We start from the raw sequence: 144,179 nt of genomic DNA, 5'->3' as shown, positions 1-144,179 counted from the left end.
ATAGACAGATGATGCAGCTGTGTAACGTCATATTTAAGTGACATCACTTAAAAATGATGGCTCCGAGACAAGGACATCTTATTTCGTTACATGCCCATTTCCTCGTCTCATCTCTCCTCATGTTTCCTCCTCGACTCCTCCGGGTGGGAGGGACTAAGACGCAATGCAAGAAGTTGAGAAAGCGAACAGGTTCAAACGGAGAAATGAAAAAGACCTTCAGTGATTACTTAAGGCAGGGGTTTTCAAAGTCTGAGACTGCGGGCCTCCCCTCAGGTAAAGCTTGGGAAACTACACCACATCTTTAGTTTACTTGTTTAGTTTCGCTCAATTCCTGGATACCTATGGGATCATGATTATATTATTAGATCCCATAGACACTCAACATTTGAGCCAAAATAGCCTAATATTGCTGTTTGACATGACTTCTGACTACACCAAATAGTTTTAAAAAAAGGTCTGTCCTAAGGCATTTATTAGTTTCTGACTCTGATGGAGGGAAAACAGTTCCCAAAAACTACTGTAGCTCTCACACATGTAGGCTATTCTATGTGATCTCCTTTTGATAACTTATGCAATAAGTAATGTAATATTGTGTCACTTCCAGTCACAGAGCCTCCCTTGAAACTGTTTGGAGCCTCCTTAGCGTGGCCTGCCTCACACAAAACCCCTGACTTAAGGGATTACTTAAGGGATAACTGTTGCTTTGGTACGAAGTGGAATGACGAGAGAGTAAGGGCCGGGCTTAGCTAGTTAGCATGCTAACTTCGGTAGATATCTCTGTAACACAATACACAGACGTCTTTGACATAACGTCAGAACTGTTACTTGTTTACATTCTGTATAAATTGATTTTTTGAATGTTTTAAACTATAAATTTGGCTATATCTTATACATTGCACATTTAAAAGTTAGAAAAAGACTGTAGTCACTGTTAAAACAAAATTATATTGACTGATGGCTGGAAAAGTTGAAAAACATCCATGTTCCATTGTCATTTTGACTCATCCATCCACTGCAAACTCCTCTTGTGTTTCTTAAAATGAAATAACCGATTAAAGGATCTTTAAGATTTTGGAACTTCCAGTGGTTTCCAACCTTTTTTGTCCAACATACATATGTCTAAATATGTGGATATATTATCAAATTTCTATTTCTATTTTTCTTTCAAATTAGCTGAGCTTGACAATATTCTTCATAACCGTATGTAACTGTAAAAGTACCCCTTGGGTACAAGTACAACCCCTGGTTGGATGTTGCTGCTCTAGACCATTAGACGATAAGATAAGGAAATATAAGATTCATTGTAATTTACCAGGCACCACAAAGCATGCCCATAAATTTTTTAAATAAAAACCAAGATAGCACATGAATAAAAAGGTTAAAAGAAACACATTGCAACATACTCACCCACACCTGTCTGTTACGATGTATAACATTAAATATAAAGTTTATATAATATATATATAATATAAAGTGTCCACTGCTAAAAGTGACTAATGGATGTGAGATTAGATGCAATGCAGTGCATAAAGCCATGTCACTGGTTTAGCAACCTCACAGCCTGTGGAATAAAGCTATTCAATAGTCTTGTTGTCCTGGTTCTGATTGTCCTGTGCTGGCTCTTGAAGAGATCCTTGATAGGAGGTAGGTAGACTCCATTGATCTGCTTAAGCCTAGTTCACACTACATGATTTTTAGCCCTAATTGCCACTCGGCGAGCTCAGCGACTGTCAGGCTGTAATCGGGAGTAATTCAGTGGTTGATCGATGTAAAACCCTTTTTACTCACCTGCGTAGCTCTGTAGCTCAGACAATCCCTGCTACCTGGGTGGGCTAATCCATTCTTTCACCCATATTCTTTGTCTTTAGAATTTTTATTATAACAACAGCTGTTTGTCTGTAGGTTTGCGTCATTTCCCGTTTCACATTTCACATGTGTTTTCTTGACAAAACATGGTTTGAAGACCAGCGTCGGGTGACACAGCCGCTGTCAGCTCGTGTAGTGTGTGACCTCCTGTCACCGATTGGTCAAGTAGTGTGAACGCCACAAGGACTTCAAGACTCACATCACTGCACAACCCTTTAGGTTTTGAAGCATCTTGATAGTTGCAGACCAATATGACCATGCAGACCAGTTCATAAAAATAAACATTCTGAAAAATAGCGGATTGGTTGCAGGTGGGTGAAATAGGGTAAAGCTTCTCCCCATTAAGAGAGATGCTGTGTGCATTTACACACAAGGCACAGCAGTGTAACTTTACTGAATATTTAAATCTCCCAACACACTGCCAAGATCGGTCAGGATGCACTGACAGCAGCCTCTCTAATCATTAAAGTAAATTGCTAAAGAAAGCACTCATACATCAATACAACACACAAAGCAATCGCCTGAAGAGAGAAAGATGTGACCCATGAGTTTATAATAATGCAGCACAGTGAGGATACAGACATTTCATAGAGCAGATGCCTAATACAGATCTGTCACTGTTTACAAAAAAGAAAGTCACGTCCACACTCGCATGCTCCCTCCCTCTCTCTCTCTCTCTCTCCACATGAACCCTCTCTCTGCTGCGAATCCGCATCATACATTTTTATTCATTAAGATTTATTTCAGTTTTTTATAATGTTCCATTCATTTAATTAAATAGCAATGAGCCAGGTGCAGCTTGTCCTGGGGATTACCAGCTTCGGTCATTCGTTCGTTTGTTCGTTCACATAACATTCTAAAGACTGTGCACTTACGACACAATACTTAAGAGACATAGATCTGATGAATTTTAAAACAATTTCTGGAATAGTACTACATCCTACTAGTACTGGATGACTCACATTAATATCAAATTCTGACACTTTCTTTTTCTCCTTAGGCATCTCAACTAATCTGCCAGCTCCATGCAGCTACTCCAATTTACTTTACACCATTGCAGTGATACAGGCACTCACTCTCCCTATCTGAAAAAAAAAGGAAAAATTGATAAGTGATCCATAATAAGAACTGATCTTTGTTGTCATGGTTAATTTCCCTACTTCTCTTTCACACATTAATTCTAATTATGGCCAAGCTGTTTACCCTTCTATAAGGATTTTATGTGTCACACTTTCTGGTGGAGCTGCCACCCTATGAAAAAAAAGGGAGAGGAGCCAAAATTCCAATTGCCAGAGAGGCAACAGATTTCTCAGTTAACACATGCAGAGCCAAACATCTGCAAAAAACTGCTATGTTAGCACTAACAAGTACTTGTCGGCACATAGGCTTTACTATGTCACAGTATTTAGATGGTTTTACTGTTATGACATAGTATGTGAGTCTATATAATGGATATTCTATGCTTATGTATTTATTCCTGTAAAAATAAACAAATGGGTAAATTAACAGAAGGGGTCTTAAAGTAGGGATTTCTATGTTGATTCTAGCCAATCACAATACAATATACAAACAATATGAAATTAGCTTGACTGTACTGAGGACAAAGGAGTCCAGAGAGTTAGTTAGTTCAGTTTAGTTAATCTGCATTTCGCAAAACAGCATGTTAATTCTCTCTGGTCTATCCTAATTTAAGGAAAATAAGCATTTCTGCATCTGGAGCAAACAGACCTTTTGTCTGAACCCCAAGAGAGGATTTAGAAGCATGGATTTGTCTTAACAGCTCTTTTTTTCTTTTTAATTGAGCCAGATGTCTGTAGTTTGTATTTCTACCTGATGTCATCCTTTTTGTAATGATACCAAGAATCACAATGAACAACAACATGGAGGCTTTACGTTTCATTTCATTTACGTTTTTTTAGAAACAGTATCATAGATTATAAATAATAATTATAAATAAATAAAATAAACAAACAACATTGTGAAAAAGGAACTTACTCATAGACAAAGGGGGAAAATGGTCTCCGTTCAAGCTGACCAGCCAAACATTTTTCCATGTGCCCTCTCCCTTTATTTAGTTTCAAGTATTAATGATGCATCTTACAGGTGAAAGCCCACTTGCTACACATCTCCGGACCATTCTGCAACTCTCCAGAGCAGTATGTTCAATTATAACATTTTTGAACACTCATTGTTTTTTAAGGAATTATTCTTACATTAGCTGTGCACTGCAACTACACTATTAGTAAAGTTAACAAAATAAAACACTGCACGAAAGATTGTCATCATGGTTAAATTAAAAACAAACAAACATGTGGACACCTTACACACCTTTTTAAGGATAATATGTTGATGTTGTCTTTGCAGCCAAATCTGGTGAGGCGAAAAAAAAAAATTAATGAATGCAGCTTTTTACCAAGATGTACACTCTCTCTCTCTTTCTCACTCACTCATTCTCTCTCACCCCAAATAGACATTACTCAATTCTAACAACCGAGTACCAGACCAACAGAGTATAAACAAATATTTAGGTAACCTTGCCCTGTGCCCTGTGGCAGGTGCTGTCTGTGGTGCTCATTATCTATGCATATAGAACTGCAGTAAAAACAATAAGGTTACTTCAACAGACTACTCATTCAATGCTAATTCCAGGCAAGCAAAGCAAAACAAACAATATAACCACATCAAAAATCACACACATATCTGCAGTTCAGTTAAGTTCAGAGAAAGAAGGAGGTGACATTTCACTCACCCTATTTGAAAAGGAAGGCTATTCTCTTGTCTTTCAAGGTGGCGAAGTGGTCACTAACCAAGTTATAGAATTTCCCTCTGGCTTTTACATCCTCTAGCTAGCTAGCCTCTCTGTACGGATATAGTTTTCCTCATTGAACGTGCAAAACCCCTTTTTCCTCTCCATGTGCAACTCCAGTTTTGGTGTTGGTCTTCCATCCGATTTAATCTTAGGTTGCTGCTGTAGTGGTAGTCAGGGTTTGAGTTATAATCTGAGCTTCGTGGGGGTCTCTAATATACTACCTAACATTACGAGATCATTGCTTATTACGTGATACACACAGCAGTCCACTACTAGTTTCAATCGCCTGAAAGATTCCATCAAAGACTATTCCTAAAGGAGAGACCGCAATTTCGAAAAAAGTGTTATTATTTTACGCACTGCTTGTCGCTGGCACACAGTAGCAAGCATATTACCATTTGTAGCACTTTGGAGGATGCATCAAAAAGCCAATAATACTAAACAAATAAGCTGCAGTTAATACAGAGTCTAATACAGTACAATACAACTGAGTTTTGGGTCATGGCCTCAACCTGTTAGGTCAAAACTGTGCGCACGATAGTGGCTGATGGTGGAGAAGTGCAGCCATCCTGTCAGTCAACGATGCGCAGCGTAGTTCATTAGGAAAGTGTGTTCATTTAAGTTTGTTTATCTTGTTTAATGTAAATAATAGTACATACTAATTACAATGAAAAATCCATTATTTGTGATTCAAAATAATGGTTGTTGATAAATGAATTAGAGACCCCCACAGATGCATGATTTTACTGCTTCCATGGGAGCTCAGACCATCCTTATGGGAGCTGAGCTCCCACTGGCTCCCATGTATCTCACACCCTGGTGGTAGTTTAGTAAAACTATTTATAAATAAAAACTCCAAATCTCCACCCTCCATAACTGCACCAGCTAAAGTTGCTAACAGCTCCCGATATTTCATCTGAATGACTGAATGCTGTGATGTGTGAAGCCAGACAGCGGTTGGCTTCCGATGGCATCACAGTTAGGCAGTGGCATGACAGTGGTCTCATCTGATTGGTTAATCATATCAGTTTTTTCACAAAGGGATGAAACTCCGCCTGGCCTTCCCTTGTAGTCAGACTGCACGTCAGTCTACGGTGGTGCAATATAGTGTTTCACCACACATCCAACGCATAGCGCTGTTTCACTTATTATAAGATAGTGAGAAATGGGGAAGAGATGACAGCAACACCTTAAAAGATTTATCAAAACTAAAAACATTGTGTTTAAAATGATAAATAGAGTATAAAAGAGTAGAGTATAAAAACTTCCCTTGGCCTCTGGGAGAAAACACCACTGGCTATGATATACTAGGACTATATGTTTTACTGTGGGTATGTAACACCCTTATTTTTACTGTACAGTAGCCTCTCCTCCTATTCCAGTGCCTAATTTGAGACCATATCCCTGTGTGGCAGCTAAGTAAATTGAGTTTTTCCAACAGGAGTGCTTGTTTTCCTTCCTTGCAGGTTGAACTTTAACCCTAACACCACCCAGTAGGTGAAATTAAATTGTTACTTTCTGTTTTTCTCAGCACACAGTCTGCCCGCATGTTATGATTTGCAAAAGCTCTCACTCACCTTCCATAAAGGTCAAAAAGAAATTTTCCTCCTCTAAGGAATCTTTTTCCCAGATTACTATTTTTGTGCTAACAAGAAAATTCCCTACCACCTCCCCACACGCGAAACAGTGTCTGTTTCACTCACCATATTTTACACCTTCTACTGTGGACCACACTTTCTCTGTAAAATTGTAGTACTGGCATATCAGTGATATTGTGTGCATTTATTGTTTGATAAATTGTTTATTATGAGATTTCTTTTTTTTTTTTGTAAATAATTAAAATCCCTGCACCAGGTGAATAATTATCAAAAATATGTATGTTTACAGGTTCCCACATCATTAAAGTGTACTTCTTTATGTAATAATTACACCATTCAGAAAAACAAATAGCACCATACAGTGGATTGACACTTCTATATTCACCTCTTCTATATCAGAAGTGTTAGTAGAACCTTAATGTTGACAGGATTGGTTTTATTGTACAGATGTTTTTGTTAAACCTGAAGATTTATAAATGACTAATGTGAACAGATCCATAACCAGAAAATGATAGTTTTAGTCATCAATCACAATAAATAAATAAATAAATCACTTAATATAAAATGTATTTATACACTGAGCTCAATTTATATCAGGATAAGCTAGGTGTCAGGTTTATCAACACTAACTTGTTGGAATTACAATTTAACAGAATCAAATGAAGATGTCATGCTTACTTTGATAAATCTCCAGGCAAATAATGAATGAGAAAAGAAAATGAGAGAACCTAATGAGACCCCATTTACACCTGGTATTAAAATTTAACCTGTATCCAGATAAGTTAACCGGATAATTAGAGTTCTGATCTTGCCTTTGCGTTTACACCTCGTCTTTTTAATGCGTTCTCATTATCCACATTGAGTTCGGAACCTGCGCGTGAGTGCTTTAGGTGGCGGGAAATCAGCTGTAGTTTGTCAACATGGCAGGTGGAAGATCGTTAGAGGTACTATTACTGTACGGCCTTTTTCTACTTTTTCTCTGTCGCGGAAGGGGTCATTTTCAATGTTTTTCTATTAGGAGCAAGCAGAAAAGACGATAGGCCCTGTTTGCAGCTGTTATTTTTGTGGCTACTGTGAATGCCACGACATGTGGATGAGAGAGCGGAGTAATGAGTTGTGGGAACGTATTGTCTTGGGGTCTTTTGGCGAAGATGACTGATGAACTTCAGAATGAGCAGACATTTGTTCGACTACATCTGCGAGAAGTTGCGGCCTCTGCTGTCATGGAGAAATACTCTGCTGCAGTCGTCGGTGTCTGTGGAGCAGAGAGTAGCAGCTGCGCTTTGGTATTATGCCACAGGGTCTGGGTGCAGGACAATCTCTCATCTCTTTGGAATAAGTACAGCAACTGTATGCCATGGAGTCTACCAAATCACCAGAGCACTACTGTCTGTATTTGGTCACTGTATTGAACTGCCCAAGGGACAAGGGCTTCGGGACGTGGTGGCCAGCTTTGAGGAGCGCTGGAGGTTCCCTCAGTGTGTGGGCGCTGTTGACGGGACACATACCTGTCATAGCCCCAGAGCACAAAGCGACTGCCTATTTCAACAGAAAATGTTGCCACTTGGTTGTGCTTCAAGCTGTTGTTGACCACCAGTATAGGTAAATATGAATGTGTCTCTAAAGTTCATATGGGCCTACGTAACACAGCTTTTTATAATTTGCCAAACCGCTAGCAAAAACTGCAGCAAAGACTATTAAGGGCAAGGGAAGAGGTGTTGACTCCGGTCAAAATAGATAGAAGGAGAGAATAAGAGATGTATTCAATGCTGTACAAAGCAGACCTCGAAATTAAAAGCCTGTGTTAAATGTTAAAATGTTAAATTGGCCTAATTTCTTATGTAGGCCTACATTTATTGGTAAAAGAGAAAACTTTAGGCACAGTTTGAGCTTTTTTACCCCCCACTGATGGCGTAAGTAGCCTAGCTTGGGGGTGGCCTGTCTTGGCTTCTTCCTATCTCTGTACCTTAAGCTGGAGTGACACATCACAAATCATGTCCCCTATCTCTGAAAAGACTTTCCTTTCAACACCAGCGTGGTGCTAAAAGGATAGCAGATAGGCTATTGACCCCTTTGACTCCCGATTTTTCCTTAATTCTCTGTAGTCTATATAATCTGTATTCTGTAGTCTATGTCATAGGCTATTTCATTGTTCATCACATTTAGCCTACATTAGGCTATGTCAAAAAGACATTAGATCAAATAGAACACATTTAGGTGAGATAGTAGGCTATGCAGTATATGCCTGTAAAGTTTTGTTGGTTTGAAATAAACAGCATGTATGTATGTATGTGGCAGGTTTATCAACACATATTTTGGCTGGCCAGGAAGCGTGTTGAAATTCCACACACACGATCTGGCTGAGAACAACGAGCTATTTCAGATGGTGAATATAGACCACAGTGATTCACTGCTTTTTATATTGTTAAACTTGCACATAACCCAGAAATTGGTTGGCGACTCCATTCATGCATTTGTATCTGATGTTGTGCAAATATATATTATGTATGTATGTATGCATCTATTTACCACATAAATAGTCAAAGTCATGTCTATGGATAAGCCTATGTGAGATAGTGAAATGAGATAGTGACATGAGATAGGTGTGTGTGTTTGTGTGTGTGTGTGTGTGTGTGTTGTACATTTCTAGGTCACTAGGACTGATGTACCATTCATGGTACATCAGTCCCTGTCATGCTTCTAGGAGATGCAGCATACCCACTTCTGAGCTGGCTCATGAAGCCTTATCCTGACAATGGCCACCTAACTAACGATCAGGAATACTTCAACTACCGCCACAGCCAAGCTCGTATGACTGTGCAGTGTGCTTTTGGTCGACTCAAATGACAATGGCGATGTCTTCTGAAAAGAATGGATGTTCATATCTTCCACATGTTGTAACAGCGTGCTGCATTTTACACAATCTTTGTGAAATTCATGCACAATGTTTTGATGAGGGCCCTGCGATGGACTGGCGACATGTCCAGGGTGTACCCCGCCTTTCGCCCGATGTCAGCTGGGACTGGCTCCAGCCCCTCGCGACCCTGTACGCAGGATAAGTTGACAATGTTGACAATGGATGGATGGATGTTTTGATGAAACTTGAATGGAATCAGCCCATGAACATACACCCGATGACTCTGATCTCCCCCAACCTTGCGTGTCCGCTTTTATTATTATTATCTTTGGCTTTATGATAAGCTACCTTTAGATGTTTAGATGTGAATCTTACGTTAACGTTAACTTTATTTTCTATTTTTGTCCTCCGTTTAGCTTAAAGTTACTTCTGAGCTGAGTGGTTTTCGCGGGCAGAGGTCAGGGGTCAGGGCGGAACGATGACGTTTGGTAGGTACGGATGCCAGCATGTCGTACGGATTGCTTTTACACCTAGTAAAGATCCATACACAATGCGAGCCAGATCTGATCACAATCCGATCACAACATATTTACACCTTGCATTAACATGCGTTAATGCGTTTTTCTTATCCGGATAACTTATCTGGATACAGATCGCATTTTAATACCATGTGTAAATGTGGACTGAGAGTCAGAGTTTCATAAAGATATCTTACAGTTTACTATGAAACAGACTTATTAGTCTATGTGTGTATCAGTCCGTGTGGAATATCTTTTGAGTTGTTAGTGTAGCTTATTTATTTATTTATTTGGATCCCTATTACCCACTACCAAGGTAGCAACTACTCTTCCTGGAGTCCACACAAGTAAACATTACATCATAATGTAAAACAACCAGAGGGGGAAAAAAACAAAACATTGAATCAACAACAATAAAACTACAGTTTTTTCCTGAATGCTTAAACACAAACAGTGATTCTTGAAGCACTATTTCTGAAACCATTTACACTTGTAGTCATGCATTTACCAAGTGTGCCACACTGAATGCACTTTCTCTGTTTTACACTCAGTTTGTAATTTTATAACACAGTTTTTGCAAAACTGTAGAGTATTTTGCCAATTGGCAGTTTGGCACACTAAATGCATTGACTACAAGTATGAATGGTTGCAGAAATAGGGTTTAAGCATTCAGAAAAAATTGTAAATTAGACTGACTGTAGGTAACCATGTTGTCAACCATGAGATGATCTTGAGGAAGGCTGGGCAACAGGTTCAATCAAATTAGCTGCTATACTGTTGCAGCTATCATCTGGATATTTAGAAATGAAAAACAGTAAAAATCTAGCTGTAAGTGCTGTACAGCACTGGTACTGGTTTGGTAATATAGCACTGTAATGACAAGTGTCCATCACTACTGTAAAACCAATCAAATATTTTTACAGAATTGCAAGAAAACCAGTATCTGATGGAAGACTGTTCAACCCAGACCAAGAGACCCACATTGTAAATATAGTCAGTGCATATAACTGCATCAGACTCAGAAAACTACAGAACCACGTACTGGCAGATAGCACAATGTTCCAAATATCAACAAAGAGAGTGTCTCTGCACAGTCTCATCTACTGAAACATAACAGAATTAGGATGAAGAAGCTGTACAGAGTCCCTTTGAAAAGAAACTCTGATCATTTAAAACAACTGAGATGTGAATATGTGCAGGTAAGCTATTCTTGCCTATCACCAGTACTGGATCTGGAAGTGTACAGTGCTACATCATATTGACTGATACCTGTCTTTTTGTACTGTGCTACATTGTTTTCTCTTCTCTCTTTCACAGAGTCATGGAACTAGAAGCGGATGCAATGCATCATGAGCTTATATAAGGGACGAGGCAGGTTTACCTTATTGCCCCTTACAAAAACAAGGGGCAACAGCAGAAATATCATCAGACACCGTGTGATCATCAGTATCCTGAGATAATGTGATGGCAGCATAACGATGTGTGCAGCTATTAGTCAATTTTTACTTCACCATCATGCAATCCTAGACCCACAAAATACTGCACACATTATTATATTTCTGGCCATCCTCCACAACATACAAGTCATTCTTAATAAACAGGGGCCGGAGTAGCCCAGATACATTATCATCTGGGACAACGTTAGTTTCCACCGGGCTGCTTTGGTCGGCAATTGGTTCACCAGTCACCCACTTTTCATCACACTCAATCTCCCCCCGTACTCTCTATTTTTGAATCCTATTGAAGAATTCTTCTCTGCAGGGTGATGAAAGGTATATTATCGCCAGCCCTTCAAATTCATACCCCTTCTACAGTGTCTTGTGTAGACAATGATCAGGGGTCACGGCAAGCCTGGATATGGCATTCAGGCAATACTTTCGTCAATCCCACAAAGAAGTCGACATGAAGCTTGATTTTTCCCTGCAACTACTTTTTAGCCCAAATATTTTTGTTTTCTTCTACTAAGCTTTTGTTTGAGTGTTACTGTAGAACATTTTAAGAAAGAAACCTGTTTGTATGTGTGTTTTACTGAACTACATGCATGAGAAACCTTTATTGCCCTACTGCTATGTCCTGTGTGATTCAAAGATGTGTGTACTGTATTGATGCAAATACATCCATCCATCGTCAACCGCTTATCCTGTGTACAGGGTGGCGTTTAAATTATTTTTAGAAACAGTTTTACTTGTTAAATGTGTAATGTTTCATGGCAAAACATTCCATGTTTGAATTCCTCTGTACATAACAGTACATTGCTTTCCATTTGTCTATCATAACTGACAACAAACAGAAATGAATGCAATTAAAAATGATATTTTTATTGAATTAAGATTTGTCATTGTAATTGTGATTATGTGGATACCTGTATGCAAACATGGGCTAGTTTTGTGGCTTAGTGCGCAAATGAAAAGTGTGGCATGTGATATGGTGTTGAATGTGTGAATAGATTTTCATTAGGTTATGCTGTCAGCTAACTGTAGTTATTCAAATAATGCCTGATATAATTGACAAATCATATTGGTAATTAAGTTTATGTGTAACTTGTAACTTGTGTTAAGCATATATTGTGGCACAATAATGCGGACCAAAGTTTATGGTTATTCTATGCAAATGTAATAGTATTATACTGTTTACTACAGTGATAATTAGTAATTTAATGTGTGACAGCCCCTGTGTGGCTTGAAGGTGTATGTGTTGTGTCAGTACTGCAGTGGTGACCTATCAATGTGAATTTCTGTTTGAGGAGCTGACTGCAGTGATTCTACCAACACCAGAGCCCAGTGCTCCACAGGTTATAAAAGCCCCACCTCCTAGATTGGCTGTCTCTCTCTCATCTTCCAGCAGCTGTACCTTTTTGTCTTGTAAAATGATTGCTTTACTTTTACACTACAACACTTATCACCATGTTATAACATACACACCTAAACTACTGATGCTGCTAACTAACACATTCCCATAGTTAAAGTGTTATTTCCATTTAGTTTGTGTTACAATAAACGCTGTGTATTGTGTCTTTCCCACTTTTGTCATGGCCTTTCGGGCGAGGTTATGACAATTGTCACATCAAAAATAAAGGATACATACTTATGAAGAGAAATTCTGTACAGTACAAACATTAGATTTTGTGTTTTGGATTTTGATTGAGCCAGTGATCCCTAGTCATCCTTGCAGTGTGTGAAGCAGCATACAGGCTTCTTCAATCCTCCCACCAGGATACAGATAGACAAGGATACAGATGAGTGCTCAAGCCCTAAAGCCTTCTACCCAGGTAGTAAACTGAGACAAAGACAATAGACCACCTGAGGGAAACAAATAGCAGTACACCATTGTGATGTATTCTTTTAGTTTGTTATTTTTCTTGTATGTTGTGTAAATAAACTGCAATTTTAGTATTTGGCAAATTAAGAACATTAGCTGTAGTTCATTCATTCTCAGAGCGATAAAACCTAAAGACCTAAATAAAACCACTGTAAGGACAGAATATGCCGAAATGGTCTGATCCAATTTGAATATGTGATTGAGCTACTTGCAGTTGCTATTGATAAAACTTTTTAATAGCAGTGCCCATACCTGCAATATAATGCAATACATTTGTCAAAAGTAATGAATTACTGTAATCAAGTTTGTCATTTTCATACAACTTTAAACTGAAACATTCAGATTAAACAAGATCATAATAAAGATGTCATCTAACACAAAGGTCTCCACTATTCTCTTTGATAATTGGGAGTCAGTTTTTGCATTAATCCTTTCTCTGTATGCAAAAAAGAAAGTGATGTTTAAATGGGCACTGTATAATTGATGCGGACATGAATAACCACTTAAAAAGTGATGATACGCCACCATCATCATAATTACCTTGGAATTCCACTGGGAAGTAAGACTGGAGTGAAAAGAGACAACTCACTTTTAATATGGTGTTTCGTTGACTCATTGCTTTTTTATTTGCATTTTCTTAGTGAAAAATAAATGGCTGTTCCTTTTAATGTGTTCTAATAAACACAGTGTTTAAAGCAAGCACCCTTGGGATGCTACTTTCTCCAGTTTCACAAAGCCTGAAGATTAATTCAAGTCATGTTTCTGTAGCGCACTTGAAAACACAAAACACCTAGAAACCGCACTTAGAGTAATGACTTCATTTAATGGTATGTATTGTTTATAAGTGGTGTTTGTTTATCCAGAAATTGTTTTTTTTTTTAAATGTAAGATATCTGTAGGAAACATGTTCTTGTGACAAATTTATAAAACAGCTGCTTACACTGATAATAGTGTACCCTTTTTTATTAAAGGGTAGCTCTTTTATTATGTTTTATTTAACTGAAAAAGGTGTTTGTTGCTTTTCTTTTTCTGGCATCATCTTCCTCAGATTACTTCTGCAGATAAATTTGTTTGACAACTAACACTCTTGTGGTACTGTCTATCTCCATCAACTGGGAGCATAATTTGTTTAAGGGGTGTCAGACATGTAGAAAGTAATACATTTTTCACCTCTGAAGAACTTTATATTACAAAAATATCTGAGGTAAAAGTATCCCATGTCTTTCTGTGATTGTAAAAAGAAAAAAGATGTCTTTGTAGAAAAAAAAATAATTTCAATAGGAATACCCTGATTACTTATTGATACTTACTGTACCAAGTGTACATTTTCTGTAAGGTATCATGTAGCATTTCATATTTAATGTGATTTATGGTGACTTGTCAAGACAGCTTCAAAGCAGCACAGCATAAATTAGACTGACATTACGACATATGTATTAGGTTTGTGAATATTGTGGTATCTCTAAATTTTTGGGATCACAATTTGTTTCAAAATTGATTCTCAGTTTTTCTGGATTTACTATAGTGTGCTAAGTGGTGCGCTGGGTGGTAGTGTGTGTGCCCGAACATTTGTACTTGATTTTCATTTTGCAAACCTTGCATATTGAATGAGTCATGTCAAGCTCCTTCTTCCCCACAGTTCAAAGCACTGGGGATGCCCTGTAGCACTTCCAAAAACAAAAGTGCAAAAGTGGTAATCACGGCGTTAAAAAGTGTCCATATGTGATGAGCTGGGGGTCAGAATGTGTTGACCTCTTCTAGCAACACGATCTTTGAAGGTACTGTAATGGCTATAGTTCAAGGAAGGTCTGTTTTTTAGAATCCTGGCTAAACTATTTATCTAAGTTTGTTATTTATTTATTTCAAATACAATTTGCTAATATTAATTTAGTATTCAAATGACTGTTGTTAAAGATTTGAAATGGCATAAAATTTGGTGAAGGTAAACTACTATTATCTAGCATTGAAGTGACAGAAGGGCTTCAATAAAAATCCACATCAGGAAGCCTTTAGAGCCATGGATGTAGGTGGGGCTCTGTTTATTCCAATTAAAGTTGCCCAGCGGCGCATGTAAAAGTGTAAAAAGTCTTCCAGGTATAAAATTACCTACCTATATACCTGCATGCACTCTGCCTGTGCACTCATTGTGTATGAAAATGTCTTTTGGGGTAGTGGCTTTAGAGGGAGGCATGAAGGGGCGGGGTGAGATTTTTCGGTTGGATACTGGTTGAAAATCTAGCCATCTATTGCTAGTTTCTCCCAACGTTGCCTACCCTAGCTCTGATTGATGCAAGGAGTCTAATTCAATCAAGATAACCTGAATCTTCCAAGTGAAAGACTTACACAAGTACATTTGAGTGTGCAAGCGTGCACAAGTCCTCTAAAGTATCTTATCTTTGAATTACTTTTCTATACTTTTAACTGGTAGAGTGTATTTCCAATGTGCCCAAGAGTCTATTAGCACTCAGTTTCAATTACCAGCACTCTAATGGATGTTGACACTGAATCTACTCCACTTGTAAATCCAGGAAGTTCACTTCTTCAGTTGAGCAGGGCTGTCTCGTCAGCAGCTGCAGCAGATGCTTTTGAGATTCAGAGTGACAGCCTATAGAGTCCGACCCACATCTCAAGAAGCAAGAGAAGATGGTTAGAGGCTTGAAGTCGTGACAGAACTTGCAAAGAGCCATTCAGACTCAAGGCAAGCAGCACAGCAGGCTCACCGACAGGACTGATTTTATTGCGGATCCAATTACCTGCCTGGTGCTGGAAGTGCAATTGGACATTTAGTTTTAGATTTAGCGAGAGCATTGTCTTAACTTGTCCAATTTAGTCGAAAAAGTTTTTTCAGAAGGTAGGTAAACACTACTACACTTCTATATATACAATACATATAGGAGAAACAGGTTTTAGCAAAAAGTAAAAGGAACAACTGTCATATGCAGTTTTCTGTCCTTTCTTTTGTTTTTGCAATGCAGAGTGGACGTTTAATATTCGATGCTTGGCTTGACACCAACATTACTTCTCTCTCCTTGAAGTTGTCTGCTTATACAACCTTATGGTGTCAAACCTAGCTGGGATGTAACTGCTAGCAAAAACACTTTAAATAAGAATACATTAATGTCATGGTAAAGTTTGTTTTTCGCAAGTTTTCTGCACGTCTGACATACATTACAGTCAATGGCAGTTAAAATGTACCCTGACATTCCAAATATTCATTTTACACCAGCATGGGAGGATGGACAGAAAAATAAATAAATAAATTATAATAATATAACTTGTAACTATGTCTTTATAAGAAATAACAGTAATATAAAAATAATGAATCATGTCAATAACATAATCTACCACTTCATGCAGTAATGATTACCTTCACAATGCAAAACGTTGTTCAGAATTGTTTACACACATTTCCTGAATATTTGGGCCATTTCCCCAGAACTCTAAACAAAAAACTACATACACAAATTGCAATACTCTACAAATCTCTACCAAAAGCAAACACTGCCTTCAAAATGTTTTTAATCTCTTTCCAAAATTAGTTTTTGCATCAAAATGAAATGCGCAAAAGAATCTTTTGAATCCCGCACCGTAGGCATCTGTCTTATCCACTGCTCCATCACCACCCCGGGTATAAAACAATAAATTGTGGATGGTTGATGAACCAGTTGCGGATCAGAGCATAGACGGGTTTCTGTGCAACGTCATCACAGAGATGCGCGCGCAACTAGGGGACAGAAAGCAGCCCTCTCTCTTCGCGTCATATTAGTTTATACGGCATGTCTAGCAGCAGTGTTGGGCAAATTCCTCTGAAAATGTAATGAGTTCATTTTTACTTATTATTCATTTAAAAAGTACAATATTACTTTACTTATTACTGGGAATTAAAAGTAAAGAGTCACGTTGCTCGTTACTTTACAATTGCTTTCAACCACCTTAGCCCATCCTTAAAAGTGACAAGAAAACTGTTGCAGCGCATTTTAGAAATGAATCCACTTTACTGGAACAATAATTAACCTCAGGAGTTGACAACCAGTTGAACAGAAAACACTTCAGCCTCTCAGACCAGAGGATGCTATATCATATAAGCTATGGATATAGGATATTTAAAGGTAATAAAAAACAAAGCAGGTCCCTCCCGACTAACACACTTTAACTAACACTGTCTGAGATTAAAAAAAATCAAGTGTCTCGACTTTTGTACTAACGTTACTGTTTTGCACATGCATTTATAACATAATTATTCAGTGCTTTTACAAAACGCTAAACGTTGACTAACAGCTGGCATCTGACTTGGACAACATAAGGTTCGGTGTCGCTGACCTGCAGTGCAGTCGCGTACACTATATTAATATTCGAAATGAAACACAAACAAACAGATCCAACTCTGAAAAGGCAGTTTATTATTGAATCAACAAGAATTTACAAATAATGCGTAATCTACGTTGATTACAGCGGTTGACTACACTCTTCTGACCTGCTACAAAAGCTCTTTTGCCCCCTGGCTGCGCACGCATCCATCCAGTAGTGTCTGAATACAAGAAAGCCGTCTATAACTGGGCTGCTCTCTTCCACCCGTCTGCTTAGCTGGGATGAGGATGCCCTGTAGTGTGTCCAAGAATGTGATGAGAAGAGCAGTGATGTAAGGACCAAATTTGGCATGGTGATGGAGATTGCCTTCCTGGTTAATGTGCACATGGTGATATTCCCTCCACACTGTCCAGGGACATTCACAATGGCACGGTTGCCAATAATGTTCTGTCCCCGACCCGTCCCCTTCTTCTGGCTAGGTTGAAGCCAGCCTCATCAATGTAAACATAAACATGCAGCAGCATCCATCTCCAAGACTCTTTGAAACAGACGAGAGTATATGTGAATAGACCAAGAGCAGTCAATTGGGTGAGGCACAGTACATTGGATTACAGTCCTGTAATGTGCTGATATGATGAAATTCACAGTAGAGTAGGGCGAAAGTAACACAGGACGAAAGTAACAAGGCGATTTTCTCAGGGCCCTGACTGCATTTGCAGTCCAAGCTGTGACAGCACCTTCAGCAACCCTTGATGGAGCTGCCAAATATCGCATGATTTCGTCGTTTCCCACGGCCGTCTTTGGAAAACTGTTTTCGAGCACGGCAAGTAAATTTCTGAAGTGGTACTGTTTTTCGAATTACAAGTTGTCTCTCGTTTCATGTGTCACAGTAATTATTAATCTACAGGTTATTTAGTACTTTTACACACCCTGAAGTTTTCCCCTCTGAATTTTTCAGTGTAAAAATAAATCTGGTTACAGTAAGCTAAAATAATCTATTGTCTTTTAATATGAACTTACATTACTGTAACTTTAGCCAGCAATCACTGAATAACATAGACCTACTGATATGTGGGACTGAAGTATACTACAGCAAACATACATAAAGAGCATAGTGTATAGTGTAGATGGTAGGTAACGTACCGGTTGTCATTTCTGAATGTTTGAATGATAGATGCGACCATGTAGTAGCTAAGGCTGGGCTGAACTCTCTGACCAGCCTCCTTCTTACTTGATCTCATCTGAGACATCTCATCTGTGACAACTTTTCTTCTTCTTCTTCTTCTCCTTCCTCTCCTCCTCCTCTGACTTCCATTTTCATCCAAAACCGGAAAAAACATTCAAAATAAAATTTTAACTGTTGTGCCTATAATGTAGAGAACTGTGTAGCATTTTGCAAAAAGTGTGATAAAATTGAAAACTGAGTATAAAGCAGGAATTGTGCTTGTAATTTTGCAGACTTGGTTTAGAGATATGGTAAATGAGTTTTAGGTTTTTGTTCAAGATCCAACTTTAGTGTGTAAACAATTCTGAAAAACTGTAAACCTAACTTGCGCATTATTTTCTTTGCTTTCTCTTTTTCACAGATTGTAATACTGTGAGTGATACAGGCAGTGAATCAATGAAATCAGCAGGATCAGAGGCAAATTGTGGATGGTTTTTTTTCACAGCATAATGATTCTTTCTGAATAACAACGATTTGTCAGAAAAAGTGTCAAACTGGTCTGTAGGATAACTCAGCATTTGTTTCCATAAAGCTCCTATGATTATGTAGTGGATTTTGAGAAAGACATCGACTGCCTCACAATTATATTTAAAATCCAAGAAATTATGTCCAGATACTGACAAAAAAGCTACCTTTGTCTTTTGACAGAATAAATGTACTACATTGTTCAGATAACATTTTGATATTTAACATTCCAAAATGCTAGTGTTTTGAGGGTTACAGTAAAATATACAGTATACTAATAATGAAACTATACCCATGAAAAAATATACAGCATAACTTCAACTTGTAATTTAAACACGCCTGCATAATGTGATGGTTTTGGTATTTGAAAAGCCAGGATGCTGCCATGCTCATTGTAAACTGTATGGGCCTTGTAGTGGCCTTTTAGAATGTAAAAAGAATAGCATAGTTCCCTGAAAATCATTTAGGTAAAAAGGTAAATATTCTGAGAAATGACTTGGAGAAAGTATCATTGTTGACCACAGTCTAACTCACATGTTCCCATTTACACATTCACATGGCACAATTTTACTGACTGTAAATACGTGATGTTTTGGCTGAGCAATTTGCATAACAAATGCATTATACTTAACATAAAATACCTTACCTGCATGCTCATGCAGTCAAGCTTTCTGCTCTTGACACCGGAACAGAATCGTTTTCTCATTATAGCTATTTTGATTCAATATTTATATAATTTTACTAAATGAACTGCAACTACTGACTGTAGTCATGTGGACTGTTAAACATCTTTGGCACTGATTTGTTATTTTGAACCACACTCAGCTTCAACTGCGGGTCAACTCAATCACTTTGACTGACGGAACATCAACTGCTACAAAATAATCAATACAGTTGCTAAATGAGGGAACAGGGTTGCTGTAGAGTATTAGAGGAATACATGTACAGCTGTTTACATTTAACAAAATGTCAGGACAAATCACCCTTTTCTGTTTCTGCATGCCTCTAATCATCCGTACATTCGAGCTACAGGGTGTTGATGTTTGTCTGGAATCCCGCGTGTATCTCTGTTGTGTTTCCAGGCTGTTAGTCAACCAACCACGGACTGAAATGCGCCTGGATACAGTATGCACTCACACTCCAAAGATTTCTCTCCTCATTCCTCAGTAACAAGATGCCCAGTGCAATGCAAATACTGTAATTCAGGCAACTTATATTAATATAGTAGAGCTCCTCTTGTACTGTTCTTCATTGCTCATTTCCATTTCTCTTTCCTTGGCTGAATTCCTCTCACATTCAAACTGTTCTACCCCCTTGGAAGGGCACATTGCATACAACGTGATATCATTGCATATCACTTTTTAACACTCTGAGACAGATATTTCCGTACTGTACCTCAGGAAAACATGGCTTCTGTTCTGAAGGGAAAACACTATGAGATTAATGATCACTGAAGCCATTCACTGAGCTGTTGAATTATATGTTATTTTTGCATATTAAGGTCTTATTTAACCAGCTGAGATTACAATTTAAATGGCAGGGTGACAATAATTTAAAGTGTTTTATGCAAATGCAGCTCATTCAGGTATGGATTTAAGCCAGTGGGGATGAAAATACATTTGAAAGAGATGGATTTAAAATTAATGTTATCAGTAGTATCAAGTCTTTTAACTATTTATGCACCATTGAAGTGAAGCAGGCAGTTCATACTGTAAACCTTTTGAGAATTAGCTTGTGAAATTGCAGGAAATCTATTCTGAGTGGTAATCTCACAGCTGAAACTACAGGGGAAGGCCTGAGCTTTAGAATCAGAATCAGCTTTATTGCCAGGTATGGGTAGACATACGAGGAATTTGAATCTGGATTGTACAATTCTCACGATGTGCTTACTTATACAATAAGACAATAATACAGTTATAAAATCAAACACAGACTACAGTATAGAGAACACATATATACACACTATAAACAAAAACCAAATAGACAATAGTTCTATAGTGCAATGAGCAGAATGCAAAGAATGCAGGAGTAAATTATTATTGCCGTTATTGTTATTATTATGTACATGTCTGAGATGGATGTGATATACAGGTGCACATACACATACAAGCATACATGTGATAGAGCACATTGCAAAGGATGCTTGAATAAATAAGTATTGTGCAGGTGCTATGTACTTGAGGTAGGTGGATTTGGTATACAGCATATACAATATATAATATGAACAGTATGAGCAATATGAATAGGTCTGAAATAGAGAATGATGAATAAATTATATGCGGTAACCTGTAAACTGGTAGCTGATTAGAGAGTTCCTGCGATCTTGCACAGGAATTGTTCCTGACACTGTGAGTCAGCTTTCCATCAGAGTGATGGCTTGTGGGAAAAAACTGTTCCTGAGTCTGTTGATTTTGGTGTACATTGCTCTGTAGCGCCTACCAGAGCGGAGAAGTTGTAACAGGTTGTGTCTGGGTTGAGATGGATCTGCAGTGATGTTTTCTGGCCGTTTCCTGACTCCTCCTGAAGTCCACGGTCATCTCCACAGTTTTGAGCGTGTTAAGCTCCACGTTGTTCTGGCCGCACCACAGAGCCAGCTGATCAACCTTCCATCTGTAGGCCAACTCATGACCGTCCCGGATGAGGCCAATGACCTGAGGTGCAGTCGTTGGTGTAGAGGGAGAAGAGCAGGGAGGAGAGCACACACCCCTGGGGGGCGCAAGTGCTAATAGTCTGGGGGCTGGATATTATGTTCCCCAGCCTCACCTGCTGACTCCTGTCAGTCAGGAAGTTTGTGATCCACTGACAGGTGGAGGCTGGCACAGTGAGCTGGGTGAGTTTGGTGCTGAGGATGTCTGGGATGATGTTGTTGAACGCCGTGCTTAAGTCCACGAGCAGGATTCTTGCATATGTCACTAGTGAGTCGATGGGACTGCATTACATCCTACAACACAAGTTGACTGCATCATCCACTGACCTGGTAGCCCTGTAGGCAAACTGCCGGGGGTCCAGCAAGGGGCCTGTAATGTCCTTTAGGTGGGCCAACACCAGTCTTTCAAAGGACTTCATTACTACAGATGTCAGGGCTACGGGCCTGTAGTCATTTAATCCAGGGATTGAGGGTTTTTTGAGGATTGGGATAATTGTGGAGCGTTTGAAGCAGGAGGGAACTTCACACAGCTCCAGTGATCTGTTGAAGATCTGTGTGAAGATGGGGGCCAGCTGGTCAGATTTTCAGGCAGGATGGTGACACACCATCTGGGCCAGGAGCCTTCCTGATCATCTGCCTCTGGAAGAGCTGGCGCACATCCTCTTCACAGATTGTGAGTGCAGGTGAGGGGTCGGAAAGGGGGTGAGAGCGTGGCAGTGGGGGAAGGCAACTGTTTGAAGATGACGTTGGAGCAGGGGAGAGGTGTGACTGTGGTCTTCTCAAACCTGCAATAGAAACCATTCAGCTCGTCAGCCAGTCGTTGAGTACCAACAGTGTTGGGGGATGGTCTGGTCTGTAGTTAGTGTCTGCAGGCCTCTCCACACTGACGCAGGGTTTCTGGCTGTGAAGTTGTTTCCTAGCTTTTCAGTGTAGCTCCTCTTTGCTGCTTTGATCTCTTTAGTCAGTGTGTTCCTGGCCTGGTTATACAGGACTCCATTCCCACTTCAGAAGGCCTCCTCTTTGGTCTGATGAAGCTTTCTGAGTTTTGCTGTGAACCAGGGTTTTTGGTTGTTGTATATGCGGATGGTTTTAGTTTGCACTCTCAAAAACTGATGTAAGATGTCACAGTGTCAGTTAGTTCGTCCAGGTCAGTGGCTGCAGCCTCAAAACCTGTACAGGCCTGTAAATCCAGGTTTGACTTGTTGGTCCATCTTTTCACACTCTCTACAACAGGTTTAGCAGATTTCAGTCGCTGCCTGTATGTCAGGATAAAATAAACCAGACAGTGATCAGAGAGTCCTAAGGCTGCACCGGGAACAGAGCGATGACGTCCTTTAATTTTGTGTGGAAATCCATGGCTGAGGTTTGCTCTGTTGAAGTCCTGGAAAACCATGAGCAGGGAGTCTAGATGTTTTTCCTTCCTGTTAGTTATCTGGTCGGCCAGGTGTAGTAACGCCTCACTAACACAGGCCTGAGATGGAATGTAAAAGTGACCAAAATAAACCAGGAAAACTCCCGCGGTGAATAAAAAAGGTTTACCGCTTATGAATAATGTCTCTAAATGAGGACTGCATGATTTCTTCAACACAGTGACATCTGTACACCAACCTGCGTTTATGAAGAGACAGAGTCCGCCTCCCCTTGTTTTTCCCGTGAGCTCCATTACACGATCCGCACGGAAGAGAATATATCCCGGTAGGTGAAGTACGCTGTCCGGGATGTGCTCGGTGAGCCAGGACTCGGTGAAAACAGAGGGCTGCAGAAGTCCGAGTTGGTTCTGTTGAGGAGCAGCTCAGTTCTCAGTTCATCCATTCTGTTGGCCAGAAAGCGGACATTTGCCAGGTGGATCGAAGGGAGCGCAGTGCGAAAACCCCGCTGTCTCAGTTTAACCAGTGCGCCAGCACACTTTCCCCTTAGGCGTCGAAGGTAGATCCCGTACAGAACTGCCGCGCCTCCAACTAATAACTCCGGGAACGTTCCAGGTTCGATAGGGAGCAGTGGAATGGTGTGAGCAGTTGAAAGTCGAATGTTTAAGAGCTCTTCTCTGATAAATGTATAGAGGGACAGCAGAAAACAGAGTTAATAAACAAAAAACACTACGGTGCATAATCCAGAGGCTACCATGATCCGTGACGCCATCTTTATGTCTATAACACTATCACTGCTTGAGGTATTTGACATAATGTCAGAACTGTTACTTCTTCACATTTTGTTGATAATATTTTTTAAACAAAAATTATGGAAATGTACTATAATTTCCAGATTCTACATTTTATATAACTAAAAAAACATTTTCTTGTTTGTAATATTAGCTCAAGATCATATTGTTGCTGCTTTAGGAATTCAAGGTAATGACAAAAATTGTGTCTGGAAACACAGATTTAGCTCTTTTTCCTTGAATACATTAATTTCTAGTTTGGAAAAATACCAACAGTGATGATGCTTGTGTCTTTTTTCCTCACTTTTTTCTCACTTCACTAGACATACTGATAATCCACACAAATACAGAGTACATCTAAAAAAAGTATCAAGCTCTTGGGAACCAAAACTACAGCAGAAATATAGAACATGATATAAATGTTTCATGTACTCATACATGCTGTATGGGCTGTGGACAGTCCATTATCAACAACAGTGACCTGAATGTTTGCCTCAAGTGAAAGATTAATGTACACAACATGTCAATCAGGTCCCTGCTAGGAACATTAACAGGAAGCATGAATGCCTCTCGGTTCTATATTTATTCCGGAATATGAAATACTGCTTTCAGATGATGAAAACACAGTAAAAACACAGTGAATCAGATCATCAGAAAGGCTGGAGAAACATGGGGAGAGTAAAAGTTAGCCCGGCTGCTAAAACAGAGCAGTTGCTAACATTATCCGGTGCAAAGTTGTATTGCTTTCCACATTACTTCACAAACTAACGCAACTCATGTTACTATGCTGTGTACCACTAGTATTATGTCAAAGTGTTGAATTAACACGCAAGAAAGGATGTAACAGTAAAAAACAAATGTGGAGTGATTTCATTACTAGCCTATAGTGATGTAAGGCAGTGCAACCAGCTAACGTTACATTAGCTTGGACCTGCCGCTGTTTGCTTCATAAGGTTTAATTTTGATACTGTCATTTTACTAATACTCAGGTTCATAGCTTCTCCACCATCTCAGTTGATGTACTTAAAGTGCCCCACATAATATACAAAAATGCAACAAAATGGTGACAGCAACACAGAGGAAGACCTATCCACTAACACTATAGTAAAGTTACTTACTGCGGTCTATTATAAATGGTGACAACGTCCTCATTTATAATATTCATTCTAACGGTTTTGTTATCATCCAGTACATTTAGCTTTGCTCACATTGCTGAGTCGCTAGTGAAAGATACACAGATGGTAATGTTGATTACTGAAAAGCTGCAGGCGAGCTAATGCCAATGTATCACATGGTCTAAATCTAGTAAATGTATAGTTATCATGTATTGTGCATGGATTAGTTCAACCTCAATCTGATAAAAATATTACTCTAACATTGCAGTGGGAGTTTACCTGAGTTTTCAGCATGTTGTGTGAAGCGGTCTCCCCAAAAATTATAAATGTTGGTTGTGTGAATCTGTGTGTGTGTCTGTCTGTCTGTGTGTGTATTTGTATTTGTTTTGTTTTTCGATTTGTATTCGATTATGTCAGTAACCGTTCATCCAATTGCCTTCAAACGTGGCGGATGTGTTGCTGCAGACCCAAGAGAGTACAGTATTGTATTTGGTGCAATTTTAACACGAGACACGTTCAGAATTAAATGGCCTATAAAACAGAACAGCGCTGAGCTTAGCTCTGCAGCAGTGACGGCGGTAAACACTTGCAGGGGCACAGCAAAGCTGCGCGGGCAGGCGGGGCTTATGCTTCTCAGCTCTGCAACAGCAAGAGCCGTGAAACAGAGTTGTAAGTTTAATTTTTGTTATGCTCTAAGGAAGCTCAAATCCATCAATCAAAATGCAAAAATGTGCAGACTGTCCTCCCAAAAATATGGTCATATAGGTCATCTGTGCGGCTTACTGTACGTTTATTGTTAGGTGGAGACCTCTAGTGGCCATAGAGAGCCTAAGTCACTCGCTTCCGCTTCCGGCCCATGGGACCTAATTCTGGAAAACATATGTACGGTAGTCAATGGCGAGAGACAACTTAACAACTTGTTAACGCGGTAATGCTAACTAACATTCATTGCTTGGTTGCGGCTAGCTAGATAACTTAGCTATGTTCCACGCAGAAATACATCTCACCCTGATGTGTTTAATCCAACAAGACTCAGTGCTTTTATCACATCATCTACACATGTACGTTCTTTGACGTTAACTTCAGTCAATGAGAGAAAAAGTTACAACGTCACATACATGACTTTTGTGGTCTTCGTAATTATGTATTTTCACAGTCTCCTGCTTCAACAGTTTTACATCAAATTGGAGACTTTCTTTTTTTTAAATGTACATTTTAAATTGACCATCAACATATGTGTGATTCAGAGCACAATTCACACCGGATCAAAATATTAGTTGCCATTGACTATCGTACATATTTTTACCAAAGTAAGGTTCCATGATGGTCCACCGGAAGGGGAGGGACATAGGATCTCTATAGTAATTATGACGGGAGCAAAGGAGGAAGTCAGGTGAGGTTGTATAAAGAGCGACGACGTCTGCGTAGGGAGGAGGGGGTGGATGGTCAAACACAGTACTTTCAACCAAGACTCCCTTGTGAAACCAAAAGTCAACATTGACTGAAGTTACAGCATGTGACTTACTAACATGACTTAATGTGATTTACTTATTTTAACCCAAACCGTGATCTTTTCCTAAACCTAACCAAGTAGTTTTGGTGCCTAAACCTAACCAAACTGCGACCGTTTCACAATATTAACCACATGCTTATTGTTACCATGACGACAAAGGTCCAATACACCTATCATGATTAGCCTCCTCCCAAACAGTCCAATGTAGCTAGCCAGCTACGTTCGTGTTAAATGTGTTGACAGCCCCCCCGAAGACCCTACCCTTACTAAAAGCATCAGAAATGTTCGTACCTAAATCTAAGTCACTGACTTTATGGCTAACCCTACAGCTTAGGGTTAGCCTCCTTTGTGTTGCTGCAACGTAGCAAACGGAGGCGTTTCATATGGACGCTGTAGGGAAGCTTTAGCGTAAAATCGCTTTGTCAAAACGCTTTGTCACACTGTCTGAAAGCGTCAGTTATGACACACTGAGATGAGAATGCGTTGCTTTTCCTAACACAGCATGTGTATGATAACAGACTAGACAGATATAAGGCAGAAGATCAATTGGAACTGGATGTTTCCAACAGAGAAGTGTTGAGCACATTGAGCAGCATCCCCTTGATTGAGGCAGTATTCAAATCACTACAGATCCTGGTGGTAGAATACAAGATTAGGTTGATGAATTGGATGCTGACATTCAAATCTGACGTCAGCATCTGAAACATTCATTTCCTGGCTTGCAGTGCATCTCTCTCTGTCTGTCTGTCTGTCTGGGCAGTAAATGTGTCTTACTTCTGTGATGATTATTTTGTACATTTTATTGTCTACAATTTCGTATTCATGTTATTGTTAATATTCTATTCTATAGCTTAAGATTGTATAGAAAATGTTCTGTTTAATAAACATTGTTTATACCTCATTCTGTTCTGTATAGATCTATTTATCCTTAGAATGAAAGATGGATGTTTTAAAGGTGGGAGGATTGTAGTGGGAGCACTGTGGTGTCAGGTGTGACTCTGTGGCAATGACAAATGCTTTACACGGGTCACATAGGAGGTCCCCTTTGCAGAATACTGCTTAGGAGCCCAAGGAGTTGCATGGTGATTTAAGTGGTGCTCCTAAAATTTGTGCTGGTATTCCTAAAATGTTCTTTTTTTATTTTATGAACTGTTCATGTAATCACAAACGTGTTTATCATGCTTTTCCTTATTCTTCAAGTTGTAAAGTGTGAATACGGGCTTTAATTCCAAATGTAATGTGCCCGAACATTCACGTTTATTTTGCTTTGGATAAAGTCATCAGATAAATGAATTATTTTCAAACATTCTGCCGTCTATAAGAGTTCCATAAAGTTTGACTGAGGATTATAAACCAGTCTTCCTTTGCTCTGTATGCCCCTTTTCATGTCCCCAAAGTGAAGGTTTTATGTTGGCCAATAGTGGGTTTAAAGTTCTTCTTGGGATGGGATGACAAAGATGACCTTGAGAAAGTTGCTGAGCAAGACATTGGTGTGGTTGATTATAAAGGTTTTGGAGTTCATAAAAACATCATTCCCTCACATTTTCAAAAGTCCTTTGGTGCTCTCTGTTCATAAGACTTAAAAAACAAGGGAAGAACTACATCAAATTCTGAATATGAGATTATTTTTTACACCTTCCTTGAGAAATCCACACAGCATTTATCTCTCCCTCAGTAGGTAAACTGAAGGTGTTGAAAGTGACAGTCTGTTTTGAGCTTGTGGAAATATTGTAGGTTGAATTGACAGGATTTGTATACATCATCCAATGATGTGTGTATGGGAAGATCATTTTCCCATATCACTGTGCAATCTTATCAGCCCTAAACACAAGTTTTTTTTATATCAGGATATTCAAAATTATATAAAATTCCTTTACATAAACCTGCATAACCCCCTGTTTATGGTAAGTCAAATAACGTGACATCTACCAGTCGTTTTTTTTAACAACTAACTAAGCAAATATTGCTTAGACTTAGACTGCAGGAACAGATTTGCAAGCCTGACATATGAAGAACTGTGTTTGTGTGTAAGAACATCTGGCAGTGCTGCTGTCAGCTTTGTTAAGCTGTGTGACAGGAGATGTTAGCATCCAGTCTGCTGTACTTGTAGGGAGTTTGCTAGCTGGCAGTAACTAACCCTTGTAATGCATAATCATCCTGTAATCAAGAGCAACATGCCAAGTTCTTGGTTCAATGGATTAAAGCAAAATGTGGTTTGTTCTCATTTTGTATGCTGCAGAGATCTACAGTACAAAACATATTGTATAATGAAAACAGTGATTTTTAAATATAGCAGCCTGTAATAAAAAGGTTTATAGTACAAAATGGCATCCAAATTGATTCCATCTTGAATAAAATGTTTTTTGCAGTATTCTGAACAGGCTGAACCACTAGGGATGTAAACTAAAGCAGTCAGTGAAGATGGCATAGAGGCTGGCTTCCAACCTCAACCAAGCTAGGACATTCAAGTTATATAGGCAGGGCGAGGCCACGTATCTGCTTTAGTTTTAGAAAATAATGATTCCCATTGAGGGAGGACCAGGATTTTTAAAGTTGTTTAGATAATTTCATTCTTAATCAAATGCTTTCATAGAGAGATCCCGCAATAAATGCAGAAAGAATATCCGCCAATATGACGCAGTCGCTCATTCATATTAAACAAATTTTTGCGGCATAATCCCAGAATGCTGTGTGCTTTTACATAGTGGTCCGGCTATACCAGAACCAACAGCGTAGAAAAAGACTGTTACATTTCAATACCTGTTTTATACAGTCTATTGTCAATACAACACCGGCAAACCTGCTGCGGTTTTTCACACAGACATCGTTCCGCCTCTGTTAGTACCAACGTTCCTGGCTCAGAGGCGAATCAAATGGGACCCCCAACAATGCATATTGGCGCAATACTCCCGGAAAATAAAGCCGTGTGAAAGCGGCTTGTGTTAGGAGGTGCAAAAGTTGTGCTTGAACTGTTTTTAGCATTTAGCTAGCTATCTACAAATGTAATGTGGCAACATTTACCAGGTGTAGTAACCAAACCAACAAAATGAAAAGATGCAGATGAAAAGGAGGCTGAAGCACAACATAAAAGAATAAAGTTGCCGGTCCAGTCAGTGTCTGACACACTGTCAGATCTTCTTAAGGTCCAGCTGACCTCCCCAGATATCAAGGAGTATGATCCATAGACTGTATAAAAAATGTTGATCCCACAAAAGCTGTGATGCTGTGGCACCAGGACTGTCAGGACTGGGAGGCCAGACTTCACAGACTGTGCAAAGAGGGTGATTGTAGAAAGTGAGCAGTCTCATGAGGAAGTTTAAGTTGAGTGACAAAGCATGATTAATAGTGAGCAGTGATGAGATTTAAGTTGAAGGATTCATGGGCATCTTGTAAGTTTAGAACACAATTTACTGTTATGTCTTAAGTACATTTAATAGCAATAATATAATTTTGCTTCATATTTCACACTGGCCTCTTCTTTAAGTTTGTGTTCAACATAATATCTTAAAAGGACTGAAATAAATGTAAATGTGAAACCAAAAGGTAATTTATTATTTTGGACGGTAAAAAATATGTTTGGCTGGTGGATTTTTTCATATACCAGTCCATGGTACCTTTCCATCCCTGTTTGTGTTGTAAGCGTCAGTGTTAAAAATGTCTGAGTGTACATTTACTTGCACATACTGATATCATAGATCTTTGACCCTTCCTGAGTTGTATTCAAAGGTCACTGTACACTTGCTTCATGCATACCCTGTTGCGTTGGAGGAAAAGGTGGTAGAAAGGCTGACACTGTTGATTCCTTCAACGTTTACATTTTTTTCAACAACTCTTTGCTGTACGCAGTCAGATGGCATTGTTTTGAAGGACCATAACAACAATTACAGCCTCTTCATGTTGGGAGAACAAAGCAGATCCTCCCACCCTCATGTGGTAGTCTTGCAAAAATGCACTGCAAAAAATAGAACTAGACAGTACTTCTATATGTAAAATTCTGTATTTTTTTTTCCCCAAGTGACCATTGCCAACATGATGTACAGAATCAAATGTATACAGTAAACCTTTAATTACCAAAAGAAAAAGACAAAAATACCTGTTCTCGGAATGTCTTGATTATGGTGGCCACAGAGAATCTTCTCAAATGTGGTTGTACTCTTTGTCCTGCTTCCCTCATTGTAATGCTATGAACCACAACATGGTCTCACACAGTTGCCCAAATTTCATCTGAAATTGCTGTTCTTGGTTTTGTTCTCCATTGTCCTCATACTCTTCCTCCTCGTCCGCCACTTCTTCCACATAGTCTTTCTCCTCGGCCTCTCGGATTGTTTCCATCCATTGTTGCTATCAACATCAGTGCACCTGAACTGGCTTATATTCTGTACAATTGGTTTGATCACATGATTAGAAACAAGTGTGAACAATTATGAGTAGCCGTGTTTAAACGGTGACAGCTGTGTTGTAGTTGTGTTTAACTTTTGCTACCCATCACAGTGTGAAATTTAGTTTAGTGAGTGAAAAAAGTGAATGTCATTTGCAAATGGTGTCTTGTATAAGGTTTTGTCATCATAGGGGTTAAGGCCGCTGACCATTTGGTTCAGAGAATGGGGTTTAGTGTTTAGCAATTCAGAAAAAAACAGTAGTAATTGAGGCATTTAACCTGCATTTAACTCACTTTGACATGTTTTTTCTTTCCGGCACTTTCCCAAGCACACTTTTGTATGATAATTACAAATAAGTCATGCATGTCGAACACCAAACATAGCTGCCCGCTCTCATTGCTGGAAAAAGTAACTTAAAAACTTACCAATTAGCAAAGGATGTGCAAGAAGATGCCACAATTCTATCGGTATGCTTTGAGTTTTGCTGTCTTAATACTTCTTTGGGCTGTTTGAATTCTCTGCCCATTTTACTGGATAATGTTTGTTTAGTCTGTTCTGTTTTAGTGAACCCGTGGCCTGTACTATGAAGGGAGTTCATCCTATTCAGAGTTAACTACGATGGTGGATAAGATGTTAGTTAGTTGAGTCGGTGTTAACTTAATTGGAGTTGGTGTGCGTTCACATAAAAGGGGTGTGTTCATAAGGGCAGGCAGAGTTTTTTTTGCAATGGCGCATGCTCTGTATTTTCCCCAGTAGAATGCACGTTGATAGTGTCAGGATATGAGGAGACACGTTCGCATGCATTGCATTGAGTAAATTTGTAATTATCTTCACAGTGTTCTTATTGTAGGTGTTCTTATTTCGGATTTAACAGTGAGGAAATATCGTGAGTTTAGCCCAAAGTCACTATAGGCTACTATCATGCACCTTAGAGACTTTTCCATGATTTGGGTGTATTCAGAAGAAAATTTGATTTGAATTTTTTGTGACTTTAATTTCACGGAATTTTTGTTCTTGTAAATGTACCCCTTTCATCTTGGATTATATTTCTCGGTTTATTAACCCCCACTCTGGCTCCGTAGGAATACTTTTTGAACACGTAACCTAATTATGCGTCAATGTAGTCAATCTAAATATGTGAAAACAGTTAGGATAATTCAGTTATAGCATACAGATGGGCTACATCTCAGAAACTGTCCCGTTATATAGCCTAATATTTCCTCCCTAAAATCACAGAGGCGGCAGTACTTTCTTTGTGAACGTAGGCTACTGCTGTTGTGTTAAGAATAACATTATTTCTGCGGCAACAGCAGTGGAACAAATCAGGATGAAATCTAAACATATTTTATCTAGTGGTGTATAATAAAAGCCTACTTCTCATCATTAACACTGAGTACAGATGTGGTGTGTAGTCCATGTATACAGGGTAAACTCGAGTTAACCACGAACATAAACTGCTTGGAGCAGTTTAGATATGCAGCATAAATTGCCATGGCAACAGACCTCGGTTAACACCTATCCACCTTTCGTTGTCACAAAGTTCTCCTGAAGTTACCTAGATAAGTAAGTTACCTCGCTTCGTAGTACAGGCCACTGGTCTGCTCTGTCTGTGGCTTCTGGATCAGCGTGCTTGTCCTGTCTTATTATGTAATGGCCTGTGATGGGTGTTTGTCACATGTTTGTTTTGATTTTGGTCTACATGTCAGCTGTGCCCATTTGCTTGTCTGTTCCCTCTGTATTTTGATAACAGTCTTTTCAAGTGTATGTCTTGAGTTTGTTTCTTTCTGTTTTCTGGTTTGTCTGTGAGTGCTCCATCAGTTTGATCTTTGTCTCAGCATCTTGTCCTGTTTTAAGTTTGAATTTGTCTGTGTCTAGCTTTGCTTTGTGTGGCCTGTACAATGAAGGGAGTTCTATGGAACATCCAAAGTGACAGAACTGAATGAAAGAATAAATAAATAAATAAATGGGGGAATAAATGCAAGAAAGAATGAATGAATAAAAGAATAAATAAATAAATGCGGAAATATATCAAAGAAAGAATGAATGAATAAAAGAATAAATACATACATTTGCTTTTGCCTTTCCCCAAGGAGACCTATTGTCATTGCTTTTCCCTTAGAGACCTATGTGTATTGCTTTTTCCTTCCTCTTCCTTAATTGTCAATCAACGTGTTGTGGCCCGCCCACTAAGTCAGGTCGAGCAGCCGATGACTGATACCATCTTCAGTGTGGATATGCTGTCCCTGGAAGAGTGTTATGATTGGTAGAAAGTTTAGAAGAAGTTATGCTGCGTTCAAGACCAGTCGGAACTGGGATATTTCCCAGTTGAAACTTCCGACTTCCAGGTGCATGGTGGTGCATGACACCGAAAGTGAACGAAAACCATGGCTAACTGTGACAACGTGTACACACAGTTGCACCTTCAGCAGTGTTTTAGGTGTTAATTAAAAGGATGGCAGTTTAACTGCAACAACTTAATATAACTTAAATATAAATAGCCTATAGTTACTAGTTAAAGGTTCAGTGTATAATACTGTATATCTGAGGATCTATTGACAGAAATGCAATATAATATCCATAACTATGTTTTCAGAGGTGTATAAAGACCTTGCATAATGAACCCTTATGTTTTTATTACCTTAGAATGAGCTATTTATATCTACACACACGAGGCACCCCCTGCTGTGGAGGTCGACATATTGGGTCATCATGTTTCTACCGTAGCCTATAGCGAACACAGCAAACAGAGCGCGTTTCGTCACTACCTTGAAAGAGAAGCAACAGAAGAAGTAACAGCAGAAGAAGTAGGAGCAAGAGCAAGAAGAAGTTGTACGTTTCTAACTACTAGGTAGTAGTAGAAGCTCTCCTTTATTAGTAGTGGAATTTTGGACAAATGGAGGACGACAGCTATTATTTAGCACAAGAGCCGACGGAGGGTGAATCTGCTTCGAAGAAGCGAAAGCATGATGAAGCCAGACTTATACGGGAGTGACGCAGGCAGAAATCATGGGTAAATATCAGTGGCTTTTCCCAGATGGAAGTGTCTAAATGAGGGAAAAACGTTTTCAAAGCGACGCCGAAGTTGCCAGTTTTCTGATGGACAGGTAAGGTATTCCAACTTTAGCATTGCAAATGAAAACTGTTGATTGATAATGTTAGCATTAGCCAGAAGCTAGCCATAGACACCGTGAGAAGTGACTTTTCCCTTGTCAGTGGTGTAAAATATGTAGTTGGATAGTTTCACGTGGTTCTTCTCCCTCGCTGTGTTATGACTTCGCTATGTGGATAAATGTGCTGGTTACGTTCGTGAGACAATCAGCTGATTAGTATTATTGACCGCAAAACAGCAAGTTAGCGTACAGCATAACAGCTCATATTAGCCAGCTAAACTTTTACTATCCTGTTAGAAGAAATATGTAACGTTAGTTGGATTGTTATTTCGAAGGTTGTTCTCCAGCGCTTCGGCTTTGTTAAGTGAACAGAAATGTGTCTTTTGTGTTTGTGAGACAATCAGCTGATGATTACAATTAAAAACCGTAACATTGCATGGAGCATGGTGGCTCAGATTAGCAAGCTAAATGTTTACTGCCCTGGGGGGAAACATTTATTTTTACTGCTAACAGCATTACGACAACACTGTGTGCTTATCAAGTGACTAATTATGCTTATTGTCAGAATTTACATTAGAAACAACGTATTTGTTTGTATTGCTTCTACGGTGCATACAAAGGTTACCACAAGCTCAAATTATGGCACTCAGTACTTATTTGTGTTATATTATATTGTAGAGCACCCTTGATCCTCATCTGACTATGGCTTTGTAAACTTACCCATGATGTGGTTTATAATGGACTGTGGTACAGAAACAGTGACATTTTACACACTCTTGGCTTATGTTTTCCATGTTGTCTGTCGGTGATCATACTTGCACTAGATGTGATAGTTTTTGGGATGTTCAATTTATTAGGCAAGATGAGCAAACCCTACAAAGATGTAACACATTGTGGATTACAGTACAGTAATGTATTACAGTCATGTAGCACTTCATTTATTGAGGCTGCTGCTGTTTCTCCAGCTACGAGACAGGTCCTGCTACATCAACTCCCTTGACCAAAAGTCATGCATAACAATATATTAATTTTGTCCTAATAGCTTTGATTAAAAACATGAACTTTATGATTAGTGTGTTATTTTATTTTTGGTCTATATATACTGTTGAATGAGCCTATGTGGGATTCACACAACTTGCTCTGGTTATTCTTTACAGAGATGAGCATCTTGATGTCATTCCAGAAGCCACAGAAATTCAGGGCCTTGAACAAAGGTAACATGTACACATCATAACTTTTAGCCCTGTATTGCTTTTCTCCAATTGTAGCATTGTTGTGGAGGACTTGGAGGAAAATGTTTTCAATGACCCAATGAACAGTGTGTAAATAGTACTTCCTAATTACATGTATTATTTTTCAGTGACATTATTTGAGAACTTGTTTTTATCCGAAAGTTGTCATTATGTAAAGAATTGATTGGGCAGATAAAGCTTCATCTTACTCCCTTGAAAGAGATGATGGACAGAATGGTTTCAGCTCTGATGAAGAGGATCTTCCACCGATTTCTATACAGTGTGTTATTTGTCAGTCTCAATTTGCAATTGTTTTGTGGTGTTTGTTTCCGGGGCGGCTGTGGCTCAGGAGGTAGAGCGGGTTGGCCGTTAATCGGCGGTTCAATCCCTGGCTCCCTGGCAAGATGCTGAACCCCGAATTGCCCCTGGCGGCTATTCCGCCAGTGTATGAGTGAGTGTGAATGTTAGTTTCCGTTTGAGCACTTAGGCTCAGTGTATGAATGTGTATGACTGGTGAATGCAGATGTAGTGTAAAAGCGCTTTGAGTGGTCGAAAAGACCACACTTTCACCTCTACACACAGACTATAGTTGAATGCCTGTATTTTACAGTAATATTTATTTTTCTCTTTTCAAGGCAGCAAAGATAAAAGGAGAGTCCATCCTCTTCAACTGGCTGAAGGACATAGTCAACCATTTTCGGTGGTGTTGCAAGACTGCCGACTGTCACGCTCTGCCGGTCGGCCATTCTTTCTGTTGCACTTCTGAGTTTAGTATCTGCCTTATAGTATGTTGGGTTTTGGGGGTCTGTCTTGTCTGTCGTCTAGTGTTCGGTAACCCTTGTCATGTCTGTTACCCCAGTGATCCCTCTGCATGTCTGTCTCTGTTTTCTGACCACCTGCTCTCTTTCTCCCTGCCTGTGCCTCGTTAGCCTCATGTCTTTCACCTGTGTTGCTCCCGCCCTGCTCGTTAGTCCCTGTGTATATATATATATACCTGGTGTTTTCTGTCTTGTCTTTGTTGGGTCATTGTATGCTGTCTCCTGTTGTCTGCCTGCTCCCTTTGGATCGCTGTTTGGACTACCTTAGTTTTTGGACTCTGTATTCAGCCACTTACCTGTAAGTGTGCTTTTGGTTTGTTCATTAAAACCCTTTGTACTGTACCTCCTCCAGCCTTGCGTCCTGTGTTTGGGTCATCCAACCTGCCTCACCCACACCAAACCGTGACACCGGCACACGTGGGCAGTTTCTTGTAAGCACACAATTTTATTATATTTTTGAGTAATTTCATTAATTGCTATATTAAGGACATTTATAGTGCATTTTTATGTTTTGCATGCATTATGGGTTGGCATCCTTCACTATGTCTGCAACATTCACACCTGGACTATGGGAAGTTGCAAACACAGGCACCTTGAATCGGATCAAATGCAGGGAAAGATGTGGATCAAGAGAGACTCCCAGTGCCACAAAGCTTTAGTGGACATAGTTCTCGATAAGAGGTGGCAGATGTTCACAACTATCTGCGATTCAGGTAGTGTGACTATACTTTTTCACACTGATGTATAAGTAATATTTATGCTTACTGCTCATGTACACAGAAGTATGTATTTGTTTGTTCTATCAGATCGACTGCAGACCTAGAGTCATTCCAGAATCATATCCTGATGTATGCCAGCAAGCGCTATGCTTTCAGCCCCTCAGTTTATGTGACTTATGTGACAAGACTTCTGCTTGCTGCTTTGGACTACAATTTCCACCGGAACCGACCAACAATGAAAACGTTGGACGGCAAAGATGTACGTTTTACACTTGTATAATAATCCCATTCATAGTACAATATTCAGGCCATGTTTTATATGCAATTGATTGTCTTTACACAAGGTTTTCTTGTTCTACTTACAAACTGATATTAAATGGTTATAATGTCAGTTTCAAAAGATTGTATAAGAACGGTAGATACAGCGTACATGTCTTGAAATCTGAAAAAACCTACGATACACTTCAGAGTTGCAAAGGATTGTGGAGTGGGGATGCCTAGAAGGAGGAGCCTTCTCCCACATGACCCCAGACAGCTTGGTTTGGTGCCCCCCATACCTGCACCAGCCACAGCAGACTTGCTGCAGAGAAAAGTCAGAGGTCTAGGTAAGTTACACAAATTTGTTGTACCATATTACATGTCACTGAATGATATTTACATTACAATATAGTCTGTAACTATGTCTGATGGCACTGTCTTCAACAGGACCGTTATTCCAACCAGCATCTGATGTGGAAGGATCCCCACATCAGATGAAAATAGATCACATTGCATGTGTCCTGGTACTTGTCAGGCAGGATCACGAGGGGAAGAACTTCCGTTCACTGACTCCTCAAAAAGAGAAATTAACATTAAATTCTGTTCCTACCCTCCTCCAGTGGTTATTTCATGTTTTTCCAATTTGTACATGTTTCATCTTAAGTCCACTGTGACCAGTGCATATTTTCAGTAGGTAGCCTAAATCAGTTTACAGTTTGAACAGTAATGATAAGTAAGGCTACAGCTGTCCCCTATTATGTAAATATAAAGAACTAAAATTGGTATTGGAAATGTTATGGCAAAGTTTGAAATTCTAAACACATGTTCAGATGTATATAATGAAAATAAAAACACCATGTGCTTCTATTTCTTATTTTTTCGTTACCATAGAACTGCAGGTGAACAACTATAACTACATCAAATTTAAAGGATGATGATAATAAATCAAATGTTAACTATGTACATTTGTTTGTTTGAGTATTTGTGTGAAACTGTATGACCATGCCAGAGGGCCTGGAAGGAAATTCAGTCCAGGAATAAAACCTGTGTAGTGTCCTTGAGGATCAGGGAACTTGTCTCTAATCCTTCAAACACAACAACTAGGGATGACAAGTTGGTTTCCCTGGCCTAAAGCTCCATGTTGCCAATAGATGAAGTGTGTGTGTATAGGCACCATAGCAGTACTCCCTGTTGTCATCCCCAGATGTTGCCTAATGCCGTAATGTCCTCCCGGTACTGCCTGTGAATGCGAATAAAGCCTTCAAGGCAGTACTGGGAGAAGTGTGGCAGTAGGCTCACACAGTTTGCTTGCTCCTGGCCACAGCATTTCCCTACAGTTACCATAAGTACACCAAGGTACTCCTGGCACTCCGGCAGAAGGTGGGGCACCATGTCTGGGCTGATGCATCATCAAGGCATCAAAGACCAAGCCTGGCTGCCTCTCCAGCAGAAGGGTGGAGAGCTCTCTGTGTTCTTCAAGGGTCATCTCTTGAAGTCTGAAGAAAGAGGACACAGGGAAAAATACTCAATATGCAATATTCTCTGCTTCAATACTCTGGTTACTGTCTCAATGTTTTTAAGATTGTATCCATTCCAAATGAAATATACCGGTACTCATTACTATTATTTAATGCACTACTATTTATCATTACACTTCTGTTGATGCTGTAAATTACTTTACATGTCCACATTACCTTTATTTAGATTTTATAATTTTTATATTTAATTGACATGCAAGCTTAGCAATTGTGACCAAGAATTTCCCCTTAATTCCCCTCAATAAAGAATTTGTGATTCTGATAAAATAAGGCTTTATGACATGATGTTGGCTACATGGTACTGCATATTAGGGTTTACAGGCTGGCCAGTGTTTGCTCAACTTGTATAATATGGCTTCATGTAATCATTGTTGCCCAGTAAATGACATTTTACTACTATCTAACATTACAGTACCAGGGGTACATGTGCACAGAGCTGCTATGTAAATAACATTATCACTGTGTGCTGGGGTTTGTCATAAAGTGCAAACAGGTCAGAATATAACGTTACAACAACCTTATACTGTAAATACAAACCTCTGTAACAGCCCTCAGGTTCCTTTGGAGGGCTTCCAATCTTTCTTTGTCCTCTATTGAGCCATCACTCTAGGTAGGTCCTCTGCCTCTCCTTACCATGACTGCACATCCAACACCTCTGCCTCTCCGCCCTCTTCCTCTCCCTCTCTCTCTTACAGTTATCTCCGGTAAATGGACTTCTGCATTTAGATCACATTGACATGTGCTGGTTCTGTCTAACATTAGCTGCTGCTGCTGCTTCTTCTTCTTCTTCTTCTTCTTCTTCCTCCTTGTGCTTTTATTGTCAGTTGGCAAACAACGAATTGGTGCGTTACCGCCACCAACTGGTATGGAGTGTGTATCAAACCTTTATACATCTCTGATCATGGAGAGAAATACTTCTGTGAGTGATTAGTTGGACTTAGTGGGCGGGCCACAACACGTTGATTGACAGTTAAGGAAGAGGAAGGAAAAAGCAATACACATAGGTCTCTAAGGGAAAAGCAATGACAATAGGTCTCCTTGGGGAAAGGCAAATGTATGTATTTATTCTTTTATTCATTCATTCTTTCTTGCATTTATTTCCCCATTTATTTATTTATTCTTTCATTCAGTTCTGTCACTTTGGATGTTCCATAGAGGTCAACCTACTCAGAGTTAACTCGGGGTTATCAGGCAAACTCAGGGTTGACAAACTCTGGCCTAAAAGGGGTGCAGTTTTTTAGCAACAGCACATGCTCCGTATTTCTCCAGAGGAACGCACATTTATAGTGTCAGGAAATGATGAATGTAAAGACAAGTTAACAGCTAAATCTAATATCTTGGCGGATGACAAAGCCAGGGAGGCTTGTTGGCATCGCATCGAGTATATTTGTAGCCTAATTATCTTCACAGTGTTCTTATTGTAGTTTAAATCTCTATTATGCATTTTATGGGTTCTTCTTTTATGTGTAAAATAATTAAGGTACAACTGCACATAAGGTCCATTGTAATAAAAAAAAGGAGCCAGCGGAAAGGGGTAATAATCTGAGAGAAAATTTAATTTCCAAGATTAATCTACATGTAAAAAAACTTAAATATTCTCTGACATTATAGTCACACATTTGAGAGAAACTTCACTTTGCAAGGCTGCAACATCACACACACATCTCTGCCGTGTAGTAGGCCCTGTGCATACATTGGAAAATTATATTAAACTTTGCAATCAGATTTAGCAGTGAGGGAATACTTGTGAGTTTCTCCCACAATAACTATCATGCACCTTAGAGATTTTGCCGTGGATTGGGCCTACTCACACCAGAGTGATTTTCGATTTTTTTGTGAAATTAATTTTTGTTTCTTGGTTTTTTAACACCTCACCCTGACTCCCTATTTTTTGAACAGGTAAAACAGTCTATCTAAATATGTGAACACTTAGGAGAATTCAATTATAGACTACAGATGGGCTACATCTAAGAAACTATCCCGTTAATTTATTAAGATTTCCTCTCTAAAATTCAGCATTATGGTTAGCATTCATTTGAGGTTCATTTGTTTAACTCAAAACTGCACACCCACACATTATCTGTGTTAAATCAAAGAGCCAGACTCCCACTTCACCCCCCACCCATCGCTTCAGTGTAAAAACTAGACATTGCAACAGTTTAGTTCCCAATGTGATCACTTCCTCTAAGAACATGATCACCAATGATCATAGCTGAGTTTAAAACACCCTCTTTTAAGATTTCTGCCCACACAGTTTGAAGCTTACTGAGTCATGTGATTTCTGGCAGCATTGTCCCACTGCTCTGGTCTAAAACTCTGAAACAGATGATCTGAAAAAAAAAAAAAATTAAAGCCTCGGCCCAAAATCAGTTCAGGTGTCTTGAGTTGATTTGTAGTACAGCACAATTCTAGGTTATTTGCTCACATCTAGCCATTATTGTTTCTGACATTTATATCCTTATTTTCACTAAAGCCTGCTACAACTGCTTGGTCTAAATAGCTGACATAAAAAAGCATTACATTTTAATGTGTTGTTTTACAAAGAGACAATAATAAAACTGGTCAACAAAATGAAAAGCAATCAGCAGGATTCTTACCTGTCGTGATCAGTCAACAATGCATTCCTATAAAATAAATTCATAAAGTCTAATTGGATTTCAGGGAAGGTTAAATTAATAAAGATACTCCCATCTATGCAAAGCTAGATGGAAATCTGAGATTTGTGCGTGTGTGCGTCTGTGCAGAGAGGAATGTGCGTGATGAATAATTTTTAATCCGCATTTCACTGTCTTTGGTGTGTGATATCTTAAGTGGTGAAGGAAAATTAAAATTCATTTAGAGATAGTAATATTATGCTGTAGAGCCAATTGGATTTGAAAGTCATTTGGGTGTGTTTATGACTGGAGGATGATGTCATTGGATGGAATGTGGAGAATAATCTTGCAGTATCACTATTTAGCAAATCTTGTTCAAATACTGTACCTCACTTAGGCTTTAACCTTATTTCTCGCTACACAGCACCGGTGGAGTTCAATCTGATCTTTTTGTAATATGATAATGTGGATATCAGAAAATTGGCTTTCCTGGACATTGTGGCTTAAGATTTGGGTAATCCGATGTAGAAGACTATTTCAGATACAGGAGGACTAAAGGAAGAGTAAAGGAAGTAAAATCTCAAAAGAACCAGGTTTCAGGGAAGACCAGATTAAAATGGAAGGAAGGCTTAAATCTCCGCACAAAATCCCACTTCCCTTCTTCATTTAAAGATGTTACTGGCAGTGGTGGTTCTAGACCAGGGGTGTCAAACTAATTTTCACCAAGGGCCACATAAGCATTACAGTTACCCTCAAAGGGCCAGTTGCAACTGTAAGACTGTATAAACGTAACTACTCCTTAACATATTGTTAATTAACTGTCTCATTATTTGATTATGTATTCAAGTTAGCCCTGCGATGGACTGGCAACCTGTCCAGGGTGTACCCCGCCTTGCGCCCGATGTCAGCTGGGATTGGCTCCAGCCCCCTGCGACCCTGTACGCAGGATAAGCGGTTGACGATGGATGGATGGTATTCAAGTTAAGGACATTTATCGGTGTAAAAATATAGACTTGAGTAAGAAAATTTCTCTGCGTTATTATAACATAAATAAATAAGTAAATAAATTTATCAGATTTAAAAACCCTCATTATCCATCAATCAAAGATCAAACATTTCAAGTAAATAACAAAGACAAATATCATCAAACATAAGCTTTTCCAGTAAATTTTCACTTTTTCACAGTCAGAGGTGCAGAACCATGGTAAAACATAATTGTGAGCTGCTAATAACAGATGTTGCATTTGATAAAACAAACAGTCCAGCTGCACACAGCCTTGCAGAAGGCATACATCCAACGAATGAGAGATAGTTTGATTAAATGGAAAAATGCAGACGTATAGGCTACTGTAGCCAAAGCCTAGTTCACACTACACGATTTTAGCCCGATTTGCCACTCGGCGACTGTCGGGCTGTGATCAGGAGTAAATCAGCGGTTGATCTGCAGTTGCCAGTCGTTGTGTGTGAACTACTCAACAATGCGTCAAAACGGCTCCCCGAGACATTTCTGACACATGCCAAATATCTGGAAGAGTCAGCCGACTCGACATCCACATCCAGCCAATGAAACCAGGCAGCTGGCAGAGCGGGCAGCTACTTTTTCACTGCAAAACACTTTTTACTCACCTCCAGCTCTCTCTGTAGCTCAGACAAGCCCTGCTACCTGGGTGTGCTAATCCATCCTTTCACCCAAATTCTTTGTCTTTATAATTGCTGTCTTTATAATAACAAATAAAGAGCTGTTTTGTCTGTAGGTTTGCGTCATTTCCCGTTTGACTGTGACCCCCTGTCACGATCAGCCACGTAGTGTGTGTTATTTTAGAATTTACAATCATGAATTTTTAAAGATTTTGCGGGCCGCATAAAATGACGTGGCGGGATTCAGCCTTGAGTTTGACACGTGTTCTAGACCAATTTTACTGAGGGGGCCAGGCTGGGGCCAGTTGTTTTGTCAGAGGGGCATATTCAATCCAGGCCAAAAGAGACAAAGGCAAAGTTCAAGCTTTCAAAATGTCTTGTTTAGTATATAATGTAATGTTTTTTCCTCTTTGATAAAACTTATAGTTAGGGCTGCTCAGGTGAGTCCTGAACCATCCCTTAGTTATGCTGCTATATGCCTAGACTGCCGGGGGACTTCCCATGATGCACTGAGCTCCTCTCTCCTCCTCTTTCTCTCCCTCTGTATGCAACCTCATCCCATTAATGCATGTTACTAACTTGACTTCTCCCCTTTCCCATAGTCTTGTGCTTTCTCATCCCTCTCCTCTCTCCTACTATCACTTCCTGCAGGTGTTTCTGGCTCTGGAGCTGTGGAGTCTGGATCTGTGGTTGCGAGTCACCTGCTGCCCCCGTGTTCCTGCTCGACACCCTCTGCTGTAATTATTGTTACTAGTCCTATTGTTATAATCATTAACATTACGATTATTATTATTAACACTACTGTAGATATCTGTACCATTATTCATTAAGTGTATAGCAACATCACCTTTAGTGTCTGTACCTCTGTGTGTGTATATTGTGTAGGCTGCCTCCCTCCCCTCTCTCTCTCCTTCCATCCCTCTCTCTTTTTCTCTCTGTTCCTCTCTTGCCCTCTCTCTCTCTCTCCTTCACCCCCAACCGGTAGATGGCCGCCCACCCTGAGCCATGGTTCTGATGGCTCATGGTTCTGCCTCTTAAAAGGAAGTTTTTCCTTGCCTCTGTCACCTAGTGCTTGCTCTTGTTGGGAATTGTTGGGCTTCTGTAAATGACATCATAGAGTATGGTCTAGACCTGCTCTTTTATGAAAAGCGCTGTGTCATAACTGTTGTTGTGATATGGCGCTATATAAATAAAATTGAATTGAATTTTTGTATGTTTCAGTAACTTACAGTTATTTGTTTCAGTAACAGGATCTTTTCAGTAACTTAGTTATAGTTATTTAAATTATAATAAACAAAAAAAACATTCCTGTTAACGTTAGCTCAAGTTACAGTACATTCTTTGATGCAACACTTCTTTGTAAGGCTTAATGAACAGAAGAAGCTCTAGTGAACAAGACATTCTCTGGATCCCAGATTGTATTTTGTATCACACTATTACTTTTGCTAGGAAACAACAAACGTCTCCATATTCACCCCTGTTATTAGTCATGATGTGAAATATATCCAAAACAAAATACTTGATAGTAGGCCATCATCTGTGCATTGTGGAGGGGGATACATATTTTGTTAGACTGCATTTCCAGCCTGGTAGGACCAGTAGGCTACTGTTATTGCTTTTTGTGTATGAAAAGGGGTGTTGATGGCGCTATGGATAAGACACATACCTTTGGTGTGAGAGACCCGCATTCAATCCCCCACTGTGACCATCCACCAATGTGTCCCTGAGCAAGACACTTAACCCTAGGTGCTCCGGAGGCGTGCGACCTTTGACATATATTGCAATTCTAAGTCGCTTTGGAGAAAAGCGTCTGCTAAATGAATAAAAGTGCTGTTTAAATGCAATGCATTATTAAATTGTTTTAAGGAGGGGGACTCCTTGAACAATTTCCAGGAATATCGAAAGGTTGTCCATGCAATGGAAACGTGGATTACAAGGACAAATTTGTCTACAATGTTGAATTCAGTTGAATGTACATTTCGAGTCAAGTAGATGTAACGTTGAGGTGAGCTATGTGTTAAACTGATTACAGTGATCCTGATTTTACAGTATCAATGGTGTAGATATTTGTAGGAGCAGCTTGCTTGAAAAAGGTGACAGTCTGTCAAGATCTAGCTTCCAAACAGTAACACAGATGACTAAGTGATCAACTACGTGGTCAGTTATAACATCGTCAGACTATCGCAAAATAAATGTTTGCTTTACGAGGGAAACTGAAACTGCTCATTTTGCTTAGACATTCTCAATTCAGTGCAATGAATAATACGAAGTTCAGTAACACGTAATGTTAACGTTAGCCTATAAAGGCGTACTTATAATTCACGTGCTAGCTTGCTCTGCAAAAACCTCGTTGATAAAACAACACTAAAACGATAGATGAAACAGCACACGTTATATTTTTCATTGACTTTCGTGAAGTTGAAAGTCTGCCTTCAATGTTCAATGCACACATGCTCCCAGCAGGGGGGACACTTTTTTATCAGGGATAACTACATTGGCGGTGTATCGTCCTAAAGGATCTGACTAGTTGAGACACATTTGTTCCGCCTTTCACATCAGCGCCAAATCGTCACAAGGAAGATATATTACTATGATTATTGTAGACTTTTCTTTCAGAGGGTGGCCATAGGGGGGTCCAAGGTCTATGTTACAGGGGCACTGGCCCCCGTTGGCTCCCCCCCAAAACCGCCACAGGTGCCTGGTCAAGCTAAAAAGTGCAGGAAGCCTACAGATGTACAATAAACCATATACATCATATGGCCAAAGGTTACACGTGTGAGTTTAAGCATGTCCTTCTAAAACCATGGACAGCTGTTATGACAGTTTCTGAGAAGGCTTTCTGTAAGATTTTGGAATCTTAAAGAATTGTAAGATTGTAGGGATTTTCTCATTTAGAGGATTAGTGAGGTTGGCATACTTGGTGTTCCAGTTCATGCCAAGGTCAGGGCTCTGTTCAGGTCAGATAAACTCTACCACACCAAACTGGGAAAACCATTTCTTTAAGGACTTTGCGATGCACATAGGGGAATTGTCATAGGGGAATTGTCATGGGAACCTACTGATGGGCCTAGACCAATCCTGAAAACAGCCCCAGACAAAAAGTAAACAAGTACTGTATGTAGAGGACTTTTTTGTTGTCCATTATTTTCACAGACAAGGTCGTGAAAATGTTTGTCATAATCTATAATTCCCTGTTATTTTTGATGAGAAGTACAGCCTATTTAATAGCATTTATTGATCACAATAACAATTAATACACATAATCTACAGATTATGCATTTATGGCATGGAGAAGATGAACAGAAACACTTTTCATGTCACCACACGAAGCAGGTAATGAGCAATGATTTTTACCTACTTTCTGCCACTTGCTTCCACTTCAACATTAGCTGCCACTGGCTAATGTTGAATTAACAGTATTGAATGCTGTCTGTCACCCTGCACTACATCATTCCCTGTTTTTTCACCTTGTTCATCAACCACAGTGTAATTACTGGGCTTTCTAAAGAAATGTCAGACAGTCAGCTGCTGTGACATTTTGTGATAGCAAGGCTATGTAGCGATATAGCCTAATATTGCGATTTCTAAAGCCAGGTAGACAACGAGGTAATGCATGCAAGATCAAAGACATGACTGCAAGACATTAGCTAATTAATATGCACACTTGCCACAAACTGGACAGGGGTTCTACTACAGGTGGTCTACATGTGGTTGTTGACAGTGTAGCATGTGAATTACTTACTTAAAGTTACTGAATATTTGGTTAACGCAACCCCTGACTATATGTGACTATGTGGCCCCTGTATCTGGTCCAAGTGGAACTAACAATTTTAGTGTTCGTATTTTAACTAGGGATGTTGCCATAAAAACTTGCAGCGCGGAACATTTGTTTCCCCATCTGGCAGTGACAGTAATTACTAAATGTATACAGAGACATGTATCTGTTCAGCCAACAAAATGACCTGTGTCTGTATTCCTGTAGAAGACCAGAAGTGGGCATGGTTTATACCAGAGGTCACTTAGGCGGACTGCGGTCCGTATCCGGACCCAGCGGCCATATTGTCTGGACCTGGACGTCCAGCCGATCTATTATTGAGAATTACGACCAAGTGACGGAGCGTTTCTATTTTAACCCGCGCAGCTTTTCTAGCATTTACTGTCCTGGTTTAGCGGCACAGGAAACTCACAGACCAATCGCATGTGCTCTAATCGTCTCATGTGATGCTGCTCAGCCAATAAAATCTGTGCATTGTTAAGCATTGCCAGAGCTGTTAACAGCCCTGAGCATTGCGAGTGGAGTCCGCGAGTGAGATACAGAGAGGAAGAGAGGAGAGAAAAGAGACTTCACATGGCTTTTAACCAAGAATGTACAGATTCTCACATGTACATTCTTCCCACTGGCAGTTCAAAACCGGAGAAGAGGACGCATTACAGCTGTTCATTTGCTAAGATGTGCTGAGTGTTAATTATAAAATATAAAAAAAATATATAAATTGGTTGAGACTGAACTTCAATCACTAAAAGCTACAGTTTTTATTTTATTTTTTCTGAAATTAAGCAATAAATAAAATTTATTTTAAGATGCACATTTACAAAAACATTTTTTAAATGCAGCCTTTAGATTACTTAAATTTAGGAATTATTATTAGAGTAGTTATTATTTATTATCCCTTCAGTTTTATGTGAAAACTGACTAAATATTGTTGAAATAGTATCTGATTTGACAATCAGTTGTTGACTAAATACATATGTTGATACAACTAGGTTATACGTTATGGTAGGCTACTGAATAATAATGCAAGTTGATGTTCCGGACCTTTGCTTGGTGAAATTTTCTCTAACTGGACCCCTTTGAATTTTAATTGAATACCCCTGGTTTATACAGTAGTGATGTGCAGATCGATTCTTAAGTATGAATGTTTCTGATCCCAATGTTTCCTGCTCTAGGATCAATTGTCATTTAAAAGGATCAATAAAAAAACAAGTCTTTTGTTTTTTTCTGTTTTAAAACCAAAACAGAAAAATATTGATTTTGAGATTTAATGTGTGATTTGTGTAGCTTTGTGTGACACTTGATAAACCTGCAGCAGATACACTTGGGGATGGCGGTGCCTGATTTTGTAGGCTAATTAAGATGAGCTTGATCAACATAGCCTAAGTGGAGTTTTAGTTAGAAAAACTGGAGGCTCAATGTTCAGTTTGTAACTCACTAGCAACTTGGACAGGAACAGAAACGCCTCAGAAGTCGCCTGAGAATCCTCTGGTTTTTAAGATTTATTCAGTATCAAATTAATTCAGTGGTAGTTTTTAGGACATCCAATGGTACACAGCAAACATGAACTGTTATTAGTTAATTCGGTGAGCTGTATATTAACGAATCATAGATTAAAAGGTTCGGGTAATTTTCACTCAGCCTCTCAAGGCTACACTGTTTTGACTTGAGCTTTATTTTCTGAGATGGAGCGTAGGGCGAGAGAGTGGCGGTCTCGGGAGCAACCTAGTGCGCCGCAGGTGATCTCTCTGGCTGGATGAAGCCTGAGGCTACTGATTTACGCATGATCCATGATCATAGGCTACAGAAAAATAGAGATGAATGGCAAAAAGTAGCATATTGTTGATATTTTAGAGACCCCCCCAAAGGATTACAAATCATGTTTTCAGGGGAGCTTGTAGAGACGTAGGTCTACTTCATCTAGAAATTGGAGAATTTTGAGTGCTTGAGTGGCTCCTCCAGCGACTCGATCTTGCAAAACAAGTAGCCTAAATATTCTCATAGGCCTATTTCTTTTTTCGTATATGGCTGTAATAGCTAGGCCTGTAGTGCTCACTTCTACAATCATATGTACCATATGATATGCGACTTGAAAAGAAATAGCCTTAGCCTAGGCCTATATAAAATAAAATAAATAGATTAAATATGTAATATTGACCTTTTGTTTCACACGGGTTCTGGCCCTACATTCACCCCAACCACATCCTTACTCAGTCTTTTGTGTTAAATATATGCCTGCCTTTACCTTCACAACTGACGCTACAGGGCTTCCCCCATGCACTGCCTTGACCTATGAAGCTATAGGAATCCCCAGTGCGTTACAAACCGACACTGATGGGCCTTGACAATGTGTCCATATGTGACAAGTCGGGGAGTGACAACGGTTTGTAGGGATACTGACTCTACACTGGGTGACGCTGGGTGTTATCAGTCTGAATGCACAACACCTGTATGCAATTAGACTCACACTACTTCACTGAAACCTATTACTGAAGCGTCTGCGTGAGCGTCGGCTCCTTGCGTGAAGACCTACTTGGGTAAAGACCAGCAAGTCTTCCTGTGCGAGTCCACCGAGCAAGGCCACCTACAAGAGTAGCTTCTTTCCTTTTCTTAAGCACACCTACTCACCTAGAGCTGCCGGCTACAACTACACTCAGGCCATGTGCTACCATACTATTCCTCTTATCTCCAGTGCACGCAAGAGTATCGTGCCATTAGGCACAGTAATAAAGCACTCCTCAAGCCTTTAAAACAGACACCGCCCACATCTGTTTACTTCTCTGTTGGGTCATGGAACTGCCAGCCTGCAGTCAACAAAGATGACTTGATCACTACTTATGCTAACGCATTATCTCTTGGGCTACTGGGGCTCACTGAGACCTGGATCAAACCAGAAAACACAACTACCCCCGCTGCACTGTCCAACAATTACTCTTTCACCCCCCACCCACACCCCTCCCAGATGGTCGGGGGGTGTGGGTGCCAAATACTTCTCTGGCTTCAGGAACCTTCCCAACCACTTTCAAAAGGGCTCAGGTTACACCCTTGCTTAAAAAGCCCTCACTTGACCCAACTCAAGTTGAGAACTATCAGCCAGTTTCTTTTATCCAAAACTATCGGGAAGTCTTCAAACAGGTCTCAAAAGTCCTCTCACGGAATGACCTCCTAGATCCATATCAGTCTGGTTTTAAGAGTGGCCACTCTAGTGAAACAGCTCTTTTGTCTTTAACAGAAGCCCTAAGGTTAGCTAAAGCTTCAGTCCAATCCTCGGTTCTTATCCTGCTTGACCTTTCAGCTGTCTTTGACACAGTCAATCACATGATCCTCCTATACGCACTCGGAGCAATGGGCATCTCGGGTAAAGCACTCCTGTGGTTAGAATCCTACCTCTCGGGGCGTTCCTACAATGTTTTGTGGCAAGGACAGTTATCCTCCTCCCACTGAATCTCCACAGGGGTACCCCAAGGCTCAGTGCTAGGGCTCCTTCTCTTCTCAATTTACACTACCTCATTGGGGCCGATCATTCGCTCGCATGGATTCTTTTACCACTGCTACGCAGACGATACGCAACTCTACCTATTCTGCCCTCCTAGTGGGTCTTACAGCTTGTGTGGTGAAACCCCTACAAATGGTTCAGAACACAGCAGCGCGTCTGGTTTTTGATCAGCCCAAAAGGACGCATGTCACTTCATTGCTGTGTGACCTCCATTGGCTACCCATGACCTCCAGAATCAGATTCAAGTCACTAATGCTTGCATACAGAGTGACTACTGGGTCTGCACCAATCTACCTAAACTCCATAATACAAGTTTATGTTCCTTCTCGGCTACTAAGCTCCTCCAACGAACGCCGACTGACTCTGCCATCCCTTCTTGCAAAGCAATCCCAGTCCCAGCTGTTCGCGTCTGTGACACCACCATGGTGGAACGAGCTACCACATGCCATCAGAGCAGGGGCGTCCCTCTCTAACATCAAGAAGCTCTTGAAAACACATCTCTTCCTAGAACACTTCCTCTTATATCACCTCTAACTCCTAACATCTAGCATGCACTTCCTGTTCTCTTCTTCTATCCCCTACAATTATCTTGTATTGATTGCACTTTTTGTTAACTCTAACTTCTTTCCCTAGGTATTTACCCCATTGATGCACTATGGGCATGCGCTTACTAGTATTTATTGCTGCTTTTATTAATATGTATTGTCAGTTGTAGATCTAATGATTGTAAGTTGTTCCTCAAATGTAAGTCGCTTTGGATAAAAGCGTCTGCCAAATGAGTAAATGTAATGTAATGTACAACACCGGTCAAAGTTAGAACAAAACCCAGTTCTATTTTGTATAGGCTTCGCCCTCTAAGGCTATTGCTATAGGGTGTACCCCTTCTGCGCGCCTGCGCAGCACTGAGAATTTTAGTCTATGCCCACCCACAGCGTGGGCCTCTCCTACATCCGCACTTTGTATATATACACAAAAGTGAGACCCAGCCTTCGGCTCCTATTTTTCTTCAGCACTGAGCTGTCTAAAGAGCAGAAGACTTTCCAGCTGGAAAACAAGAAGAACGATGTCTTCCAGCAAGCCGGCCAGAACGGACGAGACGCCGCTTCATCCTGACGGGTGTGCGGCGTCTGCCACACAGGCTACATCGTGCTGGGCGATCTCTGTCCCCGCTGCGAGGCGTGCCTCGGACGGGAGCATGCCAGCCGAGTGCTCACTCTCGGTTTGCACTGCCCGTTCTGTGCCCTTCTCCCCCCCGAAGATTTGCAGCGGCGGATGGATAGCTTGCTGCTCAGGACGAGGAGGTGTGGCGGTCCACCCGCTCTCTGGACGAAGCCCTCGATCTGCTGTTGACAGAAGATTGGGAGTTGGATGGCTCCACTCTTCCCATTCACGGGTGTCCGAAAGGGCTCCTCGCTTCCCCCGTTCCGACCTCCGATGACGCCAGCCTCAACGCCACTAGGTTGCCGCGGCGAGGCAAGCTAACAGGGAGCTAACAGATAGCTAACGTGACGCTCACATGCGGTCTGCCTGGATCAGTCGACCAGGGACATTCGCTTCGTGTGGACAGAACATATAAACACCTGGTACAGATATTTTTCTGACGAAGAAATGTGCCGGACAGTGTGTGATGCTTGCTGCAAAGCTGCACATCCTCTCTCGCCTGTTCCTGATATGGTCCGGTGGCTGGCCTGAGCCCACATGTACACCTCCCCCGCCCTCTACCCTTGCCGGTCGAGCGGCGCGGCGATGAGCCTTCATGCAGCCTGGCTCCGATGTCGCAGGCAGACCATCTCCTCTGTTGCCTGTCCCTGCCCTCCCCCCCTCGTCGGGGGAGTGGCAGGGAACAGGCAACAGGTCCAGGATGGTTACGGGCCCATCCTGGACCTGTCACTGTTCAACAGGGCGATTATGGTGAGACCTTTTTGCATGTTAACAGTGATGGAGTATGTGCGCCAGGGATACTGGTTCTCCTCCATCGACCTGAAGGACGCGTACTTTCATGTCTCCATCATTCCGGAGGGTTTTCATTCCAGGGCTCCCAGTACCAATACAACCGCCTACCCTTCGGTTAGTCCCTGGCCCCGCGCACTTTTTCCAAGTGTGTCGAGACGGCCCTGGAGCCGCTGCGTCGGTCGGGCATCGGGGTCAGCCCAGCTAGTCGCACACCTGTCTTACCTGGGCTTCACGGTGAACTGGAAGAAGAGTGCTCCTCTCCCCTCCCAGATACTCGCCTTCCTTGGTGGATGCTCTGGTGGAGCTGCTCCGCCGTGTTGTCCCTCGAGCGGCAGTGGCAGCTCTGTCGGTCATGAGGCTCATTATGGCTCTGGGCAGGTGAGTTGTGCTTGGTGGTACCTTAGGGGCCAGTGAGGCGTTGACTCATCCTGCTTTGCCTCTAACCCAACAGCGATAGCCTTAGAGGGCAAAGCCTATACAAAATACAACAGGGGTTACGTTCTGTAACCCGGATTCTATGAGTAAAATGTATCAGATTGTAAAGGAGGTAAGTAGTGTGCACATCGCTATTATACAGGAAGTCACGCTAAATCGGGCATATGTTGTATTTTGTAATTGTTTTGCATTCAAAGTATCACATTGATTTAGTACATACCATCTCTGTCTGTCTGTCTGTGTCTCTCTGTCTCTCTCATTTTTATTTTTAACTACAGTAAACTGTCCAAACCCAACCACCACACACCCTTCAACTGGGGGACATTATTAAACAGAAACTGAAAACAATGTTTTATATAGTTTTGTAATGAAAACAGAAATGATTTACAGTAAGGATATATAGAAAAATGTCCTGCAATGGAAGGGAATTATCTTAAATTCCAATGGGCTACAATTATGTTTACATTTCATAGACATAACATAAAGGCCTCATACACCTCACTGAAGGTAGAAGTTCCCCAGCAATGAAGCAAATATAGAAATTACCACTGGAAGATTCACTATGAGTTTAGCATTTAGCCCAACCCAGCATGCAACTGTTTGTCATGCAACAAATTTGATGTGTGTGTGTGATCAAATTAAATCGGTGACTGATTAGGTGAGGTACAATAAAGCAAAAAATTCCCACTATGATGTCATCTTTAATTTTAGTTATTGTTCACAAACTTGGGCCAGCCAGTGAAGCTCTCTTGTAGCTCTGACACACTTGCAGCTTCAGACAGACAGCTGAACAGGCAGACACACCACTGCAGCAGCAGCATCACAACGCTTGAAAGCTTTTCCACTTGATTAATAACGAGCAACTTTGGGCAGAAGAAATATCAGTTTCTATCGCATTATTTGTGCCTTCAGCGCTGACGCAGATACACAGCTGGCAATGCCTGCTGAGGCATGTGTGCACTTACCAATCAGAGCAGACTGGGCTTTTCGACAGGTATTAAGAGAACATGTTCATATGGAAAAGTTGTGCACTCTATCCTTTATCTGATGCCTTTATCTGACACAATGGAATAATAGCTAGGGCTACTAAATCTGCCACACCTTTATGAGCTGCATGATTCAAATACTGAAGGTTCTGGTTCAAAACTATAAAGTTGATTAATGCTTAAATGATGTATGTGATATGAATACAGTTTTAACTGGGAAATGTGACTCCTGAAATCATTTTAAATGTAAATTTCCTCCTAAGTCAGTGTTGATGTTTTGGAAATCATCATTAGTAACATTTGAGCATCAAGGGTGGGCTGAAACATTTTTGTATTGAGATGACACTTGTGCATCTCATTAGTTAATGTTGTGGAATCACTGGTGTTTCAGCTTCAATTCAGTCTAAAGTAAATGCCATTTCTCTGCCTCTCTCAGCCTTTCTGAGTGTGAAAATCAATCATACAAAAGCCCAAGAAAAATTGTCCTCTGCCCATCTTTTTTATTATTGTCCCTGCATTTTAAAAATAGATGAAAGAACAGAAATGATGGGAATGATAGACATGATGAAAAACAAACGGACAAGCCTGCTGCAATTTACACAGTGGGTCTGACAGAGTGAGATTTTGAGAAAAACAGCATCTGAGGCACTATGCTTAGTATTGTTCACTTGAGTGCCTCTTTGTGAAATGACTTTAAAATCAGCTGAAAACAGTTATTTTTCATCAAAGGCAATATATCTCAGAAATTAAAATCTGGGGAATTAAAAAGCTGGCTATTTTGAACAATCCAGAGCACCATCAGTTTAAAAATTGTAATGTACAGACATTACACTTACACATTAAAGGGTCCATTTACCGAAATTACCCAAAATTTTCCTTTTTACTGTAGTGGCACCTTGATACGCAGATAGCATCATTTTTATCTCTGGAGATTTTGATAAATACTTTTCTGAGTTTTCCTTCCACATCCAATACAGTGGACATTCGAAATTTGAAAACTCCACCGCAACATGTCCTTCCAGACTGTCCCAGTTACTCAGGATAATCCACAGGACTCCTTTTCAATAGTTTTTATAGGGATGATTTCCTAGATAATTTCTACTTTGGTCACTAAGCAGCTCCTTCAAGTTGTTGAAGGGAATAACATTTTTGATATATTCCAATCTGGCTGACAACATAGCACTGATTTGTCAAGAGTCACAAATGACATCCTCATGCAGGCTCAGGGAACAGGGGGCAACACTCCATCTTTTTTCTACTAGACATAAGTGCAGCCTTTGATACCATCGATCATTCCGTCCTCATCAACAGACTAAACAGATGCTTTGGTATCTCAAGGAAAGTGCTAGAGTGGTTTGGTTCATATTTGTCAGATGCTTCTCGGTCTCATTGGGCAGATTTGTGTCTTCATCTGCTCCCTTTTTATATGGGGTGCTTCAGGGGTCAGTCCTTGACTATTCTTTTCTCTGTGTATATACTTCCCTTGGGCCAGATAAACAGTTGCTTTTGTTGTATATCCTATCATTGTTACTGTAGACAACACTCAGCTTTATGTTTCAGTAAAACTAGATGACTTCAGCAACCTAGACACTCTCCATAACGGTTTAGCTGCTATAAAGGACTAGATGTCACTAAATTTCCTTCAAATTAATTTTGAAAAGTTTCTCAACATTGGTCCATCATTGTATTGGTTCACTTGCCTCCTATGACAAACCAAGCTCTAGAAATCTAGAGCAGGGGTACTCAATTAGAATTCAAAAAGGTACAATTAAAGAAAATTTCCCAAAGCAAAGGTCCGGAACATCATAACGACTAACGTGCGTTATCATTCAGTACCATAATGTCTAGTTGTATCAACATATGTTTTTAGTCAACAACGGACTGTCAAATCAAATATATTTTTATATTAATTAAAATATTTTTCAGTTTTCACATCAAACTGGAGGGATAATAAATAATAACTACTCTAATAATAAATTCTAAATTTAATTAAACTAAATAAAGTGCCTAATTTTTAGAAAAAATTTAATAAAAAGTGTAGCTTGAAGGGATGAATAAACACTCAACACATCATAACAAATGAACAGCTGTAATACCTCCTCTTGTCTTTCATTCCCTCTTACAGAGCTACCACTTTCCTACTTTCTCTTGTTCAGTGAGAAACGTGAGCTCTCCTGCCAGCTAGCATTGGAGATCGTCTCGGGTTACATATGTAACCCTTGTTCCCCGAGAATGGGAACGAGACACTGCGTGACGGTGACGACACTATGGGAACGCCTCTGGGCGTGGCAGGGCTGAAATCATGAATGAAACTACTCCAATCCTATTGGCGTTGCTAGAACGGTAGCGTGTGACGGCGTAACTGGAGGCGTATATAAGCACGCTCGCACACCGGACACATTAGCTCTTTGCTATGAAGCAAGGCACTCCAGGCGGGGTGAGGTGTGGCGGACCGACGCAGTGTCTCGTCCCCCTTCTCGGGGAATAAGGGTTACATACGTAACCCGGGATGTTCCCCCTCGAGGGAACTCGAACTGGGAATGAGAATACCCACTATGCCACGCTGAAGCCTCCGCCTGCCCCCCCAGCTTGCAGTAATCCGTTGGCACGACTAAGAGGAGAGCACACAGGTGCCAGGTGCAGAAGGAAGGTCCAGACTGTAAAACCGGATGTAAGTGTGAGGAGTGGCTCAGCCATCTGCCTCACACAAATCCTGGAGCGAAGCCCCTGTGAGGAGGGCCTTAGAGGCCGCCATGCCTCGAGTAGAGTGCGCTCTTACGGTCATAGGTGAAGGTAACCTGCGCACCTGATAGGCCAGGGAAATAGTCTGAACGATCCAGTTGCTGATCGTGTGTGTAGAAGCGGGGTGCCCAGCCTTGGGGGACCCGAAACCCACCAGCAACTGGTCTGCTTTCCTCCACCGGGAGGACCTCAGAGTGTAAATACTCCGCGCTCTGACCGGGCAGAGCAGATGAGCAGATGTCCTCTGCCGTCACATGAGGTGGGGGATGAAACACCTGCAGCACCGTAGACCCTGCCAACCTGGATGGAACCTTAGGGACATAGCCCGAACAGGGGTGCAGAATGGCTCTGACCCTCCCCAGGTCCAATTCCAGGCATTGAGGACAAACCCAAAAGTGCCTGGAGATCCCCCACCCTCCTCAGAGAGGTGATAGCGAGGAGAAAGACCATCTTAAGGGTCAGATGCTTGGCCTCAGCCGACTCCAGGGATTCGAAGGGGGCCTCAGCCAGCGCTTCAAGAACCACTGCCAGGTCCCAAGTGGGAACCCTGGAACGAGTCACAGATCTCATCCTCCGTGCTCCACGGAGGAAGTGCACGACCAGTGGAAGCCTCCCTAGAGGCCCATCCCTCAGAGGGGCGTGGAACGCTGCCATGGCAGCCACATACACCTTGAGTGTGGATGGGGAAAGGCCAGCAGAGAAACAGTCCTGGAGGAACTCCAGTACCATAGTCACCAGGCAGGTAACTGGGTCCACCGACCGTTCTCTACACCAGGTGGCAAACACATTCCACTTAAGACCGTACGTTCTTCTCGTGGACGGGGCTCTTGAGCTGAGCAGCGTCTCGACTGTTCCCGCCGTCAGGCCCGCCTAAAGGAACTGGTGCCAGCTTGCATAATGGGTGCGAGCACAGACCCCCCTGGTAATTCAAATATTTCCTTCCTGACAATTCCTGACAAGGACGTGGCGACCACGGAGAGCGGGCAGAAAACTCCTCAGAGTTCAGAAAACCCCCAACATTTCCAGGCAATTTATGTGCCAAGAGAAATGATGCTCCTGCCAGGAGCCTCTCGCAAAGCAGCCGTCCATGACCACCCTGCGAGTGAGGCGTCTGTCGAAATAATTGTCCCGCGACATGACGCTCCCAACACGGGACCCTGGGACAGGAACCAAGGTTTCCTCCATACTGACAGGGAACGAAGGCACCTGCTCGTAACCCGTATCAGACGGAACAGATTTCCCCTCGGGGAGAATCCCTTGGATTTTAACCACCACTGCAGGGCTCTCATGTGCAGCAGGCCAGACGGGATTACGCTGGACACTGCCGCCATGAGCCCCAAAACCCTCTGAAAGTGTTTCACAGTGATGGTGCGGCCTAGCTTCACTCTGGTCACTGAGGACAAAATGGACCCGACGCGTGCAGACGACAGGTGGGCCCGCATCGTCGTTGAGTCCAACACCACCACTAGGAACGTAGTCCATGGGCGAGGACGACATCTCTATGCCGAACCACTAACTCCCGAGACTGAGCCAAAATGAGCCAGTCGTCGATGTAGTTCATCATAGAGTAGTCAGACGTGCTGAGAAGGGCTTGCTTGAAAAAAGCCAGAGACCGGCGCGGAGGCGGCACGCGGCGCCGCAGGAGGCGCTCATCCAGCTTACTGGTAGCCTGTGTGTCTGGCACAGCCTGCGGCCAATCGAGCTGGAGCTTGCCCACTGCCCGTGTCACCACCTCCAAGAGTTCGTCATAGCTGGGCGCTGACTGATGACGTTGATCCGGCTCCCGGAAGTCTTCCTCCTTCATAATGCTGAGCACATCCAGCTCCTCAGAACCAGACAGCCGCAGCCTCTCCGGGCTCACACCTCGAGCGGGAGAAGCCGAAAAGCAGGCTCCCGAACGGGGAAGAGGGGAGTCGGAGCCAGCAGATGAGGAACGGGAAAAAGCCTTGGCAGTCCCGATGCCCTTGGAGATGTCACGCTGGGAGCCCCATGACCGAAGCCTCAGCGACTGCCGGGCCCGAGCCACGGGGAGAGCGCATCCGGCCGTCTTCAGAAAAGAGAGCCACGCGGGACCTCAGCACCCTCAGGGGCAGGGCCTCGCAATGGCCGCAAGCACCCCCCTCGAGAGCTGCCTGGGCATGCGGCATCCCCAGACAGGAAACACACAGGGCATGAGTGTCCCCAGCCGTGATGTAGCGCGGGCATGGAAAAACACACTGCCTGAACTGCTGACCAGCCATCTCCTCTGCTTCTCCTTCCAGGTATCTAGAAAACTTCCTCTCGTGGTTGCTTTTTTTCTGAGTAGTCTCGGACATGCCAGAGTGCCTTGCTTCATAGCAAAAAGCTAATGTGTCTGGTGTGGCAGCGTGCTTATATACGCCTCCAGTTATGCCGTCACACGCTACCATTCTAGCAACACCAATAGGATTGGAGTAGTTTCATTCATGATTTCAGCCCTGCCACGCCCAGAGGCGTTCCCATAGTGTCGTCACCGACGCAGTTCGAGTTCCCATTCTCGGGGAACTATGAGATATTCTGGTTCTGAACTGTCCGTGGGAGGAATGTACATGTAAAAATCTGTACATTCTTGATTAAAAGCCATGTGAAATCTCTTTTCCCTTTTGTCTCCTCAATTCGTGTGTGTTTCCAAAACGTCTCTGGTGAATCTCGTGGACTCGACTCGCAAGCATCGGAATGCACAGATTTGATTGGCTGAGCAGTGTCACATGAGACCATTGGAGCACATGCCATTGGTCTGTGAGTTTCCTGGTCCGCTAAACCAGTACAGTAAATGCTAGAAAGCTGCGCGGGTTAAAATAGAAATGCTCCGTCACAAGGTAGTAATTCTCAATAATAAATCAGCTGTCAGCCGGAGAGGACAGCGGTTAGATCCGGACCACGGTCCGCCTATCAGTGAGCTCTGATCTAAAGCATTATATTTGAAATTCGAAGACCATGTCTACAAACGGGTTAAATCATGTTGGTTTTTTTCTACGAAGAAACAATGCAAAAATCAGACCATCACTGTCAGCTTCTCCCTCATCACTTCATCATTCATGCCTTCATTTTCTCCAGTCTCGACATCTGCAATGCCCCTTTCACTTGCCTGAGTCAAACTCCCCTGCCACAGCTTGTATGCAGCTTGTATACAGCTTGTACAGCTTGTACAGAATGCAGCAGATAGTCTTTTAAGTAGGACTAGTCGTAGATCACACATCATTCCTTTGTTAGTCTTGCTGCATCATTGGCTTCCAGTTAAGTTCAGGATTGATTTTTTAATTATTTTTATTATTATATCACTTATAAAGCACTTCATGGCATAGCTCCTGCCTACATTTACACCAACCAACACATACCAAATGTAAAATAAAAGGCGACCGTTCTTTTGTTGTACTAGCACCCAGACTCTGGAATGATCTACCTCCTCACAAAAGATCAGCTGAGTATGTTGACTGTTTCAAAAAACATTTAAAAACCCACTTATTTAGGTTAGTTTTTCAAATGCTCAAAATGGTGTGCTGGGGTGTTTTGTTTAAATGTTTTAAGCTGCAAAATCTGAAATTATATTCACTTCTGCTGTTGAAGTGGGTTGGCAAAACATCACCAAATAAAACAGTAACTATGTCTGAAGTTGTGTGTGATTTGAGTGAAGCAAGTCTTTAGACAGACAATGGACCCTGCTAATTTGAAACATCCTATCCAGAAGTTCAGAAACCAGGCTGTATCAGCATGCCATATACTCAGCTGGGAAAAAATATCTATTCGAGAAGCTGAGGGTGATGTATAGCTATCTACTAATATTACCATTGCTATTCTCTCATGGTACATTACCTCATTTTTATAGTTTGATATCCACAGCCACTGCCAGTTTCTAATACTTCAGATGTTACTTTTGTGGGCTTTAAATAATTTATTAACCTAAATCTTTGAGGACAGGTAGTTAACAGTGGCTGAAAATTGACTCCAGCAGCAACAGGGTGTATCCTTGCTACCAGGCGTTGCTGTTGAGTATAGCTGCAACTAAGCTTATTTATGTTTTTTTTTTCCCCATGACACAGTAAGGTATAGAAACTAAACAGCCCCCTGAATAATGAACCCTACTAACAGGTCACAAATCTCACGGCTGGTGGAGTTTAAAGTATAAATTGCTTTTCTAATCCAAAATCTCCCCTTGCTGCCTTAAAGGCATACCCACTTAAGAATAATTCTTGCTCATCTGCACATAGTGTGTTGCCTATTTGATGTATTGCATTATTTCTCCTAGAAGTTAATGAATTCATTTTACCTTGTTTATTCCCATTTGCTGATACCAGGGACTCAAGAATTGGTTTTAGACTTGAATTAACTATGAAATGACCTTGGGATTTGCCAATGTTATATTCTGTTGGGATATTTCTAAGAATTGCTGACATTTTTTTTCACTGTACCATCAAAGTGCTGGTATGTTGTCATACATTTCCAAAAAGATTTTTTTTTTTCAGTGTTTAAGATCATATCCCTGTTCATTCACTGACCCGTTTTAGCTTTTCTAGCTCGTGTTGCCACTTCCTCCACTAGCAATTCAGTCTTTTCTAATGTTGTTACATTGGTCATTGCAGGTGTACCTGTACAGATAAAACCCCTATATGTAAAGCCAAATTATACATTTCTAAATTGCTTCTTTATCAATTTATGCCAAGTTTCTAGAGTAGGTTGTACACTTAATTCTTTTGCGTATTCACACTACATTATTTTTCTCCTACTACAGATAAAGCATTGCTTAGATTCATACACAAGTGACTAAAGCCAGACAGAATTATAATTTTACCTTGACTGGCAAAATTGACTTTTCTATTTACATTCAGGAGTTTAATCTGTCTTTATGTGAACATATTGCATCAAACAATCTTCCAAAACCTTTTGACAGGTTTCTCCAGCACTGTCTCAGCTTCCTCGATGTGATTGTTTCCCTTTACAACAGACAGCCCTGTTGATGTACATGGTTTAATTTTAGTTTTGTGATACTCTAGTAATCCCCAAAGGAGAAATTCTGCTACAGTACAGTGCCACTAGGACGTGTTTTTTTTCAAGGACACTTCAGTTGGGTGAATGTTTGCTGTCAGAGGAATTATTTTGGTTTAGACCTTCACAGTGAAGGACGATTGCTCTGCTCATTGCATCATCATGCTGCACTACATTCATACTAATGCAATTTTGTCTCTCATTTTACTGCGGTAGGCAGCCTTTTTGGACAGGACGCTGTTGTATGTGTAGATGTGATACTACACATACAAACTATAACAGATTGACAGCAGACCCTGATACCACCAATTATTCTTATCCATATGAGCGCAAACTGCTGCTGACGTATTGCGGTAAGCGTGTCGACTCATTTCCGTTTCCGGTGCTTGTGTGTTGGTACCGTGTTGTTACAGTTACATTTGTTAGATTACAGCGGCCAACTGTCCGCTAAACACTTATTCTTTACAGTAATTTTGCCTAAGCACTCACAGTTCTTTCCATCTTTTAGTGACTGCTGTTCAATCTCATAGTTGTTATAAAGTTTTGGTAGCTGACGCTACAGTACTTTAGCTTAGCCGTTAGCGACTTTAGCTTAGCAGCTAGGGATGGCTTCTCCTTCTCCCTAGTTTATTTATAGACATGGAGGCGAGGCTCAGTGATTTAGAAGTCCGGCTCCGCACCTTGGTAGATCAGTCTTTAGCTTCTGTAGCTAGCCAGTCCCCGGTAGTCGGTGCGGAACGGCCTGAGTTAGCCTCTGGTAGCCGTCCCCTGGCATCTCCTGTGCAGCCAGGAAAGGGGGGGGGGGGGGGGGGGGGTCTGGGTGACTGTCCGAAGGAGGAATAGTTGTAAGCATTCAAAGTCCACGGGGCACCATCAACCTGTTCACGTTTGTAACAGATTTTCCCCACTCAGCGACACACCCGCTGAGAAACCAACTCTGATCATTGGCAGCTCCATTTTGAGAAACGTGAAGTTAGCGAAGCCAGCGGCCATAGTTAAGTGCATCCCTGGGGCCAGAGCGGGCGACATTGAGTCTTATTTGAAACTGCTGGCTAAGGATAAACGTAAATACAGTAAGATTGTTATTCACGTCGGCGGTAATGACTCCTGGTTACACCAATCGGAGGTCACTAAGATTAAAGTTGAGTCGGTGTGTACATATGCAAAAACAATGTCGGACACCGTAGTTTTCTCTGGACCCCTGCCAAATCTGACCAGTGATGACATGTATAGCCGCATGTCGTCATTCCGCCGCTGGTTGTCGAGGTGGTGTCCAGCAAACGATGTGGGCTTTGTTGATCATTGGCAGACTTTCTGGGGAAGACCTGGTCTGATCCGGAGAGACGGCATCCATCCCACTTGGGAAGGAGCAGCTCTCATTTCTAGAAATCTGGCCAAGTTTATTAGTGGACCAAATCCATGACAACCCAGAGTTGAGACCAGGAGGCAGAGTCGCAGTTTAACACACTTCTCTGCCCTTCTTTTTCAGCAGTTACCCACCCAAAACCCTACGCAGAGTCGCAGTCTAACACAATTCTCAGCACCTCCATTTCAGGAGTTACTTAGTGAAAATCCTATAGTGACGGTGTCTGTCCCACGACCATTGAAATTATTTAAAAAGGTAAACAGAAGAGGAGCTGTGCATAAAAACCTCATAAAAATTAAAATCACAAGAGCAATAGTGCAAATGAATAGGAGAGTTAAATGTGGACTCTTAAACATCAGATCTCTCTCTTCTAAAGGTGTACTAGTAAATGAACTAATATCAGATTATGATATTGATTTGTTTTGTCTTACTGAAACCTGGCTGGGTGATGGAGAATATGTTAGCCTAAATGAATCCACCCCTCCCAGTCATATTAATACTCACATTCCTCGAGGCACAAGTTGGAAATCACTGCAACCAATTCTCTTCGTTATAGTGTACCGAGCACCTGGCCCGTATTCTGAATTCTTATCTGAATTTGCAGAGTTTTTGTCAACTTTAGTCCTTAAAACGGACAAAGTTATTATTGTAGGGGATTTTAATATTCATGTGGACGTTGAGAATGACAGCTTTAGTACTGCGTTTATCTCTCTGGTAGATTCCATTGGCTTCTCTCAGAGTGTTCAAGAACCGACTCACTGTTTTAACCACACCCTCGACCTTGTTTTGGTGTATGGTATTGAAATTGAACATTTAGTGGTGTTCCCACAGAATCCCTCTTTATCTGACCACTGTTTGATATCTTTTGAGTTTGTATTGCTGAACTACACGCCATTGGGCAAAAATTTCTATACAAGATGTCTGTCTGATAGTGCTGTAGCTAAATTTAAGGATGCTTCAGCTCTAAATACATTATCTAGTCACAAAGTAACGGAGGACTCCTATGCTAATTTCAGTCCCTCCCAAATCGATCATCTTGCTGATAGTGCTGCAGGCTCGCTGCGAATGACACTGGACTCTGTAGCCCCTCTAAAAAGGAAAATACTAAAACAAAGACGGTTAGCTCCATGGTATAATACTGAAACTCGCAAATTAAAAAACTTGAGAGGAATTGGCGTTCCACCAAAGTGGAAAATTCTCGTTTAATTTGGCAAGATAGTCTTAAAACTTATAGGAAGGCCCTCCGTAATGCTAGAGCAGCGTACTACTCGTCATTAATAGAGGAAAATAGGAACAACCCCAAGTTTCTTTTCAGCACTGTAGCCAGGCTGACAGAGAGTCACAGCTCTATTGAGCCAAGTATTCCCATAGCTCTCAGTAGTTACGACTTCATGAGCTTCTTTAATGATAAAATTCTAGCTATTAGAGACAAAATTCACCAAGACCTGCCCTAAACTGGCACCGACTTATCTCTTAACTCAGGAACCTTAGAAACAGCTGTAGAACCAGATATATGTCAATCTTTACCAACTAACTTCAATAATTTCTTTATCTAAACCATCAAACTGCCTCTTAGACCCCATCCCGACTAGGTTGCTTAAAGATGTTTTACCCTTAGTCAGCACCTCTATACTAGATATAATCAATCTATCTCTATCAACAGACTATGTACCACAGTACTTTAAAGTAGCTGTAATTAAACCTCTTCTGAAAAAGCCCAAACTTGATCCAGATGTTTTAGCCAACTATAGACCTATATCTAACCTTCCATTTCTCTCTAAGGTTCTGGAGTAAGCAGTTGCTAAACAGCTGTGTGACTTTCTACAGAGCAATAGTTTATTTGAGGATTTTCAGTCAGGATTTAGAGCTTATCATAGCACAGAGACAGCACTGGTGAAAATTACTAACGACCTCCTTATTGCATCAGACAAAGGACTTGTCTCTGTACTGGTTTTATTAGATCTTAGTGCTGCATTTGATACCATTGACCATCAGATCCTACTGCAGAACCTGGAATATTTCATTGGCATTAAAGGAATCGCTCTAAGCTGGTTTAAGTCCTATTTATCAGATCGATTTCAATTTGTACATGTTAACGATGAGTCCTCCATGCATGCCAAAGTTAGTCATGGAGTTCCTCAAGGATCTGTCCTCGGACCAATCCTCTTCACTTTATATATGCTTCCCTTAGGCAATATTATCAGGAAACATTCCATAAGCTTTCATTGTTATGCAGATGATACTCAGTTATATCTATCGATCAAGCCAGATGAAACTCATCAGTTAGCTAAACTTCAAATGTGCCTTCAGGATGTTAAAACCTGGATGACCTGTAATTTTCTAATGTTAAACTCAGATAAAACTGAAGTTATTGCTCTGGGGCCCAAGCACCTATATCTAAAGATATAGTTTCCCTGGATGGCATCGCCCTGGCCTCCAGCACCACTGTGAGGAATCTTGGAGTTATCTTTGATCAGGACATGTCGTTTAAGTCTCACATTAAGCAAATTTCAAGGACCGCCTTTTTCCACCTACGTAATATTGCGAAAATCAGGAACATCCTGTCTAAAAATGATGCAGAAAAACTAGTCCATGCATTTGTTACTTCTAGGCTGGATTACTGCAATTCCTTATTATCAGGCTGCTCGAAAAAGTCCGTTAAGACTCTTCAGCACGTGTTCTGACAGGAACCAGGAAAAGAGATCACATTTCTCCTGTTTTAGCTTCTTTGCATTGGCTTCCAGTAAAATCCAGAATAGAATTTAAAATCATTCTTCTTACACAAAGCTCTTAATGGTCAGGCACCATCTTATCTTAAAGAGCTCATAGTACCTTACTACCCCACCAGAGCACTGCGCTCTGGTGGGGTAGCATTTCCAGAATGCAGGGTTACTTGTGGTTCCTAGAGTCTCCAAAAGTAGACTTGGAGCCAGAGCATTCAGCTATCAAGCTCCTCTCCTGTGGAACCAGGTTCCAGTTTGGGTTCAGGAGGCAGACACCATCTCCACATTTAAGAGTAGGCTTAAGACTTTCCTCTTTGATAAAGCTTATAGTTAGGGCTGGCTCAGGTTAGTCCTGAACCATCCCTTAGTTATGCTGCTATAGGCCTAGACTGCCGGGGGATTTCCTATGATGCACAGAGCTCCTCTCTCCTCTACTTTCTCTCCCTCTGTATGCAACCTCATCCCATTATTGCATGTTACTAACACAACTTCTCCCCTCTCCGGTAGTCTTTTGCTTTCTCGTCCCTCTCCTCTCTCCTCCTATCACTTCCTGCAGGTTTTCTGGCTCTGGAGCTGTGGAGTCTGGATCTGTGGCTGTGGGTCACCTGCTGCCCCCGTGTTCCTGCTCGGCACCCTCTGCTACAACAACTATTGTTACTAGTCCTATTGTTATTATTGTTATTATAAATCATTAACATTACAACTGTTACCATTAACACTGCTATAAATATCTTTACCATTTTTCATTTAGTCTATAGCAACATCACCTTTACTGTCTGTACCTCTGTGTGTATATAGTCTAGGCTGCCTTCTCTCTCTCTCTCTCTCTCTCTCTCTCTCTCTCTCTCTCTCTCTCTCTCTCTCCCCAACCGGTCGAGGCAGATGGCCGCCCACCCTGAGCCATGGTTCTGATCGAGGTTTCTGCCTCTTAAAAGGAAGTTTTTCCTTGCCTCTGTCGCCTAGTGCTTGCTCTTGGTGGGAACTGTTGGGCTTCTGTAAATAGCATCATAGAGTATGGTCTAGACCTGCTCTTTTATGAAAAGCGCTGTGAGATAACTGTTGTTGTGATTTGGCGCTATATAAATAAAATTGAATTGAATTGAATTGAATCATTTTGATGACTTCAGGCCTTGACATGTTTGGGCAAAGTTCTAAAGGCAGGGTTGTTCAGCCAGAGAAGAGTATCTAAATTGTTTCAGTTACTGTAGTAAATTAAAATGTTGACACACATTTCTACCAGTGCTCCTGGCTTAGTGGTAGTTAGGGGGATAGTTGCTATCTTTCTCAGTAGTTTTTCAACCTTCCACTTTAACACTAAATATATCCTCCTCTAAACAAAGAAACAGGAATCTAGGTCAAAAGTAACATTTCTCAGTACCATACTTCTTATATTTGAAGAATATTTTTATTTTCTGCTGTTTTTCCAAAAATAGGGATTCATTGCTTCAGCCATGCAACATGTATAATGTTCCAGAAAAATCTAACAATGGCCATCTAGTGCTATTTCCTACACTGATTCTGAATGCTGAGTACTCATCTATCTACTTTTTGCAACACTTTCCTTTTGGTGTGCCACAGTCCATTATGTTGTCTAAAGTTTTTTTTTCCCCTTTGCTTTGCTCTCTTTGAGTGTCTCTCACTTACTTTGTTGGTTTCAGATTTAACATTTTACTAGGTATAAAATTATTTTACAAATTACAGTGCTGATAACTATTATTTCGTTTGTTTATCATAAAAACTCCCTTCCAAGTGGTACTTTTAAAAGCTACCTTATTTTATCCTTTTTGGTCTTAGTTTTAGCAGACTTAACTTTTCTTGGACAGTTTAATCTCTTTTCTCCTCACAATGAGTGCCTCGTTAGTGACAGTGAAACTTATATTCTAATGTAATGTTCAACAAGTCATCATGTCTCAATGATAAACTACATCATTTGACAGTGAATTCCAAAGCAACCAGTATGAGTTTGATCACCAAGGTCCACTTCCTAGCTTTTTCTGGAAACAACCCATGTGTGCTTTTCACTGATCTGCTGCCTCCATCAGTGAAAACATGAAAATATATTAGTATTAGATGTTTAGGCAGCTAAAAGTACTTTGTTTAATTTAATATCAGCACCTCCCTTAAGTGGATCATAGTCATCAGTAATATTATTGAATACACTTGTGATTTTCCTGCTTTGACAAAATATCTGCTGAAAAAGTATATTGTCTGTACTGTAATTTAAATGGAACCTTGCGACTAGTGTGTGCATAATTATGTTACAGTTGACTGTGTTTGACTTATTAATTTATTCTCTAAACACTAGGATCAGATAAAAAGGCATTTGCTTCAACAGTGTAATAGGACATCTTTTAGTTATCAATGTTTACATTTTCTGTCTTTTACTCTGATGGAAAATTTTATCTTAAACAGTGTCTTTTTATGTTAATTTAAGTATCTTTATTTTTCTTAGCTTTGCTCTTAGATAATGGGGTTGTTCATCATTCATCTCAATCTTACATCTAACATAAATATATTTTGGATGAACACTTCATGCTACAAACAATTTCTTTACTGTATATGCCCAAAGTGTTTAATTAATATCTACATTGTATTTACTCTCATTCCTTCATAAATCCTTTTCATAATTTCAATCTGTGCCAATGGAAGCTCTTTTTTTTTTTGGCTGCTCAAACAGGTGCCGCATCCAAAGCTGGAGACCAGATCAGTCACCAGATTTCCACTCTTTGGGTAGAATCCTGCCCCTGGACTGTGCTGTGTCTGTTGGAAATTTCGTGCATTTTGGTAGTGCATCTGGCTACACTACAGTTACTCAGGTCAGAGCTGGCATTTAGTATTGACAGCTGATAAAAAACATGTTCTTTAACTAAATATAAATGATTACCTTCTTTACTGCCAGATGGTTATAACACAGCCATCAGAGTGATGTGCTACACTGTGCCAAGTCATTAATGATCTATGCTGTGCTTTGTAAGAATCTAATTTGTTGCTGTTGTTTTGTGAGTCAGCCTGTATGGGAACGTTATTGATGAGGCAGAGCAGGAGGATCCCTGGGGACAGCTGAGCACAGTGCTATTAGATTTGCACTGCTATTTGAACCTGCACAAACAGATATTTTATAACTATTGCAACAACTACATCTACTACTATGATTGCTATTATTGCTATAACAGTTTCCAAGTAATGTAAATAGAATAGGAAAGAGTAACAATGATCATCAACACTCCACCAGTGTCTTTGAATAAAGATCATGAAGAGAGATTGGACAGTTCTAAAGGATTATTCTGATTATTTTCACCCTGGGCCTTGTTTTCCCATGTTTTTTATCACAGGGATTGATTGTTTTCAGTATTTGTCACTCCACTGTAGCTTTTCATGCCTGCAGTATGCCAGAAGCGCTGCTCTCGAATACACATTCACTACCCACCACCCACACAGAGCCAAAGCAAGCTCGCACAGTGAAACCTAAAAAGCATTTAAGACAATAACACAGTTCTCCCAAATCATGTAATAGCTGTGATTAAACAATTACCATGGCATGTCACTTCATTGCTATTGTTTTCTTTTGAATATAATCAATAATTTTGACTTAATCAACACTTGTGGATGTGCTGTAGAAAGATCGGTTCTCATAGTCAGCAGTTGTACATGAACACAGCATCTGTTGTGTGCAGTTAGTTGATAATGTTCTGATGTTAATTAAACAAGAAAAACCAACATGGCAATAAATTCAAGTTTAATGAATATCTGGAAAACTTGATATTGAAAGGACTAGCTGCAGTATGTGTGTTAACCCTGTGAGCACTAGTTTTTCCACTCCTTTATTTATATGCTTATGGGATAGTCACTATATTATTTTGCTTAGTACGCCATATATTGTGATATTAGGCTACTTAACCTACAGGTTTTCAACACAAGGCAGATATCTGTACTGTACACAAACAAATCCATAGTAATATTAGGAATATAAGAACCATGTTCATGAGACATTTTATGCCTTAATAATGTCAATTTATTGATAAAGTCATACAAAAAGGCAAGTTTTCAAGGGTTCTGTCATCCCTTTTGTCTTGGTTAGTTGTGGGCTTCACCTTATACTTATATATATATATATATATATATATATATATATATATATATATTTCGGGCAAATTTGCACCACAAAACGAAATGTTCAGCTAGCAGCTCCTGTTTTAACACAATAATTACCTTTTAGAAGAAAGAGTCTCAATTCAAGTTTTATTGTAATCTGTAACCACCAGGAATCTACAGTATGCAATGCAATTCTTGTACGAGGCACTTTCATCTTAAAACTGTACTGATGATGCGGCAAGATCTAAAGATGGATTTATGGATATTACATTCTAGTTATAAATGGACATTGGGGGAAACTATTGCTGGATTCTTGTAGAACTGTACATTCTGAGAAGAAGGCGTGCAATTTTGTCACCTAATGCTCCAGCTGGAAGTTAAGGGTTAAAAGAATGTTAAATACGTGCATACACAAAGGCCCCCACTTCTGGAGTGGGCAGTGAGCTGGTCTGCTCCATGAAACCCCTGGGCCTGAAATAAACCCTGAACCAACCTTGTGAGGAAATTAATCTCCTCTGTTACCATGTGTCAATGTCACTGCCGTACACAGTGAAGGAGGTTGCCCTACATAGTCAATCTCCATAAAGAACTGCTCACTAAGTGTGTGCACTTGCATGTTCTTGTTTGTGTGCGTGTGTGTGTTTACTTGCATGCTTGTCTGCACATTTAGAGAGTGACAGTGTGGTAATGAGGGGGGATGTCAGAGAAGAGGCTGGTACTGATGTGCTGTCACTGTGGATCTTCTCTCTGTCTGATCAGCCTCTTCAGTCTCCTGTCTCTTCAGGCCAACTACCCAGACCTTCAAGGACAACAACACAACTGCATGTCACACAGAGGAGCTTATTTATTTATTTGCCCAACCCATGTAGTGTGTTGCAAAGATGAAGTGATATAGAGGTCAGTGAGCTATGCCTCTAGAGTGACCAATCCAAGAAAGCAACATCCAGGACAGCAGTGGAGTTACAAATGAAAACATGGAGCAATTTACAAAAGGCAATTACAATGAAAGTCACATGGGAGAGAAAGAGAGCTTAGTAAACATGCCATGTGACACGTGTGCTATTTCCCCTCCCTCTTCTGCCTTGTTCTCCCTCTCCCTTTCTGTCCTATTACATTCTCACTATTTTAATTTCTATCTTAAAGTCATTTCTTTAAGTATATAATTATGTTTGGAATTTGTATGGTAAATAATATGAATTCAAAATTATCAAGAAAATAGCAGAGATAAAACTTCTCATTGATGTATGAGCATTGAATAACAATCAAACTTGACTTGATTCCACACAAAATGTTATCTGATGATAATAGTGGTTTATGGTATCGTTTTGGCATTTATGAATTGTGTGTTCCTGTTAGTAGTGCTCACATTGCTTCGCCCACCCGTATATTGGTCTTCGCCAGTGCATTGAGCTTGTTTTTTCCTGCTTAAATCCATTTCCTGGTAGTAGTAACAATAAACAGCTGCACTCAGCTGAAGAACAGACTACACATGCATACATTCAGAAAATCCATAGGATGATAGCCCTGCAACCAGTGCTTAATTTGTGCCGCTCCAGTACCTCTGAGTTTAAGCCTTTTGAATCTAATGGATTTACTTATTTACTATTAGATTTGGTAGCTAATAATGGTTTCTGATTGATGTAATAAGTAACGTAATCCAAGTACCATAAAATAAAAGTAATGTAATTTGATTACTTCAAGGGCCTCTCCAGGGTGTACCCAGCCTTTTGCCTGATGTCAGCTGGGATTGGCTCCAGCCCCCCGCGACCCTGTACACAGGATAAGCGGTTAACGATGGATGGATGGATTACTTCAACGCCAAATAGGCAAAATGAAGATGAGAGAGAGTATCAATGATGCATTGTCTGCTTAGTGTATTTTTAGAAAAATAATAATGTTTTTATGTGATATGTTTTACACTATGTCACCACTATGGCAGTATTTGGCCCATCAATGACAAAAAATGCTGTTTTGTAAGTATTCTTGAGGACAAAACCATTTTAAAATGTTTATGACTCATTCTGCACTTGTATTATTATAAATTTTTTTTTTTACACTTGTCCTGCCCAGCAGCCTGGTATAGATTTTGTATTGATTTGTCACCAGGTCGGACAGGGGGGCAGAAAAGGGGATGGGGGGCACAAACACCTCACAAACAGACACCACCGAGAAAGGACAACACCTGCAAGAGAACGGGAATGTAAAGATTTCTCAATATAATGCTGCTGAAGCATAGCATCTGGGATCGGGCCCTATTGAATACCGTACAAAAACAACTTTTTTCATTGATTTTGGTGAAACTGGATCATATTTGATGGAATATATCAGAAACTGAATATTATGATTATGAATTGATGAAAATATATTCTAGTTTTCTCTCTGATGTTCCCTTGCTGCTCTTCCTCAACTCTGTGATTCACAGAGTTTCCTGATGGACAGATACCTTTACTTGTTGCTGAAGTTATTACCAGCCACCTACCTGCTGTTTTTAGCTCAGTTAGCTGTGCAAGCACTGGTCAAATTAGCTCACTCTGTCCATACTGGGAGCTTGGAGCACCAGGGGATTGTTTGTGTTTACTAGAGACTGTATGAAGGTTTTCAGGCCAGGGGCGGGGGGACCCAGCAGGGAGTGCAGATTGTGAACCGGAACGGCACCGTGCGAGTGGGCAACAAAACCTCCCTCAGTAGCCTTCCAGTTAACACGGCATGAACAGGACCAAACATAGCCTCAAAGACCAACAGGGAATCCAGTACTGAGTTGATTTACACAAAGCTTCTTGATATAGTTAGCTTTACTTTTTGCTAAAACGCTAACTGTAGCCTATCTGCCTCTATTTGTAGCTGGTTAGCTTGGTCGGTTAACTTAGTCATGCTGCTAGTGGTTCTATTAGGTTACTCGGCCCGGGGGTGCCAACAGCCAAACCCGGCAAGAAAACCACCTTGGTACTGTATTCCCAGTGGTCAACCTGGCCTCTGTCGGTCTTGGAGGCTGTGCTTGGTTTCGGTCCAGCTGCGTGTCCACTCACTGAGAGCTGGAACCAGTCCGCACAGAGTCTGCATGACAGGGTGGGGGGGGCATAATGTTAACACACATTTGGTGCTACTGGCAACTGTAAACGCCAATCTATACTGCGACATGTCCCTCCCCAGCTTTGTGTTTTTACAGAAACACTGTTTATAAAAAAAACATGTATGGAGGCAAATAGCACTGCATTTACTGTTTCATGGAAACTTTCTGCTTAAAGTAATCCCTATGAGTAATCCCCGATTTTTCAAAATGTACCTGTAATCTGATAACGTCTTTATTTTCTGTACTGTAACAGAATACAGTTACTTTTTATTGTACTGATTACATAACGCCGTTACATGTAATATGTTACTCCCCAACCCTGTTAATAGTTCACTGATTATGTGGGAAGCTATTTTTCTTATACGTTACATCAGAAAACTTGGGTTTAATAAAACACCTGACATCTTGCGTTGGAACTCAAACTTACAGTAATGGGGCATTTGGTTTTATTTTATCTAGTCCTCAACAGATAATCCTGAATTCCATTTATTATTGCATGCCAATGTTAAAATTTGATTGGGTCCTTATTATCTCGTACCAATAGTGAGTGACTTTTTTCAGGTCTATTTCTTCCATTAATTTGACCCTTTAGTCTCAGGACTGTCTTCTCACAGTCATTTAGAATACTTGTTATTGGACGTTTGTGCCATCTGGTCAATCCATCATGCGATACTCTGGAGAACTGTGATGGAGGATGAATAGAGCGACTCATTCAACACCTACATCACCTCTCAATGTCATCACAACAATTTGTTCAGCTATACTGAACAGTAGTAAAACACAACAAAGTCAAATGAGTCAACAAACCAAATCTCCTGGGAACAATCAGACATCATGCGTGACTCTGGGTAGCTTCTGTGGCACAGCTTCAACAAACCTATCTCCCTTAGCTGAAGGTCAACTCATAGCAGTTTCATAGAACTCTCATAATTCACTGACTGTAAAGCTTTGTATCTCAGCGAATTATCCAGCTCCTTGCACCACACATGTAAACAAATCCATAGTAGATCTATACTGTGTACTTTAATCTCCAGGGTACTGCATGTGCCTGGTGACATTTACCATCACAAACTTTTGTGAACTATTTATAGTATTGCCTCAATAAGGTTTTCGCAGTAATTGAAATAGCTTTTCAGGTCCAAATTTATTTTTCTAAAAAATAAACAGTAAAAAAAAAACATCTTTTGCATTATAATTGTGTGCACACAGACTGTGTGTCACGCAAAGATTTAGACACGAGGATTCCAAAATGTTGACTATACAAGATGCTAACAATTTGCAGTGTTAAATTATTAATATTTAATCCTGACATACTTGAATGATGGGCCCATAAAATAAAAGACTAAAAGATGCTGTCTTAACTGGAAGTTAAACTTTACTAGACCTTAACCACAGAGAATATGGATCATTCTAGAAGGTAATAATAATAATAATGAATTTAATTGGTAATGCACTTGACATTTAAGCAAATCCCAAAGTGCTAATGAAAAAGTTTTTTGTTTGGGTATGAGGACAGTTTGGTTAAGTTTAGGCAACCAAAACTACTTACTTAGGTTTAGGAAAACGTTGTGGTTTGAGTTAAAGTAAGTTAATTACGTCAGTCACGTGATGGAAGTCAGTAATGCTTTATGTTAAAACTCAAAATAACTCAACTTTAACATGGAACTTGAACCCCGTTCCCTTGGGTGGAAGTCTGGGGTATGGCCCATCCATCCACCCTGTCCTACCTCCTTATGCAGAAGTGAAAGTATATTATATTTTCAAAGACATAAACACCTGAACTATCGGAAAAAAGCTCCACTCAGAGAAAGAGGAAAGAGAGTCATCTGCTTCTGAAGCCTAACAAGAAAACAAATTGCTGTCTGAACTGTTTCCAGACCCTCAAAGATGTACTAACCACAATTTTAGAGTGGCAAAGGGAATTAATACTGTTAATGAGGCTTGTTACAGGAAGAGTCCTTTATAGTTATCCTCTTCTGAGTTGAAGGTGACCTCTAATCAAAACCAACACTGCAATACTCCGAGGATCGCTGGCCTGTTGGCTCCGGAAATTTAGTAAAGCCACACTCTCGAGAGGTTAAGGTCTGTGTAATAAACCAATCAAGGCACCTTCTGAAAACAAATGGATTCTGGAATTAGCCATCACATCTGATGGTAAAACAACTTTATTTTAGAAATGCATAACCTTGAAATGTATTTTCAAAATAATTCACAAGTTATTTGCTATTTCATGGGCATAGCTGAATTCACACACCACGAGGCTGAAGGTTTGCAAACTTTGGAATCATGAGAAGACAGTAGGGCAGAGATCATATATGACAAGGGAAATATTGAAATAGATTCCAGTTCTGTGCCTAAGAGCTTACAGCTTAACATTTAACAAATTCAGTTAAGATTGTGAGATATAATGTTAGAAGCATAGTAAGTCAGAGACAGAGATAGATTTGGTGTAAATGCTCGCTCAATAAAATCTCCCGGATCTCTGCTGCAATAAAAACTGACACATTCACTACATTTTGGATAAATGCATTGTTTATTGATTACTGACACCAAACTACTTACTCTGTGCTTGTTCTTAAGATGAAAAATGATTCCGCACGCTACTCATTTATCTATTAAATGGCATTGCCATTGGAATTGCCTTGCTGTTTCTGTTTTGTGTTTATTGATTTGTCTAAAGTACTTGATACAGTAGAATACTCTCTTCTTTGAGAATGTAGAAGATCAGCTGCTTTTGAGGCAAATGCATGTAATTGGATTTGTGGCCAGTGTACCTCACCAACTGATCCAAGGTTTAATGTACTGCTGTATTAGTGGGTTTAAATAAAAAAAATTATGCCATTAAAATAATATATCAATAATAATAATAACAGCAATTCCTGCTTATATTATTTTATAACTAAATTAATTCTGCACATGATTTTATGTGATACTACTTTGTAGATAATAAATATATACTATATTATTATTATTATTATTATTATTATTATTATTATTATTACAGAGACTTGGCTGGACAGCACAAATTCTGCTGCAGCTATTGAGCTAGCAGGCCATTCTTCTTACAGAGCATACAGGACTACAGTCTCCGGTACAAGTAAAGGGGTAGGAGTGTGTGCATACATGAACAACAGCTGGTGTACAACTACGGACATAATTATGGAGACATATTGTTCCCCTGACTTAGAATACCTGGTACTGAAATGCAGAGCCTTCTTTCTGCAGACAGAGTTTACTGCCATCTTAATGACAGCTGTTTGCAAACCACCGTATGCTATTGCTAAGATAGCCCTGGAAGAGCTGCATAGCACTATCAATAAACAGCTGAATGCACATCCAGAAGGAGCTATGATTTTGAAAGGAGACTTTAATCACATGGAACTATAGACAATACTGCCCAAACTCCATAAGAACTTTAATTTCCAACCAGAGACTGCAGGTTTTATAAAAACTGCTTTTGTTGATACTGCTGCTCAACACTTTTTTGTTGTGGCTACAATGACAAATAAAGTGTCTTATGTCACATTTATGTTGTGTTAGATTGCTTGAATGAAGGATCTATTTTTCTTCCATGTTGTTATGTGATGTGCATGATGTTATCGATTTGATATACAATACTTTATTGCCACTGCAGGGAAACGTATCATGGGCTCACAGCACTATTGATCTACCATGATTACAAAACACCAGTCAGTCAATAGAGTAACCTACTAACAGATGGAAAATATGACCGACAAATCAACAATAGATTAAAGAGTAAGATTAAAGTCATTCTACACATTACACCTAAAAATAATTAAATAGAAGTTCTACTCAACACATCCACATAACACCATAATTTCCTTAAAATGTGAATCTGTAAATACTATAAGATTACACATTTTTCTTTCCATACAACCACTTCCCAGGCATTACTGCAGGGTTATCTCAGCTCCTAATTGACCCTTCCATTTAAAACAGAATAAAATGTCCACCCCGTTCATCCCAGCAGGACCAATAAACGTGGTCAGAATTACAGACATATTACAAAGCTACAGCCACAGTTTGTTACACTGGGGTCAGTGTCATGAGAACTGATTAATTTATTAAAACCAAAATCCCTCTAGACTTCCCCTGTAGCATACATGGCCCATTTCTCTTTAATATAGCAAAGGGAAACTTTCACACGAGACTCCTGAAGGTAGGTAATATGTGGCCTAAATGCAGGAGGTGATTTAGCACTTCCATCTGTTTAATCTGCTTGGCTTAATTGGTTTGATTCCAGACTTTAAAATAACACCTAACAACACTAACCCATTCCCTAGCTGCTGTGTTATTCTGGGGTGGACCATATTTCAAGAAAAAAGATGTATGTATTGTATCGATATACAAAATGCTATACCTGACACAGTGTGCAAACTATACCTTGGCTTTCGGGGGAGCTCTTTTTTTTCCTCCCCCCTCTCACCAAGGGGGGGTATTGCTGAATCATTAATAGCAGCGAGCCTGTAGGCCTGGTTCTGACTGTGAAATTGTTAGGCATGTTTGTCTTATTATTATAACAATAAAACCTGACCTTTCTTTTCTCCGCAAGAGGGAAGAATTTGGAAGAATTTTGAAAAGTTGTGTGGCGCTGCAGAGAGCCCCTGGCTCAGCTGCAGTAGTGCATGGATCATACGTAATATTCATCCAGCCAGAGGGAACAATCACCAACTGTTCACAGCGCGTCGGCCATACTAGCAACACAACCCATACCGGAGACGGATAGGGACAGGAGGTCGCGGAGCGGCCTGCTGTGGATGGTCCGTGACAGTGCCCTCTGGCTGGATGAAGTCTGATGCTCCTGAATTTACGCATGGATCCATGATGATAAAGAAATATAGAAATGAATGTCAATAAAGCATGCTGACCCCCCAAAATATCACAAATCATGCTTTTAGGGGAGCTGATGGCTTATTTAGGGGAGCTAAGCTCGCCCTGTCTCCCCCCGTAGTTCGCACCCTGACCTGACACAGATTCTATGTAGAAGGGGCTAAAATGACAGAGAACTGATACTATAATGGATATTTTGCTAGCAAGGACCACAGTAGAACAATACATCATATAAAAGTTTAATGAATATTCTGAATGTGGGGATAGATAAATGGATGTAGAGTAGAAGGGTGGTGGTGGAAGAAGTTGCTGTCTGATAGGCTGGTCTGGGAGGATGTATGATGACTGGGCACAGGAGACTGTGGGGGTTCCATCTCGGAAGTGGTTTCAACCAAGTAATTTACTGGCCCCCAAAAAGAGTCAGATTATATTGCACTGAGTTGTGTGTGGGCTTGATGGAGATCGTTAAGATTGTTGGGAATGTATGAGCGGTATGCCTAGGATGACCAGCGGCGAAGAACCTGAATTGTTTGCAAAGGATTCTGTTCAGATGTTTCTGGAACCAGAGTCGAGTGGCTGTTTTTCCTGTTTCACTAAGGAAAAGTTGGTTTTGTGGTGATGCCTTGGCGGCATACCTGGAGCTGATATATTTGATTAGTGGCTCGTAGGGGCTGAGGTGGAAGATGTAGATGGCGAAGGAAACTCCTAACTTATCCATTTTACTTCTTCGATGTGTGAAAATGAGAGAGTTGGAGGTGTGAATGTCGGGGCAAATTCTTAACACCTAAGGAAGATGAAGAAAGCCAGAAAAAACCTGGATTATAGAGTTAAGTCGATCGCTGGCGATATGTATCCTGAATGTAGAGAATAGATGCAGAGGCTGAGGAGGTCTGAAGTGAGAGGTAAGGATCTAGCAGTGAGAGTGGGTTCCTGTTTCCGCAAGCCTTTGATTAACATTGTGAAGTGGGAATGAGAGGTAGATTGAAGGCCGGTGACTAGTTTGATGAAGAAGTTATCTGCTAAGTAGGTCTGGATGGTAGAGGAGCAAAATTTTTGGATGGAATGCACATAGGTGATAAAATAGCAGATGGACATGATATCCAGAGAGGGAAATGACAGCAGATATGTGGTGTGATATGCCTTGAAGAGATTCCAGCCAGTTAAGTAGGCAGAGAGAGTGCTAGGGACAAGGCTGTTGATAACTTCTTTTGAGGTGTAAGAGAGGTTTCTCAGCTGTGGAGTTCGTTGAACATTGTGGCTGAAAACAGTGGCTCTGGTGTGGGATGAATATCCGATTCTGGAGCCAAGTCTCTGAATTTCTGAAAAGAGAAACCAGACAATGAATCAGCAATGCTGTTGTGGTGGCCTCAAAGATGAACTGTTGTTGGGCCGTTATTACTGTGAATCTGCAATGAAACTGTGTGATGACCGGAGAACGAGATCGACCTTAAGATTTCTTCAACTGCTGTGTTGTTGGAGTGACTGAGTATGGACATCCTCGACCAAGACCAATCTCATTCCAAGAAGCTACATAATTTTGCATGCCTCATCCTTAATAATCATGGAGAGAGGGCGGCTTTGGTTAAAAGGTTACACAAGCAGAATTTTGTTTGTGGAATTATTATGGTGCATCTGACTAAGGTTTGAAGAAAGTTTGACAGGAGTAGAGTGATGCGCTGTTTTTTCTCTGAGGGCAGCGATGCCTGGAATGACGCTGAATCCAGGGTGATGCCTAAGAACTCGATGGAGGTACTAGACCCTGAGGTTTTCTCTTTGGAGAGAGGGATGCAAAGTTCATGGAAAGCTGTCAGAAATCTGGATGAATAGGCAAGACTTTAAATGCGCTGGTGAAGTCTGCTTTGGAAAGCCAAGCCCTGTGACCTGCCAGATGGATAAGGGTGATGGCATGATTGATGGCTGCATATTGCATGGAGAAATCTGGACTGGGGATGATGCTATTGATGCTCGGGATGAGTGAACCATGTGGAACTATGGGGAAGAGAGGTCTATTATTAACCTCTTTTTCCCAGAGTATTTCCAAGTGGCGACACCAATGGGACTGATGCAGAACACTGGGGAAGGAGGCTTGTCAAATGGGCCTATCATGAATCCCTCTTTCACTTCTTTAGCGAATAAAGAGTCGACTGTGCTGGCAGGCATGCGTAGAGTTCAGAGTCTAGACTTCCCCAGTATGTACCCAGGTTAAATTGCTGGATGTGGCTAGCTGCCTGATTCACGAAATGCATGTGATAACTATAGAAACCTGTCCCTCCGAACCGTAAAGCCATGTCTAGCATGATGGAAATATAATCGTCTACCTCCTACCTCTGAGCAGGGAAGCTGAGCAGATGATGTCGCTGAAGAGAGAAAATGGTAAGGCGATTCTGCTGGAGTTAAATCCCTTGACCTGGAGGGTAAGGGGTGACGGAGCTGCACTGAACTGAGGTTAAGCTGTATTTCCCTAGGCTGGCTGGTGTCAATTATGGATGGTTGGAGGAGCTGGGCTAGATCTAAATAGTTACTGGAGAGAATCTGCTGGTGTAATGCGGGGGAGACAGGTGAAGGTCTGTGGCTAGAGAAAAGCTGTTAACACACGGAGCAAAAACATTGGGGAAGGGATGGGGGCAAGAAGAGACCAGCTGGAAAAGAAGAAGGATGCTGAGGATCATCGATAATGATGTTTGGTGGGGCCCTTTGAGTTGCTGGATGGGGCTCTTGAATTGCTGCGTTGACTGCTTGTAAAGAGAGAGGAGCAGAAGTCATATTGCTGTGAACGGCTGAAGGAAGGGTAGAGGAAGGGATGATGAGATGAAAGGATGTATGTGCACAGGAGTTTTATGAAGCCTGTGAACACAGGGATGAAAAGAAGGCTCCCTCCATGTCTGAGACATGACAGACATGGAGGGAGCAGGCACAACCTGACCCCCGCTAGGGGTTGCTGGTGATTCATGCTGTGGTTGTCGAGGTAGGCGATGGTTGTTGAGATAGAGACAGCCGTGCTACGGAGGAGGGTTTCAAATGAATCGTCGTATAGATCGTCGTCTGAATCGGGTGAGTTGATTTAAATCTCTGGATCCATGATTGTGATCTTGCTGTGAGCGTGGATCGTTGTCTCTCTTGCATCCAGCAATCAGAGATAAACGAGGCCAGCTGAGTAGCACGAGTATAGATACTACAGACTACGGACCCGTCGCCCTGACCTCTGTGGTAATGAAGTCTTTTGAGCACCTTGTGTTGTCCCACCTTAAATCCACTACAAATTCTCTCCTGGACCCCCTGCAGTTTGCCTACAGAGCCAACAGGTCTGTAGATAATGCTGTTAACATGGCCCTTCACTTCATCCTCCAGCACCTGGACTCCCCAGGAACCTACACCAGGATCCTGTTTGTGGATTTCAGCTCTGCTGTCAACACCATTATCTCAGCCCTGCTGCAGGACAAGCTCTCCCAGCTGCATGTGCCTGACTCCACCTGCAGGTGGATCACAGACTTACTGACAGACAAGAAGCAGCACGTGAAGATGGGAAAACAGATTCCAGGACCATCAGCACCAGTTCCCCTGAAGGCTGTGTTCTTTCCCCTCTGCTCTTCTCCCTGCATACGAACAGCTCCACCTCCAGTCACCAGTCTGTCAAGCTCCTGAAGTTTGCGGATGACACCACCCTCATTGGGCTAATCTCTGGTGGGGATAAGTCCGCCTACAGGTGGGAGATCGACCATCTGGTGTCTTGGTGCAGCCAGAACAGGCCGTGGAGATGGTCATAGACTTCAGGAAGAGTCCAGCCCCATCCTCCCCTGTCGCCACTGTGGACTACTTCCGCTTCCTGGGCACTATCATCTCCCAGGACCTCAAGTGGGAGCTGAACATCACCTCCCTCACCAACAAGGCCCAGCAAAGCATATACTTCCTGCGGCAGCTGAAGAAGTTCAGCCTGCCAAAGACAATGATGGTGTACTTCTACACTGCCTTCATTAAGTCCATCCTGAATCACCATCTGGTATTCAGGTATCATTTGCTCTGCAGAGAAGGTGATTGGCTGTAATCTTCCTTCTCTTCAGGACCTGTACGCCTCCAGGACTCTGAGACGAGCAGGAAAGATTGCAGCTGACCCCTCCCACCCTGGACACAAACTGTTTCAGACTCGCCCCTCTGGCAAGAGGCTGCATTCTATCAGGACCAAAACCTCTCGTCACAAAAACAGCTTCTACCCGTCTGCAGCTAGCCTCATCAACAAGGCACAGGTCCCCCACTGACACTCCCCCTTTCAAATAATACAATAATCTCTGCACATGTAAATATCACTTCATGTCATATCATGTACGAACCTGGCACATTGCACATATTTGTTGTTAATTTGTTGTTATTTGTAAATCTCTGTTTTTCCATTGTTATTTTTATTATTATTATTACTTTTTATATTGTCAGTTGTATTATTTTTCTCTATTCTTCTGTTATTCTTATATAACTTGCATTTGTTTATTACATATTTATATATTTCTACATCTATTTATGTCAGCTGTATGTCTGTCTGCGTCTAGCAACTTATCAGAAAGCAAATTCCTTGTATGTGTAAAACATGAAGCTCCTTCTGATTCTGATTCTGATAGACTTTTCAGGTAATTAGAGTTGTGGTTTAGGCGTGACCCTGCTCCTGAACCCAAGTTAAATTAACTTACACTTAACTTGCACTCCATAACAGCACCACTAATGTCCGTTGTATGCAATATGCCATCTCAGGCTGAGCAGCAAGAGTATCGTGTACTTGTACATATTAGAACAAGAGTGCCAGGAGCTATATTAAAATACAGCTGGACAAAGATTGCAGAATTTATAAACTGTCAATGACCAAACAAGGCAAATGTAACTCTTAAATTTGTTTTGTCAGAGATGTCAGGCTTGATGATGTACACCTTGTTTACTGTGCTAGTAATAGCACTAGACAAATAGCAAACTCTGTACACTTAGTCAGCAGGCTATATATATAGTGTGTGTGTGTGTGTGTGTGTGTGTGTGTGTGTGTGTGTGTGTGTGTGTGTGTGTGTGTGTGTGTGTGTAGGTGACTGCTCACTGTTCCAAAGCTAAAAGGCAGGGTTGGACTGATGGACTACATCTTTCTCCAAAAGGAATATTGGTTAGGATGTCTCTCTGGATTGCCAGAGCATCTCAATTTGAACATGAAAGCAATGCGATCTGAAAGAGGCAGGCCACCCTGAGTGTCTTGGGTTCATCATTAAAGTTGACATGAGTGTCATATCTAAACCGAACTCAGAATACTTGTCAACAGGTTAGTGAAAAAGTCTGTCGTTCACAATTCTTGCATGTTGCTGTTCTCACCTTATTTGCTGAATGTCAGATTGATGATGGTTGAAAATGCTTTTCAACTAAACTTCACCGGGCAAATTTATTTCATACAGTTTACAACAAACTTTTTTGTCAAACAGTTGCAGCCTCACTGTTATAGCTTAATACCAGATGGAAAGAGATCTTCTCTGTATTTTCATCTTAACATTTACTGTGTTTATAGTTTTGTACATTATAAGGAGACACAATGTTCCAGACTTCAGCTGCAAGATGATGAAAATGTGCCATCAGAACGTCACTCATCGTCATTCAACAACTAAAGAGCCAAGGGCAAGTTTCAATCATTTTAGTGTCACCTTTTCAGTTAACTTTACATGATGGATGGCTGTATTGACTTTGTGCTGTTCAATTCAGACCATCCCTATAGACAGGAGGAAATTGAATGAAGCTTCAGCATCCCAAGACCTGAGGCGACAAGGAAATGACACCGCTTGGACAAGCCCGCCTTCTGTGATTTGGCCCTCAGGGCTTATCTGTCAAAATATCTTTGTTGGCATGTACAGTGATATTAAAGACCTGGGTCAGGATGTAACTTGACAAGGTCTTCCTTAGTCGTTTGACAATAAGTTAAGATGGCTGGAAATAGCTGCTTGGAGTGTCATTGTTGTCTCTACTGTAGATATAAGAGAAAACGTTCTTAAAAGGTGAGAAAGGTTAATGTCTATACAGTGACACACTTCTGATACTAAGGCATTGAAAACTGTAGGAGCAAAATTTTCACATACACCAATGTCCCCATTTTCAACAGTGTTGCATTTTATGTCTCTTGTTGATAAACATAAATACATTCACCTGCTTGTGTTTTGTGATTTTGTGACTATTTGTTGTGTTAGCTATGCAAACACTTCCCATCTTTTCCCCTTTTCTTGTGAGAGGAACAGACCCATATTTGATGCACCAGTGTGGTTTCCACACAGGAAATAGTTATTAACATATTTGCTGGTGCTAGATATACAGTAAAGCCCCCTTCAGAATTTCCCTACCAGATAAACTGAGCGTTCTTTCCATTCTGAGATGGCACACATACTGCCAGTGTTTTGCATAGACAATTATTACAGTTACACTAACATTTGGTTTACGGTAGATTTGGACAGAAAATGGCCACAATTTCATTTTACATGACAGCATAAAACTTTTGTCTGGTATTTAGTAGTTTGTGAAGCTCATTCACTATGATTGCAGATGAGAGACTGGCACTTTTTTTTATTGTCACTCAAACCTGTAAACAAGAGAATATCTGGTAATCTGCAGATTACAAGCCTATATATGTTTTGACAATGAAAATGCTAAATATTTCATAATTTCATCTTGAAAGTATATGGCACATCAAAAAAAAAAATAACATTTTCACCAGCACATAGCACACAGTTTGTCTCCTGCCATTAGAAGATGATCCTAAATCACACTTCAAAACTGGGCAGCATTTTCTTTCACAGCATCTGAACTACCACTTGTTCAATTTCCAGTCTGCTTTCATCTGTCAGAGGCTCCCTTCTCTTCTGCTTTTCCATCTCCCTCTATAGCTCTCTCCCACCCTGAAACACTTTGAGAACAGCATAGCTGTAACCCCTCAGTCCCTCAGCAGGGCTTGCACTGCTGTCATCTGCTCTAAATGCCTTTCACAGGTAGTGAGGGGGCTTGCTCTGATCCAAGTGCTGCCTGGATCATTAAGGGACCCTGTGGCTCAAGCTTCTGTCAGCGATCATTTCCAATTAGGTCTCCATTTTGCACCACACGTACCTTAGCACCCATGGGGGACAGTGGTTCATACTGCAAAATCACTCAGGTGGGGTGAGACATTACGATGAGCGTTCATATGGTAACCTCATTGCCCTTAGAGAAATGGGACACGTTTCGGAGGTAATGAACTCAGATTGACTAATTAAAATTAGCTTTTAGGATTGGGACTTCTGTTGATTTTGTGAGACTGAAAGCTGGAACATTGGAGTGTGGACTAAATGACTCATCAAGTCATAATCACCGCTTCAGGTGAATCCATTTTCAACTTCTATTAAAATAATCTGAAGTAAGAGTGTTCTCATAAGTGATGCCCTTTCTGAAATTGTTCTTGAGTGAGAGAAATTGGCCAGAAATCAAGTGTAGGTGAGCTGTATGTATGAATACACTGTCATGGAAATAGGTGCTAAAAAATGTAATTACTATTCCTTGTATTCCTCGAGCCCATGTGGCTCTTCTCTCTTACTAAATCACCATTCATTTTTATTATATTGTGCATTTCTACATGTCTTTGTTTTGTGGACAATTATTGTGTGTATATATAATATATTTCTTTGCAAAGTAGGGACAGTACTTTCTAATTCTAAAAAATATGCTGACGGCCCAGTTTTCCTTTAAATGATGCATCATATTGAACATAGCTAGAAAACCATTGTTTCTATTTGCGATTTCTGAATCATATTTAATTGATCCGTTTAGGGCTGTCCCCGAATCAGAATTGTAAGTATTACCTATAGTCGACTGATAGTCGAATTGTGTTTTTTTTGTGCAAGGATTCCGAGCGGTTACACACGCTAGCTCTGCTTTAATCTTAAGAAGCAGCAGAGCTGCAGTCCTTATTCATTAGTCACTCTAACTTACACTGTATTGCCAGCTAAACTTATTGTTGACCCTTTTCTCTCTACTTGCCTGTCATTCACTGGTCTTGTGCTGAGTTTTGCGTGCATGCCTTGTGGCCAACAACCTCTTATATCTACATTAATAGAGAGGCGAAGGGAAGGAAAAGATGTGGTAGAAAAAAGTGTACAAGCCATAGGGATAACCACACCCTGGAGAGGATTGTGAAACAAAACCCATTCAAAAATGTGGGGGAGATTCACAAAGAGTGGACTGCAGCTGGAGTCAGTGCTTCAAGAACCACCACGCACAGACGTATGCAACACATAGGTTTCAGCTGTCGCATTCCTTGTGTCAAGCCACTCTTGAACAAGATACAGCGTCAGAAGCGTCTCGCCTGGGTTAAAGATAAAAAGGACTGGACTGCTCTGATGAAAGTAAATTTTGCATTTCCTTTGGAAATCAAGGTCCCAGAGTCTGGAGGAAGAGAGGAGAGGCACAGAATCCACGTTGCTTGAAGAAGGTGTACAGTTTCCACAGTCAATGATGGTTTGGGGTGCCATGTCATCTGCTGGTGTTGGTCCACTGTGTTTTCTGAGGTCCAAGGTCAATGTAGCCGTCTACCAGGAAGTTTTAGAGCACTTAATGCTTCCTGCTGCTGACCAACTTTATGGAGATGCAGATTTCATTTTCCAACAGGACTTGGCACCTGCACAAAGTGCCAAAGCTACCAGTACCTGGTTTAAGGACCATGGTATCCCTGTTCTTAATTGGCCAGCAAACTCGCCTGACCTTAACCCTATAGAAAATCTATGTGGTATTGTGAAGAGGAAGATGCGATACGCCAGACCCAACAATGCAGAAGAGCTGAAGGCCACTATCAGAGCAACCTGGGCTCTCATAACACCTGAGCAGTGCCACAGACTGATCGACGCCGCATTGCTGCAGTAATTCAGGCAAAAAGAGCGCCATATAAGTATTAAGTGCTGTACATGCTCATACTTTTCATGTTCATACTTTTCAGTTGGCCAACATTTCTAAAAATCCTTTTTTTCTATTGGTCTAAAGTAATATTCTAATTTTCATTTTCATTTCATTTTCATTAGTTGTCAGTTTTAATCATCACAATTAAATGAAATAAATATTTTAAATATATCAGTCTGTGTGTAATGAATGAATATAATATCCAAGTTTCACTTTTTGAATGGAATTACTGAAATAAATCAACTTTTTGATATTGTAATTATATGACCAGCACCTGTATTCTTCTTCTTTATTGATCCGAGAGGGGTCCAGGGCTTTGCTCAGGGGCACCTTCAGCAGTAGACCATGCTGGACTTGGTGGCCCTCTGGTTCCCAAGCCAAGACCCCACGGACTATGCTAATGCTAACCACATTCACATTCTCATGTGATATGAGAATTAAACACAAAGCTGACTACTGCTCAGTAAGATTGCTCACTAGTTGTCGGCTCTTACAAGCCCATAACTTCATTCATTGAATGTCTAAAGCTCATTAGGCATAAACCAGGTTTACTTTATAGAGGACTTGCAATTTGTTTAGCCTTTAACCGTTAGGAATGCCCCATGTATGGCAGGAAATTACACGGACAATGCTCTTCACCATGTCTTTCTGTAGCAAATGTGAGAGAGGAATAACAAAACATTTAGCTGCCCTATTCTGGGCCTAAATGTGTGTCATTCTTGGGACTAACATGCTTCACTTGAGTGTCTTCGGAGACAACAAGGGAAATCGCACTGGGTGCATATGGCTCATTGGACAACCAGAGCACCGCGGAAACATCGCACTGTGGGGCAGATTGGGAAACAGCCAGCCTTTGTAGCCTCACTCCGTGCAGAAAGAGGGCAACTGAACTCTGACCTCTCACCAAAATCAACATGAAGCACACATGCTATGGTGGAATGTGACAGCTTGTACATATGGCTCTGTATGAAGATTTGGACTGAGCCTCTGCAATCTGGATGGTCTGCACCACAGAGGAAAACAAATCATTATTCACTGATATGCCATTTAGTGGTCAAACCTAAAAAAAAATCATAATTTAAATAAGATGAATTTTTTCAAACACCAGGAATATCGACAACTTTAAGATATTGAGGATTTCTTAAAAGCTAAAAAGGAGGCAAACTCAGGATCCCTGCTGTCTGTTGATGTGAGCCACAATCATTCAGTTGTCAGCAGTCACCTACGCGTTGGAAGACCTGTGGCACTGCATCCATCCCCAGAAGACTGATGTGGCGTGACTCCTATGGAGCCAGTTTGCCACCCACTGCTCTCATCATGCCTCCCCATCCCAACAGGAATGGATTCTTCTGTTTATAAGTCCTTTCTGTTGATCATTGCACCTCATGTGCAATAGGGCTCAAAAGATGCACTTTCTCAACTACCACAATATGATACATATTCTTGCATGGAACATGGACTGCCCAATTTAATAAGGTAGAAGTAAATGCGCCTTCCACATTAACATTAATTTAAAAAAATGACATGATTGGTCAAGATATCATAGTGTTAGAAATGATGCTTGTTCTCTGACTTGCATGAGCGCATATCCCAAGTCATGCAGTCCAAGCTGTTTTTCTTATTGTCCATTATATGACCTGTACAGAAAGCCTACTGTGAGCCTATCATCTTACCCATGAGTCCATAATAATTTTTATGTTTGCAAAAAAAAGCAAATACTAGATACTAGATTACTATACCCTAGAGCTACATTACCTGCTCTGCTATGGAGAACATGTGATGTACTTTGTGACAGTAACCTATAATACACTGTTAAAAAGAGAAACAAAAAACATTTGGAGACTAATAGGCAGACTAAATAAGAATGATAAAATCTTTTAAGAGTGGAAAATTTACACCAGTCCACTAACGGTGTTAATAGTCTGCCAAAAATATCCCCCGTAAATCAGAATTAAGTAGGCTCAGTCCTAGCTGCAACGAAAGGAGCCAGACTCTCGCATAATGCTGTTTTTACAAACTTAGCTCAGGCTTGTAACAATAACAGTTGACACACACAAATAATATAAATGCCAATGTGAAAAGAGTTGGTGGTGCAAAGCAAGAAGCGATGGTGTAAAGAATATGTTTATAATACAACAAGTCTAATAAAGCCTAGTTCACACTACACAATTTTAAGCCCGATTTGCTGGTCGGCAAGCTCGGTGACCGTCAGGCTGTGATCAGGGGTAAATCAGTGATCGATTGCCGGTTGCCAGTTATCATGTGTGAACTACTCAAGGACACGTCAAAACGGCTCCCCGACACATTTCTGACACATTGCAGACGTGTGCCAGATATCTAGCATGTCAAATATCTGGAAGAGTCAGCCGACTCGACATCCACATCCAGCCAATGAGACCAGGCAGCTGGCAGAGCAGGCAGCTTCTTTTTCACTGCAACAGTAGTCTTTGTCTTTATAATAGGTATCTTTATAATAACAAACAACAGCTGTTTTATGTGTAGGTTTGCGTCCTTTCCCGTTTCACATTTTACGCGTTTTCTTGACAAAACGTGGTTTGGAGACCAGCCATCGGGTGACAGAGTCATTGTCAGCTCGCGTAGTGTGTGACCTCCGATCACAAGACGAAAAGTTGTGTAGTGTGAACAGCACGGGCATCGGCCGGCGCTGAAAGTCATGTCGTCTGCACAAGCCTTAAGGAATTGTTACATAATGTGAAAGCTGTACAGTCTGACCCAGCAAGAGAAGGAGAACACCTGGGAGAAGTGGTGTAGCCAGTTGCACTGATGACCCAGCCAGGTGACCCACGTCACAGTTAGCTATTCTTGTATTTACTAGTTTTGTTTGTAATCTCTGCAATGGAAACCCTGCAAATATGCAATGTTGTTTCAGTGTTATTACACAGAAGATAATGTTTGTACCCTTTAGGATTTTCACATTACCAATATTTTTGGATATGGTGTGCACAGACTACAGTGGTGCCTTGTGGTCTGAATCATTTTGTTTAGTTGTAGGCTTGGTAAGATTAGTGTGTTTTATATGTTGGGGATTAATGAGTTATTTTGGTTCCATTTTGATAGAATAGCTCCCAGTTAGTGGTTTTTCTTGCCATTGTGCTTCTGTTTGTCTGCTGACATTACATGTTTAAATGCAATAAGAGCCAACCAGAAAAAGCAATAAAAATAGTAAATAAAGCACACTAATTGTTGTAAATGGTTCTGAATTGTTAGATTTTTATTTAGGGCATTTTTAAGGGGCAACCTCATTAAAATTAAACAAATGAGACGACATAATGACCAAACTCACACAACTGTCAATGCAATTTCAGGACACATCCCAGTCTCTTCATTTTAGTTTTATAAATCATATGTAGCCAAATAGGGATTTTAACATAGCAATTAAAATGAACCACTAAGGTAATCTCCTGCCATGAGTACTCTGTGAGATTAGAGTGGATTATATTGGATTATGTCCACTGACCTGATTTACTGACTGACTGCCTCTTATTATCCAAATCAGACTTGTAAATCTGACCATCAGGGTTTGGATTTAGAAAGAAAGAAAGTGTAAAGCGGTGAGATGCATTCATCTGTCGTTTTTTTACCTCAGTGCATGCACAGAGAAAGATTGCACAGTGGAATGTTTTAGCGAATTCATTTCTGGCTGTCCTCTAAAAAAAAATGGAAAAAACCCTGTCTAGTTCACATATAATCAGTAAACATGTAAATTGCAGCTTCTGTACACAGAGATTAATCAACTTCTATCTTCTAAGATTTGGGTCACAGTGAATTGTGCCAAAAACAAGAGGTCAGACTCCTCTCCTGATGTTTGGAGGCATATCATGGCTTTGGGTTAATGTACTTAGTTGTGGTTAGAAAAACATGACTATGTTAAAATGACTATTATGACTATTACTATTTACATTTTACACAAAATGTCATGTGTGTAAAACATTAAAAGCCCATATTTAATTGAAAATAGCACAAAGACAGCTTGAAAGTGAGAATAGGTATTATTTTTGAAAGTTATATGCAGAGAGCGTATCTGTTGGAATTCAGACAGGCAACACTTCTCCAGGCGGTCCACAGGCTGCAGCAAGGGACAGCAGTAACAGCACTGTCAGTGATGCAGCTCTTGGGCCTCAGGGCAGCAGTCCATCAGGTGGTCCCTTTTGGCTTGCTGCACATGCTTGCGGCAACAATGTTGGTTTGCCATCCTGCATCTGGACCTCAAGAGGGAAAAATGATGCATGGTGACCCAACCCGCCCTCTTTCGCCTTGATGCAGGAGGGAAGGGAAGGGACCTGCCAGGGGAGAGCAGTGTGTGGTGCTTGTCCCCTGGGGAGAGCCGAGGGGGGGACCACCCACCACCCATCCACAATCCACTCCAGGTTGTCGTGGGATGGCACAAGAGTCAGGCATCATAGCCGCTGAGGTCTAACCCCTTTGTTACATTTTACAAACAACTCAATGAATTTTTCCACCGCTTCTCTCACAGTGCCGAAATAGCAAGCTAAAAGTTGAAGTTCCAGTTTGAAACTGAAAAAATTCACCATCCATCCTCTCCACTGAAGGCAGACTGATGTTTACTCTCCTCTCTGTTGTAGCTCTAAGGCCTCTAGCCCACCTCATTTTAATTGCTCAGCATCTTTATCATATTATTCAGAGGTTACAGTTAATAAGATGGCCAATTAATTCAGAATACTAATTAGGCACTAATGAAGTGTCACAGAGACAGCAATAACTGTTGGCTGATCCACAAACAATGACAGGGCAGTAAAACTGACATTGGCCCAAATTAGCCCCTTGATTTAAATAGGTTGGAGGTTGCTTTGTAGGAAATAATACAGGGATCAGAATAATGTCAAGGACGTTTTCATCAGTCAGCGTTCAGCTCTTGACATTTCTTCTGCGGATAATCAATGTTCTCTGCTCCACTGAGATAAAGTAACATTTATCTAGGTGATTGCATCTTATACAAACATTTTTGAGCTTGCAAAGTTGAAATGAACTGAATGGCTTCATTGTACATGAAGAATTCCAATAATAATTGCTCATTTGTGGGAATTTAGGAGTCCACAAGTCACTGATAAAGTGACAATACTCCACAAAAAAACTTTTGTTTGTTAACACACAAGCAGGAAACTGAAGGCTACTGGCAATTAAAATTAAAAAAACAGACTTGCCAAAATTGATTGCAATGATACTGACTGGATTGAGATTTCTTTGATCAACTGTAAAAATTGAAAAACAAACAAACAAAATAATTAAATACTTCTAATTCTTAATTCTAGTGTTGTCTCAGTTCCTTCAAATGTATCCACACCACTAAAGATGTAGATACAGGTGTATTGATACTTTAAAAATGAAAGCAAAATCAATATGGAATCCATACATGTAAATGTTTCTCTTTATAGTGTTTGACATGAGACACAGGAGATGAATGGCTTATAATTGTGTTGTTTTAACACCACAGACTTGTTTACATATATACATATATATATAGTAATATTTGTCAAGAGTAGAAAACCTCATCACTAGTCATAGGAGCAAGAGCACAGTTATAATTATTAACAAGTATAATAATAATAATCAGAGGTAGAAAGAGTACAAAAATATTCTACTTAAGTACAAGTACAATTACTTTGATGAATTTTTTCTTAAGTACAAGTAAAGTTACTGGTATAAAAATCTACCCAAGTAAAAGTAAAAAGTAGCTCATTTAAAATTTACTCAGTGTAAACATTACTTAGTTACTTTTTTAACCTTCTAAAATAACTTATTTATATTGATTTAATATCTTACACTTCTTATACTTATTTAATTCAATTGCACTCTTGCGCTTTGATAAGGGAACAAAGCCATGTGTTGTTTTCAATTTTAGTTTGACAGATACTTTGCCAAATCAATGGCGAAAAACATTACAGACCATTTATGTTATGAGTTTGACAATGTTTTTGCTTCATTAAGAAACTGTGGTGGAACAGATTAGACTGTGGCGGGCCGCACTGGACTGGGAAAACGGGAAACACTGGACTGTATATGAAGTCATATCCTTATTTACATTAAAACAGGTGGTAATTTTAATGGGACATCATAAGCATTAGTATAATAAATAACTAGTTACCAACAAGTTGCTAATGCCAACCAACAATGTCATGCACCGATGTCTTTTTGACTATTTGGAGCAAAGCATCTTACCAAACTATGAAAACTTATTTTCAACCCCGACAAGTATGCAATTATTTACCTCTACATCAGGGGTCCTCAACTACATATGTTCAAGGGCACAAATTTTTCTAAGCAGGCAAAAATAATTGCATATTAATAATATTTTCAACTTTTGCAAAATGAACATTTTTATATCAGTGTGAACAGACTCCTAAAAAAAACATGGTAGGCCTAAATCCATGCACAGTACAGAGTTTCCCACAGAAGTACTGTGCAACTGTGGCGCCGTGCGCAGAGTGGAGGAGGAGGGTGCAATCGATAGGAGCTATGTACAGCGTGCTAACCTCGACAACCCATCTGTATTCTAACGTTAACATATCCTTATTAGCTAGGCTCCTTCCTTACATGCTTGCTTATAACTTATTTTAAGGTGGGTCTCCAACATTGACAGCATTGTGTTAAGACAATAGATAGACTAACTTCTCAGAGTTAACATGAATTCATTAGTTTTTCTAAAAACACACGGCTCCGTTACGATGTGCTGATTGAGTGGCTGTGAAGGTGGAGGTGTGCAGCCTGTCACACGCAGCTCTTTATGTAACTATCGATCTAGCTCACAGTGTTTGCTCCCGACTGTTGCATTACTCACTGCAATATTTCAAACTGGTCCACTGTCAGAAAACTGTTGAAATTTACGGTTGTCTTGTTGTGTAGACGCATTTTTGATGAATGAGAGCGGTCAGCGCTAATCTCACTTACAAAACAGATTGCATTTCTTGTGTCTACTTCAACGTAAAAGTGAACTTCTGTTACTTCTGTTCGCCAGTTAAATGCTTTTAATGTGAGGCTGCAGCAGCAGGAAATGTTCAGTTTGCATTAACAGTAACTTAATGCAGCATTTTTTTCACAGCTTATACTGCATGATAAAGCTGTTGTTCTCATGCACTTGAAGCCAAAGTGGTCGCGAGTTTTTCCTTTCACTTTTCTTTTAACTCAGTAACAGATGTGATTGAAAATGTAGTGAAGTACAATACTTTAAACAAAACATACTCAAGTAAAGTTACAGATTGAAAAAAAACTACTTTAAAAAGTACAAGTACACAAAAGAACTACTCTCTTACAGTAACATGAATAATTATAATTCGTTACTTTCCACCTCTGATAATACACACACAGACACACAGACACACATTTATATATAGTATATATAGCATTGTGTTTTTCCAGGTGTATGAACAGCAGGAGCAATTAAACACTGGACCATTTTTATCTATACTTAAAGGTCAGTTCTACTGTGTTCTCTTTGTATATTCTGATCACGCAGCTGTCCAGATGGTTGTAACATTCTGTGAAAAAATGAGAGCAGAAAACATACTGTAACTAAAGGTGGAACCAATATTTGAACAGACAGCTTAGAGACACAGACTGTCTCTGCTCTATTAACTGCAAGGCCCACATATTTTTGATGGGGCATTGAAGCTGTAATAAAGAACATTCTGCATATATATATTTTATATTCTCAATAAAGGCAGATGTTAATTTTCTGCCCGTATTAGAATATAATTAGTTCAACATTATATTCTTCACTATTTAAAAGAAACGCTGTCAAACATAAGTAAATATCATCCACAAAAACAGTACCTTTTCTAAAGCTTATTATGATGACATATTGTTAAGACTGTGTTGACTGAATACATTTGTCTTATTTTTTCCCCCCTGATTTGAATGTCAGTTATCACTGTGTACTCTAGTGTTGGCTTGTAGAGAGCTGCAGACAGACATACTGTGTGTCTCCTCTGATACAGATGGTGTTTGCCAGCAAGGAACTAGACTTCACAACAGGAATTGCAAGTGCAGCAACAATTAAAGATATAATAACCTGCTGGCTCCCCACAAACATTTGTATTCTTTTGAATACATAGCTAACTACTGACCTACCACAAACTGAATTTTTAATTGTAGGTGAGAATTTTGTGTGTGCCACTAGTGCACAACAAATTTTATGATGCTTTCTCAGGCAACACTTACTCTTTTCATGTCACCTCAAGTGTGTACAAACAAATGATTGAATAATCAATGACAGCAATGACAATATGCTGTATGTTCTAAATAAAGAATAGAATATGGTATTGTGCAGTATGTGTAAGTTATTGAGTAATTTAAATGAACAAAGCATGAATCTGATCAAAACCTTGTTGCATTAATACTGCATACCATTTGAGCAATTGCACTTGTCATTATTTCATTCATTTAATTTAATGGAGACTACCCTGTCTGCAAACTTGACAGTGGGATCACCAGGGACAAGGGCTGAAGCACTGTCTGCTGTCATTGTCATAGTAAACATTAGAGATGAGGCTGCTTTGCTAAGAGCAGAAACTGAATGGGCTTCTTAAGATTTGATGTTGCAAGTCCCTTCTCTTGATGGTATTCCTTGGTGGCAAGGTGGTCACAGCATTCACATTGTCTGCATCTTCAGCAGGTATCTCAAGGTCAAACAGATGATTGAATAATGTCTTATAGTGTGTATTACAGAAAGTATAAAAATAATACAACAAACCAGAAACTTAATTGTGCTTGATTATAATCTAAAATCTGATGCTGGACCCAAGGCTACATGCATGATTTATTTACATAACATAATTACATATATTTACACAACATACACAACATAATTACATATATTTACAAATAGCCCCCTCCAAAGCTCATCTGTTGATAACTAATGCAATTGGACAACTCTTATGCTCCCTTGTATTTTCAGGGGATTCAATGTCTTGAATAATTTAGAATTTCTTATTTCATTTTGCTCGGATGTATTATTACAGGTCCAGATTTGGTCTTTGAGGACACCGGTGACCAGCATCATGATAGCGTCTGCTGACATAAATTGTGTAAAATGAGCCTTACAACATTATTTTTTACACACTCCAAATGTGCTGTGAGCTATTTCTTTCACTCTCTGTGTATTTTGAGTCTGATTTCATGGTTAGGGTTTTTAAGTATGTTTAATAAACAGCTCGTCCTCACCACAAAAGCGGCCATATAGGCTGATTATGCATCAGGTTATTACGACCCATTTATGACTTACGTTACTTATGCTATGTATTGACTTATTTTAACCCATACCATGATCTTTTTCTAAACCTACAACCGATTCGCAACATTTACCACGTGTTAAATGTCATGTGACTTACATAATGTACTAAAGGTCCGGTATGCCTAAAGCTCGACTGGTACTTCCTCATACATGATAAAAACAAAAAAAGAATCATCCCCTAACCCTATACTATGCAGTGCCTTCCGACATTTCAGAAGCCTTGTTAACTTCATTAATCCACCCTATCTAAACCTGGTTGTTTGTTGACAGACTTCTATGCTAGTCATGGATTATCTATAACAAACGGGTAGTGTGGGTGAACTGGGAACTTTTGGAAGAATCCCTTGTCTGAGAGACCTTCAACTCACACCTGCAGCGGATGTTTTCTGGCATCCCTGTGGAGGTTGGGGGCATTGAACCTGAGTGTGCAATGTTCAAAGCTTCCATAGCTAAAGCCGTGGTGGAGAGCTGTGGTCTTAAGGTCTTCGGTGCAAGGGCTATCCAACTGAAGAAGGAGGCCTTCCTGGATATGTTATCCCGGAGCACTCCGGAAGCAGTTGCTAGGAACCTGCAGGCACGAAGACCTGCAGCCTCTGCAGTGAAAAAGGGAAAAGGCAGGTGTGGGAGAAGTTTGGAGATGCCATGGAGAAGGACTTTCGGTCGGCACCAAGGTGCCTCTTGAAAACTGCTTGCTACCTCAGGGAGGGGAAACGGGGAACCATCCAAGCTGTGTATAGTAAGGATGGGAAGCTGTTGACCTTTACTGAGGAGGTAATTGGACGATGGAAGGAACACTTTAAGGAACTTCTGAATCCCACTAACAGACCCTTTATGGCAGAGGCATAGCTGGAGGCTGTTGGGGGATCACCGTCAATTTCCTTGGTGGACATCACTGAGGTAGTCAAACAACTCCACATTGGCAAAGCCCTTGGGATTGATGAGATCAGTCCAGAAATGCTGAAAGCTTTAGATGTGGAGGGTTATATCTTAGATGACATGCCTCTTCAACATTGCATGGAAGTCAGGGACAGTGTCCAAGAAGTGGCAAACCAGGTTGTTAAAGTCAGCTTCAAGGAGGGTTCAGCGGTTAGTTGAATCTCAGATTGAAGAGGAACAATGTGAATTCCATCCTCATCGTGGAACAATGGACCAGCTCTTCACTCACGCAAGTCCAGACCCCTCAGGCCTCGGGCGTCTACTCATGTCCAAGGTGGGTGGCATGTCCTTGAGCTCCGTTGTCTCCTCCCCTCAATGGGGCCATCTTTGGTGAGGGTGGTGCTCCCGTGGCTGTCCCCTCCATGGGTTCTTGATTTCCTGCCGATAGGGTTGGTGCGGCGCTGTTGTGGCATCATACTCTCACTGGTGATATTGTGATAGGCTGGTGCACACATGCACCCACCCACACACACACACACATACACCCTAAGGCTCAGTGCTAGGGCCCCTTCTCATATTAATTTACACCACCTCACTGGGGCTGATCATTTGCTTGCATGGCTTCTCTTACCACTGCTATGCAGATGATACGCAACTCTACCTATCCTTCCCGCCAGACAACCCTACCATCTCGGCGCAGATCACGGACTGTCTCTCAGACATATCTGCACAGATGAAGGCGTACCACCTTCAACTAAACCTCTCTAAGACTGAACTCTTGATCGTGGACAGTGCCCAAAGAGTGGCAAACCTGGTTGTTAAAGTGTACTTCAAGGTGCAGGAGAGGAGGGTTTGGTGGTTAGTCGAATCTCAGATTGAATAAGAACAATGCGGATTCTCCAGCGGACGCTCTCTGGCTCTGCCATCCACACACTCAATCTCAGTCCCGGCTGTTCTAATCTGTGACACCGCGATGGTGGAACGAGCTACCACATGCCATCAGAGTAGGGGTTTCCCTCTCCAACTTCAAGAAGCTCTTGAAAGCTCATCTCTTCCAAGAACAATTTTCTTTTATTACACCTCTAACTCCTAACCTCTAACATGCACTTCCTGTGCTCTTTTAGTTCTGTCCCCTTACAATTCTCTTGTATTGATTGCACTTTTTTTGTTAACTCTTCTTTCCCTAGGTAATTGCCCCATTGTTGCAATATGTGCTATAGATGGGTTTCTTGTATACAAACACTACTGGATGCGTGCGTAGCCAGGGGGCAAAAAAAATTCTTGTTGACTCAATAATAAACTGCTATTTAAGAGTTGGATCTGTTTGTTTGTGTTTCTTTTCGCATGTTGATATAACATGCACGACCACGCAGCAGGTCAGCGACAATGGACCTGATGTTGTTCAAGTGGGCTGCTAGCCAAAAAGCTAAAAGAAGAATTGAGAACGATGGAGAGAGGTGTTCTTTCCTAGCTGTATCAAAGTCAGAGATGCAAAGAACATTGTCTTCTGTTGTACACTTTGTGCGACCAGGGAAAAGCTTTCAACCTCGAACAATTTTGTATTGAACCATCTGCTAAAGCAGCACAGCAAAGTCAGCCTGTAGAAAGAAACTCCAGCTGCTACTGCCAGTGCAGCATCCACTCAGCACTGCTGCTAGATTTGCCGTATAATTAATATACGACAGAGTGCTCCTCTCTGCCCCCTAGTTGTGAGTGCATCACTGTGATGACGTTGCACAGAAACCCACCTATTAGCTCTTACTGGTATTTATTGCTGATCTTACTAGTATGTATTGTCAGTTGTAGATCTCGTGCTGTATTTGATGCTTTGTTGATGCTTGTATGTTGTTTCTGAAATGTAAGCTAACCCAATAAACCAGTAACCTGTTTGCAGCCAACGTTAATAATTAACGTGATGGCAGCCAGCGGGACATAAATGATTATGTTAATCGACTGCCACAAGTTTGGCAAGTAAACAAACGCTCATTCATCTTTTCATAACGAACGACAGTCGGAGTTAACCTCCGGTAGGTCGTAGCAAAAGCAAGAAGGAAGCTAACGTTAGATGGCCAATGCTGAGGTAAACATGTTTACTAACCTCAGGTTACTAACCTATTTTGTGTTCAGCACTTCTTTTGTTTGGGCCTTGTTGTATGATGTTTTAAAGCCAAAGTTTATGATGAATGGCAGAGCAGCTGTCGCCGTTTGCTGTCCTCTCTCACGTGTGGCCGCGCGCAGCTGATACTACGTGTTACGCAGGCAGGTAATAGTTCTAGGTAACGGAGGGAGGGGAATAATAACAGCAAGCTCATCAGACGTTTCCTTAAAATAAACATTGTTCACAACTCCCACACCTCGAGTCCAAGTCAAGTCTGAAGTTTTTTGAGGACAAGTCTCAAGTTGAGTCTGAAGTCACTGTGTCGAGTCCCCATCTTTGAGGTTGGATGTTCAAGTTAAACATGGCCAAAGCTTCAAATAATGAGGTTAAAGTGTTTAAAAGAAATCCCTGTGAGCAAAAAACTCAGATTTCCTCCTGTTGTGAACGTTCTGTTTTGAACTGCTTTTTCTACCAACAGCTCCGTTCTACGACATACCGAGCCAGACGAGCCGGTGTTCCATATATGGTCATTTGCTCCGCACAGCAATGGCACAGCAACGGCACAGCAACGCTCAGTCTGCCTGTACCGCCCAGTGACATCAAGAGCCTGATAACATGCTTCAGGTCTTGGCCAATCCGAAGACAATGGGCTTTGAGAGAGGGGGGCTTAAAGAGACAGGAGCATCTACAGCTTGTTTCAGACAGAGGCTGAAATGAAGGCCTACATGAAGAGTCAGTATAAGACAGCAAATTTTTTTTAAAACTTTAAATCATGCAAAGATGCATGTTTACTAACCTCAGGTTACCAACCTATTTTGCGTTCAGCGCTTCTTTTGTTTGGGTCTTGTTGTATGAAGTTTTAAAGCCAATGTTTATGATGAATGGCACAGCAGCTGCCGATGTTTGTTGTCCTCTCGTCCTCATGCTAGGCAGACAGTATGTGTTACGTAGGAAGGTTATAGGGAGGGGAATGACTGCAAGCTCATCAGATGTTTCCTAAAAATAAACATTGTTCATGAGTACCGCACCTCGAGGCCAAGTCAAGTCTGAAGTCACTGTGTGTGCAACTTAGGTCGGACTCGAGTCCAAGTCTCAAACTCAAACTCTGCTTGAGCATGAAATCAAAATCATTGTGATTCTTTTCAGTGAGACAAAAGTTGAATTTTGATATTACAGAATGTTCCAATACATTGGAATATTTTGTTTGTCACTAATTTTGGCATTTTTAACAAATGGATGGTACTACACTTTCACTGTTAAAAGTAAGTAATTACAGTCATTAGCTTTAATGAAATACAGTCTGGCACTCGTCCATTTTGTACTCCTGCGCTACATGTGTGACTTAACATTACTGCTGTTGTTGCAGCTTGATTTTGTTTCCTTCGCAGTATTTGTTTGAAGGATAAGGAGGGTAGTGATAGGAAAAGAGTTATATGCATTATTCATACGAATTAGATGCTGCTACTCAAGTGTAAATCTGCATCTTGCTGTAGAAAATGGAGAAAGACAGGAGATGCAAAGTGCAATGTCCACTCCTCCCACCAGACTACAGCATCTGTCATTGAACAGCCTACTGCCAGTTCACCAAACATGAAGCATGTGTGAGGCCTTATCTGTTCGGCTCTGATGAGCTGCCAAAATTCAGGGCTAAGGGGACAGCAAGGCAGCCGTGCATCACTTCTTTCCCTCACCCAGCCCTCCTCCTTTACCAAAGCTACTGACCAGCCACTGATATGAGCAACAATTTCCTGTCTGGATGCTGTCTCTTACACACACAGAAAAGACACACGCAGCACAAAAAATGCACACACACACTCACAGTAACTGGGTACTTAGGTATGTATTAAAGATGGGCTTGCACATGTGCACACACACACACTTTTATCTCCAACTGCTTTGTTGGTAGCTTGCCTGGCCTGCAGCAATCTCTTACAGAAAAGACAGTGGATTTTCCGAGCTGAGCCACATTCTACCAGCTCTACTGGATTACTATGCAAACACAGCTCCCTCCTCCTAATATCTTCTCCATTTTCAACATGCACCTGACTCCCTCTTTTCTATCAGTAAAATCTTCCCTGTTATTCAGTGCGTCCCTCTTTCACTCACTTCTTCCATCCCATAGCTGTCACTATCATCCCCTGGCCAATTTCCAACATGCCACACAAGGGGATGGGAGAAAATGGCTGTGACTGGGGGGGGGGGGGGGGGGGTAAGGTTAGGGTTATTGGCTGTTGTGACTGTTGGCATGCTGCAAGGTGGAAGACACAAGGCTCGTCTGAACCCGCCAGTGGCTCTTTAAGCAGTCAGGAAGCACTTTGTATAGTGTCCTTCTGTTCATGACCTCTGTGCCTTCACAGTCCAAAATGTCATAGGCAGCAGGAGTCATGTGGGTGTGTCTCAAACTAGTTTTGAACTGCCTGAGGAGTCAGGTATATTCTAGGGTGTCCCAGTGCAAAATTGTTGCAGTTCACTGGAAGTTCAGCTGCCAAAAAAATTCCCACACTGCACTGTAAAACGGTAGTTACGTACTGTAACTCCAGATTCTATGAGTACAGGGCATAGACATCTTTTCTCAGTGCCACTCAGGTGCGCGGAGGGGTAAACCCAATAGCGATAGCCTTAGAGGGTGAAGCCTATATGAAATGGAACAGCATTATTTCTCCTTACAGACTGGAAAAAGCATTGCTACACTTTTATTTCACTTCCACTTGAGGGGTAGAATAACTCTGACAACAGACCAAAATTAATTTGCTAAAAGTATTACAGTTCATAGAGTGAATTTTAATATGGTGTTCTTTATTGTACATAAAGTCTCCAAATAAATAACAGAACATTGTATTCTTCAGTATGTTTAAGTTATTAGGACAGAATGAAATGATGAAAGCAAGGCATAACATTTGACCGACTGCATTTGTCATAACTAATTATTTCATTCATTTAACTTGATGCAGACTCCCCTGTCCGCAAACATGAGTGAGATCACCAGGGACAAAGGCGGAAGCACTGTCTGTTTGTCATTGTAAAATCACCCAGTATTTTGGTTTTAATAACAGCTGAAATAAACATCAGAGATACTTTGCTAAAAGCAGAAACTGCAGGAGCTACTCAAGATTTGATGATGCATGTTTCTCTTCTTGATGGTATTCCTTCATTGCAGGGTCATCATAGCATTCACATTGTCTGCATCTTCAGCAGGTAGCCCCTTAGCCTGTTTTTGTACTCCTGATTAGAAGAATCATGTCTGGTGAAAGTCTCTTCTCCAGGTCCACTTGCATCTCCCAGTCAGAAGCTTGATGCAAAATGGAGGGTGGGTTCATGGGAGTTGATCTTGGCATAGGAGCCTTATCTCCTTTCAATTAACAACCTCGTATGGTGTTTTCCCGTTTGGCAATATTTGGAAGGACTTTGTCATGCCCCCACCTCAATCCGTTCTCATCCCATCAAATACTGACGCTTTGACAGTGTCATTATTTGACCGACAATGTACCCTTCAGTGTCTGTATGAGACGCCCTGGGCTTTTAACTAACTCCAATGTAACACATCTGTGTCAGGTGATGTAATATACAGAACCAAAAGTCAAAGTTGACTTATTTAAAGTTTGCATTTACAGTTGCTCTTTACACTATGTCACATACATGACTTAAGTTACTTAATGTACTTATTTAAATCCAAACCTAACCAAGAAGTTTTGGTGCCAAAACATAGTCGCTTTGGATAAAAGCGTCAGATAAAAGAAAGCCCCCTTGGGCCCTGTCATTCCAGCCCCCCCAGGTCAGCTATCCCAGCTGACAATGGGCGAAAGGCAGGGTACACCCGGACAGGTCGCCAGTCCATCACAGGTTGTCTCAATAATAATTATAATATTTAACATTTCAAACAGCAGGAACAACAACACCAGTAATATAATAACTGTTTTTAGCCAAAAAAGGCATTTGGCAGTAGATTGAGTTACTCTAGCCACTATGTCTGCTCATCACACCCTTCAGTGTCCCAGTAGGTATGATTCTCTGAAACAGCAGCATTCAGTGTGAAGAAATGTCGAGTGTCACTGAAGTGGAAGTACCAAAAATGGTGGACACACAGTTGGCCTGGTTTCTTTTGGACATCAAGTTGCTAGTTGGCGTAGCTTCAGAAACAGCTAGTGCTGTGCTCTGGCAAGTAAGGATAGGAAGCACAATTAAACTTACATAACATTATGACTACCTACCTAAAATTGTGTAGGTCCCTTTTTGATCGTTTAAGTCCTGAAAGTTTCAAGGTGGGACCTCCATGGATCGGAAATGTTTCTCCAGCACATCCAACAGATGCTCAATTGGATTGAGATCTGGGGAATTTGGAGGCCAAGTCATCACCTTGACCTCTTCCTGAACCATTTTTGCTTTGTGGCAGAGCACCTTATCTTGCTGAGAGAGGCCACTGCCTTCAGGAAATACCATATCCATAAAAGGGTGTATATGGTCGGCAACAATGCTTAGATAGGTGGTACCTGTCAAAGTAACATCCGCATGAATGACAGGGCCCAAGGTCTCCTAGCAGAACATTGCCCAAAGCATCACACTGCCAACGTTTTCTCATAGTGCATCATGGTGCCATGTGTTTATATCAGAATGAGCATTAACTTTTTCAGCAGTTTGACCTACAGTAGCATATCTGTTGGATTGGACCACACGGGCCAGCCATCGCTCCTCATGTGCATCAATGAGCCTTGACTGCCCATAACCGTATCTGGGTCAAATCTAGTTGATTTAGCTCGGTAGATACTTGACTGAACACTATCATTCGTGTTGGACATGTATAAATGCAATTTGTGTAAACATTTTGTACACAAAACAACAGTTTTATATCCAGCTGCAGAAACAATTCAAATGTTTGGACAGTGTAATTAGTGAAATGTAGCCCAACACCACAGCCACAAAGATACATGAAGAACATGACATGTGTAATTTTATGTTTAGTGTTAATTTTTAAATTAACCTCTATAGTGTCAGTTATATTACATTGGCTTCCAATGTGCTTCAGCCTATCAGAGATGTCAGTTTTATCAATGTGGATTTAATAGCAATCTTGGAGTCCAAATACCCAAGGCAATCTGTTATCACAATCTGAGCCAGTGAGAGCTTACGCTGCAGTCAGAATAACAACTCAACTTGTTAAAGCATCAGATAGAGAAATAAAAATGACTCTGTATACACAACTATGTGCCTGTTATATCTGATACGGCTGTGCATTCACACACATGCAGTTGCAAATAAAAGTGCAGAAACACACACATAAACTGATGCATAAATGTGTAGAAACTGTATCTTTTGAAACGAATCAATCATATGGTTCCTAGTTGGTGGGTGTATGTGTCAGTCATACCAACGTGCTGTAGAGAGTTTGGTGTATCTGGGACTTGGTTGTGGTGTTTATTTCATTAGCTGCTAACTCATCAGCTTGTGGCTCTGTAGTTACGTTCAGACAGCACACTTTAGCCATTTTTATAGATCTCTCCTGGGAAAGTGAGAGCTCTTTTCACACTAAAACCCTATCTGTTAGTCAGAGATAGCTAGTCAGAGTTAGTCGGTTTCCATGCTTCCATGCAAGTATTGTCCCTGATTAAATTCTGTAGTTTCAGTGAGTTATGAGGTGGTAGCTTGCCTGTAAAATTGACCACTTAGTTAACTTATCACTTCTCTATGGGAAGCATTTACATCTCCCATTCGAAACAGATGCAGAACGCTTTATGTTAAATGAAGCATTAATGGATAATCACCATTCATAAAAGCTTCATTACAGTATATCTGAAAACAGTAACCAGTCTGGTGCAGACCTATCAATTATAACAATGAACAGCAGTCATCCAAAGACAGAAACCAGATGGAAAACTGCTCTCAGCTTCCACTCATCCAAATAAACAATCAGTAGCTGAACTATAAAAATCTACTGAACAAAATTATAAACACAACACTTTTGTTTTTGCCCACATTCATCATGAGCTGAACTCAAAGATCTATGTACACAAAAGGCCTATTTCTCTCAAATATTGTTCACAAATCTGTCACAATCTGTGTTAGTGAGTGCTTCTCCTTTGGTGAGATAATCCATCCACCTCACAATGTGGCAGATCAAAAACACTGACCCTCCTAAAAAAAAGTGCAGTCATTATTTTTTATGATTTTGTTCATAGAATTTAATTGCACATGTCCCAGCTTTGCATGTGTGGTATATGTTCCATACAAATATATAAGAGCATTTTCAGATGATGATATACTTTATTAATTAGTTCACTCTGTTGTTATTATGTTAGTATTTACACACAGGTCCGAAAGACACAGACATGGACAAACAGGACCCATAGCAACACACGGAGAGATGTCAGAGTGAGGGGGCTGCCACTCAGCGCGGCGTCCCGAGCAGTTGGGGGGGCAGGGACTTGCTCAAGGCCTCCTGTGGTAGTGCCCAGCTACCAGTCCATACTCTGCAACTCCGAGCTGGATTCGAACCGGTGACCCTCCGGTTCCTAGCCTAATCCTTACGGACTGAGCTATTGACTGTTTTATTTTGCTGTTAATAACTCAATAGATTTTTTTTTCTGATCAATTATTTATTGACGACATATAATCTGTCATATAATTACACATTTTGAAATTAATTTGTCTATTATTCTTCTTCTAATTACTGCATTAAATTGAATGACTTTAGTTCAGAATGGGGCAAATAAAGAAAAATCAACAGGCTAATGTGTACGTACCTTGAGTTTTTTCATTTCATCATGATCAGTGCGAGGTGCAGCATTTGTTATACAGTAAGTCATTCAGGTTGCTATATAATAATTTTCTCGTGATCTCGATAAGTAGTTGAAAAGAGGGGTCATCAGAAACGTTTCTTAAGGGTAATTTCAGTGTGGTTTTCAGTGTCACTGGTTACTTCAGTTGGTAGAGCACAGGACTTATAGTCATAGGGTTGTGTGTTTGATCTTCACTGAAGGTCAATTATTTTTCTTTTTTATCTTTTTCATAATCCTCAAAAATGTTCTTATGAAGAGACTGTTTCACATGATCACAATAAGCACATGCGACTGGTCCACATTCATCAACCTGGGCCCTGTTTCAAAAAGCGGGTTTAGTGAAAACTCTGAGTAAGTTAAGCCTGAGATGAGGGAAACTCTGGGGTTTCCTTTTCAGAGAGCAAGAACAGAAACTCTAGGTCAGTAACCCCGGCAACTTACGATGATGAACGTAACCTCCTCAGGAGCAGGTTTACTTCAACAAACGCTGAGTTTCTCCCTGACTCCTCCCCTCCTGCGGAGTCTGAAGTGGCTGTCTGACTTCCTCATTCATACTGTCGATATCACAGCACATATTGGAACGCAACTACGTCTGTAGAAACAACGATATCCCGGTCAGATAGGCTATTAGTTTTTTTACCTAAACATGATCTTGAACATGACCACTTTTATGATCAGTCTGTCATCGATGTATGGACAGAGAGTTATCTTTGGACATCGTGTATTTATCCTCAGCACAGAATAAAATCTATAGACTACACTGTCCTTTATAACACAGTGACTCTGTGGACAATGAGGCAGCTGTCAGATTGGCAACAGTTGCACAAAAACACTTACCGTGCGCTACAGTGCTGCAGTAATCACTATTTAAACTAAGCTGAGTAAAACTGAATGGGGTGGTGGTGATTGGCATGCGACCTCTGACATACACAGCAATTGTAAGTCGCTTTGGATAAAAAGCGTCAGCTAAATGAAGAAATGTAAATGAACAGTAGTCTGTTGCACTGATTGGAACATTCCTATCGTAGTTATCAACCTGATATGACGTGACATTTCTGAGTGAGGATGACTGTGGTGCAGCTGAAACAAATAAATGTAGCCTAGTTTAAAAGTGAGTTTTTCAATATTGCTGATATTCTGAATGTGTTTTGACATTTCATATAATACAAAATGAGCAAGATTGTACAGTCAGTTTGAACCTAGACACATTTTCCATTGCAAAAAAATCATTAATAGGCTAACCTACTGAGTCGGACTGTGACTGTGCAGCCTTGTGCTGTATAATGACTAATAAACTAACTTGTACCTTGACTTTACAATCACAGGTCCATGAGTAGCCTAAACTATGTCTAACCTGTTTGATTAATATTTTCGTCTTCAGTTATTGCCCCGGTTATAGTCCCGTCAGTTTACAGCTTATTAAATATAGCCTTCCTATTTAAAATTAATTTAATGGGCTGTAGAAGAATTCCAGTACTTTATCATTCATCAAGGAAATTCCAGTCTGGTAAATGATGAATGAGCAACGCTGTATAAAATGTACGTATTGATCCTTCCTCCACGCCTGCGTTTTAGAGCCTATCATGGTCCGCGTTGGCATGCATTCATATTTCTAGCTCCACCCGATTAAAATGGAGGCTCTGCCTTTTCTTACCCGTTGCCATGGTTAATTGTAATATCGGAGCTCCATGGATGATGGCTTTTTTTCATCCCCACGCACGCGCTTCCATCAGGTTCAACATACTCAGAGTTGACTGAACTTATTCTGATTGGCTTTTCTGAAACCGAAAACTCTGCGTTTCACATCTGAGGCTCAGTCAACTCAGAGCTCAGGGATAAGCTCAGAGTTTGTTGAGCCTGCTTTCTGAAACGGGGCCCTGGACTTTTCATTTCCCCTCATTCCCAGGCAGAGGAAATGCCTGTGCTTCTCATTCAGGGGAATTCATTTAACGTTACACATTTCCTGATGGATTTCAGAAACTTTTAAATAGCTGTCGGGAAATGTGGGATCGGATTCCCGTGAATCTTTTAACAACTTTGCTGAAGAGGATAACACACAAAAGAAGAAATACAATTTGTTGAGGGCAGGAGCCAAACATGCAATCCTTGGACCATCAGTCCTGTACTAGCAAATGAGCTAACCAGTCACACTGGAAAATTTTCTGAAATTATCTTAAAGACACGCACCTGCCAACCCTTGTATTCAGCAATGGTTTGTTATCTCAAGATCAAGATATAATTATCACGGGAAAACATAGTTAAAACAATATTTGAATAGATGGCCCCTTAGGGCTTCCATAGTCATTGGCTCAAAATTTCCGTGTATTTCAGCCTTTGCCTGGACATATTCTCTTGATCGCTACTTTAACGGTTACATACCTGCATGCACAATACTGCTACAGGCTCCCTATGAAAGTTTGTTCACACAGGGTCAGAGCATTCAATCCTGTCCATGTGGTCCAGTGGGTGCACTGTCGCAGCTCCACTACGTCATCACAACAAACACTGTGTGCACTCCGCTCAACTTAACCTTGGTCAAAGCAAATCTAGTGACTCAGAAACAATCACATCTCAAACATGTACTGTTCAACACCCAATCCTTATATACTAAGGGCCCCATCCTCTGTGAAATCATTATGGACAATAAACTGGACTTTCTCTACCTCACTAAAACCTGGAATACTTCTCTCTCCAGAATGCACACCTATATGGAGAAACCACGCCAGGATGGGTGTGGTGGTGAAATAGCATCAATACATAAACAAACCATTAAAACTAGTGCAATATCCATTCCCACCACATCCTCTTTTGAGCTCCTTGCTTGTAAACTGTCTGGAGCTAAACCCTTGGTCACTACTGTCATTTATCGCCACCGCAAGTCAAACTCATTTTGTCTGATTTATCTGAATTTCTAACTATGTGCCATTTCACCATCTGTTCTGCTACTTGGTGATTTCAACACCCATGTGGACTGTACTGACTGAAAACTACAACAGAACTCTTGGACATTCTACACTACTTCAATATTACCCAACACATAGATTTCCCTATCCATAGAAAAACGACACACTTTAGACCTGATCAGCACTGACCTTACCATCTCTGACGATCTGGCTATAACCCTGGACCTAGACATCCCCACTCCCCTTGCATAAGATAACATTCTGAAACCTCAAGTCCATCAACCCTTCCTCTCTCTTCCATCTCCGACTCTACCTTCGCTTCGAACGTCAACAAATTGGCCCCATGTCAACCAGATCAAAAAAACTTCCTTCTTCCAACTCAAGAACATTGCCTTCCTACAGCCCTCTGTGTCCTCTCCTGCTGCAGAAACACTCATCCATGTCTTCATTACTTCCAGACTTGATTGTTGTAACAACATCCTCTATGGTTCACCTAACAAAGTCGGCAATAAACTTCAACATATCCAGAACTCTGCTGCCCGCATGCTCACCTCCACCAGTCGAACACATGCCCCCCCCAACCTTCACTGGCTACTGGTAAAATTGAGGATTCACTTGAGGAAATAACCTGGCCCGCCACACCCTTACACATCGCCTCAGGTCCGTGTACACAAGTTCACTACAAAACACCCGGACAAAGCTCTGGACCTGGGGTGAAAGGGCCTTTTCAGTTGCTGCAACCTCCCTATTTGTATTATTAATTTTTAATTATTATTATTAACTGTTGACTGAAACTATGTTTTAGTTATCCTGATTCTGTACTGTGTATTCACAACTGTCTGTATGAGACAGACATCCACATTTGACCTATGTGTACGCCACTAAGACTTTTAAATACTAAATTTTTACAATTCAACTCAGTCCTCTAATACAAATTCATGAGGTACTTTGGAAACTCTGAGTCAGTAAAATGTATTTAGTTTTAATTCCACAGCTCATGAGAGCACACTAAAAATGATGAATTTTATTTTTTGCCTTATGTGTCACTCAACATTAAATGAGCAGGCAGTGTTAGTCCCAGAAGGTTGATATTGTCAAGGTAGCTTAAAGCTCTGATTGCAGGCAAGCTGTTATTTCCAGAAGGTATCTGAAGCGTTACATGTAGTTATATAAACATCTCTTGTGCATAGCTGATGAGGTCTCCATGGCTTCCGTCCACTGCAGTGAACTGTCTGTCAACATAATTACTATTCCGATTAACAGTTGAAAAACACAACGGCTAGAGTTTGGCAGAAAATACTGAATCTTACTTATTAAAATAAATCCAACCAGTACTGCCAACAAGCTCCGACTGAGACATAAACTGAATCTATCCTGTTTTTTCTAGACTGCTGAAGTCTTACAGAAAATACTTTGTGCAGACATATTTACTGAATTTAAAATACTGAGCAGTGGACATATGGGGACCATCGTCTTGTGACATTTGCAAAGGTTAGAAGATGTGCAAAACACACTTAATTTAAAAAAAAAAAGATAAAACACTTTAGCAAAATACAGTTCAGCTGACATAATTGTAGTTGAGATGGTGACAGTATGTGTGCAGCATTCAGAGGTGATAATAACACCTGTAACAGGATTAGGTTCCTCACTTTCCCGTGGGGAGCTGACCCTGACCATGACGGCCATCTTTGATAAAACATTGCCACAGTGGTTAAACCTCAGGCCTCTGGGAAAGCCGGTACCCTGAGAAAAACAGCAACTACAACATTCTTAGTTGTTATCTCACACACACACACACACGGTTGTAACATTGGTTTGACAAGGCACACTAAAGTGTGGAGTCTGTGGGTCCTCCCCCAGAAAATAAAAGGGTTTGAATACCATTTTCTGCATTTCTACAGCTTTTATCATATTCCCAGACTAAAATAGATATCATGCTTAGTTTATTCATTCTGCCAGAAAAGTGCAAAATGTACAGCACATCAGAAAAAGCTTAACTCTCTGCATGTTTAACCCATAAAACCAAAAATGAGATTTTGAGAAGCATGTGTGCTTGTTACGTTTAAGCACACACACTTCAATCTGTTTTACTATGAATGCAAACACCTAAATACATTCATGTGATTAATGAAGTGTGCCTCTGCTGCCGTAATCAATTTGGATAATCAATTAAGATAATCAATTTGGAGATATTCAGGCTAAAACATATTAAAGCATTAATCCTCTTTGGCAAAACGTTTTGCCAATAACAAGCATAACAAATATTTAGCCTTACATACTGTCTGTCATATTACTGACTACTTACCATTTCCAAAAAAATTTACTTTTCGTTTTGTCCAAACAAAAAACAAAGTGTAAAAATGACAATTCACCATTTTATTGGGGGTTAGGGTTAGCAAAGTGGAAAGAGAGGGGTTTCTTCTAAGTAACAGTAATATTGTTGTATCCTGTATTATGCATGTCATGTTCTGCATACTATATCATGTATACTTTTATATTGATAGTCAACAGATAGATGTACCGATTCATGTTGGATATATCGAAATTCTGAATACATGCTTAAAACATGCACCACATTTGAGTGAAAATATAACTAATGTGGTGTTTCTTGTGACAATGTGTTAGATTTCAGCCATTATTTGTGTGGACAGCTTAGTAGAATTTAAAGCGCCTTAGATTTAGAGCACCTGGTCTTAGACACTGCATGCACATAATTTCAAGACCTTTACAAAAGGGAATCTAAACTGCAGGCTCATCTTGCAGGGTATCAAGGTCTGCCATGCTACATTGTAGTGTCCTCTTCAATCTTATTATCATGTTAATGAAGTGTGATACAAAACCCTTAAAGATTTGTTGAATAAAAGTGGAAATTGCCAAAAAGCTGTCCTTTTGTCATGAGACTTGCGCTAACATTCCAAGGCTGCTTTTTCTGTTTCACAAGGACAACTTCCAAACTGCTGTCAGCCTAAGCTCCTGTTTTAATGAGATCAACTGCTTACCTCAGCAGTCGCCATGGCAATACAGTAAAAAGAAAAGGTTATATGAGAGCTGTTATGTGGTTTCAGTTAAACCAGTGAACCAGGCATGGAACGTCACATTCAAAATGCCTCCTCTTCCTCCTCCTCTCTTTAACACACCTTTTCCTTTTCTATGGTAATCACCAGAACAAAAGAAAATCACACCTACCCTCTCTTTCAGTTGCAATGACTTATGTTACAATTCATTTTAATTCGCAGTAGCTGCAAAACAAAAATGTGTGGAGTGAAGAACAATCTGAATGACAAGAGAGTTTGGTGAAAAATGAATAAGTCAAAGTGGGATTTGTGTTCTTTAATGCATGCATCAGTCCATTTTGTCACTGTGAAAAAACAGGGGGAAAGGCTATTCATCTAATTGTGTGGAAGTTGAGGCAATATATCACCAAACAACACTCAAAAGGAGAGTTTTCTGCGGCCTGATCTCAGACCAACATTCCCAGTCTGTCTGTAGCCAAACCAGCTTAGAGGAGGAAACAGCTCCGCTCAGCAGAGGATGGAGACTTAACTGCTCTCTTACTCTAAGAATTCAATTTACAGTATCCGACAAAACAGCAGAACAATTTTGATTTACTATGTCACATGAAGCAAAAGTAAAAAGGTAAAGGATAATTTTCCTGCACGATAAATGTATCCCCCAAGTAGAAGAGCATCTGAGGGGGAAAGGAAAACAAATTTTCTACCACTTCAATGGAATTTCTACCCAGATGCTCACTTGGGTTTGTCTCTATTAAGGGACCGAAGGATTTATGAGAGGAATTTTGAGTTTGAACGCAGACTACCAGTTCTGCTGGCCATTTTATGTGTCCCACATGAGAGCAGAGAAGAAGTAGAGCACTTTGTCTTCAACATCTGCGAGTCTGAAGTCATGAAGTATGCTTACGAGGATTGGAAAAAAGTGCCAACACATGCAACACAGTTGAGCATAATAGTTTGGTGCAGAGAAAGACACCAAATAACCTGTGCAGAACAGAGCTCGGCCAATACCCCCTCCTACTAAAAATACAGAAAAGATCACTTAAATTTTACAATCACTTAAAATCAGTTAACCCCCAGACATATCATCGCAAAGCCCTAACATACCAGGAGCTGAAACCAGAGAAGAGTCCCCTCAGCCAGCTGGTCCTGAGGCTCTCTGCAGTAACAAGTCAGGACAGCAATACCAACTAAAGCAGACCAAACCAAATTATCAGCAAGCAGAAAGGAAAATATATTGAATACTGGAAAGAAAAGACCAAAACACAAAGTAAATTACAATGTTATCTGACCCTAAAAAGAGAATTCACACTGGCAAATTACCTGAGTACAATAAAATGTCCCAAACTAAGAAAAATGTTGACAACATACAGACTGAGTGAACACGGCCTGGCCATAGAAAAGGGTCGCCACAGACAGAGCTGGCTACCACAAGAGGAGAGACTCTGCTCCCAGTGTCACAGGGGACAGGTAGAGACAGAGCTGCACTTTCTAACCTCATGCCCCAAATATAAAACACTAAGTGAGGCGTTGACTCATCCTGCTTCGCCTCTAACCCAATAGCGATAGCCTTAGAGAGCAAAGCCTATACGAAATAGAACGGTAGTTACGTACTGTAACTCCAGATTCTGTGAGTATAGGCGCAGCCCTCTAAGTTGAAGGCCTCACTGGACCTTGGTTCTCAGTGCTGAGGAAAAGGCATTTTGGGAGCCGAAGGCCAGGTCAAGCTGTGGGTGGGTGTAGACAACTTCTCAGTGCCGGGCAGGCGCGCGGAGGGGTAAACCCGATAGCCTATCATAGAATCTGGAGTTACAGTACGTAACTACCGTTTTACAGTGCAGTGTGGGAATTTTATTGGCAGCTGAATTTCCAGTGAACTGGAACAACTTTGCACTGGGACACTCTAGAATATGCCTGACTCCTCAGGCAGTTGGACACACCCACATGACTCCTGCTGCCCATGACATCTTGGACTGTGAAGGCACAGAGGCCATGAACAGAAGGACACTATACAAAGTGCTTCCTGACTGCTTAAAGAACCACTGGCGGGTTCAGACAAACTTTGTGTCTTCCACCTTGCAGCATTCCAACAGTCACGACAGCCAATAACCCTAAACTCACCCCCCCCAGTCACAGCCATTTTCTCCCATCCCCTTGTGTGGCACTGAATAACAGGGAAGATTTTACTGATAGAAAAGAGGGAGTCAGGTGCATGTTGAAAATGGAGACGATATTAGGAGGGAGCTGTGTTTGCATAGTAATCCAGTAGAGCTGGTAGAATGTGGCTCTTTTCTGTAAGAGATTCTGCAGCAATCTGGAGTTACAGTACGTAACTACCGTTACTCATGATTGCTGATGATGATTATATGGCTCTTCACCCCACAATTTAGACACTTAACTCAATATTCACTCAGTATTTTAAAAAGCAGCCCACTGGCAATCACAAATAGATGCAGATGGAGTAATTCAAATAATTGAAATCTCCATTTAATCATATAACCAATGGTCTACAATAGACTTCTCTGGTCAGAGGTCAGAGGAGAATGGGCAGACTGGTTCAAGATGACAGAAAGGCAACAGTAACTCAAATAATAATCATTACAACCAAGGGATGCTGAATTCCATCTCTGAACACACAGCACTTCGAACCTTGAAGCAGATGGGCTGCAGCAGCGGAAGACCACACCGCATGCCAATCCTGCCAGCTAAGAACAGGGAACTGAGGCTACAATTCGCATAGGCTCACCAAAATTGGACAGTAGAAGATTGGAAAAACAATGCCCGGTCTGATGAGATATTCATATTGTAGTGACAGAATTTGTTGTAGTATAGATCTATCCTGCCTCGTATCAACGGTTCAGGCCGGTGGTGGTGGTGTAATGTGGTGGATATTTTCTTGGCACACTTTGGGCCCCTTAGTACCAATTGAGCATTGTTTAAACACGGCAGTATTGTTGCTAACCATGTCCATACCTTTATGACCACAGTGTACATCTTCTGATGACTGCTTCCAGCAGGATAATGCACCATGTCACAAAGTTCAAATCATCACAAACTGGTTTTCTGAACATGAAAATGAGTTCACTGTACTCCAGTGGCCTCCACCAGATCTCATTCCAATAGAGCACCTTTGGGATGTGGTGAACTGGAGATTTGCATCATGGATGTGCAGCCGACAAATCTGCAGCAACTGCATGATGATATCATGTCAATATGGACCAAAGACTCTGAGGAATGTTTCCAACGCCTTGTTGAAAGTATGCCAAGAAGATTTAAGGCAGTTCTGAAGGCAAAAGGGGGTCCAACCCAGCATTAACAAGGTGTACCTAATAAAGTGGGCAGGGAGAGTATAGTGAGACATTTAAGCTAAACTAAAAAACACAAACAACTGTAATTATAAACTTGACTGCACAACAGAAACCCTGAAAGGAAACAATTAAACTTTTAGCTTTCATTCATTCAGGCATCTGTCATTAATTTTTAGATAGCTCTGATGGCTCTCTGGATTGATCAGGAGGACGGCTGCTTTACTCCATATTTCACTGTTCAGCTGCCTGAATACCAACCACTAGGGTCCCCTCTCTCCTGTATGAATACTGCTCTGACTGAGTGGATAGAAGAATATGAGATATGTTTGAGTTCTTAGGAGTTTCTCTATTCAACTTTTCAAAATTGTGCCCCAGTCAATGAATTTTTTCCTATTATCTAAAATCCTTTCAGAATGAAAAAATGAGAATAATCTGAGGTGGCTTTTGTTTGAGGTCAGGAGGACAGGAAGGATTCCAAGTTAAGTGTTTGAGCACTGAAGGTCCCATATTATTGAAATAAAAATGTTTTCAGATTAACATACATGGTCAATGTTGTTGAACGTCAAAGTAAATTTTTTAAATGGATGAATATAAAAATGCTACATTATTCAAAAAGTCTTTCTTACAACATCCATCAATGGTGCACTCAGCCTAGCTTCTTCACTAGACCAAGAGGTGGAAAAATATATAGTAACTGTTAAGCATCAAGCAGGAAACGGGGATTTATGGGCCCAATTGCAGACACTGATGCCTAGCAGGTACAGTTACTGATATCTATTTTAACTAGTGATGGGAACTTACAGGAAAATGGGAGGCAGGGAGCCCAGGGAAAAAACTAATCCAAAGAACAAGAGGCAACAGAAATCCAACGAGCATACAATCCAAAAAGTAAATACACACATGACAGAACAATCTAATAATGGGGTAGACACTCGACAGCATAAACTAATGTTTTGACAACAACACAAGAGAGAGGTGACAAAACGTTTACACATTAGGTAAACAAGACAGGTGCAAACAATCAAACCAAGGAAACTACAAAGACAGGAATTAAAAGTTCAGATGAGACAGAAGAAACAGAAACATTCAAATTAAAACAGGAAATACAACACAACCAAACCCAAACCACACGACCCAGCTGGTAAGTTGGTATACATGTATTGTCAAGAAAACGAGCTCTGTCCTCCAAATTAAAAGACAAAATTCTGCAACTACATGTCAAAGTTTCCTCCTCACTAGAGGAAGAGGTGTCCAGGCTGGACCCTGATCCATCTCACAAGAGGTGTTACAATAACTATCACAATAGAAAGTGAACTCAATCGCGTGTGTCTTTGTTCCCCTACAGCAAAGTAGCAGACATCAGCCCAATGATTGGTGATGTCACCGTCACACATACAGGTCCGTGTACTGATCCTTCAGAAATACTTGGGAAAATGTAGCGTGTGTGGAAGCTACCGCACTACTCGGTCAATAAAAGAGCTTTGTTACTGAAAAGCTATTTGATACAGAAAATAGCGACGCTACCACCAAGCTACTGAGAAATGTAGTTAAACTAGTAACTACTGCCCAACCCTGCAAATTACTGATGTTTTAAAATATGCACAGCTATGGTTAAGGTTAGGTTTAGGCACAAAAACAACTTTGTTGGGTTTATGGAAACATTGTGGTTTGGATTAAAAATACCACTTTGATAAGGTTAGGGGAGTTTTGTCTTATGGTTACAATAATAAACAAATGGTTATAGTTAGGGGACAAACATGGTCATGCTTTAAAAACAACGTTCACTGTCGGTTTGAAACAGGAAACACACAGCCATCTTCTGAGTTAAAATCTGACGTTTTAATGACCAATGTTTTTATACTGACTTGCAGTTAAAAAGCTTACCTCTGTGAACAACAAAGAACTGAACTGACCACTAAAAGCAATATTTTAAGCCTTCTGAGCATTTTTGTCTCATTTGTCAGCACTGTCTCCTAGAAATTATATTGATATATTTCTAATTTGCAATAGCAAACACACTTTGAAGAAAATGTAATGCAGAGGTTTTTATCAATATAATGAAGAAAATCTGTAAAACTTTACATACTGTATGATTTAGCTAGACTCAGTGACAATATATTTAAAACTGGGGTAGTCAATTTATTTAAGAAGCATTTTTTGTTTGTTGAAATTCTTTTTACATCCTGGGCAGAAATCAATGAATCAAATGCTCTGATACAAAAAATGAAAAAGATCTGTTATCCATGGTTGTCACAGTACTGTAATGGCACAGCAAATCATTTCATTTGGTCCACATGAGATGACTGGCTGGCTTACCTGCCTGTTAACCTGCTGACCTGCATGCTCTCTGCCAGTGCACTCATTGTGCATGAAGATAGGTTTTGGGGGAGTGGCTTTGGAGAAAGGCCTGAAGGGAGTGGGTGAGATTTTTTCTTTCTCATTCCCCTAATTTGTGCTTCCTCGTCTCTTCGATCCTCCATCTATAACCCTGAAATAGATCTCAAGGCGCCATCTTGAAGGACTTCTCAATTCCTAAAGGAAAAAACTACTGGTTGTGACAACCTGTTCAGAATGCACCGCCCTTGTGAGGACCGCTGATACCGCCCTCCCGCTCTGATTCGCTTTGTGCTACAGCCACAGCCACAGCCACAGCGGAATCCTCCCCGTGAATAAAAGAGCGAAAGAGGAAGAGGACAGTGGGAAGAGTAGTGAATAGAGCGTGATTGCGGTGGAGTGAAAAAGACTCTTTTTCTTGTAGTAAATTGAGTGGTTAGTAAGTAAGGCTAGTGTTGAAGAGTTTTAGAGTGCTCAATCACTGGAGTTATTGGAGTGTTGTTCACGGGAGCAATTTAGAATTGCTGAGCATTTTGACATAGAAGTTATTAAGAGGATGAAGGAGAACATTAAGTCTATTGTTAAAGCTAATTTGACTGAAATAGTTGTTGTCAGAGGTAAGTTGCATGCTGGTGGTGCTGGTCTGGAAGCTTATGATGCACCTGGCTCTAGTGAAGACAAGTCTGGTTTAACTTTTGAGCAGAGGAAAGAGTTACTTTTGTTACAAACTGAAATGGAGAAATTGGCCGTTGAAAAAATGAGGCATGAGGCAGAAATTAAAAGACTTGAGATGGAGGAGCGTAGATTAAGTGTTGAAACTCATACAGGTGGGGATTATGCCTCTCTTGCAAACTCTAGTAGGTCTACTTCAGGGTCTTTTGATGTAGCCAGTAATCTGCGGTTGGTTCCTCAGTTTTGTGAACGAGATCCGGACACCTTTTTCTCACTTTTTGAGCGGGTAGCAGAGAGTAGGCTCAGACTCTGACCGCACATTACTCTTGCAATGTGTGTTGACAGGTAGAGCCCAGAAGGCTTACTCTGCTCTGACTGTGGCTGAAAGTAAAGTTTATGTGACTGTCAAGGCTGCAGTCTTAATGGCTCATGAGTTGGTGCCAGAGGCATATCGCCAGACGTTCCGGACATGGGAAAAGTCTGGTAAGCAGACTCATGTTGAGTTTGCCATTTCAATCGGTGGTGTACTTCGTTGAAGGTTGAGACTTATGAAGCTTTGTGTAATTTGGTCATTTTGGAGCAGTTAAAAAATTCTGTTCCCAACCACATTGCTGTTTATATCAATGAACATGAGGTGAAGATGGCCGCAGAAGCCGCTAGACCGGCAGATCAGTATGTGATTACACATAGGGGTGACCGTGAGTACCATGCTTGGGATGATGTTGATGACCCATCCACAATGGTGGATGGGTCACAGTCGGGGACTGAACATGGGTCTCTCCCACCAAAGGCAGGCGTCTTATCCATTGCGCCATCACCACCAGATACAGTTTGTTTCGACCAAAATATGTAACTTCTGCAGAGGTAGTGGGACACTGGAAAGCTGATTGTCCTAGGACTAATGTTCGGCACGGAAATAGTGGCCCGCCAGTAAAGCCTATTGCATTTGCTGCTTCCGTTAAACATGTCAGTCCTGTCATTTCTCCTTGTCAACAGATGGATGCTGGAGATAAGTGTAGCTTGGAGGAGTCAGACTTCTCAGCTTTCGTGTCTGACGGCTGTGTGTCGCTAGTGGGGAGTGATGTTACCGTACCGGTAAAAATTTTGAGATACTGGAGCTTTTGATTCATATTGTGAGCTCTGTATTGCCATTTTCTCGGGAAACTGAGACATGAGACCACATGCTGATTTGAGGAATGGGTTTAATCGTGCTGCCTGTTCCAGTGCATAGACTGACACTTAACTGTGGTTTGGTTCAAGTTGAGGTTGCCATGGGCATAAGGCCGGCACTACCAACTGAAGGAGTGCACATCATTCTAGGGAACGACCTGGCTGGTAACCGTGTGTGGGTTGATGGTCCGCCGCAGCCTCACCCTCTGTTACAGGAAAACCCGATAAAAGTGCTAAATGATTCCCTGGTGTCTTTATAGTTTGTGCAGTGACACGGGCTATGCACTGTGATGAGTTGGAGCCTGAACCTGAGCCTGCATCTGAGCAGGGTGGAGCAGAGGAGATTTTCGCTGTCATTCCTGACTCTCTTGTCTGTTTCTCGCAGTGAGCTGATCCCTCTCTGAGTCGCAGTTGCAAGTGGTTACTTGCTACAAGACCAACTGTTGGTGAGGAAATGGTTGCCGCATGGGGAAATGTTTGTTGGTAATCCTGTGTTTCAGATTGTTGTTCCTTCAAAGTTTCGTGAAGTGTTGAACTTCTCATGATCAGTCAGGACATTTAGGGGTCCGTAAGACATGGCTACATTCTGCGCTACTTTTTTTGGCCTAGATTAAGGGATGTGTCACAGTATATTAAAACTGTCAGGGATTTTGTGGCTCGAATCCAAATGCAGACAAGAACTCTGTTCTGAAGGATATTTACTGAACACAAGATAATGTGGATAGGCTCGATGCAGGGGGTTGGGTTCCTCCACTGTGACGGGGCAGGTAAGAGCAAAGCCAGGCAGGTCACGTAACAGGGCTGACTGGGCAGAGCATCTGTGGTGCGGAGATCTCCAGCCAGGTGTTCTTCGGGGCAAAGCGACTCCAGGACAGAGCAGGGTCTCTAAAGGACACTAAAACAGGGCACAGGGAAAACGGTACAAGTAAAAGTACATGAGGCAGGTTAGGCAGGTCGTAGCGTTACCTACAACAAGACTTAATAATCCGGCGGGGTAAATAAACCACTCCAGATAACAGGAGACAGGTGTGCGAAGTGCCGATTGCCTGCAGCTGGAGGAACACGCCCCGCTCCCAGAGACACGGCCCACAGCTCCGCACTGAAGGAGAGGGGTGGAAAGGAGAGGGGAGAACACCACAGGTAGACAGACAAAATTAAAACCCACCAAGCATCTCTCACACACTCAAAAAGGGACAAAATAAACTCAAACACATCCACACCAAACACCAGCTGTCACCTCCCTGCTTGTGGCAGCGTGACAAAAACACGTCATACATGTCAGATGACTGGAAAGCCAAATCAGAGTGTTAAGCCAGTTCCTCTGTGTCCTATTCCAGTTAACTTGCGGCTGTTTGAGCACCTGATAATTGACTGTGTTGGACCCCTACTTTGTTCTAAATCTGGTAGCAATTACCTGCTTACAATAATGTGTCAGTGTACAAGATATCGGGTGGCATATCCATTACGTTCTATTACTGCCAAGTCGGTGGTAAAAGCGCTGTCCCAGTCCATGTCCATCTTTGGAGTCCCAAAGATAGTTCAGAGTGATCAAGGCTCAAATTTTTCATCTCATCTGTTTGCACAAATTCTAAAGCAACTACGGGTTATACATAACCAGGCCTCCACATACCATGCTTAGAGTTGAGGAGTTCTGGAAAGATTTCACCAGACCCTCAAGTCTTTGTTGCGTGGTTATTGTGTTGAGTTGAACCAGGAGTGGGAAGAAGGCTTGCCGTGGTTATTGCTAGCCGCCAAAGAGGTTGTGCAAGAAAGCACTGGTTTTAGCCCCAATGAACTGGTGTTTGGGCATACAGTACGTGGGCCTCTCCACTAAAATGCAAACGTTTTTAGCGTTTTAGCGTCCATATGGGACAGGCCTTTAATTCCTTTTGCACAAAACAAACAGAATAATACTTGTATAAAAATGATCAAATAATATCAAATACACGTAATTCATTTGATCTAGCTCCGACTGACGGCTTGTGACATCTCAGCATGACATCTCAGCTACTGTGGAGCAGGAATGAAATAATCGTTCAGCGCTCACATGGGTCCTTCTCGGAGTCTGTCTTCACTCGGCAGGCTGACTTCCTGCCAGCACCGGGGAATGAGAGGCAAGTCTGTTGTCAGGTAAGAGTCACTGGACTGACATATCTAATATCTTGATAATTTTGTGACATTTAATAAAGCATAACATTATTACAGCGCAGTGATGTTGTGCTATAGTTTTAACACAGCCACACCGTAATTTAGTCCTGCTAGTGTTAACATCTAACAGCTGACGAGAGTTGTTCTGGGTCCGCTCCACTACAGCACCCTGACAGAGTTCTACCTGAATTCTGAATTACCACAGAGGTCGTCTCCTTTCCAAAACAAACGTACCAGCTCATTAAAACACAGCCACATAGCAGCGTTAGCCCTGTGATGTTTTTACAGCTAACAGCTGATCCGGTCCACCAATGAACGCAACGTAACTTTTACTTTTTATTTATCGACAGAGCTGTGCTGTTTCACAGCTCCTGACTGGTGAACAACCTACAGTGTTTGAGATTATTAAATTTGTTGAATAAAACACTCTAGTGTGTCAAGCTTATTACTTCAATATACTCCCTGTAAATCTGTTTATATAGATTTTAGCAGGATTTCATGGATAGGCGTTAGGCTACTGTATGAGCACTTGAGAGAGAGTGTGTTTGTGTTTATGTGTGTGTGTGGGGGGGGTGGATACTCAGGAAAGACTGTGAAAATGGATGGATTTAGCCGTAGTGGCTTCATTGAATATTGACGACACATTTCTGTGGTTTTTACATGCTTTGAATTTGGTTGTGGCTCCATGGGGTTTTATAGAACCAGGATAGAGAAAGATCAAGAGGTGAATTTGTGCATTATACTTTGTCAATTAGAGCAAGCCACGCAGCCTTCTGTGTTTCAGAACAATTATAATTGCTAATTCTGACTTATTAAATTAGTCGTCTCCTGGAATTTCCGGTGGGAACCACATTTTTTTTTATGGGGGGGGGGGGGGGGTTGTCTTGTCTCCCATCTTTCCAGGCTGTGACACCAAATATTAAATTTTATTTTCTTTAAGATTATTTGTTTCATTACTTTTGCTCACCTAAGAATGCTGTGGTCTAATACAAACGGTGATATGTCCTAAGTTGTCTAACACATCTAGCTGTGAATACCAGGAAATAAAATCTTAAATTCTGAACTCTTGTCTCATTCTCATCTTTTGATCTTAAACCCAAATGTCTTCAGTGAACAACAAAAACAAAGAAATTTGCCTTAACGTTCCAATTCTTTTGGAGGGGACTGTATGTTTCTGGACGGTGAAGTTATCTGTAGCCTTTATGTACTGGTGCTGACAGCTGGTCTGCTCATCTGACAGAGATCGCAGCGGGTGCAACATGTCATATTTAACTGAGGTTGTCTTTTTTATGATATTTAAGCATTCACAGCACTTAAGGTTAAAACCATACCCGATTAAGAGCTTCTCTCTTAATTGGGTATGGGTGTTAATCTAGATAAAGGCAACAGTGAATTGAAGACAAGAACGTTCAAGTTTATTTTTTAACCTTAACAAAGGGCTTTTGTTGCCTAAATCTAACATGTGGGTCTACCCTGATCCTTGGTGTAAAAGTCACTTTGGATTACGACCTACAACATACAGCATGATTCTTCACAATTTACAATGTTATTGTACAGTGTACCAGTACATACTGATACATATGTAGGTACAAGGGACCAAGATGGAAGGTTAGGGAATAAGAGGTATCAATCTGGAGTTTGGGGGTGAGATGTGGAAATGAGTTCTATAATCCTTCATAAATCTGTCAAGATTACCGTATACTATCTGCCAAGACTGGAGGGGTACAGACAATAACAATGATAAGAAAAACACTTACTGTAGTTCCTTTTACTGTGTATGTTGTAAAGTGGACACAATTATTGGGTACAATATTGTGAGACTTAATAAACCTGAGGCGGCGCAGGATAATGTGGATTGACACAGGGTGCTGTTCATTGTTATGGAGTACAGTTATGATGAGGTTTCTACAGTAAATGCAGCTGAAAATGCCTTATTCTCTTTATTGTTTAATGCATGTGCTGTGTTATTACAATAAAAAAAAACTTACATAGTAAATAAAGCAGAATTAAGATGTGAGTTGTTGGCTGTAATTTAAAACTTTGCCAAGTTCTGAACTTTGTACATCTACCATCAAGTTGCAACAGTAAACATTGCTTGTGAACATAATCCATGCAGCAATGGCATTTTCCAAATGTGTCTGTAAAAAAATAAAAGAAAATTTAAAGCTAAATTTGACATTCCAATCAAATTAAAAAATTTATGAAAATCCTGATCTGTAAATATTCATTAAGATGAATATGATATGTTACAATAGGGCCCCAAAGATTATACACCAATGCACACAATGACAGAATGTGTACTCTTGCTGTTTGGTAAGGAACACTTACAATCATCCCCCAATTTTTTTCATTAACATTGAACAGTATTTGAATGCCCTCTATCTCTGGGTTATGTTGATTTGTCGGTTTTTAATCAGGATTGTTTGGGAGACAATCATGTCAGTGGCTCACTCAGAACCCCCTTCCCTCACCCCATCTCACGATTGCTGCCCTTTCTGTCTTTCTCTGTGCGCTACCACATCAACACTGACCAGCATTGTGTCTCTTTTTATATCGGATAACTGGGCAAGGTACTGTGGCCAGATTGAACAAGAGTAAGATTTCTTTCTTAGAAGAGGAGGCTTTTTGTTTTCTTTCTTAATCTTTCTCCTCAAGTCGTGCCCCAGCCTTCTTGGCTTACTTCATTAGTCATGCAGACGTATGGTGGAGGAGAATGGTGGAGCCTCTCTTTGACTTTCCCTGGAGTCAAACACACAGAGGTCGAATGAGTGTGGGGAAACTATTGAACCTGCTGTACCAACCTGTACTTGATTCCTGTTTTCTCCGCAGTGATGATATCCTGTCCATCTATGAAGTTTCAGGAAACTTGCCCATGGCAACAAACTCTACAAGATACTCCACAGGGGAATATCCTTTGCAAAACATGTGTTATATTTCTATCGGCCCTTTTAAAGATTAAATCAACTTCTCAACAAAAAGGTATTATGTCTTTACTTCCTGTGCCAGGAAAGTTGAAGCTACCTGAGGGGAAGAAAGAACTCCCACGTCCACCTTTCTTCTAGACCAAAGTGACTTTTATTTCTCTTGAACTATGCTCTCTTCCATTCAACATAAACCCTAATTTTACCTGACAGAGCATAGAAATACATTTGGGACTGGCAACACTGTAACACAATTCTAGACCCTTTGGTCATAGATACCATGCTTATCTTTTTGCCTTGGCATTGACTGAGTTGATTGTACTTGAGCTGAAAGTCACAAAGTTTTAAATATCCTTTGATTCTGCTAAAAAGGCACGGCCTGGAATATTTTTTTTCAGGCATTTCAATGTTAGTGTTATCTTTTAAAGCTTTAGGTGTTAACTTTTAATGAGTAATCATGTTACAACCCCTAACAACTGATTATACAGACATGACATTGAATACAGATGGTTTTTCTTGCTACTGTTTAGCATACTATACAGTGTATCACCCTTCTGTTCAAAATTAGTGTACAAGCCACCCTAGTTGGCCAGAGCCCAGGAGTGACATTTTCAGTCCTATTCAATCTGTCATTTTCTTTTAGCTGAAGAGGGCACAGAAGGTCAAACTGCCACTACAGTTAGAGTAAAGTGTCACTATGAAGGAAAAAATACCTGCTACATGCTGAGTGCCACTGCTGAAGAGCAATATATTGAGTTGATTTTGTTAGATATGAAGAATTTGTACTTCAAAAAAAAAAAACATTACTTGATCACTCAAGATTCTCATATCAGAAAGATTATCTTCAGGGATGTTTTTACTTGGTTATGTTGTGTTGCAAAGAAAGCTTTAGTACCCAGGACCAGGGGCAACCCCAAGACTTCATGGACTTCAAGCAAAGACGCTTCCACTGCGCCAACATAGGTATCCTATTTGTTGGATGTCCTGTTTGGTGTTTGGTCACTCAGTGGCCTTGGGGTTGTTACACTATTTGGGAAAGAAACAGCGATATCCCTGTTGGCAGTGTTGTAGCGTCATTGCTTGAGGAACAGGAAGTCCTGGGTTTCCACCTTGACCTTGCTGGACATTACTCTGCTGTGAGAAACTGAAGGTGATTGAAAAAGTGAAGAAAGTGAAGAAGTGTGTGAATACAGGAAAGGTACACTGGAAGATGCAGTTGCTGAGCATGGAAAACATTCTCATATTCGGTAGGCTTAGTTGAGGTGCTTTGGAAAGGCATCACCAGTGTTGCAGCGATGAAATGACTGCTTGGGGGCCTGAGCTAATGGCTAATGAGTTTAATCCCGGTTCCAGCTCCTAAAATAATGTAGAGACAAGAAAATCATGAACTTAGTTAATGTAAATGCCAAATACCGTAAAACTTTCATTAATAGCCCTGGCTTTTATTAGCTAAAATCACTGAATTGACCCTGCCTATATTTGGGACAGGCATCAATATGTGACAGGCCTTTAATTTCTCTTGCACAAAACTGACATAGGCTACTATGAAAAACTTTATTTCAAACAGAATATTACTTTTATTAAAATTATCCAGTAATATCAGATACACCTCATTCATTTGATCTAGCTCCGACAGAGGGCTTATGGACTTTTATTTTGAAGGCAGCAATGTAACGAAAACAATAACATGTTGCAGGATGAGAAAAGTGTGGCAGAAGTTAGTAGACAGAGAGCGATGCAATTCACATGACAGGATTCATAACTTGGATTACTTTTTAGGAAAAGCTGTTTTGATTATTTTGATCGGTGGACCCTTACAGACTAAAGGAATATAAATTATCAAGGAACGGACACATTCAGACTTAACGAGCCGACTTAACGAGTTGTACCATGCGGTTACACAGGTAAATCTAAAAGAATTAGACTTTAGGGCTTGTTTCCATTAAATGAACTGAATGATTAAATTGTGGAGAATCTAACTGATCTAAGGATGTGTAGCATGTTCATATTGATATACTGATCAGATGTTTAAACATCGGGCAACCCGGCGGGTTTTAAGAGGTTTTATACATCCAAAGATCTTATATAAAAACCAGACCAGGCTTTTAATGGAGACCTGTGTTTATTTGTCAAAATGTGTTCCCACACCCAGTAAAGGAGGTAGGTGGGTATTTGGGACTCTGCTATTAATTGAAGTTAGTACGGTAAACAAGACTAGATGGAATTGCTGAATTGCAAAATTTGAGACACACATGTTCATTTCAATCACTTACACTGCACATTTTCGAGTGGCCTTTTATTGTGGCCAGCCTAAGGCACACCTGCGCAATACCAATGCTGTCTGATCAGCATCTTGATATGCCACACCTGTGAGGTGGATGGATTATCTCAGCAAAGGAAAAGTGCTCACTGACACAGATTTTGACAGATTTGTGAACAATATTTGAGAGAAATAGGCCTTTCGTCTACATTGAGAAAGTCTTACATCTTTGAGTTCAGCTCATGATGAATAGAGGCAAAAACAAAAGTGTTGTGTTTATAATTTTGTTCAGTATACTTTAATTCTGGCATCATGTAGTGGTCTGAGCTGCTGGCTCTCTTTGCAACAATGAAGACTTATATTTGACCAATTTAGTTTATTTTATTACACGATTATACATACATACATCCATCATGTAATAAAACTGATAACACAGTAGGTATCTACACTTACCACTGAACACTATGCCAATTGACTGGACAATAATAAGAATCACTGAAAGAGAGTCAGTGTTGGCAAAAATGAACTGAAAGCATATTTTCTGGTTAAAAGTCCATAACTATGCCTCAGTGATGTGTAACTTGTTGTGTTAAAATTAACTTTATTTCCCCATAAAAATAAGCAAGAGTTGAGAGATTGTAAGTCACCTAATATTAAATTGCAGAGAGTTGGACAGCTCCATGGAGAATCAATTGCTAAACAACAAAAAAAAGAGTGAATGGTTATGGTACCATCCAGGATGATTTTCTGGGTATAAGGGCATATTTTCTACTTCAAATCTCATAGTGTTAGCTCCAAATCCATCTCCCAGGCAGCACAGATATTATGTTTTTGATGAAATTTGCTCTCTTGTTTCTGTACTTATAGAAGATACAATTCAATCTTAAATGTGGAGTGGGAAAGGAATTTTGCTGTAGATGAATCATGATATTGAGTAGTCATCCTGTTAAAGTGAAATGTACAGTTGATAAGAGAGATTTGTACAGACAAATAGAATATACAATTGAATGTATTTATTACCATCTAGGTTGTATTCTGAATTTATAGTTAACATATGCTGTACATTGTGGTTAAAAAAATCTCAACACCTTTAAGACAAACAACCTGTCACCTCCATATACACATACAAGCACATGCTGTAACTTGAGCACATAATACACATCCATTCATCACAGCCTCATTTAGTCCTGACTACAATAATGATGAGCATCTGCCCTTCATGAACTGAGGATGGTGATTTTTTTTTTCACACAGAAAATATGCAGATGATCTTCATTTCAATAATCATCTTGCATTGTTTCTTCTCACTTCTGCTTGCATATGGCAGCTTCTGCTCTGTGGAAGAGAAAAAAGATGAGGTACAATCTTTCTTGGTTACACTGTTAAATGTCAGTCTTGGACAAATTGCACTGCCAACTCCATAATAAGTCTCCTTTAAAGGTTCAGTGTGTAAGATTTAGTGGCATCTAGCGGTGAGGTTGCGAATTGCAACTAAATGTCCAGTCTACCACTGCCCCCTACCCTTTCAAAGATCGTAGCACAGCTACGGTGGCTGACGCAACACAAAAGGTATCGTCTTCTGAGACAGCAGAGAGTAGCCAGACATGAAATGATGTTTCTTTAGGTAGAATATATTAAGAAATTATATTTACTTAATTATTTAGTAAAACCATATGTTATTGTGACTTGGTCACTGACAAATAACATGGAAAATGTAAGCCAAGAGTGCGTAACATTGTCACTGTTTCTACACCACAGTCCATTATAAACCACATAATAGATGACGTTTATACAAACACTGACAAAGGAAACACATTACTTCTCTCTGTGATTATGGACTCTCGACAAAACTGACCAACATCAATAATACCTGGCCCCCTGATGGATGCGGATCAAACACCGAAACACAAACACTGCAGTACATGCCGTAATGTGAGCCTGAGAAACAGTTGCTGCAGAATTCATTTGTTTGAAGAGAGAGAAAGAAAAATGTCTCGAGGTGGGATTGAACACATAACTATACAGGTGAGAGTCCTATGCTGACCAACTGAGCTAACTAAACACTACAGCAACAAGTTCTGATATTATGCCCTATATTATCATCCACAATCTAATGGTAGAAAAAATGCTCTGATGTAAAACTTATTTGCAGACCCATGCTGTATATTAATACTTCTTCTTCAAACATAAGTATTCAACATAGTGATGAGAGTCTACACTGCCTGAATTCTACCAGAAGTAGAACAAGAATAATGTAGTGATGAAAAGTTCTGTTGCACTGTTTGTCCATTTTCAGCTACTGTAGACACATGACGGCTCAACATGGTGATGTTCATAAAAAGGGGAACACGTGGTTATGTAGATAGAAATGACTCATTCTAAGGTAATACAAACATAATGGTTCATTATGTAAGGTCTTTATACACCACTGAAAACATAGTTATGGATAGTATACAGCATTTCTGTCAAGAGATCCTCAGAAATATTACGGAATCAGAATCAGCTTTATTTGCCAGGTATGTGTACACATATGAGGAATTTGACTCTGGATTGTACATTGCTCAAGATGTGCTTACTTATACAATAATAAAATCAAACACCGACTACAGTATAGAGAACAGATATATACACACAAAACAAACCAATATAGACAGAGTGAGACAATAATGCAATGAGCAGAGTACAAAGGATGCAGTGGTGAATAATTATTATCATTATTATTATGTACATGTCGGAGGTGGATGTGATATACAGGTGTCACGGCTGTCGCTGTCACCTTTGTGTTTCCCCTTTTCTGTCTCACCTCTACCAAGTAGGCTGTGTCCCTGTGGAATGAAGACCCGCCTACTTCCTGGTTTCTGGGGTGCTGACATCAGTCCCACCCATTGGTTCCCTCTGTTTCCACTCAACCAATGGCTCATCACCACATTGATTACCTCCTGCTCATAAGGAGAGTCCACCTGTTGCTCCAGGCAGCTTGTCACCGCCTATTGACTTGTGTGCCGCTGGTATTGACTGCATACTCTGCTTGTTAGCTGTACATTGTGTGTAGTGGAGAAATTCACTTTTATTATTTTAGTATTTTTGTTTACTATTGCGTTAGTTTTCATCAGGTGGAGTGGGTGCTGTGCTCTTTGTGTTCTTTTGTAGCAAGAATCAACTCTGTTTAAATAGATAGATAGGTACAGGCCTCCTTTTGAGGACCTTTTTATTTTAACTTGGTTTGTTATTTTCGTAGCACCCTCATCCACCCTCCTTTTGTTTATTGTTACCTGTCTGCATCTCCGAGTTACCAATAAAAGTGACCTTTTTAAGATCTATACCAGTTGTGCCTATATGTTTATGGCCCCCACTCCCCTAGACCAACAGGTCGTAACACAGGTACACATACATGCATACATGTACACATTGTGATGGAGCATAGTGCAGAGGATGCTGGAATAAAGTAGTATTATGTGCAGGTGTTATGTACTTAAGGTAGGTGGATTTGGTATACAATATGACAGTATTAACAGCTCTGAAATAGATAATGATAAATAAATAAGTGGTAACCAGTGAACAGGTGGCTGATTAGAGGGTTATAGGGATCTGGAAGTAGATCCCAGAAACGTGAAGGATTCCACAGCAGCCACAGAGCTGTTGTTGGCCAGAGAGCGGACATTCTCCAGGTGGATCGAAGGGAGCGCAGTGCAAAAACCCCGCTGTCTCAGTTTAACTAGTGCACCACCATGCTTTCCCTTTCTGCGTCCCTGTGGATCCCATAACGGCTGCTCCTCTAACTAATAACTCCGGGAAAGTTCCAGGTTCACTAAAGAGAGGTGGAATAGTGTCAGCAGGTGAAAGTCCAATGTTTAAGAGCTCTTCTCTGGTAAATTTTACCAGAGAGGGATGGCAGAAAACAGAGTGTCTAGACAAAAACACAAAAAGCACTACGGAGCGTAATCCAGAGGTGGCAGTCTACGAAGCCATCTTGCACACATACGTTTCCGTAGTGTGATTTTGTTTCTGTAAATCTGTATCTGTATTTGTGCCAGAGTGATTCATATCTGTAAATCTTTTACAACTTGTATATCATCATTTGTACATCAACTTGCGATTTTTCAATGGAAATATATTTGTGAATCTCCACTATTTATGTGGATTCTTTTGAGACTCTTCTACTGTGCTGTTTCACACAAAATCCTCAAATGCTTGACTTGTAAAATGACCTGTATCTGTAAAACATAATTCAAAAATAAATTCATAAATTCACAAATAATAAATATCACTCAAACAATTCCCAGTTTTGAATTGTGTTTTACAGACACTAGACTAGTGACATTTTATAAGTCAAGCATTTGTGGAAATATTTGGGAAATATGCTTATTTGCTCACTTAGGCAAACATTGAAATGCAAAACCTTCTGCATCTCTCTGCTGCTCGTATCAGCCCCTCCCACCAAACCTGCAAGGCAGTAGACTGAGCCAGTTGCCTTGAGAAACCTCATCCCTCCTAGGGTTTTCTTTCCATGGTGAGAGCCTTGCATTATCATCAGCAGATGCCAGCTATTCCATGTTTTGTGCTTTTTCTGCCAAAATAAACTCCAGTCTCCACATCATCTATGTTTGCAGCTTGATTCCCTCATTACATTTATTAATTTCTCTCTTTTATCTAAAGCGACTTACAATTGCTATATATGTCAACTAGGAGTTAAGTGTCTTGTTCAGGGACACATTAGTGACTGTGTCACAGTGGGAATTGAACCCAGGTCTCTCACACCAAAGGCATGTGTCTTTTCCACTGGGACATCACCACCACATGTATTTGTGTTTTCATCTTGAGGTCCTCACTGGGGACACTCAGAATCCTAATCACATTTAATGGCCAAGTGTGCTGACCGAAAGGTATTTAACTAAGGGTCTGTGGTTCATCAAGCTGTACAGTAAGAAAGCTGTACGGTAAGAAAACCAACAAAGATGTATATTTCAACAAATATACTCAAGGTGCAGGCTGGTGACCTTATAATATCTGTATGGTTTTCTCACTAATTTCAATATTCTCATCACTCGCTTTTCACTTAGTCTCAGCTACAGTGTGTGACAGATGTAAAAAGACATTGCAAACAGGATTCAGCATGTGTGAGCAGTGCTTTCACTGGTTCCACTGAATATGACTATTCATATTCAATGGATCTTCCTAGTCAAGCACAATCAAGGACGCAGCTGCAGCAATTATTTTTGTATGCACAATAAAAAAACTTAATTATTTATTATTCATTTTTATATTCACTATGGGTCTTGATGATTGCAGGCACAACAATAATCATCTATTGTTTCAGCTGTGATTGATAAATGACACGTTGTGCAAACCCATGCTTGCCAGAGAAATATCTTTCTCACCGATAAACGCTTAGTTGTTCTCACAGCACAGTAAATGACAATAAATCTTGAAAGTACGGTGTTTGAAAATGGGCTGGGATTTTCTGTGTGAATGCTCTAAAAGCTCAATACAGTCTTCACTCTTTATTAACTTCTGGCATAAGTATTTAATTAATTAATTGCTGTTTCCATGCCAAAAATGTAATACTGCACTTATAGGAGCACAAACATTTTATGAAAGACAACAGATATTTAATTTTTCTGAATGGGCCATGGGCTAACATGAAGGTTGAGATTACATTATTTAAGTGTCAGGAATGTGTTTTTGTACGTTTTGACCTTTTTTAAGAGTAAGATCATTTTTGTTTAACCAGAAACAGTCACTATATTGCTGTCGTCAAAGCCAGACTCCATTTATAAAAATTGTGTTTTTTTATTTAGTTCAGTTGATGTACTTTGACGGGGCACAAATGCCCACAAGGATGACGTTGCAGCCCTGTTTCACTGCTCCTGTTTCACTGTGCTCGTGCAATACTGGAACCAATTTCAAAAAATGTTGTCCCAATTAGTCACAGACACAAAAACATTGGAAATAGGGTCCAGTTTGAAAAATACCAAAGTTACCCTTGAAGGTAAAGACCTGTTTCAGGTTTTCTTTTTGAAGTTTCCTAGAGCCGAAGGTGACACCTTCAAATTGCGTCTCCAAAACCAAAAGACATTCAGTTTATTATCATGTAGACATGAGGAACATTACAAATCCTCACATTAACAAAAAAATGTTTTAAAATAGTTGCATATTCATTTTCTGTGGATTGATTAATTGATTAATGGACTAATTGTCTCAGCTCTAAGTGCAACCAACGTAGCAGTGCAGTAGAGTATGTCAGGATAAGTTTGGACAAGTGAAACATTTGATGGATCATTGCATTGCAAACCATTCAAATATTAGACAAATAAGTTATGTCAAACTGTTGCTTTCATGCTGACGTCATGTTATTAGGTGGAAAATTTGTACAACAATAGAGACCATTTCTTCATTTTGTCAAATAGCAATTGAACAGATTGGGGATAAACTGACAAAAAAGGCAGTATACCCTAAACAATCAGAATTTCAATTGCCTTAGTAGGCAAAATGGTGGATTTGTGAAAGGTAACATTGTATTCGAATTTGATCTCCTCCACTGTGCTACCTTGTGCCTACAGCTGATCAACAATAGGGTTTTTTGTGTTTGGAGGATATATATTTTTGGTTGAAATTGGCCTAGAGCCAGCCAGAGCTGAACTTTGCCTCCCATTTTTTTTTTAGAGTGACAGGGCAACATGAAAAATGAGACAATTACCTACAGTCAAGGATGGTCTCATCTCTGCTCTCCTTTATGTGACGCTGCTCCTTCTGCCCCCAACTCACTGCATTGTCTGCCTGGGGCATACAAAATACCACCCAGGGATGTCAGGCTTCCACTTTTGGCTCTTTTTCCAGTCCTCATTTGATGATGTTGACCTGGACATGGGAAGTGAGGCATTCTCTGCTCTTCCACTGGTGTCCGATTTGCTGGGAGACAGAATCTCTAAAGACCAAGGACAAAAACGAAAACAAAGCTTCTCTACTTTCTTACAGTTTGGGAAACCGTTACCAAAGGTGGATCTGGCTGACCAATGAGGCACTTGAGCCAACTAGAGGATTGTGGGGTCAGGAAAGCCACTTTGGTATGCAGTTAGGAAGCAATGAAAAGTGGAAGCTCAAATCAATTTCATTTTATTTATATAGCACCAGTTTATAACAGATGTTATCTCATTGCACTTTTAATACAAGGCAGGTCTAGACTGTACTCTTCATATTATTATTTACAGAGACACATCAAGTCCCACCATGAACAAGCACTTAGTGACAATCGCAAGGAAAAACTCCCTTTTAATAGTCAGATACCTCGAGCAGAACCTAGTCAGGGTGGGTGGCCAACTTGCAAAAAAAGTGACAGGAAAAATAAAGTATACATTCCACTTCCTTTTAATTAACCTTTATACAGTGTTGCACTTTTTGAACCCAGGTCTCTCACACCAAAGGCATGTGTCTTCACATGCGACATCACCACCACTGTTATCACCCACACATGTATTTGCATTTTCAGGTTTGTATTTTATGGATGGGGAATATCTGAGAAGTTTGCCTGAACTGTATGTGTGGGCTTCTTCCTACAGTCCAACGGAGACAGTCCGCCATGAAACATTCAGTTATTTCCCCCACAACATCAGCCATTTCAGAAAATACCCAACAGCAAGATATGTTTATGTTCAACTAATGAAGTCCTCTAGCAGCCATAGGTATTATGAATCTATGACCCCCCCATTATGTCAATTGGAAGTATAAGTGGATATAGTGTGGTGGTGTCAAAGAGCTACAAAATCCGAAAAGGGAGAAGGCTAGATGGGCCAACAAAACATCCTTGAAAGTCAACACTGATTTCTTTCAACCATTAACCTTTTTTTGCCACAGCTGTGAATTTTTTAAAGCGACAAACATCTTGTGCCAGTGCTTTTTGCATAGCCTACCTTAACTTGAACAGTCATCTTAAAAACAAAGGTCCCATAACCCTAACCAGGATTTTTCCCTAAACAAGTCATTTTTGTGCCTAAACCTAACTAAGCCCCTACTACGGAAGTGCCAGATCAGGAAATGTTTTTATTTATCAACCTAAAAGGTTCCCTACCTTATAATTTACAGAGGTTCTTTCACTACTCTGGGTTGAATAGCAATCATTTCGTTTTGTGGAATGTTTTTTTTTGCACCATTTGCCATTCCCATTTGTGATATTCCTCTTAATATATATATATATTTTTTTTTTTAAATATGTGTCTCATTTAGATTGTGTTATTGAATTATAGCTTATTAGTTTTCATTTTTTGCCATCTGTATTTGAACCTTTTTATTATTAAAATTTTATTTAACCTGCTAAGCCCCAATGAGATTACAAAATCTCTTTTCCAAGGAAGCCCTGGCCACAACAAAAATATAGTGTTTCAAACATGCATTCAAATTCAAAGATGGCCTATGACTTTATAGTTTTGTTTTATCTGTTTGTTAATCTGTATCTAGACTGTCCAGTGCTTTATACTTCATGGTACTGAAGGTGCATGTAACCCTTAAAATTATCTTTTGCACCTAATGCAGCCCTGAATTTAATTCCTTTAATGATTTTACATATTAAAGGGGCATTATGTAGTTTTCAGCGGCCACTAGCGGTGTGGTTCTAAGAATGCAACCAGGTGTGTGCTCGTACGCGTGCTCGCTTGAACTCATGAGCGAGCATAATCCAAAACACAACCATTTTCACACAGAAATACCTCAATAAACGCAGCAACACCAGCATGCTGGCTGTGGCTTTTCTTCAGACATGTTCAGGCTCTGTTACTTAAACATTCCCGTCTCAGAGGCAGATCAACACCGGCGCCGTACCTTTCATTCAGCACAGCGACTATCTGACAGGGAGACCAAACAAAGCTGGAAACTCCGGTAAACTGCCACTACAACGTTACAGTGGTAGTTTCATCAGCTGCGTGCTCGTTACATGTTAACGTTACATTTACTGCATTTAGCCGACGTGCTACATCATTAGCTCACCTGCTGCTTTTCAGTAACTATCTTTACTATCTGTGAATCTGTCTCCGGAGGCTCAGCAATGTCAGCACAGCTACATGTATTGGATGATAATGAAATGGTTAGTGAGCTGGACTGAATATTATAATGCAATTGTGTCACACTTTATAACAGTTAGACCGCAGTGAGTAACTTAACTGTAACTAGTGATAGTGGATGGCTCTTCCTCTGGGTTGTTGTGGCCGTTTTGTTGCAGTGTTTCATGTTATGTGGGTCACGTTAGTTACAGCGACTGAGGTGGAGAAGCTGTGTACCTGAGTAACGTTATTGGTAAAACCCATAGTGTGTATATATAAACCACAATAAACATAAACTGAATGTTACCGGAGATTAAAAGCAGAATAGTGGCTGATGCAAGCAAGAGAGAAAACAGGTGTGTGCTTCATTTCTAAGTGAGTTTTGAGCCCATCTGTCTTCTCTCTGTTGCCAATAAGGCAATGAAAATTTGATAATTTTCATTGAAAACTTACATATAAGTCCCTTTAATAATAACTATTATATAATATTTTCTCACTTTCTCTTTTACGTTCTGTTTTCTCTCTGAATTGTAACAGGACACATACTGGCTTTCAAGGCCAGTCATTGAAGTGTTTTTTAACAAGGGCACAATCCTTCAATCAACCTGTCTCTCGAATATAGACCAGCATGCTGGTGTTAGTGGGGTTTAAAAAGAGTCGAAGCAAGTCATTAATAAATGAAGAGTGCTGTAGGGATATAGCTGAGAGGGAGGGAGAGGATAGATTGCATAGACCAGAGTCATGATTCTTCTTACAATGAAAAAGAAGGAAGTAAATATTAGGAGAAAAATGAGACACTAAAAGGGAGAGAAAGGTAAAAGGTGGCAGGGGGAGACTGAAGGCCAAGGGGATGAATGCCTGTAAGAATGAATGAAGAACAAGGTGGCACAGCTTAGAGGGTTTAGCTGAATTAGTAATGAAAGAGAAATATGGAAAACTGGGTGAGATGATTTGTGAGAAGAAAGAGGAATTTGATCATTTTACAGTAAACTGTCTTTGTAAAAAAAAAAAAAAAGTAAATGCATTCCCTTTATTGTTTTATTATTTTGTATAAGTTGTTTTTCTCTTAAACAAATGTCCTTAATTTCTACAGATCACATTTTATGTGTAATGTTTTGAAATTGGTCTTACAATTGTCATGGATTTATATATGTGAAAATGTCCATGAGATGCATGGAGATACATACTGAAATACTCCAAAGTGTACTTAAGTAGACCCAGAGATGTTTACCATGACATGATGAAGAAAAAAACAGATTTATGTTGGAGGTCTTTGTATTAGTCATGGAGATGAGTTACTGATTGAAGTTCTCAGACAATTGAGGTAATTGCCTCGTTCTGACTTTGGCAGAGCTAATTTGCCAGATAATTTGAAGGGGGCCGAATGAATTGCATGTACTCTCTCAGGTCAGTAGTTCACTGGGTTAATTATAGTGATGACTGTGACCTTGTGAGGATAACAGAGCGAGAAGGGATTGAGAACTCAAGATGCCATATTAAACTGAGGCCTCAAAATGTTTGCACATTACATGGTCATTAGTTACGTAAAACACAGTTAATAACACACATACAATGCCTGAGGAAAGTCTATTGTTAGTTTTTTGTTCTATTTAATATCTACTATCTATCTTTTAAAGGGCTTTGTATGTATTTATGGGTGTGAGCGTAACTTCTACTAGTGGAGGTGAATCAGTTATGTTTCACCTAATTTAGATATGTAAGATTTGCCTAAATTAAATTCAGGTGTTGAGACACAGTAGTCATGGTCTGATGATCTACATGGGAAGTGATTAATGGGTGTGGAAGATTTTAAATGACCTTATATAACCTCCTGTGGCTGTGGTATTGCCTTCCACTTCCTTCTGTCTTCTCTCTTTTGCCATCTCTGTATCTTGCTGTAAATTGTTTTACAATTAAGTGCCTGAAACTTATATAATATAGCCAATTTCCATGTAGATTATTTAAGACCTTATTTGATAACCATGACAATTTCCATAGTGCTGTGTTGGGTTGTGTACGTTAACTGAATGTTTATTTCATGGTGAAATTAAATTAAAACTAAGTATCTTTAATTGATCCAAATAAAACATATGTGGAATTAAAATCAGTATGTCAAATTTCTGATGCTTACTGTGGCAAAAATAGAATCAAAACTGATAATGTGTAATGGCAGAATTTACTCTTTTACTCATATTCAGTGGCCTCCCCAAGAAACAGAATTATAATTCTATTTTATTTTATATTGCACCATGTCAACAGAATTTATCTTACGCATTTCTCATATAGAGTGTGGTGGCAGAAAAGTCTTTCCTCTTACATTTAATCTTTTATTATTACTATTATTGTTTATGTCATATTAAAAAAAAATCCCCCTCTCTCACCCCTTGCGGGGTGGTAAGTGTCATCCTCAAGCTTGGGTCCTAAGCCTGGGAGTTTGAGGGTTCTGCGCAGTATCTTAGCTGTTCCTAGGACTGCACTCTTCTGGATAGAGACCTCTGATGTTGTGCCTTGAAAATGCTGTAGCCACTCTCCCAGTTTGGGGGTCACAGCCCCCAGTGCTCCGATTACCACTGACACCACCGTTGCTCTTACTTTCCACATCTAGCTCCTATTTCAGCCCTTGGTATTTCTCAAGCTTCTCGTGTTCCTTCTTCTTGATGTTGCTGTCAGTTGGGATTGCCACATCTATCACTGCAGCCTTCTTCTTCTGTTTGTCAACACGATGTCTGGTTGATTAGCCATCACCAGTTTTTCAGTCTGGATCTTGAAGTCCCACAGGATCTTAGCCATTCTCAACTACCTTAGGAGGTGTCTTCCATTTTGACCTTGGGACTTCCAGTCCATACTCATGGCAGATGTTCCTGTACACTATGTCAGCTACCTGGTTATGGCGTTCCATGTACGCTGTTCCGGCCTGCATCTTACACCCTGCTGTTATGTGCTGTACTGTCTCAGGGGCATCCTTGCACAGTCTACCCCTGGGGTCCTGCCTGGTGTGGTAGACCCCAGCCTCTATTGATCTCGTACTGATTGCCTGTTCTTGTGCCGCCATGATTAGTGCTTCTGTGCTGTCCTTTAGTCCAGCCTTTTCCAGCCACTGGTAGGATTTCTTGATATCAGCCACTTCTTCTATTTGTCGGTGGTACATGCCGTGCAGCGGCTTGTCTCTCCATGAAGGTTCTTTGTCTTCCTTATCCTCACCCTTGTGTTTCTGCTACCTGAGGTATTCACTAAGCCCTTCATCTTTGGGGGCCATCTTTCTAATGTATTCCTGGATCTTTGTTATTTCATCCTGGACAGTGTTCTTGACACTCACTAGCCCTCAGCCTCCCTCGCTATGCTTAGTGTACAGTCTCAGGGTACTGGATTTGGAGTGAAACCCTCCATGCATATTGAGGAGCGTTCTTGTCTTGATGTCAGTGGCCACTATCTCCTCCTTTGGCCAGTTTATTATACCAGTGGGGTATCTGATGACTGGCAGAGCGTATGTGTTGATGGCTCGGATCTTGTTTTTCCCATTCAGCTGACTTTTCAGGACCTGCCTTACTCTTTTTGTAGGTATTTGGCTGTGGCGGACTTCCTTGCTGCCTCCTCATGGTTTCTGTTAGCCTGCAGCACCCCATGGTATTTGTAGCTGTCCTGAACATCTGCAATTTTGCCTTCTGGTAGTTCAACCCCTTCAGTTCTGATCATTTTCCCTCTTTTTGATACCATGCGTCCATACTTGTCCAGTCCGAATGACATTCCAATGTCATTGCTGTAGATCCTTGTAGTGTGGATCAGTGAGTGGATGTCTTGCTCATTCCTGGCATACAGCTTGATGTATGCCAGCACCTCCATGTAGAGGAGGTGACTGATGGTTGTTCCACTTCAGAACCGGTATCCATAGCCAATCTTTGTAATGATCTGGCTGAGGGGGTTCAGGCCTATGTAGAACAGCAATGGGGATAGTGCATCACCTTGGTATATGCCGCACTTGATGGTGACTTGTGCAACTGGCTTTGAGTTGGCTTCCAGACTTGTTTTCCACAGCCCCATTGAGTTCTTGATGAAGGCTATTAGTGTGATCTTGTACATTTCCAAGCATTCCAGTATCCATGGATGTGGCATTGATTCGTAGGCTTTCTTGTAGTCAATCCAGGTGGTGCACCAGTTGGTCTGCCTGGTCTTGCAGTCTCGAGTGATTGCTCTGCATACCAGTAGCTGGTCCTTGGCTCCGCTGGTATTACTGCCATTCCCTTCTGGGCCCTGTCCATGTATTGAGCCATGTGCCTACTCATCTTAGCTGCTATGATGCCTGACAGGAGCTTCCATGTTGTGCAAAGGCAGGTTATTGGCCGGTAGTTGGATGGGATTGTTCCCTTCTGGGGATCCTTCATGATCAGGACTGTCCTTGGGTTAACCATTCTGGGTGGGTCCCATCCATCAGCAATTGGTTCATTTGTACTGCCAGACATTCATAGAGTGCAGTCAGTTTCTTCAGCAAGTAGGTGTGGATCATGGGCCTGGTGCTGTCCAGCTCTTCATACCTGCCACTCTTTCTTGGATGTCTGCCATTGTAATGGTTACTGGATCTTGTTGCGGGAGATTGCTGTGATCTGTTCTTAGATCCACTAGCCACTGAGCATTGGTGTTGTGTGATGCCTCTTTCTCCCATGTGTTCTTCCAGTACTGTTCAGTCTCAGCTCTGGGTGGGTCTGATTTTGTGTTATTACCCTTCCACTGAGAGTACACTTTGGATGGTTCGGTGAAGAATATCCGGTTTATTTTCCTGGTTTCTGCTCCTCCCTTGTATCTCTTTAGGTGGGTAGCCAGAGCGTCAGTCTCCAGAGCCTCAGGTATCGACAGCTTGTTGTATTTCTTAGGTAGCCCCTTCCTTGCACCTTTCTGTAGCTCTGAGAGCTGACTAACTTCTCTTCGTGTTGCCTTGATCTTGGCGTCTCGCCTTCTCCTTTATGGCGGGTGATGCTCTGTGGCTTGTGGTGTTCATCTTATAGCCAAGTATCTCTAGGATTACTGTTGCTGTGGCGTACCTCAGCTCGTTGGTCTTGATTATGGCTTTAGTAGGGATAGTATGTAGTGCTGCATTCACATCTTCTGGCAGACTTTCAGAGGGTACTTTGTCACTTAGCCTTGGCAATCTTGGTCTTTGAAAGAGTGACAATTTCAATAGACAATAGAGCAGGTCTACTGTACATAGAAAGGTAATTAGACTAATTAGATAGGTAAATAGAATGACCTCCACCCCATTTTTCGCAGAGAACATGTTCCTCTTAACTTCATACATTAACTGAAGCTTCCCAGGATTCCTATGTAGGTTGGTTTGACCTATCTATCCACTCCAATCCGTCTACTTATGGGGACTTCCTCCTTTGCTATCATTGTAAGGCCACTAGAGGCCGCTGCCATGATAACTGTAAATATAGGTCGTAATAATGTGCACAAACAACCTATGCTGCAAATAACCCCTGGTGATGTCATCAGGGTTATTTCAGCTTGCAGAAGTGGTCTAATAAAAGATGCCATTCCATTATATTATGGAAATTGTACAATCCAGTGGTTTTGGTGTTTGACTCATACTTACACTAAAAGTCAGGATACCTCTGCTGTCTGATTTTTTTTATAAAAGTAAAAAAAACACCTTTCCCTTAAGGCACAAATAAAGGGCTTTAGCAGCCTTGTAAAATGTTATTTTTTACAAACTTTAACAGCAAATGCAAAACTTTTAAATGTTGAGCAATGAAATTACCTCCCTTTTACAGTTTTTCAATTGCTAAGACACATTTCTTGAAACCTTCACCCATATTCTCAAACCTTTAAACACAAAACCCAATCTTTAAACTACATTCACAAAATCCCTGACTGTTCTGGCAAAATCAAACAGTTGCCTCAAAACCATTTGATCTGTTTTCAAAATCAAACAATGCTTTGAAAACATAAACACAGCCAGTCAACAGTTAAAACACTATAGGGTATTCTTTAGACACTACATCAAAAAATTGAGAACACAGCATCCTGGGCATGTAGTTACAGAAAATGTAGAGGAAACACATTTTCCAATTTAAAAAGTATAGTAATCACAAATTAGTACTGTAAATATATAGTATACTGTAAGTACTGCAAGTAATACAGTATTGAATATATTTATATTCAAATACAATAAGCCCACAGAACAAAGAAAACTATAAATGAAAAGCACATTACAATCAAAAATGTTGCGCAACTGCAAAATCAAAGTGAATACAGTAAGAGACTTCATCCACATCACATGCAACCTTGTCCCTTGCCAAGCAAAGGAGGAAAACCCTCGGAAGTGCTGGATGGAGCCTGACTGTAACAACACTCCACCCCTATCTCACCACTGGCCAATTCCATTGCCCATAAGAGATTTTCCATAGTAAAGGAGTTTCGGTCATAGACCTTCTACCATCAGGCAGAGAAAAATTCTTCTGTTGGATTGAAGTAAGGGCTGTATGGTTGAAGGTTATCATTTATGAATCACTGGTTGCTGGTAGATGTTGAACCACTTGCTTAGTGGGACACCACAGTGAAAGCTAACATTGTCCTATAGACTGGATGTACTGCTGGCTGATGATCCTGCTGCTCACACTCAAACACAAAATTCCAACGACCACCCGGAAAAGTAAGAGGATGTTCAGTGTTATGGCCCCAAGGTTGAATGACAGTAGAGAACCTGTCCCTTACTTATAGCTTGGTGAAAGTGTGACATTGCCACTACGCTGCCCAGGGACTTGACCACATTTTGGTCTTATCACATCTTTAGAAACAAGTGTGCAGAATTATGAGTTGTTGTTCGTAAAAGATGACAGCTGTGTTTTAGTTGTGTTTAACTTATGCCGCATGTATTTACCAATTTGCAACACAGTGCAAATGTGTTTTAGTGAGTGAGAATATGTTTAGAGTAGGGCTGGAGGATTTAAGGATTTACATAGTCGAATCAGAATCGCCAAGTCCTGCCTATAGTTGACTGATAGTCGAATCATGTGTGTTTTTGTGCACTGCGATTGCGAGTGGGGGGGTGGGGTTACAAACGATAGCTCTGCTTTACAGTTTTTTCCAATTGCTAACACACAATTTTGCAAACTAGTCTGGTTTTATCAAAATACTTAACACAATTCACAAAACCACACACCCAAACTGCAAAATACCTCATATCCTGCAAAATGAAGCACTGCAACCGAAACTACACATAGCATTATCAAAATCAAACTTTTGCATGAAATGGCACACACTTCATTCATATTACCAGATTTTTGCCTAACCAACTACACACTGTTGGGCATAATGAAAAGCACCCCCATCTTTAGTATCCTTTGCCATAATACTATAATATGTATCAGATTGTTCACATGCACAGAAATATTTGCAGATATGCTGTTGAAACTTTTATTTTATTTTTCACTACAGTAAACAAGTCAGTGCAACATATGCACAGCAGATATATTTACATGGGACTGAACAAAAATATTCTTACAAAAACAGTAAAAAACAGTAAACTGAAAAACAAAATTTCAAAAAAAAAAGGCAAGAAAAATAATTAGGCAGCATCTTGCCACACAGCCGGGTCTGGCCACAACGCCTCGTCAACATCACAGGCAATATCTTGCCTTGCCAGACATCGAGGGAAGAAGCGCCTTGAGTGCCTTATCCATCCCTGAATTGCACCCACATCAATCTCATCACATGCCTCTTCCATGGCCTGCACAAGAGGCATGCGCACAAAGGGCTGCCGGTCGTATATACCTTCCACCGCCATGCCAGAAAGAACTCTTCTATGGGGTTCAGAAATGGTGAGTATGATGGGAGGTATTGCACGACAAATGTTGGGTGGTCAGCAAACCAGTTTTGGACTGGGGCTGCACGATGAAAGCTCACGTTGTCCCATACTACAACGTACCGGTTTCTTTGATGGTCTGCATCATTCATGGTATGAGAATGTTGTGAAGTCTGTCCAGAAATGTGAGAATATGGGCTGTGTTGTATGGTCCAAGGTTGGCATTTCTCCCCTTTCTTCTGGTCTTTGCTAGGTTGAACCCAGCCTCATCTATAAAGATGAACTCATGTGGGATTGCATGAGCATCCATTTCCAGTACTCTCTGAAAACAAAGAATTTAAATCAGTCAATATGGTGTTATCCAGTACACTGGGAAACAATGTTGCGTGTAGTGTACTGCAGTCAATATAGTACTTACATCCACATATGCTCGTCTGACCTCTTTGTTTCTTTGAGAGTTTCTCTCAAACGGCACCTTATAAAGTTGTTTCATTCTGATTTGGTGTCGCTTGAGAATGCGAGCCAATGTAGACAGACTGACTCGTTGAATGTTGTTGAATAATGTGGCTTTGAATTTCTCGTAATCTGATTTCATTATGTTCCAAAACCAAGTTTATAATGCCAGCTTCCTGTACCCCAGTGAACATTTGGCCCCTTCCTCCACCATGGTGTCGTCTCTCAGTCCTTTAGAAAAAATAAAATAAAAAAATATATAGGGCTTGAACAATGCAGCCTAAATATTTTTACCCCACAGTACATTTTACAAGAAACTTGTACAGTTCATGAATGGCTGATGTCATACACTAAGTAAACAGGTGTCACCCAACTGATACACTATGACATGGGGTGTACTACATGAAATTTTGGTTACATACCTATTCTCCAGTCTAAAGGTCCGGATGACAGAGGCGACAGTAAAACGGCTCAAGTTTGGCTGCACTCTCTGTCCAGCCTCACGCATTGTCAGCCCATGGTTGATGACATGATCTACTAAGGTTGCTCTGATTTCATTTGAAAGTGTTTGTCCTCTTTGGCCATGAACTCCTACCTGCTCTAACCCTACCCCTCACTCTTCCTCCCCCTCTTATTCTCAACCTCCCTCTTCCTCTCTCTGCAACGTCTTCCATTGTTGTAAAAAATAAAATTAAAAAAAAGAAGGTGCTCATCTGTGGTCTTTTCATAGTGCTTACATCCTGATTGAAGTGTTAACAATTAACCATTGAGGTGTTTGGCCAGGTTTGGCCAATTAGCTCATGTAGTGTCATTTTGAATGGTAGTGTTTTGAAATGGCAAACATGTGACTTTATGTCAGATTGTTGTGTCTTATGCAGAGAACTGTGTTCAGTGCATTTAAAAAGTGGCATTTTGAAATGCCAAATGTGTGTAAAGCAGAAAATGTGTTTAGACTTTTGGAGACTTGAGAAGAAGTGTTGCTCTCTGTGGGTCCATTTACAGTTTCTCGATTGTTTACACACATTTTCTGAAAGAATGCCATATTCTCAGAACTCTACACACAAATCAAAAAAC

At 40.7% G+C, this 144,179-nt stretch overlaps 1 long non-coding RNA gene across 2 annotated transcripts; it reads left to right on the top strand.

The window, feature by feature from the left end:
* The first annotated feature begins 36,154 nt into the window (after nucleotides 1-36,154).
* On the top strand, nucleotides 36,155-37,780 carry LOC119890325. 2 transcript variants are annotated; one of them, XR_005442217.1, is made up of 5 exons: nucleotides 36,155-36,367; nucleotides 36,513-36,649; nucleotides 36,743-36,914; nucleotides 37,124-37,260; nucleotides 37,361-37,780. It is a non-coding gene; the product is annotated as an uncharacterized LOC119890325 (long non-coding RNA). The 2 variants fall into 2 exon arrangements; XR_005442216.1 differs by having other exon boundaries at nucleotides 36,156-36,649.
* Nucleotides 37,781-144,179: the final 106,399 nt, after the last annotated feature.

This window comes from Micropterus salmoides, unplaced genomic scaffold, assembly GCF_014851395.1.
Source record: "Micropterus salmoides isolate LMB-PRFRI ecotype aquatic unplaced genomic scaffold, ASM1485139v1 Ms_hic_scaffold_6, whole genome shotgun sequence".
NCBI lineage: Eukaryota > Metazoa > Chordata > Actinopteri > Centrarchiformes > Centrarchidae > Micropterus > Micropterus salmoides.
This window is presented reverse-complemented; position numbering and strand designations above follow the sequence as displayed.